Source organism: Metopolophium dirhodum, chromosome 7 (assembly GCF_019925205.1).
Source record: "Metopolophium dirhodum isolate CAU chromosome 7, ASM1992520v1, whole genome shotgun sequence".
Taxonomy (NCBI): Eukaryota; Metazoa; Arthropoda; class Insecta; order Hemiptera; family Aphididae; genus Metopolophium; species Metopolophium dirhodum.
Window position 1 is genome coordinate 25,524,616 of NC_083566.1, and position 144,179 is coordinate 25,668,794.

Genomic DNA, 144,179 nt, shown 5'->3' on the forward strand with positions numbered 1-144,179 from the left:
TTTTTAACTACAAAATAATTATTAAATTTAGTCAATATTCGAACTTTAAATGCTTATAAAACAAATTGTGCCTATTTATTTTTAATATTTTTCAACTGCTATTGTAACAATATATCAAGAGCCTTATATTAAAATGTCACGAATTTTTATTTTTTACCCAACAAATAAAATTTAAAATTATAAAAAAATTTAAAACTGACAACATTTTATGGTGTAGGTATAGAATATGAAAATATAAACATTCAGTGAAATTTTCATGTATCTACACTCTACAGTTATTCGTTTTTGAATTAAAACAAAATAAAAAAATCGCTACATAAGAAATCGAGTGAATAATGAATATATCTTGTAAAAATATAAACTTCAAACGCTCATAAAAATTTAATTTGATTTGCTTGTAAGTTGTAGACATTTGTTTTTTGATAAAGGTAGAAAAACTTATGAGGAATCTCTTATTACATTTTCGAATCTTAGATTTAAATAGAAACATTTTCATGAATTTTTAACACAAAATAATTTGCACATTTTCGTGAATTTTACGTATTTTGTCAATATTTGAACTTTAAATAATATAAAAAAATTGTGACTACGGATTTTTAATATATTTTATTTGGCTTTGAAATAATATATTAGGAGGCTTCTATTAAATGGTCAAGCTTTTTAACCCAACAAATAAAATTTTTATTGATATTTATAGAATACAAAACTAAACAATAATTGGAAACTGAAAATGTCCGTAAACAGCTCAAAATAATATAAATATTCAGTCAAAATGTCATATGTATCTACAATCATATTAGAGTTACACCAAAAACCAAAATCAATCTTGTCGAAAATCGATTTTACGTAAAAATTCCCGTTTTTCCTTAATTTTTCTTTTGTTTTTCATGGCGCTTTTCATAACTATTGGACAATTTTTACTTTTGACACCCCAAAGTACAAAGTAGATTCATTTTCCTATTAGAAAAGATAATGTTGACGAAAATCTAAGCACCTTTACTGTCCTCAAAGGTGTTGAAAAAAAATTTAAAAATTCGCTCAGAATCTAAAAATGATTTCGTAGTTAAAAATGTATAAAATATTAAAATGTTCAACTTTTATAGCTAAGGATTGAAAATTTAAAACAAGGCTCCATATTCCACGTAAGTAGGTTATTCTTTAGCTAAAAAATCTAAATTGTTATTGTAAATTGTTGTTTTATAATATTAATTCAACTAATCGGCTACCGTATTAATGTTAAATTACCACACTGAAAAAAACACCTCCGTTCAGAATTGTTTTTCGTATACAATGATATATTATATCATTGAATTCAAATTTAATACCATCCATAGCAGTGACCCACTTGAAACCTACAACTGTACAGCAGAGCGACCACCGCTTACCCGCTTTTTTTAGTTTTTTCTTTATAATAGATGTTCATATAAAAAGGTATGCTAGTTCAAAAAACTAAAAAAATGTATACAATTTACCTTAAGGTTCTTAAAAAGTCTTACCTATAGCAATATTGAAAAACATCGAAAATGCTTTTGCACAATTTTTTTTGGACGTTTGAAGTTCTAATTTTGTTGAAATTGGATATTTATGTTGTAATTCAAAAAATATTAAACGTAGAAATTTGAGACTTTTTGCCATTATGTTTACAAAGTATATTTTTAAGACATTAAATACCATAAACCTATTAACACCGTTCTTCGGTAAGTGTTATAGAATATAGATTGATAACTAAGTCAATATATGCGATTATAATGGTTTTAAATATTATGCTATAAATGTTATAAATTATAATACATGTTAGAGACGCGTGCATAATTTCAGTTTTTTATACTGAGGCAAGTTAGGTTATATGTACGAGTATTTAACACTTCTTTCGATAGTATGTTAGGTACACGTTTAAATAGTAGAGTATAAGATATTGAGATGATATGTAAAGTAATAACACTAATAACTAATAGTAATAAATAATAACGAATAACTTACACAGAATATTCCATTTAAATTTCTTATTCTACTCACACCGATATCGTTCAACAGTTGGCGTCAGTACTAACTTTAAAGCTACCTAATAACGATAATAATATAATAAATTCGTTATTTTTTGTCAAAGCCTAATGATTCTAATGCTGTGTAATAACACAATTGCGACTGGTAGAGTCAGAAATCCCGAAAATTATTACTGCCATTCGAGTTCGTTTATAGTCTCGACATCACCGAGAGTACCGACGAAATAATCGAATACATGCATATTATAAATAGATACTCATTTTGGTGCAAATTGCAAACACTATTTTCAACTAACTACGATGGTGCAAATTACATAACTTTATTTTGGTGCAAATTATAAACACCCATTTTTATATTATGTGTGTACTGAGTAGTGACTATAATAGTCACACGCCAACTATCACGCCACCGTGACCGCCTCCGTTATTGTTGAGAAGACCCAAGTTGACGATAACCGCTTTCAACAGCTCATATGTGACACGCAGTGCACTCCACCCTATGGTCTTCACTTTACATAACCATTAGCCCTAAATAAAATTAAGTGTTTATATATTTTTTTCAATATCTCTCCAACATAATAAATTGTCTATAGGTACCTATATACAAATAACTTAAGTAAAAACGAAGGTACGTCATCGACAGTACTTGCCTACTTATAATTCTATACTTCTAGGTACTTCTTTATTTTCCCCGACTTGCGTGTAAGTTGAGAACGACCATTTGTTTTTTTTTTTACTAAAACCATAGTCCATAGAGTAGACATCCATAGAAATTGCTCCTACGTACTCGTTGTAGCGGCCAAGAATTGGTCGTAGGTCGTGAATCGTGATGAAACTGTTTAATGGTAAATTTTCACCATAACTCGCTTACCTAATATGTTTTAATTCTAAACATTTAAGGAGATATTCAATATTCAAAATATTTTATCAACTGTCATAGTTTTTGTTAGTAATAATTAGTAATTGATTACAAAAATTAAAAAAAATTAAATTAACAAAATTAGTTATTTAATAAGTTATTTACCAAATTATAACAAAAAGTTTTATACAAAAAAGGCAGTAAAAAAGCTTAAATAAATGAAAAAAAAAAAAAAAATAAAAATAAATGTAGGTATGTATATTATATTATATTTAATTATCAAAACTACTGTAAAATTAAATGAAAACAATTTAAAAAAGACCAAAAACCGACCTAAAATAAAAGCAAAAATTCTAAATATGCAAAAAAATACTTGAGAAAAGTTTCGACATTTAATTTACTCAGTGGCGTTTCCAGTAGGAGTTTTTTTGGGTGGCTTAGCCCATGGCCATTAGCCATTAAACACCTGTAGTTACATCTTACATTTAGTTACAATATAGTACAATAAACCTATACTTACCTATTTTTAAAGTAAACCGAAAATATTTACTAAAAAAAAATCAATATGTCCCCCAAGTATTTATAGATACCAATAAAATAAAACCCCATAATTTTTTTATTAACTTATAACATTAAAATTGAAGTATATTAATTTTCCTATTTCGTTGACGTTTATGGTTACTGCACCGCTTCTATGGGTCGTAGTGTGATGTATATTTTATAGCCTTATCAATTATAACCTTTATAAACGGGATATCTAACGCGAAAAAAATTATTCAAATCGGGCTGATAGTTCCTGAGTTTAGCGTGTTCAAACAAAATATGAACTCTTTAGCTTTATAAATAAATATATGTTTATAGTCTGGCCTTTTTAGTGTAAATAATAAATATGGAATGTATAAGTATATGGTAATTAAATCAATTAACTTTCAAAGTCGAATTCTTATAGTATAAAGTAGCATATACATTTAATACTAAAATAATATTAGTTTCTAAACCAATGCAGACTGTTATAATAAAATATAATAAAAAATCTATCAACTACATGGTTCTGAGTGGTTGTTTTTGTTCAATATCTCAAATTTAATGAAACCATACTTACACATCATATTATATTATACTGTTATTGTTGAGAAACATGATCTAGGTACTTTTATTTTTTTAGTGACTCATTTAATTAATGTAACAATACATTTTACGTTCCTATAATCGGCGTTGTAGTGAATATGTGAGTTTCACAATGCATTTTTAATATTTGTACTCTATGAATGACGATGTTCAATGAATTCGATTCTTGTAGTAAACAACATAAAAATATATTTTTCGATTCAGAATAGTGCCTACAAAATACAAATAATTAACACTATTGTTTTTGTAAGGGACTTTAAAACAACAGTGTAAAATATAAAGCTAAAAGATAAAAAGTTGAAAATCAAACAACTTATACCTACATTAATATACATTTATTAGGTTGACGTTAGTTATTTTTTTTTTGTTATGAATTCAAATTCAAAAGTGTTTGCAAATTATTTTATAGTTATCCTTGACTCATGAGCATATATTTAAAAACTCGGTGAAATTTCAGGATTATCTCTTAGGAATGGATATAATTATATCATAAGTTAAACTTGTAATTAAGCGCATGAACATTATAATAATATAGGTAGGGAATTTATAAATAATAACTAATAAGTAAACTATAAACTTACATAGGTATATTAAGGTTACAAAACGATTAACGAATTTCGATCAAATGAAACAAGAGCATTTGGTTTTGAGTACAAACCACGGCGTTAATTTACATTATGTCAGGTAAATTGTTATTTTTGCCATTTGGGTCCCCATGATTGTCGGAGCGTTTTTTAATTTTTTTTTTTTTTTTAATGAAATTAGATCTAATATAATGCACTACTTGACTGTATTACATAATTTGGTTTGTCAAGATAGCACGATCAGTCTGCATTTGTAAGAGATGTAAAATTGAATGTGACTTGGCGGCCGTACAACACTGTTCGAGCTTGCTCAAAACTCGCACGGGTGTAGGAGTGATTAGCGGCGGCGGTTCCCAAACAGACTATTTCCCAGGCACAGTACGCGCGTTAGCTAGTCATGCGGCTGCTGGTCAGTACCAGTCTTCCGTTCCAAAAAAAAATCGTAAAATATTAACAACTTAAATTAACGTATTGACGTACGTAAAAAAAAAACTTATTCTCGATTTCAGCTCTTTTCCGCCGCCCTCGCACAATTTATTGCAATATCTCTTCTCCACCCGTACGACCGTCGCACGAAACACTCATTGATTCATCGATTCTCAAACTAATATGATTCGATTCACGTGGCACGGCTTCCTAGCCGTGATCGCGTTTACTGCGATCGCATTCCAGCAGCACGTGACCGCTAAAAAAGAATTACCAGTCAGCGGATCCACGGCTTCGGCACCAGACCCGCCGGCAGCCACGTACCGGCCGAAAGACCACGCAGAGCCGATAATAGAGGAAGTGACCGCCAAACAGCTGGAAAGGGTGTTAAACGAAAAGGACTACGTTGCCGTATTTTGGTGTAAGTAATGCGATGACACACATTTTTACCAACTATTTCTAATGAGAAAAGTTTATAATATAATTGGTGTGTGGTTTACGATGTACAAACAAGAGGTTAGGTTACTTACACCACGTGCACAGATTATCATATTATTCTTATTTTATTTACGTCCAGGTGTATAGCATAAAAATAACCTATAAATTATGTTTAAATAACTTAATCTGGAAATATAAGTAAAGAGAAGAGCAGAATAACTGGTAAATCAAAGGATTTCAGTGAGTAGCGTATGTCAAACGGTAGATGTTGATAGAATACTATTTTAGTATTTTACAATACTTTGAGTAAGTATACAAAATACAAATATGATTCAATACTACCTTCACTTTATTTCAGTAGATGATTATGTCGCCTCCATAATTATGTATTAGAAAATGTTACAAGAGAACACTGGAGTTAGAGCAAACTTGTTCAGCTATTTGGCAAAATCTATTAATCTTGCCCCAAATTTTTAAGTTGGATAGTTGGCAGCTGCATATATTATGAGTCACTGGCTGGGATTTCAATAATAGGAAAAAAAATTAATCTGTTTGAATGAATTGCCAAACTATTTTGTTAAAATAACAGAGTTTTGGTTATAATTATCGAAAAAAATTTATAACAACTTAAGCATTAAAACTGTTTAACCAAATATTTTCATAGAAAATTCGTAAAATCAAGGAGGCGAAAAATTCTGTATATATTAATTGTAAAATATGTATGTTAATATTCAATGCCAAATCGTAATATGATACGACTTTTATGACGTACGTTATTATTAAACACAGTGTTTGTTTTTATATAACTTAATGTATGTAAAAATATATGTGTGCGATTTTTTATTTGAATGATTTTAAACAGATTTGGTTTTGGCATGGGATAAAGTCAAATACGCTAATGGAATATCATTATAGTGTCAAAGAACAAAATAGTACACCGTTCATACTGATATAGTATGTATATCAAATATATATATATATTGATGATTTTATTAATAGCCCTCCTATTAAAAACATTATCGTTTATATAAAATGTAACCCAAAAGTTGAAAGCTTCAATACAAAGGGCGCGCGAATTTTGAAAAAAAAAAATATAGCATCATAGAATAGTGGTTTCTATTGTTGGCAGTGTTTTCGAATTGTTTAAGAGCTGACCTTTCTAATGGAAGTATTCCGGTGGAGAAGAGAGAGAAATTTGGATTGTAAAACGCGCGACGGCCATGGTATTATTATGGTTACACTATCCCCTGACTGCTGTTGACGATTTTGCGGAGGCCGAGCGCCGGAGATAATAATAGCACACGCCTGACTCCATCTGAGGTAGTGTGGACCGTTTCATTTCATCTTTGCTGAACTGACATCACGCAACAGCTGTTTTTAAATGTTATAATCGGAAAAACCTCCGCTATGACAATTTATATATGTATAGGCACATATTTATATTTTTAGGGTTTTAAACGTGTACTGTTTTATTGCAATTATTGTTCCTAGTAAATATAAATAATTACCTACTTTCCATATTTACACACGCAGCGTTCTTTTTTTAGACTATAAACCATTGAATACAAATGGAAAAAAAGATCATTTTCCTAATTTCTTACTTAATTTCCAGAAAGTATTCAAGGACAAATGAAAATAAACGTTGAATACAATTTGACACAAATTAACTATTTTTTGGGTAGAACGAACTCTGCTCAGAATATGTAGGTGGTTAGTTATTCCAGTGTAACAATTTATGAACATTTTTTAAGGTAAAAACTAATAATACACAGCTCTAGTACAATACTATTTTAATATAACTTCGGCAAAGTATTGTCATAATTATAGGATTATTGTTAGTTACCCATCATAATATAGTTTAACGTGACAAATTTCTATGGATAATTTATGTAATTAGATAAATAAATTATTATGAACAGTTTAAATGTAATTTAAACCTAGTTATAAGATACAGAAAAATATTACTGCATATTGCAAAATAGTAATATAATATGTATATCATATTTTTGTTTAAATATTTTATTAATATTTTTTAACGACATTATTATACAAAATGATTACTAATTATCCACCATGGTATTATAACGTATTATCTTAGTAAATGTAAGTTATTTAAAAATAAATATTTTTATGTTATTTAAAACACTATAATATTTCATACGAATACAGGTAGTTCTTATCTACCTATATTTATTATTCTTATTTTTATAAAGATTATCTTTGTTATTAACTTATTATAATTATAGTTACCTTATATCCAGGTAGTATCTAGTATCTACCTCCGTATTCTAGGGCACCCTTGTGTTTTGTGAAATATTAAGCAAATAAACATCTTTAGATATAGGTAAGATTTAAATTATTTTAAGACTTTATTTTTCAAAAAAATATAAAAAACAAAAAAAAACATAATATAGACCAATTATTGGCAGGCATTAGTATTTAGTATAATTACAATTAGTACTGAAACTAAATGTTTAATAGCTCGCTGTTGATAACAGTAGTAGTTGTCACTTGTCATTACTTATTATAAATTATGTAAGACCCTTTAGATCTAAAGATAGGTCATGTAGTATTATACTATTATTTGCTTGAATTCGTTCTACGTATGGGTTATGCTAGATTGGTCTATTGTAGGTATATGAATATGATCTAAACAAATTAGTACATTTACGCAAATCGTAATCGCAACATAATTAGAAACTAGAACAACATATTTTTATATTGTGAAAACTGGAAAACAAAATATCAGTATCGCAAACACGAAAATAGATTATAGAAACGCACATATTATTATACGTGTTTATAAGCCCACTCTCGTAAAACGTATATTCGGATTATAAATTGATTGTTTAAAAGTCATATAAGACAAAAAAAAATTATTTCCTTTAAATATGATCATTATTATAATGAACACATATCATGACGTTTGTTATGGTTTTTTTTTTTTGTTGATGTGTGTATAAGGAAGATACAACAAAATGTGTGTAGTTTCCTCGAAATCTAATTAAATAATATTGGTAGGTAGTAGTATTTAGAAAATTTAGACTTACCACTTAAAGTGTAACATTAGATAATTAAATACTATTTGGAGTACATAAATGTAATATTCAAAGACACTTCAACTACAACTGGTCATCTACATCAAAAGTCAAACTATATTAATTTAGATAAATGTTAAATAGATGGGAGCTTATATAAACGAGGACAATTTTTACATAGAACCGTATTTTTCATTGTGGATAGAACACCGATATATATTATATATTATTATTTTTATATATATATATATTTTGGTATCAGCTATTTTGATATTATGTAATAAACTATAAAATACTCCAAATAGGTCACGCTATAGAATACACGCAACACGCTATAAGTACCCATTGTATACCATGTAGGTATCTAATAGGAACCTACCTAATTTTATAAATAATATCTAATATAGAGGTATGTATAAACCAGGAAAATATAAACAATTCTAATACTCAAAATACAATAGGTAGTAGTCAGTAGGTACCTACCTAAGTATTATGAATACAAAAAAATACACCAACAGGACGGCTGGATTGAAATGGGTATTAACATTTAACACTACCAAGTTAAAACGAAAAATGTAAGAAAAGAAATAACTGCAAAATTGATTGAGTTTATTTTGTTATGAATTATTATAATTAAAATTATTTATTAATTCTTAAGGATTCTCATCTTTTTATAAAAATATGTTTTACTGGCATTCTACTATAGGTGCAATATATTTTACTCGTCACCGTATTTGTCCTAGTTTATACACCTCATATAATATTATATAGGGCTTTGAATTGTCGAAATATCAAAACCAATAGAAGCAGAACGAAATCTCAAATTTTTAAGTGCCGCAAAAACATCAACATTGTATTATTTTAATTTTAAATTTGCCTAAACATAAACTAATACTTAAATTATAGTACACAAATAAATAATAATTTAATTATAGAAAATATAATACTGTATATTACAAAGATTAAAATAAAAATGACAATTTTCGGTTTTAAATTCAATTTTATTTATTAATACTATTTTTTCTGATTTAAATTTAGAATAATATGATACTGATTATACAATTTTATGATTTTTATATTATTGCCCAATACGATTTAACTGTTTACTGATTTATAATTAAATTTTGATCGTCATTTTTTTTTTGAATTTAAAATATTACTTACATTTTTACGATTTAAATTTAAATTTCTACCTACAGCAAACCAATCGTAGTTAGTGCTTTCTTACGCATTGTTACGCACGGCTGTGAAATACTGAAATAGACATAAATAAGAAAACAATTTATATTAGTTATTTCCTGCTTATTAGTTTGAGTTATTACCCACTGATGAATAATATTGTAGATATACTTATTAGCTATTGTTTAAATTTAAATTTAAATTAATTTTTTTTATATACTTGAAATTGTTTTCTATAAACATGCACATTTTAAAACGATTTTTATTTTGATATCCTAAATTATAGATTTTAATTGTTTTCAATTTTGATTTTTATTCCTTAGAATATTCTCAATAGAAAATCAATTTCCATATTATTTGCATTTTTGTGTTTATCGACGAGCCCACTAATAACTTTAAATTATTATAAATAACAAATGTGACAATTTTTATTTTTAATTTATGATTTGAAATATGATTCTATTGAATGTTGATCTACAAATATTGAATATTGAACTAATATATTTAAAATTTTAACTATACGTTTTACAGGTGGCCCTTTAAAACTATTATTTAAATTTATCAATTGTATATTTTTTACTTACACTAAGTAGTAATGATTAGAAAATATTCTGCTTTAGGTTTTGAAATAAAAACATAAATTGCTATTTAAAAACCAATAGTGGATTCTCCAACAAGCAAAAATGTGCAAATAATAAATAATAATAAGATCAATATAAAATATTAGAAGCACATCTTTAATTTAACAAAAATATTAACTTTTTGGAAATTGTTTTAAAATAGTAAGTGTTTTTATTATTAAAACTGTAGAAATAGTATAAGTTGGTATAATATTAAAATAATCACCTTTTATATTTAATATTTTTGTATGTAACCATTCTATATGGATATAAACTACTATTACTGAGGTTTATAAAATCAACATTTTGTTTTATTTTTTACCCAAATGATTTTACATCTGAATATTTAATCATTGATATATTATTTTTAATACAACCAAAATATACCCATTTTGTAATTTACTTCATTGTCAATCATAAAATGAACTAGAATAGTTCATTAACCATTGATAATTGTGTAAAATGAGACTATTTATATCATTGACATTCATTGACCATTGTAGGTAATTTATTAATAATAAGTAGGTACGATAGAATTCAAAATATATATATTAATAACATATTTTGAATATGAATAATATTATGTTATAATTATTTTTATTTTGAGTTAACTTATGTGTTGATACGTTTGATATTTACATGTATAGATACCAGAAGCTGTCATACTTGTGACAAAGTACTAGAAGAACTTGAAAATATTGATGACGATACTGACACGTTTGGAGTAGATTTTGTAAAAATTAATGATAAAAGACTAGCTAAACATTATGGAATAAAAAATTTCCCAGCCCTCACTTACTTCCGAAAGAAAGAACCAATAATTTATGAAGGTGTGTACATTTAAAATCATCTTTTTTTATTTAACTATAATAGTTTTGTACGATAATAATTATAGGAGACCTTATGGATGAAGATTCAGTATTAGAGTTTTTGACTAGTTTAGAAGCTTTAGATTTACCAGATCGTATTGAGGAAGTGAATTCAAAAATATTACAGAAAATTATTGAAGATACGGATTATGTAGCTGTTTTGTTCTGTAAGTACAATTTTTCATTAATTTTCTAATACATTATGAAACAAATAAAAAATATGATACAAAACTATTTAAGACATTGAAATCGATACATTACATTGAATTAGGTCCTGAACGATCAGAATGCACTTTAAAGGATATCCGTAAGTGAAATGGTTGTAAGCTGTTGCCCCCAATTTCAGCTATTTACCTCGGCGCCCCCTTTAGAAATGTATAACCTTTCATAGCTTTATCCATGCATTATAGAGAGAGCATTTATCTGCTTTTTAATTTACATAATTTGATCGTTAATATCATGATTGTTGTTTCAGATAAAGCAGGCTGCAAGAAATGTGCAAAAGCATTACAAGAATTGGAAAATATTGACGATGAAGCAGATCAGCTAGGGATTGGATTCGTAAAAATACATGACTCGAGTTTAGCAGACGAGTACAATTTAGGAGACTTGCCGAAGTTGGTTTATTATCGGCACCAAATACCAATTGTTTATGAACGTCAGTGGTTTGTCAAAAGACACATTCATGTTATAAATTATAATATTTGTATCTATATAGTATATATCTATGAACATGATTGTTAAAACATAATATTTCTAAAAATGTAGATGAATTAACTAGAGAAGAAGATGTTCTCGAGTGGTTAGTACAGAACAAGTCTACGGGAGATGAAGAAGATGTTATTGAGGACGTTACATCAAAAACATTAGATACACTTATCGGTTCTGTTGATAACCTTGTTGTGTTGTTTTGTAAGATTTACTAGTACATTTTTATATTATGGATCATACAACTATTGACAATTTTTCAGACGATAATGATGACGAAGATTCTTTAAGAGTTTTGAATGAGCTGGAAAAAATTGATGATGATTGTGACCGTCATGGAATACAGTTTGTGAAAATTGAAGATCCACTAGCAGCTTCTTCATTTGGTTTAAATTCTGTCCCTGCAGTTGTCTACTTTGAAAAACAAATACCAAACATTTATGACGGTGACATTGAAAATGAAGACGCTTTATTACATTGGCTTATTGATCAACTTCAAAAAGATGAAATTGAAGACATTACGAATGAAATGATGGATCGTCTTATTAAAGAAGGAAAAAATATTGCAGTTCTTTTCTGTATGTACTTGGCACGCATAAATAATATAGTTGTACTAAAATGTACAAATTATAATTTATACTTAAACTTGTAGATGATAATAACGATAAAAAATCTCAAAAAGCATTAAATGAACTGGAAAACATTGATGACGAATGTGATACACTTGGAATTGTTTTTGTCAAAATCGACGATGATGAAGAAGCAAAGCTCTATGGAATTGAAGAACTACCAGCTTTATTATACTTTGAAAATGGTGTACCAACACTCTATAATGGTAAATACTATTTATTCATTAAATAGTTAAATATACAATTGAATATTTTAATTTATATTTCAGGCAACTTGGAGGATGAAGACAAAGTATTGGAATGGCTTAGTTACCAAATAAAACACGACGAAATAGAAGATGTAACTGATGAGATGCTCGATATTCTAATAAATAAATTATCAAACGTGGCCGTATTGTTCTGTAAGTTTAAAATATTCAGTACTTAATAAAAATAATATTTTTATACATAAGTTGATTTTTAGATGATAAAAACCAAAAAAAAAGCCAAAAGGTTTTGGTTGAGTTGGAAAATATTGATGATGAATGTGATCAAAGTGGAATCGCTTTCGTAAAAATTTGTAATATTGACGAGGCTCGAGAATACGGCATAACAACAGTACCAAAACTTATGTATTTTGAAAAAAGAATTCCACATCTATATAATGGTGATTTACTTAAAGAAGAAGAAGTTCTAAGTTGGCTAATACACCAAAAAAGACATTCGGAAATACCTGAAGTTACGGATGAAATTGTCGACAAGCTGATTGAGTCTGAAGCTTACTTGGCAGTATTGTTTTGTAAGTACGGTTTTTAAATAAGCTCTTATTATTATATATCACAATTATCCCAGAAAGGGAAGTAATTTTGATTAATATTGTTTGTGGTTTTGATAAGTTACAATTAATATATTAAATTTAACTAAATTTAACTAAATTTAGATATATAGATAAAGGAAAACCGTTGTATATTGTAAACTTAGTTTGGATTTTTACTCCTGTAAAAACAACTTTTCATATATTTGCATATAAGTATATTGTTAATATTATATTATTTTAATTGTTTTATTAAACATGTTTTAAATAGATGATAAGGACGATAGAGAAGATATTCGTATATTAAATGAATTAGAAAATATTGATGATGAATTGGATAAAGAAGGTATTGTGATTGTACGGTTGGATGATGCGAATGAAGCTAAAGAGTATGGCATCGATCATTTACCTACGTTAGTATACTTTGAAAATAAAATTCCCGCTATTTATGAAGGTATTTCATTTTATATTTTGCATAATATAATTTATAAATTTGTACAATTAACATCAAATAATTGCATTCTAAGGTGATCTTATAAACGAGGAACAAGTATTAAAATGGCTCATTGAGCAAAAAACTACTGCGACCATCGAAGAAGTTACTGACGAGATACTTAAAACCCTTATCGTTGACCATGAATACGTTTTGGTTTACTTTAGTTAGTAACTTAAAATAAATAAAGTATATATGTATTTATTCTTTATAATTTAAAATATTTATTTAATTTAGGTGGAAGATGTGAAGAAGGAGAAGAATGTGATAGCATTCTCGATGGGTTTGAAAATATTGATGATGAATTAGATGAAACCGGAATAGTATTTGTAACTACTGAAGATGCATCCATTGCTAGAGAATATGGACTTAGGGCATTCCCTTCACTAGTATTTTTTAGAAATAAAGAACCATTAGTTTATACAGGTGATTTGGAAGATGAAGATGAAGTATTGACTTGGCTCATAGATGAAGAAACTCTTAAGGTGCCTGGACGTATTGAAGAAGTTAATACTAAGATGTTGGAGAAAATATTAAATGAAAAACAATTTGTTGTTGTATTTTTTTGTATGTTTTTTCATCAAGCATTCGTTGTATAAAGACTAGTATAGTAATGTATACATTATTTTAGATAAAGAAGGAGACAAAAAAAGTCAAAAAATAATATCAGAGTTGGAAAACATTGATGACGAGTGTGAGGAAAAAAACATTCAATTTTTAAAAACTTCTGATGAAGGAATAGAAAAAGAATACGATCTTCCGGGCTTACCAACATTATTGTTTTACAGAAACAAATTCCGAAAAATTTACACAGGTGAACATTTATATACATATATATTATATATATAATATATTTAAGAGAGTAATTAAACAATTTAATATTGATTTATTATCTTAGATACTAATACATACATAGTATGATAAGTATGATAAGTGATAAAATAAACATATTATGTTTAACAGGTGATTTGATGCACGAAGAAGCAATTTTAGAATGGGTTCTCGACCTGCACGAGTCTGAACCAGATTTTATTGAAAGTGTTGATAGAAAAACTCTGCAAACTTTAATCAATGATGTTGAACACTTAGCAGTTTTCTTTTGTACGTATAAAATATAATACATTTTAATACATACGTACAAATTATAATAGTTATGGGAATTTCCAATAAATTATTGTTTGAAACCATAATAATATTTAGAATATCAAAATCATTGAACTCCAGCTTTAAGTTGTTTACATATTCACAATTGACTGATTTTAATTTACCCATAGGCTATACTACGTATAGGTATTCCACAAATCGATTAAAATCGCCAAAAGACTTAGGTTTTTAATTTTATGTATATTTATTTTTTCTTTGTCAATCCTTAATAGGATCCCTATTATAAAAGTTGTATGGAATATATAACATAGCATAATTCGTAAGAATCCACTACATTATAGTATTATACCTATATAGCTAAATAGTTGTCAGCAGCAGTTCTATCTTATAGTTTCTTAAATTCAAAGTGGTTAAAAACACTTAATTGAAAAAAAGTTAAATATATTATGTTATTTGAAAAAAACGACAGCCACTTATCAAATAAGTGGTAGAGTGTTTTGTTTTCTGTGATAAAAATTTTGAACAATATTTACTCCTAATTAGATATGTATTGTAAGTATGTAGGTATTTAATGGAAAATGCATAGTCATATTATTATTAAAAATAAATGCGTATATTTGTATAGACGATGATAAATGTGAAGCTTGTCCTAGTATATTGGAAGAGTTAGAAACTATAGATGATGATACTGATAAGGAAGGCATTCAATTCGTCAAATCAACCGATTCAAAGTTGGCGTCAGAAATTGGTATTTTTAGTTTCCCTGCCTTGGTGTATTATGAAACGGGAGTTCCAATCATGTATGACGGTAAGTTGTTATAATTAAATGTGTGTCAATTCTAAATGAAATAATAAAATGTTAAGTACAATTTAAATGTTCGATAAATGTAGTAATATTACTCGATACGATACCTAATTATAGGATGAATTATGAACTCATAATGATAAAATACTTTAAATCGAATATGTTTTTTGATTATTTACTAGTATATAATATTAGGTACCTTTACTACAATATATTTAATTGTATTTTATAATATGTACACTATATATGAGATAATATCTATAAGTATATTGCAATAAAAAAATTAAGTTGAGTTAATTTTAAATTTAGTACTACCTACGACATTATAATAAAGACAAATTTAATAATAAGTGTCATATGATGGAATGATAATATAATGATAATGTTGGTATATAATTATGGTATATGGGTAATAATATAATATATAAATACCTAAATAATTGTAAAAACATTTTATTTTTATAGAAATAACATTATTTACAGTTGATGTACCTACAATGATATAAATAGCTCTGAAAAAATATATTTTTTAAATTATTGATTTTTAAAATTACACTATTTTGTACATAATTTGTGTTTCTATTGATGGTTATGTCTCAAGTACCTACGTATATTATGTTACCGTCAATATCGGGATTTCCGTCAATGTAGGTAATGATTGAGTGTCTGAGCGATGTATGAGTAATGCCAGTGGCACCGGACATTGTTGATAAATGGCGTACCTACCGCATATTTCGGTAATTGATAAGTAAAGTCTTCCATCGTTATTTTCTTGAGTTTATTATCGACTTATCGCTCACGAACCTTAAGACACAATATTTTCCGCTTATTGGACTAACGGTTGATGGACTTATTCGCCTATTGGACTTTAACAGGCTGGTCCCAATTTACACATATACTTATACATATGGGAAAAATGCATCTATTGGACTCACTAAACGTGTTGACAACTACTGGTCAATGGGGTCAATGGGTCAATATTTTGAAGGGCATATTTCCTCAATTTTTAGTCCATTTTTCCGATTTTATCGCTTATATTTTGACGGTTAAGAGGACGCCACACCCGCATGTGTTGTCTCCATCTTACAAACGCGTAACATACCAAATTTACGCTCAGAAATTCAAGTTTTATGCCGTTAGCTTAAAAATTAGAGTGAAATAACCTATTATGAAACTTGATGATAAGAACATTATCTGTGTTTTGTTGAAAGTTTTTTTTACGATAATTCAGTTTTTAAGTGAGTTATGAGCGTTTTTTAATTGACATTTATTATACACACATAACTCACTTAAAAACTGAATCATCGTAAAAAAAGTTCCAACAAAACCCAGATAATGTTCTTACCATTAAGTTTCATAATAGGTCGTTTCACTCTAATTTTTAAGCTAACGGCATAAAACTTGAATTTCTGAGCGTAAATTTGGTATGTTACGCGTTTGTAAGACGGAGACAACACATGTGGGTGTGGGTGCTGGTGCATCCTCTTAATACTATTTCCTTGACTTATCTCATCGATAAATGTTTACGAATTGAAAATATTTATTACAACATTCAGTCGTTATTTACGAAACAACATTTTCGAAAAAATAAAAATATTATATTATTATATCGTTAGGTATCATTTTTGATAGTTTTTTTTATGAATGACAACATTTATTTGAAATACATAATAATGAATATTTATTAATACATAGACAAACTAAAATTGTTTATTATAATGCATATACGCATATACATATATTATGTATATATTTTAAGTCTTGGTCGTTTGCAGATAATGGACTTAAATACTCTGGTCCCAAATTGTTTCCAATAAACGACGACTACTGTATTACCTTTTATACTACCACTTTTCTGGTTGTATTTTTTAATTAGAAATATGAATATTGTAGGTATGGGGATGACATGCAAATTTCGGGAATGTTCAAACGAATGTATTCAAATTGGTTTACATAATTGCCTTCTTAAATAAATATAATAATATGTTTTAATAGAAATAGTAATATTAGATTTAGTTATCAACTAATAACTAGGTACCTAATAAGTATCTATATAATATCATAATACATGATTTGATAAATTTAAGTAATATATATTATATAGTTTTAATATTCTTATTAAATATAGCTCAATTGATAATCAAGTTTAGTCATTTTATGTTATTCCTAAGCAATGTCAACATTGACTAACTGAATTAGCTATTGACACTATTTGACAGTAGGCAACAATGATTAGTCATTAGTCAATATACTCTATCATTACGTACAGAAAATTATTGATTGCCAACGTTGACAGTAACATAATATATTATAATATCAAATATATATTTATATAATTATATACACCAGTATATTGTACATAAAGTTATAGTTTTTCCTTTTTCAGTTTGATCAGTTTGATAGACGTTAAGATTTCCCAAGGTACGTGGTACCCCCATGTGCTCTCTCCGTTCTCTCCGTCTTACAAGTGCGTAACATAGCAAATTGTGCGGTCAGAACATCATTTTTAACTCTGTTACAGTTTTAAAATACTCAAAACTCGTTTTAAAATTATAATATAATAAAAAGCTTAAGAGGTTGCTTAGATAATAAATCTTAGCTTTACATTTTATAAGACGTCAATTCACTCTAAATTTTAAACTAACGGACCTAAACGTGATTTGCTGAGCGTAAAATTTGTCATGTAACGTACTTATAAGAAGGAGACAACACATGGGGGTGCCACGTCATCTTAATACAAAATATCTTTAAAATGTTTTTATGATAGTATATTAAGTCGTATAATTTTTCTCCTAAATCTTAATAATTTCAAGATAAAGTTGACAAAATAATATTATATGAACACAGTAGTCAGTAGGTATGTATCTACTATAAATTATAATCGTAGGTAATATCTATTATAATATACATTAGACGATGGCACGGTATAATGGCGACGTTGAAAGCCTACGAGGAAATTAGAAATACAATTTATTATTAATCGTATTTATATATAATATCATTCTGTCATGTAATAAACTATCGTATTGTATATAAGCTCGTGTTGGGAATGTTCAGATTACCCTAAGCTTTTTTCGGGTTAACGCGAACGTTATTTGTTTGTATTGTATAATATATAGTAGTCAAATGACTGTGTACCTAGGTACGCGGCTACACGCAGAAAATAGTTATATCTATAGTCTATATTATAATAGATAATACACTCAATAGTCAATATTTATATAATTGTCAATACGAATTATATGTAACTCAAGACACTCGCAATAAGTCGATATATTATATTAGTATTTAATAATATTTCATATTTATATACGCAACACCTATAAATGTATCAAATACATAAATATAATTATAAGTATATAAAATATAGTGTGCATAGGTATTGTATGTAATTTGTGTATACAAATAATTATTGTCTAAGATAAGCATTATATTCTATCAACTATAATATTATTATATTGTACTTAGGTAACCTTAAGAATAGCGGGAAAGTGTTAAATTGGATAATTGATCAAAAAAGTAAGCGAAATATACGTGTTAATGTATTTAAATGATTTAAAATAACTGTATAGCATTTGTCCCAATAATCGTGATCGTTCTATCGTATTCAGGTGGTCAAAAAAAAACTCAAGATCCAAAAGCGACTAAATATTTGCAAAAAATTGAACATACAGGTATTTAAATTAAAAAAAAATCTCTCGTGCTTGAATGCGTAAAAAATTTTTAATGTTAAATTAGACATCTGATGCTAATTTTCTAAAAATATAAATAGGCAGCTGTCCAGTAGCTAATTATAATAACAAAATATTTTTAACACGGGTTCTTTCTAATCCTATCTGGCTATCTAGATGGCCTCATTTCTCTAACGTAATGATTTTATAAAGATTTTTTTTTTCTTAAATATCATATTTTAGTAATTTATGTAGGAAAATATAATATTCAAACAATTTCACTGATAAATGCAATATTAATTAAAAGTAGGTATATTATACTTTGTAAACATTGTATATACACATTTGTTATTACTTATTAATCAATCCTATACCTGTATAATGTACATATATAATATTACGTCACATAATAATCCATATTTTATATTACCTACTTAATTTACAAAATTCGAAATACTTGTTGCAATATGTCATAAAAATCAATCCCTAAATAAACTTGTTGATGTTTTTAAACGTATATAATATTTGCCAATACAGATTTGCATCCCACCAGTAGGAGTTGACTGTTAACACAGTTGATCTATATATAGGTGCATTTTCTACTAAAATATAGCATAAATATGGACAGAAATATTTTTTTATTATTTTCCTCGTTAGGTAGATCAATATCCAACACCAACATTAATATTGATTTGTATATTCAGTTATATAAAATGTATGTTTATACCTAGTATGCTACTGTATTTAGAATAATTCTGTAAATGTTGATTTTATTTTTACTAACAGCTTGTCGTCTGCAGCATTTTGTTCCATCATACCCTTGTTACATTAAAGCTTTTGTTTAGCATTTATAATTTGAAATTTACGCATTTGTCACCTTTTTCGTTAAATATTTGTTCAGAATGTCATATAATTAAAACAATAATTGCTAATATAATTTGGATTTTGCTGCAGGCGACAGCTGTTTTTACATCGGTCTGGGAAACACCAAGACCAATACACCATCATTTGAGCCGTACCAATGTTGCCCAAAACCACAATCACCGGCCGAAAAGGAAAAACCCGAAAATAAAAAGGATAAGACAGGGAAGCCAGTAAGAAAAGAAACCAAGGACGATGAACAGAAAACAAACGGCAAGCCGGATAGCAATAACAAAAAAAAAGAAAAAAGAAACAAGAAGGATGGTAACGGAAAAGCTTCTTGGTGGTGGTGAAATGTTACAAATATGCCTGGAATAGGACAAAATAAAAATAAGAGGTCTTCAAATGATATTTCTTAAATTTTTTTCTTACTTAAAATGAAGACTCATAAACATAATTTATTGGTGTTTTAAGTTTCCATTGACCTAACTTTTATTTTAAGGGTATGTGGAATGTTTAAAATAATATAATATTATATATTATCCGATTTATCTAATTTATTAACTACCTACTCATTTTTCTTTAATTAATTTAAAAAAAAACATATTCATTACCCTTGTCCAATATTATATGAACGTTGTAACTATTATTTGACCAAAGGATATTACGAATTATAGGTACATTAAGAGGAACAAACGTGTATTTACTAAAAAAAACTTAAAATTCAACAAATATTTGTAATGAAAAAAAGTTATAATACAGATAATTAAGGTAGCCATTAGTGTTTTATAATTATTGTACAATTTTTGTGGGGTATTTTCAATAAAGGTATTAATGATAAAAATAAAATATAAATATATAATTATACTTAATAATAAATTATAAATAAGCTATAATGTATTATATTAAATGAGCGTAGTTATGCTGAACTTAAATATTTTGTTTTATCCAATTTTGAAGTCTCCGGCAATCCTATTACCTACTGAAGGTAGATAGATAATCATAAAATCGAAGTTCTTTTTTTTACATTTAGAATTAAACTATTTATATATTAAAGACTTTTAAAAATAGTTATTTGACATCATTATGAAGTTCAAAATGTATTGTTCTGCAAAGTTTTTTGAAACAGAACATTTGATATGATGAATGTAATTTTATTTTTTTTAAAGCTGCATTCAACGCAATCTAAATGTAAGAAATTCCTTGTAAAATTATAAAATATCCCAAAATAAGTGTTAATTTTTATAAATAATAAAATAAATAGTATATAAGTAATTTTACTTAGTATAAAGCTTAACGTTATTGAAATCCGTAATGAAATAGTTTAAATATTATATCTTTCAATAACCATAATTGTTAAGTATTTTCCATCATATCTAAAATTCTACTACTGATTCTAGGTATAATATATTATGTTATTTGACGTTGTATTTAAATATGTATGTATCCTCAATGATAAGGTGTAGTGTACCTCGTAAAGATTATATAGATAATCTTTAATCTTTATGGTTAATTAAAGATGAAATTATTTTCCCGATTTATATTTCATTCTGTCTTATTGAAATGTATTACTTATTCAATTAAATTGCTCATTTTATTATAGACTTTAGTTATTTCAAACAATGTATTGAAATATATTTGAATTAATTATGATATTAACAAGAATGTATAAATATTAATATTTAATAATATTAAATGCAATTTGAAAAAGGCTGTTATTTATCCCCGTGTAAATATGTAATAATTTCTCTGATTTTGCTCATGTAGAAACTAAATATAGGTGAATTTTAAATAGCTTGATTTCCCAAATTGTTTTTAACATCGTGTATTTCTAACATTGTTAATTATTTTTTTAATAAAACCATATTTATGTTTAAAGATAAGTAGGTATGTTAGTATTGTTACGTTTAAGTTTTCCCAATAAATTTGATGTGTAAAAAATAATGTATTAATAAAATCATTACTGTTGTTGAAGTTAAAATTTTGTTTATTTGTTTATTCATAATTATTTTAATTGTTGTAATTTAGTTAATCAAAGATGATTTAGAACACCTATAGAAGTATTTTTAATATATATATATATATATAAGACAGCTGAGGTAAACTTATAAAATTAAGAAAACAATTGGTGCAATACATTTTAAATGATTTTAACTTAAAAATCAATGTACGACATAACTATTTACGAGTTGTTTAAAAATTACATAATTTTAATAAGATTTTATATTTTTCTTTAAATTGATTATTTAAGGGGATATTGCTAATGAAAATGAAGTGCTTAGATGGATGATAAAACAAAAGACAGACGAAAGCATTGAACAAATAGATAGAGAAAAATTATTTGAATACATTGATGATCAAGACTTTTTAGCTGTTGTCTGGTGTAAGTTATTAAAAAAAAATATTAACTATGAAAAAACATTGTTAATTATCTATACTTCAAACGTTTAGTCGTCGAAGGCGATCCTAGAGTTCCGAGAATTTTACGACACATTGAATTAATTGATGACGAAGCTGCAGAATATGGTATAAAAGTGGTTAAATGTAATGATAGATTAATGGCAAAAAAGCATGGATTTCGGAGTCCTCCTGGTATCACATATTTCCGAAAGAGCAAATATATAAACTATGACGGTCAGTTAATGAAAACAATTGTGCTTACAAGTTATAATTCGTATTAAAAAGAGTATACATTTTTAAGTGCGATTTAATATTAAAAATATATTATATATTTTTAGGTGACATAGATGACGATGAAGAAGTTCTAGATTGGCTCACAGATCCATCTAACATGGAGTTGACCGAACACATAGAAAAAGTTAACAGGAAAATGTTTTCTAAAATTAGGCAGAGTTCAGAAAACGTAGCAGTGTTCTTTTGTGAGATTATTATTTATTATTTGTTTTTAATATTATAAACTTAGTTAATGACCAAAGTGCCTTGTATTTAGACAGTGACGATTGCAAACAATGCAAACAAGTACTGGTTGAGATCGAACATATCGACGACGATGCAGATGGTGCTGGAATTGATTTTGTTAAAATCGATGACAAACAGATGGCAAAAGAGTGTGGGGTATTTGCCTTACCAGCCATAGTGTTCTTCAAACTCGGGTCCAAAGAACCTACAATTTATGCAGGTATATAATAAAATACTGTTCTTTATTATAAACAAAGTAGTTTCCCAAGAGAATTTCAATAATATGGTATTGGCATCTCAAATTCTTTGTATTAAAATGTTTCAGGAAATCTATATGAAGAAGCAGATATATTAAATTGGCTACTGGTTCAAAAGAACCCTCACGGTGAAATAATCGAAGAAATAAACGGCCAAGATTTAAAGAACGCCATAGCCACTTCGGAATCAATCGCAGTATTTTTCTGTGAGTGTTAACATTTGATTAACAAAATGCCTGTCTTGACTCGTAATTGTATAATATTATAAAACGGTAATACTGTGTTATGGTGTCAAATATGAGTGTGTTGTTGTCCGGCATATAGGGAATGGAACGCTGTGCGAACGCTGTAAGGCGTCCAACACCAAAGCGTTTCGTAGACATCATAAAGCACAACCACAAAACGGTGTCCATAGCGATGTGAAAAAAAAAGAAGCGAAACCTGATATTGTGACGGAATCAGTCACGAGAGAAGATGATAATAGAAAAACCGGTGTTGTTGATGATGATGATGATGATGGTGGTGATGATGATGACGAAGATGATAATGATATTGATAATGATAATATGGAAAATAATAATGATATTCATTCTAATATTCAAGGAAGCAATAACAATGGTATCTCACCTGGGAGAGGATATAGAGGCTTTGATAATAAAGCGCATTTGAGACTGCGAATCATTGGCTTTTTAGAATTTTTGGTGCGCTGAATATGCATGTATGCATTTAATATACAAGCTTGGTTTACAAACAAAATTTAATTAATATACCTTATAAGTTATAGTTTACTTAATCCTCACTCACAGGAGCTTATCATTTTACATATTATTTTGAATTATATATAGATAATAAAGACCGACTTTCATTTTATTATTGATAAAAGTTAAAAATATATGATGCAAAGAATATATAGGACTATTAGCGTTTATTGAACTTGTATTTTATAATATAGTAGGTATTTAGTTATTATACAAAATGAAGGTTGAAGCATTTTTGCTACTATTAGATATTTAGATGTGTCATCAAACAAACATTTGTTTAAAACAAAACAGATATCATTGTAAGACCAAAACATTCACGTTCCACTCAGAATAAAAATAAACTATGATACTTTGTACTTTGTACTCAAAAACAAATGGTCGATAATTAAAATAAATAAATTATAATATATTTACGACTCTTGTATGTAGGGACTAGGATTGATATTTTTATAAAATAATATAAACTTGGAATAAAAAAATCGATTAAAAAAAAAATAGTTATATCAGGAAGTTTATATTAGGTAATAAATATTTATTTTTTTTTTTTGATTAGATAATTTTATTTATTTAAAATACAGTTATGCTTATGACATAAATAATAAATCTACTCTTTTAATCTAAATAGCTTGTGGTGAAGTAGACAGTTATCTTCCAACAAAATATTAATTAATTAATTAATTAATTAATAAATTAAGTAATGTAATAATAAAAATAGAAGAAAAAAAACACAGTTTATGTTTACATGTTAAGAATATTGAGAAACGAGATAACGTGAAAACGGACGTATAGAATAGTACGACAATTGAATACAAGAAAATAAATGATAAATACTAAGTGACAACATGAAATTGATAGTACAAATAAGAACAAAAATGATACAATGAATTTTTTTAGTACGAAGGTTATTGCATTTTTTTGTATAACAGCTAATAATTTATTAGTTATTACCATTGTCTAATGAATTATTCATGATATATAAATTTGGTTACATCATAGGCATTCTCTGTTCCTAAGCCCGGTCTAAAACCGAATTGGTTTTTACACAATAGTTTATTTTTTTCCAGGTACCTACTTAATCATTCTTGCTTTAATTATTTTTTCAAATATTTTAGAAAAATTTGTCAACGTAGATATGGGTCTATAGTTGCCCTTAGTTTTTCGATATCCCCCCCCCCTTATATAGTGGTTTGATTAAGTCTAACTAATATAATATACAATATATACAATATACGTATGTATCCCCTCCAAAATTGAATATTGTAATTTTACTTATAAATAAAATTTTACATTTTGAGAATATAAATGAGTCGGTCTGTTTTGTTATTTTTGACTTAGAATAGATGACTAGATTACTAGATGAATTTCCGCATGAATATTATGTAGATTTGTATACCTATACAAAAGATCACAGCTAAAATTAGATATGACTGCAGTATACTATCTATGTGTCTTATAAATATTAATAATTATATATAAACATAAATATTTGCAGATAGTGAAGATGAATGTGACTCATGTACAAGTATTTTAGAAGAACTAGAAAATATTGACGACGATTGTGAACGACATGGGATTACTTTTATTAAAACACAAGTAATCCAATTTTTAAACATACATTTCTTTTTTGTGTTATTTTATAATCCACAGCAGCAAAATATAATATAATGGCTATTTTTCATGTATATTATTATATGGTCTATACTTTAGGATGTTGACGCTGCTGAGCAATATGGTGTATCAAAATTACCGGCGTTGGTCTACTTCGAGCATTCGGTACCAAATCTATTCGGAGGTAAATTACACATTGTCATTTGATAAGTATGATAGCTATTTTGAATTTGATATAATGATATTATTATTTATATTCTATAAATACAGGAGATTTGAAGGAAGAAGAAGAAGTTCTTCAATGGTTAATAACACAGAGAACTGAGGACAGAATTGAATTGGTCACAAGATCGATGTTAGAATCAATTGTTCAAGAAACTCAATACTTAGCTGTATATTTTTGTAAGTAAAATCAAACTGCATTAATCTTTTGATTGGTATCATATATTGTATAAAACCATTAAAAACAATTCACAATAAGAAATTCCAAATTATTCTATTTTATTTTTGCCTTTTTAATTTCACTTCTTTGATACTACCTACTTATTATAACTAATATTAGACTTGCTATAGAGTTGATTTGTCTTTAAAGTCTTATAAATAAATAATAATTACATCGTATAATATAGCATTAAGCTATCCTTATAAATAGATACTGATCCAAAGAATTTGGTCCAAATTCTTCTTCCTAAGTCGTTTTTCGTATAACGGTGTAATGATTTATATTTAAATAATTTAAAACATTCATTAGTTCGTTACGATAGCCTATTCTTAATAACATTGTATTTTAAAACCTTGCTACACAGCAGAGGTAAATCACGAATTTTTTTTTTTTTTTGTTCTACAGAATTGAGAAATCATAATCATTTAAAACTTCCTTGTATGAGTTAAATCATTATTTTATAAGATTTATTGTTGTTAAACGTCAAAAGTACAGGTACGATTTACAATATAACGAGAAAGGAAAAAATTCAAGAAATAACTAATAAGCCGTAGAAAGTTAATATTATATACTCACAATACAAAATGTCATCTACTTAATATTACATATTATAATTCATAATAAAATGTCTATATTCTTCATTACAATATGTAAATTCAAAACTAAACAATTACCTAAATTTAAAAAATAAACAAGCTGAAGAAGATTGCATTCCCTGTCACTTCCTTTTTATTGTGCTATTATTTTTTTATTTGTCTAGAGCCCGGAAACTATGGCTATTAGCTATTGTAGGGGTTACGGTTGGTAGGTTGGAATGGTTGGTATGGTTGGTACGGTTGGTTGGCCACATGTGGTTGTGTGGCAAGGTTTTTGCCACTATATGGACTCGGGTGGTCACCCATCCGGGAACTAGTTGCAGCAACTGATGCTTACTCTAATTGACGTTGCGTGATTGATTTCAGCCACTGCGACACTAGCGACGAGCCACATTTACTTATTTATATTGATTAGGTGGGCGATCACAAATTGCCTCCTGTGATTTTTTTTTAAAAAGGTTAAGTACTTGAATTGCTTCCTATTTTGAATGTGACCTTCTAGTACTGAGATCGCCTCCGATAGCTAAAATTAATCGATTTCTAACCTTACATTATAGGTAATATTAATACATTTAAAAATAGAGTGAATTAATGTTGATTGATTCAATGTAAATTAAGGTTCGTAAATATTTAAATAAATAGACTGTTTCAAAAATGTCAGAATACATTAAAAAATCAATAAAAACGGCAGTAATAATTAATAATAATGAAAAATAATAAATAATCAATACTTACAGAATATTTTAAACAAAAATTATAATAAAAATAAAAATGTAAGTTTGTACAAAAAGCATACCTATTTTACTAAAATTATCTTTCTGGGAGTTTTTTCTGTTTACAAAAATTTTAAATTACTTATCAGTTATCCTGTACATTTCTACTATGTTAAATGTAATATTTTAATTAACTTATTATTCTTTATTATTCTATGAAGATAAACAAGCATGTCATGTTTGCGATCAAATTTTAGAAGATTTAGAACGAGTAGACGACGAGTGCGATCTATATGGCATACACATGGTAAAGATTCAAGATCCACAATTAGCCAAAAGATATTCAATTAAGACATTCCCAGCACTCGTATACTTTAGAAACGGAAATCCTCTACTATATGATGGTAATCAATATGATTCTTTAGGCGCAAATAGGAGGGTTTAGGGGCTTATCCCCCAAACAATTTAATTAGACCCGCCTACCCCTAAACAGTTTTTATATTTTTTTGAAGTTTATTTAATATTTTTATAATAGGGCTTCATCCCCTACCACCCCCCACAAAAAAAAAATCTTAAACTCTATTTGCGCCCATGATTTTGTGATAAAATTTAAAATATACATATAATTTAGGACGTGTTACTATAAAATATTATACCTAACGTGCTTTTAGGTGATTTACAAAATGAGGAATCAGTTCTTGAATGGCTAATAGATGACGACAATCGTGAACTCGCAGATGAAATCGAAGAGGTAAATAGTCGTATGCTAGAAAGACTATTGGACGAATCATTACTACTAGCAGTGTTTTTCTGTAAATAAACTTCTATCCAGAACAGTATGTTATATTCGCAATAATATATTAAATTCAATTCAACAATTTTTAGACGATGAAAACTGTGAAGAATGTGGTGGTATTTTAGAAGAACTAGAAATAATCGACGGTGAAGCAGATTTATTCGGTATCGACATGGTTAAAATATCAGATCCAGAAGTGGCTTCAAAATACAACATCATAAGTTTACCATCATTGGTATATTTTAGAAAGAGAGTGCCTGAAATATTTGACGGTAAAAAATTACAAATAGCGTGTTGACTGTTGAGTGCATTTTTTTCTAATCTCTTGATAAATTTATAGGAGATTTGAGTGATGAAGATAAGGTGTTATCGTGGTTAACTTCACAGGATGTGTTTGAAATAAAAAATGAAATTGATGAGGTAAACAAGAAAATGCTAACGAAATTACTTAATGAAAATGAATTCGTGACGGTGTTTTTCTGTAAGTACATGTACCTACCACGATCGTCGTAGTATAAAATAGGTTCTCGATGACTCAAGGGGTACCAATAAAATAAAATTGGGTTAGGTTAAAGTCAGCAATTAAAAATACAAAATTATAATTAATCAGTTAATATATTTAAACAATTTACGATAGGTATAATTAATAAAGTATAGGTACATATATATTAATTTATATTGTATACCTACCTACTGTTATACTATAATTATTACTAGGGAGTTTTATATATTACTTATCTAGCTATAGTTACTTATGTAATTACGTACCTACCAACTAATAATAATTAAAAATATATACTATCATAGTATCATATACTTAAGAGTTTAGAGGAGTGAGGACGTGATTCCCGCATGTGTTGGTATCCGTCTTACAAGTGCGTAACATAGCACTTTACGCTAAGTAGAACACGTGTAGCTCTGTTGGTTTAGAGTGAATTGACCTTTTATACAATTTAAAGGTAAGATTATTATCAAGGACCCCACGTAGGCTTTTATCGATATTAATATTTTTTAAAAGTAATTTTTGATCATTTTTATTGTTTCAAGCAGGTCATAACTTACTTAAAAATATTAAGGAATTATATCAATAAAAGCTTACGTGGGGCCTTAGATAATAATCTTAACTTAAAATTTTATAAAAGATCAATTTACTCTAATTCTTAAACCAATAGAGCTATAGTGTTCTGCTGTGCGTAAAATGTGCTAGGTTACGCACTTGTAAGTTGTAAGATGGAGACAATTCATGCGGGTATCAGTGTATTACGTCCTCTTAAATGGTTTACATAGTTCTGATTATGTAGATTAGTGTTGTCGGTCGTCACTACTCGCTCTATTCCGTTATTCATTTGAGAATCAAATATTCTTTCGTCCTACTCTATAAAATATAAATATTAAATTATGTTATATTTTAATCTATTAAACATAATTATTATACTGATGCCTATATTATACCTGATGGATTTTTATAGAACAGACGTAAGCATAATGTGGTTCTGAGACCACGTAATTTCGTGATACTTACACAATATCTGTATACCTACAATCATTATTATTGAATACCTATATGATTATTTTAATTTTAGAAAATCTTGAATTATAATATTAATTATTAACGATGTATGCGTACAAAATAGCGACTTATATTGTAATACCTATAGGACACAAATTTGAAACTTACCTATCGAAAATCCTTGGGCTGTGATAATATATTGTCATATTGGAGTAAAAATTATAATTATTTGTAGAGAATTACAGGCAGACGCAGATTGAAAAATACCTAAAGCCTAAAGGTCTAAATTGTTTTGTTACCCATCTAACTATGTTAGATTTTTTAAATTCATTATCGTAAATATTGTGAAGTATGAGTATCGAGGATCTATTGATTTAAACGTATATAGTTATATTATAATATTAATAGTTAAAACTTAAAACCTATAATGAATTATTAGTTATTACCGTCATTATGAACAACACGCAATACTGACGCAAGTGTTGTCGTATAACGGCTATTATAATGTTGTACGAGTTGTGTTTTGTGACAGACGAAAACGATGTACCCGAAAGTGCCGAAGTGCTGTCAAGGCTGGAGACTATAGACGACGAAACGAACAACATGGACATCACTTTTGTTAAGATGGCCGACGCCCGTTATGCACGCAAATGGGGTGTTACTAAGCTTCCAGCAATTGTCTACTTCCGCAATAAGTTTCCGAGTGTATACAGAGGTAGGTTGTTATTTTAACAATACACAAGAACGAAAAAGTACATATATAATAATATATCAGTAAGTGATTAATTTAACAAAAAACACTCACTACCTATTTCAAAATATATTTTTTCTTAAATGGGTTTAAGTTGACGCAAAACAAAATTTTTTAAGAATTTTACTTTTTTTTAGATAGAAAACGTGACAAGCATATATTACATTTTATATTTAATATTTATTGTATAAAAATTAAATTTCGGATCAGTATAGTCGATTAGTTAGGTATCACTTATAACTTAAATACTTATAAACTATAAGCAAAAAGTAAAAAATTATAATGAAATAAAAATATAAAATGATAAAAATCGGGTAAATGGATGTCATTCTGCTGTACAGTAGGTTACAAATGGATTACTATAATATGGATGGTGTTAAATTTGAATTCAATGAAAAACGATGAAAAACGATTCTGATAGTGGTCTTCACCAGTGGTTTTTCAGCAGTGGCGTCATTTTGGAGACGGGCAACATTTTTGACCGGCCCAAAATAAAACTGAAAAAACCGCTTGCTTACAATTACCTACATTACACTACATTACGTCATTACAATTGCATTTTTATCTCAATACAAATAGCCTTCTTACATAATTTTATACTTACTAGTTGTTACTTGTTAGTATCATAAGCATTAGTAAGCCATTTTTTTGAGAGATAACAATAACTAAATAATTAAAACATATGTAGAGGGATACTTAAATATATTACCTATTAGCTACGTAATATATAAAGGCCCAAAACTAGCCCATACCCGGGCCGACAGCGGCCCGCTAATGACAAGGGCGGTTGACAAATGTCCACCCTGCCACTTCACATCCCAAATGATGCCACTGTTTTTCAGCCAAGGATAATTTATATTATAATAACGATATTATTATTATTAATACGGTAGCCAGTAAGTTGAATTAATATTATTGTAGATAATAATATAATTAATATATACTTGAGAAGTTGCATGTACCCACATATATTTTTTAAATATAACACAAAACTTAAATTGTTCTTCTTTCTTTAGATATCTAATTTTGTCCAATTTTTAACATAAAAAAACTTTTTAAAAAAATAACTGTTTTCATATATTTTACATTTTTTGGTTACAGAATAACCTACTTACGTGGAAAGTTGTTTTAAAATTGTCAATCTTTAACTATAAAAATTGAACATTTTATAGATTATCAATTACAAAATCATTTTTAAATTTTTAATTTGATACGTTCAGTTAAAATTGAAACTTTAAAAACTTATTATTTATACCTACCTGGCTACCTACCTACTTTTATAATGCAAGTGTATAATATATTTTGTACTATTAACGTGTCGACTGTTGTACACCATGCACAGGAAGTCTGGATACCGAAATCGAGGTGCTCGAGTGGTTGAAGAAAACCCGTTTCCGAGAACCAGAGCTCAATCTATTCATGTACGTGATGATCACAATATCGTTGGCGTTCGTACTCTATACGGTACTGCTTGTGTACGGCTTCAAAAAGATCACGATGACTCCCGCCAAACCGACGCCATTGACGGTGTCGTCAACGTCGTCATGATAATATTAATTGTAATATTTTCCCAATGTTATCGGAAAATTATATACCTATCTAACTGGACAATGCACGTATCTCTAATAATATACCTATAATATTATGTAATCACGCGTCGCGGATGTAATACGATCGAAATGTACGAGATCCGTGTATAATATTATGTGTGTAATATATTTTACAAGAATATTATAATTTATTATAATACTGTTATGATTTATGAATTACGATCAATACGAGTATAATATAGGTTGTATAGGTCGGTGCATCCAAATTGCATACAATATTATACCTACATAATATAACACATAATATTATGCATACCCACCTTCAGTACCTTGTTGACTATTATATGTATACCAGCATAGTGCCTGCATATACCTGCACAGTGCACAGACTAGGTATACTATGACTTATGACTATTTAGTATTTTCGTAGTCTGCTATTACGTCCTAATGAAATATACTATATATAGTATATACGATCGTATATAGTATTTACTATTTGGTCCTAACGAGTAACGACCAAATGGTTATAGGTACCAACTTAATTGAACTTATATATTATTATCATGTGTTGCAGTGATAGTGGGAACCAAAAATTAAAAATTAAATATACTGGTTTGGTACCGACCACAAACGGGCCCCGTCTTACCAGTTACCAGCCCTCACATAGTCAAATCCAATATGTCATCCTGTAAAAGTCTTCACGGACCGACCAGAGTCCGCCGCCTTAGACATCTCGTTCATGATGTAGTCATCTTCCCGAGCCGTCCGAAGCCTCTCTAGAGATCGTATTCTAATTCCTCCGTCTGTTCACTGTTTGCCACCTCCCTCGCCTGCTTCTTCTTTCAATATGTTACGATCTCCACAGCTGTCCCGCAGAAGATGATAAACGTCTCTTCTACGCTTTAAAGAATTTAAGTCCTCTGCCCCTCACGGCCTGGTTGGCCGGAAGGTCTTCAAAAAAAGGCCCACACAGTATCCAGTAGGTATGTCGGATATCTCAGCTACCACCTGCAGTGAGTGACCTATAGACACCTATGTAAGGCGTCTAATAAATTACAAGTCTAAAAAAAAAAAAACAGTTGTGGGAGGCCATGTGCGTAGCTCCTCCACCAACTATATAGTTTTTTTCTTATTATTAAATAAAACCAAGGGTCATTTATTAAGTGAACAAAAACGTACTTACAATCACGATTAAAGACCAAAGTGGGTTATGATTATTTACTTTTATTATATATCTATTAGTTATTGCTATGTATATATTATTATATAAGACAACCATTAAATATATCTGGATTTAGACAAAATAATATTGTATATTATGTTGATTTTAATGGAACTGTAAGTACAGTCTGTTTACCAGAAACCTGGTAATACAGTTTGCTTAACTTTTAACTTTATGACTAATTTTCTAATAATAATAGCTTTTAATAACATAGAAAGGCAATATTCAAAAATTATAGTTATACCTTTTTTTTTTTTACCAATTTTTAGGCTAAAATAATTCTAGAATTTGTGTTATATATAAGTACTAGTATAGTATAAAGTGTTGATACGTAACATGTTTCTGTAACTAAGATAAATTGCTAAAATGCAATATATATTTTAAATTGTACTTACTTCAGCAGTACATATACTAAAATTGGAACGATAAATGTATTATTATAAAAAGTTAACAATAATTAGGCTTAATATTATATATACACTAAAACAATGTTTACAACATACCTATTCGATTATTAAAAATTTAAATTAAAAGTATCTATTTATGTTCAAATGTAGAATAAAGCAGAGTTATAAATATTATTCAAACATTCAAAATTCTCTATAACAATCAAATGGAATACTTATGTAAGGTAAAGATATAGTAGTATCATGCCTTTTTACATAAAGAGGAATCTATTAAATAATAACAGTAGTTTTGAACATATTAAAGAAGCAAAAATATTACAATTTACTATAGCCAATTGGTCAAATAAGTTGGCATATGATATGATATGAAATTAAAGATGGTACCATGTTATTGTACTAAATCATTGTAAATTAACACAAATTAGTATTAATATTTGCTATTTAGTATACCCAACAAAAACAATTAAAATAAATAGTATACCTAATATGTTATGTAAATGTTTATTATATCGGTTTTTTCTCTTAAGATTTTACAAAAATACATTGCGTATGTACATATTTAACATTAAAAACTGAATACTTATTTTGAACATATTTTTTTTATTATAAAATAATCCTATCATTTATAGTATAAAAATAACAATTAATTTTAGATTAAAATAAGTAAAAGGCTTTAGTTGCCATCAAGTATATTATACTTTATATATTAACTTTAGTCTGTATATAAAATGCAGATCATGTAATTAAATAATATATAAATATGTTATACATAAGAAGAGCATTATGCCGGCTTAAACTTTTTCTCTGGAGGGGGTCTCATTGATGGCGATAAAGAGTTAGTAGGCTGAGGTTCTTGTTTAATATTTATGTCTTGAATCATTTCCTGTTTTATTTCTTGTTTCACTTCTTTTTTAATTAGTTCATCTGTAAACAAATAAAAAAGATATCATTTTATTATTCAAACTTTATCATAAACAAACCCCAATTACCAACATTATTTTCATACTAATATCACAGATTATATAAAATCTGTACATATATAAATATACAAAATAATATAAAATCTGTATATTTTGAAATAAATGATACAGTTATAACTTATATTTGATTATAACAATAAAAGTGAAAGAGTTCATTACATCCCATTCTTAGTATTTCATTTTGGTAGGCAATTTAGAAGGGTTAAAAAAAAGGATTTTCTGTTTTACACAGAGTACACTACCCTCAAATCAAACACTGTACATAATAAGTACTCAGTAGTTACTTAAACTATTTTAAATTATATAACTTAATTTTAATTCTAAAAAATGTATTTACTTGTTTGTTGATTATTTATAGTATTTTGAGGTGTTGCTGCAAGAGCTGGAGGTAAAGGTAAAGGAAACTTTCTTGTTAATTCAACTAACAACATGTCTACTCGTAATCTTTGAAATTGGGAACTAGCTTCTTCAATGTCTCTCTTGCCGGTAACCTTAACTGGAGATGGTGGAGGAGCTGTTACAGGACCAGTTGGCTGACCAGGTCTACGATTTTCCCATGAATAACCTTTAGATGGATGAAATCTAGCTAATGAGTTTAGTTCTTCAAATGCAGTCTCTAAATGGTATGCTGAAGACATCTAAAAAAAAACATTTTTAAAAATTTTAATAAAGTTAAAGTATGTACTATAAAAAAAATTCAAAAAGAAGCAGCTATGTTCCTTTTTTCCAGTTCATTAAAAAGCATACTACAATATGTCTGTTCTCTATTAAAGTTTAGAAATACATTTGGCGGTGACCAAAGTTCACTAGACGGTAGTATGCTTGCTGTGTATTGAACCATGCTCTTGAGCTCCACTAAGTACATTTCTTAAGTTGAATAGAGTATATTATATTGTAGGACATTGATTCGACATAAAGTCTATTGATAAAAACAAGTTGATTGCTTTCCTCCATCTGTCTCCTACAGATGGAAAGCAATCCCCCCAAAAAATTAAATGTTTGAAATTATAATTTAGCCTAAGCATCTAATTGATATAACTTGGCTATCTTGTTGTATGTGATCTACCGGCAACATTGATCTACAGCAATATTTAAGTAGGTAATATTATATTCGAAGTAGATGACGAAAAAGTGGTTTTAATGACAAATTAAATAATACTCAAAATTTAGTGTATTTAGTGTATTTACTAAAAATTATTATGAATACATAATAATATATCATTAAAAATTTGAATTGCCTTGGCAATTTATGAATTGTACAGTGCTTAGTGATTTATCACATTTTATAAAATGTCTAGATACTAAGTATTAAATATATTATATAATAAATTATTAATAGATTTTATACTTTAACTTTAACACACATATTGTACCTAACCCTAATATAGGTAATATTAAATATTAATATATAATGTAGTTATATAAAAAAATATATATATTTATATTATATATAATGTTAATATGTTATCAAAATCTTACATACCATGTGAGAATTAATAATTGAAAGAAGATCTGGAGCTTGATAAACTATTCCAGCAACAATGTAAAAATCGGCAATTGGTGTAGAATGTGTTGGAGAATGTCTGTGTTGTTTACGTACTACATACAAAATTGGTTCTTGCACATGAAGAAGGCAATACTCCAGTCCAATCATATTACTAAAATAAAACGTTTATAAAGAAAAGAAAAAGTAATATTAAAATATTCTTATTAGCACTCTTACTTAATAATGCATTCTTTGACATTTAAAGCACTGGGGCCAAGTTTTTCAAAATTCTAAGCATTTAAGCATTTTTTTAAGGAAATCTAGCCTATACAATGATGTTTTGTTGAATTAGTCCAAAATGTACATTGAAAATTCTTCAAATAATTAGCACATATCAAATTTTTGAAGTCCTGTAGAAACACTTTGCATACAAGTATAATAATTGTATTCTGATTGAATGTTTATAAATTATTATTAAATCAAAGCTTTATGGCAGAGAATAATATTAAAACATAAATCCATGTAGCATGTATATATTTCAAAATACATGCATACAAATTAATGATCAATATTAATAGATGTTAATGATTAGCCAATATTGAACATAATGAAAAATAATTTATTATTAAGACTTTAGTACTATGTTACGACTTTACTCGTTATGACTCATGGAAAACACGTCATCAAACCTAACCAGGAAACTTATAGTTCAAATCAAAAAGGTTTCAGTCCCTGACCAAAAAACATAATTTCCAAAAGTTACTAGTTAGCTATTTCAATAATTTAAAACATAAATATTTATTTCTAACTAGGCAATTATTTTACAAGTGTCAATAACTAGTATTGATGTAAAAAATAAAAATACATACATTTGACTAGGGTTCTTACCTCAACTGATCCATACTGAGCCGTTGCATTTTAATAGCTTCATTATTACAACTCCGATCGTAAAATGGATTACTACGTTCCGAGAAGTAGTCCAGTATGTTATTAGAGTTGAGCATCGGAATCCAATTACTATCATGCCAAGAGAGACCCAAAGGATTATCTGTGAGATAAAATGGTAAGGTACAAATTAATGGAGAAAAGTAATAATAATGAATGACTAATAAATTATAATTTCAGTATAGACATAACATCATGTTTTGATAAAGACTTACCCGGCAAACAGCCCACTCCACGTCCCGGTAGCATTATTCAACACGTTAACTTACACAGCTTATAATAAAAATGTAGGAAAAACCTTTAAGAAAGCTTACAAACTTTCTGAGAATGCGGACATAATACACTTACATCGATAATAGTTCAATAAAATCAAATACTATACATTAATACTATTGCATTAAATAAAGATGTAAAAATGTAAATAATATATTAAAGATTATGAACTTTAAAATTAATCAACTAATTAAAATTAACTTTAACTTTTAACACTAACTATTGACTAAACCATAAATAATAATTCATAATTAAGTTAATATTTAATAGTTAACATTGTTTATCACTAATCAATGGTTAGTCAGTGACTTCGTGTTTTCATTTTTTTCATGGCTCTAAGCCGAGATTTCTTTTTTTTACAATTCGTTAAGGATCGCGATCAATAAGGATCTTGTCATAGATTTTCTTTTTAGGAAAAATATCGAGTAAGTACCTACCTGTCCTGTCCTATCATCCTATGTTTTTTTATATTTAAACATGATTTGAATTTATCAATATTATCACAGTTTAAAAAATCAATATTAGCCGTATCTTAGAACATTAATGTACTATGACCGTACTTCATAGAGTATTTAGTATTACTCTATGTATTACCTGCAAACTTTAAAACGTTTATAGGAGAAGAGTCAAGTATTTTTGTATTTATATTTTTATGTAGAACCATGATAAATTTAAATTAATTAATTTGTCATATTGTGTAGAAGAACAAAATATTTAATATATTCTTTAACTCTTTATTATTATTTATTATTATTTGTCGTCATGATTACGATTACGACTACAATTTTTTATTTTTTCCCACTACGATAGCACCACTGCAATTTAAAGATAATAACATTTTGAGGTTATGGCGTTTAGCTAGGTGATCGTGATATCAGCAGAAAATCAACAATCATTGTAAACGAAACGAAATTACGTACAGAACTTATCATCGTCTTATATTCTTAATATTTATTGTTATTTATTATTATATTTATATAGTATTACAGAGAGTTGCAGGTTCTACACTCGTCAGCTTAAATTAATATACTTCATATTCTTGTATAAATCTAATTTCACTAAAATATAAAACAGATTCACAACATGACTGAAGAAGGAACCAGTAAGACATTAGAAGATCCATCAGTTTGGGAGGATAGTGTAAGTTCTGTTTTTTAATTAATTGTATGCTAAATAGTCTATGCTTACAAGTACACTACATTTTATAATATATAAATGTTTATACTTAACCAATTGTAATTAATTATAGGACCGGGTAGAAGATGAGATTTTGCTCATGTCCAATGAAGAAATAACATCACGCACACGTCTGCTAGACAATGACATAAAAGTCATGAAAAGTGATGTTATGCGTATATCACATGAACTGCAATCGCAAGCTGACAAGATTAAAGAGAACACAGAAAAGATTAAAGTCAACAAGACATTGCCTTATTTGGTATCTAATGTGATAGAGTTATTAGATGTCGACCCACAAGATACCGAAGAAGATGGTGCTGTAGTTGATTTAGACAGCCAAAGAACAGGGAAATGTGCAGTTATTAAAACATCAACAAGACAAGTAGCAATTGTTTTAAATATTAATAATGTAGTTTTATTATTGTCTCATTCCTTGTTCTAAACATGAATTATTTTTATTCCAGACTTACTTCTTACCTGTTATTGGTCTAGTAGATCCAGAACAATTAAAACCAGGTGATCTGGTCGGTGTTAATAAAGATTCGTATCTAGTATTAGAAACATTACCAGCTGAATATGATGCTCGCGTTAAAGCAATGGAGGTTGATGAAAGACCAACTGAACAATATGTAGATATCGGTGGCTTGGACAAACAAATTCAAGAGGTAAGTTATCAGTTATAAACTTCTGTTTTTCATACTAAATCCTGAAATCGTATTATTTTAGCTTATTGAAGCTGTAGTGTTACCTATGACACACAAAGAGAAATTTATTAATCTTGGTATACAACCACCAAAAGGAGTTCTTTTGTACGGTCCACCTGGTACTGGAAAAACCCTTTTAGCTCGAGCATGTGCTGCTCAAACAAAATCAACATTTTTAAAGCTTGCTGGTCCACAATTGGTACAGATGTTTATTGGTGATGGAGCAAAATTAGTACGAGATGCATTTGCTTTAGCTAAAGAAAAAGCACCTGCAGTAATATTTATTGATGAACTGGATGCCATTGGTACAAAACGTTTTGACTCTGAAAAAGCTGGTGATCGAGAAGTACAAAGAACTATGTTGGAACTTCTTAATCAATTGGACGGTTTCAGTTCAACAGCCGATATAAAAGTGATTGCAGCTACTAACAGAGTAGATATTTTGGACCCAGCATTGTTGAGGTCTGGCCGATTAGATAGAAAAATTGAGTTCCCACACCCCAATCAAGAAGCTCGTGCACGTATTATGCAGATACATTCAAGAAAGATGAACAAATTTGATGTTAACTTTGAAGAACTTTCGAGATCGACTGACGATTTTAATGGGGCACAATGCAAGGCTGTTTGTGTTGAAGCTGTAAGTTGACTTTTAACACCAGTTATATTCAAGGGCACCCTTGGTTATATTTATTACATAGTAAAATTGTATTTTTAATGTTTAGGTAGGTTAAACTGTTAGATGTAACATAGAAATATACCCTTCTATATTCTGTTTTATATAAGAGTAACCTCAGTCAGCATTTGATTTTCACCGCTCCTCTCGATTATATTGATTTTTGTGCGCAGAATCCCGCCTGAGGTTACTCTTATATGAGACAGAATATACATTCATATTATAAATATAAATTATGTATAATTCTTTTTTTTTTTTATTAATTGAACGCGTGGCAACTTAGGTAATTGGGTGGTTTTTAACCGTGGAGGAGGGTTTTGTATGTTTAAACACGTTTGGCAGATTTTTTAGTGGGCACCCGTAGGTATCTGCCATGCCTGGGAGGGGGATGGCAGCACTTCTCTCCAAACACCGTGACTTGCCCGAAGAAAAATGACGCCCACGGCCGAGGTCAGTGCGCAGCGTAACTGACGCCTTAGTCTGCTCAGCCACTCCGTCCCCCTATGCATAAATTATTATTTATTAATTATTGAAATTGTTCACTATGGAAGTTGTTTATTTTATAATAGTTATTTTCTACAATCATATTTTATAAATTATAAGTAATCTCAATAGTTAACTTGAAATTGTATTTCTTATATTGAGATATGTTTTGTTTACTAAAAATTTGTTACACACAATAGGTATTCAATAGTAAAATTTAAAATTCAGATTCTGTTTAATTTTATTTAACCATATTTAAAAGTATGGTGTTAAATAACTGAATTATAAAATGTTTACACTTCTATTAATAGTATTATTTTTAATCTAAATTAATTGGTCATGTGTTATTCATAATTAAAGAAACCAAGCCAAATTTAATCGAGGGGTTTGTGGGAGACTTGTAAAATATTTATTATAAAACTGAGGAAGTCACTGCTGTATAGTAGATTTAGAATGTAACTTACTACTGTTATAGATGTGTTAAGGCCCCAGCAAACCCCGTCAATTGTTCATCAAAACGACCACAGCGACTGACAACAATTAAAATACTTGTAATGGTTTGATTTAAAAAAAAATTTAAAGATTTGTGATTTGCATTAGCCAGAGCATGTATTCAATATTTTTATTAGTTTTTGAAAAATTGATAAAATTAAAAAGGTACTCTGACCGATGCAAAGTAATCTTGTTAATGCATTCAAAAATCTTTACATTTTTTAAATTTGACCTTTGGAAGTACTTAAATTTTTGTTATGCGTATAGCCATTTCACATCCATAAATTGATTTTGAATATTTTTATCTAATGAATAAATGATATATACATGCGGTTGTGTAATATGTATAATGCAGGGGAGTTGTGGGGAGTATTTACACACTATACTCTGTTCCATCTAATAGTGAACCGCCGAACAATGCCTGAGCCCACCCATGCGATGGCTATGGTTCTGTGATTAGCGGACAGTCATCGTCGTCGGGTGCTTGTGTTAATGTTCTCACCAATGTCTGGACTGTGGTGGGAATGCGCGGAAAAAACGTGTTTTGGTCAGCCGTGTGGTTCACTCTTAGATGGAACAGAGTATATATTCATTTACTACACACACAAAGACGAGCCGTGACCCCAAGGAGTGAAAGAATTGCGCAAACACAACTTCAAAATGACATGTTTGCAGGGGCCTTAAATTTGAATTCAATGATTCCTTACAAAAAAATAATTTGATCATACCGTCTCTGACTATTTCCAATGATATTTTATATTTTATTGGTAATATGGTAGGTTAAACTAATTTTTTCCAAAAATATTGCACATAGGTACCTAATATTATTAGTTATCAGTTATTCAGAGATTTATTCTAATATTTTCTTATTTTGTTTTAAAAAACATGCGAGTTCTTGTATGGTTCTTCTATACTTTTAATTTGTTGTTTCTCCATTCATATTATATGTTTCAATTATCTTTGTTTTCTTACTATTCATGTTTACTAACAATATTGTTTCCTTAGGTATGTGTATTCTGAAAAATTTTAATTTAACCCATGATTAAATAAAATGATTTATTTTAATTTTTAGGGTATGATTGCTTTAAGAAGAGGTGCGTCAACTGTTACTCATGAAGATTTTATGGATGCCATAATGGAAGTGCAAGCTAAAAAGAAATCGAACTTAAATTATTATGCTTAAAAAATTAACAAAACGTTTGTTTATATCTTTTACTTTGTATGGTTTATTTTCATCTACTAAAATAAATAAATAATTTAATTATTTCTATGCCACTGTCCAAATTACATTTTCAAGCAGTAAAATGATTTCTTTTAGTTATTTTGTTTCTTGGTGTTCACATTTTTACCTAAATTGAATAGATTAATGTTATTAATTAATCTGAATTATGATTTTTAATCAGTACACATGAGAAACTACCAATTCAATTAATTGATTTAAAATGTTTGGAGTGGTTGGGAGTACAAAAATAAAATGTTATCTTAAAGGTATTTATGTATGAGAAGTTTTTTTTTTTTAAATAATAATAATATTTATTTATTTCCAACTATTTTTACAATTTAAAAGAAAACATTTTTAATTACAGAAGTTGGTCACTTCCAAGCCGTTGGCTGTGTAGAAGTGAGAGTTCCTAACAGTATTAAATTAATAATATTAAGTCATACATTATACACAGTGTTCGGATTAGATAAGTAGTTTTTTATCTAGATAAAGATAAAGATAATGAAACTCTAATGTATCTAGATAGAGATAAAAGATAACTTAACTCATATTTATCTAGATAAAGATAAAGATAAATATTTTTTTATCTAGATAAAAAAAGATACAATTTTTTTTTAAATGGGTTTTAAATTTAGGTATATTTTAGTTGGGCACTAGGAACATAATAATAATAATGATGATATAAATAAAAATAATTACATTATTTATAAACCATAAACTTGGTTTGAGAATGTGTATAAATATTTAAATGCGTTTGTACAATTTTGTGATTTTTATCAATAAAAAATTTATCTAGATGAATTCATTTAGATGAGTAAAAAAATTATCTAAGATGAACGTTTAGGTTCCTTGTAACTATTTATCTAGATAAGATAAAAGATGAACAAATAATTATCTAGATAAGTCCAAACACTGATTATACATATGTGAAAAAAAGTATTAATATAAAATAGCATGGCATTCAATATACCAAAAAAAACAACGTTTTTCTAACTTGGGGGTCTAGTGAAATGTACCTACATATTTCTCATAAGTAGCTCATATTGTAACCAAAAACTTCAAAAATATATATGCACATTTTTTTTGTCTTATATATTTTAAGTTAAAATTTGGATGAAATTAAATATTTAAGTAAACGAAGAATAATTATTTTAGTTATTTTGTTGTAATTTAAAAATACTATTCATGGGTACTTGAAACCTTTAAAATACCTAAATTATTGTGTATGCTACCGTTGAACCCCGAAATCGATCAAATTTAGTTTTAACTAGACCAAGGGTGGCCAATCTTTTTAAATATTGTGCCAAAAAAAAAAAAATTGAGTATATAATATTATGTGCCATAAAAAATTAACACGGCAATAATAACATTATTAATGTTATTTTAACGCAATAATTGTTGTGCAATACAATATTTACGACTTATGATTTATTTAATATTGAAAAACAAATTTTAGAAATACTTAAGAGGACGCCACACCTGCATGTGTTGTCTCCGTCTTACAAACACGTAACATACCAAATTTACGCTCATAATAAGATAATACCCTGGACTCAATTCAAACACATACAAGTAGCATGGACTCAATTCAATATCATCGGTTAGAACATTATCTGTGTTCTGTTGGAAGTTTTTTTACGATAATACAGTTTTTAAGTGAGTTATGAGTATTTTTAATTTACATTTATTATACACGCTATAACTCACTTAAAAACTGAATTATCGTAAAAAAACTTCCAACAGAACACAGATAATGTTCTTACCATCAAGTTTCATGATAAGTCGATTCACTCTAATTTTTAAGCTAACGGCATGCAACTTGCATTTCTGAGCGTAAATTTGGTATGTTACACGTTTGTAAGACGGAGACAACACATGCGGGCGTTACGTCCTCTTAAGAATTATATTTTATCTGACGCTAGTGTGCCATTGTTTTAATAACATCAAAGTGCTGCAGGTTGGCCACCCCTGGACTCTAGTAGGTAGGTACCTACTCTACCATATACATACAGTCTACAATTTACTACAACTCATTAATTCTATGCTTATAATTTATTTATACTGGCTTCCTCAGCTTCCTGGCTCTTCTTTTTTCATAAGCTGAACAAATAGAACGGAACTTGTACAAATTTAAGATACGTTCAATGATACAATAATGATATTACCTATATCATTGAATTCAAATTTAATACCATCCATTATACAGTGACCCGCTTGTAACTTACTGTACAGCAGAGTGGCTAAGCATAATAATTAATAAATAAGATTCATACGATATAATGGCGGTCGATGTGTAAAATTTGTTACCTATTATTTATGGAAAGCCGACTTAGGTAAGTGTAATATAATAACTACAGGTAGTTTACAAGAGCTACCAGCACATTTTTGTAAAACGTATCAGGACATCCTACCTAGATTTAATACCCCCCCCGAAAAAAATATTTTTTACATTAAATTATTCATTATAGAATATCGTTACAAATATAGTAGACGTTAGATATCTAAATAAATAATAAATAAATAGTTATATAAAACTAAAATATATCACTATTTAAATAATAAATCTAATAAATAGTTAAATTATTATTACGTGATAAGGACGTACGTATACGTATGTATACAAATAAAATTGCTTACTTGTGTGTAAGGAAAGAAAGAAAATTCCACAAAAACAAAAATCCTGGGGGTGCGCCTGAAGGGGCCTCTTGCATGATTCTGCCCGGGCCCCAAAATATATCTGAACGGCCTGATTACGCCAAGGCTTCTTTATCGCAATATTGCCGGAAGAAAAGATTTTACGGGAGTTATCTCGCAAAATTCTAGTTTTCGAAACGTTGTAATATTGAACAGTGGCGAGTATAGGATTTAATTTGGGGTGGATATGGTTTAGAAATCCTGAGTCGGGATCCCCGACAGTATAATAAATAATTATAATTCTACACACACTTACTTTAATTTTCGTTGGGGGGAGGGGGGGGGGGGCTAACGTGGAAAGCTCATATGTGGTATGCTATGGAAATCTGCTTTCATAAAAAAATGGAATAGGTCATTATTCAAAAATATTATTTGGCTTATTTGATACTTATTAATAATAATAATATAAATAATAACTGTGCATATTTAATTTTCTTTGTATGCATTAAATGCCTACCTATATTATATCACTAGTCGATCCTGTGCACTTCGTTGTCCTTAAAAAATGACAACCCTTTAAAAAATTGTGATTGTTCAAATCCATTTGGATATAACTCGCAGCAATTAAGTGCAATATTCAGCCACCCTTAAGGTAGGCAATCCGACTACATCGGATCGCGGACATTGTGCGACAGCATATTAAGTAGATATGTAATTATCTAATATATCGTGCCACAGTGTTTGTTACTGAACTCCTCCGAAACGGCTTTACCGAAACTGTTATAATTATTAATAGGTGTATAAATCTTTAATGAAATGTATCAAGTACGATAGAGAAAATAGGAATAAACATTTACCAGACTTAATGGAATACTTTCGGTTACCAATTGTTTCCCATGCATTTTTTGAGTGTACTGTTGATAAAGTACCACTTTTGAAGTTAAATAACAATAATTGTAACTATATACCTACCTAATATTTTAGATTCTGAGCGAAGCGATGAATGTATTGATTTTACAATGATGTGTGTTTTTTTTTTTATTTTTTTTTTAAATTTTTTTTTTATTATATAAATTATAATACAAGATTTCTCATAAGTTTGTCTACCCTTATCAAAAAAAATGTCAACAAGAAAGTCAAATTAAATTTTTATGAGCGTTTGAAATTCATATTTTTACAACATTTGATATTCACTCGATTTCTCATGTAACGATTTTCTTATTTTGTTGTAATTAAAAAACGAATGACTGTAGATACTTGAAAATTTCATTGAATGTTTATATTAGCATTTTCTATACACAATAAAATTTTGAAAATATTTTGACTCTTTTTGAGCTGTTTACGGACATTGTCAGTTTTTAATTTTTTTAGTTTTTTTTTTTCTATAAATATCAATAAAATTTTATTTGTTGAGTAAAAAAGCGTGAAAATTTAATACCTATAAGGCTCCTGATATATCGTTCTAATAGCACTTGAAAAATATTAAGAATACATACCTAGGCACAATTTTTTTTATAAGCATTTGAAGTTCAAATTTTGACAAAATTTATCAAATTTAAACTTTAATAATTATTTTGTAGTTAAAAATTTATAAAATGTTCAACTTTTATAGCTAAGGATTGAAAATTTAAAACAAAGTTCCACGTAAATAGGTTATATATAAATTTAAATAATTTATTCACAATAACATCATCAAATATCATGATAGCTAACTGACCGTTTTCACTCAGAATCGTTTTTCTTATACAATGATATTATATCATTGAATTAAAATTTAACACCATCCATTACAGTGACCCACTCGTCACCTACTGTACAGCAGAACGATATCTACCTACCCACCTTTTTTATATTTGATTTTCTTATTTTTTCAAAATATATTATGTTGGTAGGTAGAAAATATTTTGATGAAGCGTATGCTGTTCATACAGTTCTTGGTATTAAATTAGAAGCAGGCGCGTATACAAGGGGGGGTCTAGGGGTTCAACTCCCCCCCCTCCGAAATTTCAGGAAATGAGTTTTATTATTTATTAGTTTGGTTTTATTTAATTTCCCGCATTGCCATCGTAATATGAATTACATTCTCGTTTAGTGCTCGATCAGTATCTACTATCGTCAATCGGACCACTACATGACCACATCAAAATAAATATAGATTTCATATGAAACCCCGATGCAAGCCGATATCATTTTTATAACAATAGCAACGATGAATTAAGTTTGACGGAAGTGCCGATGCGATAACGATAATATAATATCTGAAATTCTGAAATGTCTTTTATCAATTTAGTATACGTTTGACACTCGTCAGTCGTCTTGTCGTCTTTGACCTTAAACGTGTATTTGGCGTTCGCAAGTGTAAGTTTGAATATACCTGGTAAAATTTTATAAAAATGAAAAGAATTAATTCTAATCAATCGACATTATTAAACTTTGGTGACAAAAAATGACACGACCGACTGGCGACTGACAGGATTAGCGCTGATGAATATTTATAGAAATGATGACATTGATATTGACGAAGTCATTGACAAATTTGTAAGACTATCTCAAAAATTAGATTTTATATTATAAAAATACATGTTTTTAAAAATTATTAAATTTTTTTTTTAATAATGACGTTTTTATGAGAAATAAATAGTATTATGAAATTGTGTAAACTTCTTGTTAGGTTAGATTATATAAGTACAAAAATGTACAACCAAACCCCCCCCAAAATATTTGTTTAATTGTTTGTGTACGCGCCTGGTTAGAAGCACCAAATTTTACTTGTTGTAGTATGTTTTAATTATGAGCAAAAGAGCCAAACACCATCTTCATTCTTCCTCTTTTGTTTAAGGGGATTCCATACCGTGATTTTCTTTTTTTTTGTCTAACACACGCGCGACATAGGATTTTTGACGGATTCTTTGCCATACATATCAATTGATCTAATGAAGTGATGAGAATTCTGAAACAGATTTGAATTCGTCGTCAAGTCTACTTGAAATCGAATTTCCCACAATTTTGATTTTAGTTTCTCCAAAAATTGAAATACAAAAATGTTTAAATACTCTTTTTTAATACGTCGATTTCAAATCTGTTTTCAGAATTCTTATTGCTTCAATAGATCAATTGGAATGTTTGGCAAAAAACACGTCTAAAATACTATATCGCGTGTGTGTTAGACAAAAACAGAAAATTACGGTATCGAATCCCCTTAACATAATGACAAATCAGTGGAAAACTATACCAATAATTATACCACTACATAGTTATGGTGAAACTTATTTTTGTACTCGATGATGGTTTGAGTCAAAAATATGGCAGGGTTTAAGAAAATATTGAGAATTACTCTTAATACCACCAAGATCAAATATAGAGTAGGTATAAATATAAAGAATTTTCGAAATCGGTTCAGTAGTTACAAGGTCCAGAGATTACCCTCAACAACGTCAACTATTACTTCCTCTTTATATAATAAGTATAGATAATTTTGAAAATGTTTATAAATTACATAATATTAAGATAATATTACAATAACACTTATAACAGATTATTAAATTAAATTTTAAAATTATGGTACGCATGGTAAATTGAAATCATTTAGGTAGATTCAAATTAAAAATAATATAGTATACCTATAGTATACCTGTATAATATAGACTTGTGAAATGTGGTATAAGACCGTGGTATTTGAGTTCAGGGCACGATTAGAGATATCGTGATCATGGACTTGGGTTGTGGTCTAAGATCTTGATCTACGTTGCCACGACATAGATTATATGATATTATGATATAATCTGTGGCCACGGGCCACTTATAGGGTTTAGCACGGTTTAAGATAGACTTATCTTAGATAGCCCGTGGGACCATGAACTACTAGTAGTTCATGCAATCATGCGTGGGGCTACAACTCCGCGATCACGATTTAAGGGGGTTCGATACCATGATTTTCTGTTTCTGTCTAACACACGCGTGACATAGTATTTTAGACGTGTTTTTTGCCAAACATTCCAATATTGATCTATTGAAGCCTTGGTTTCCTACAATCACGCGTGCGTGATTGCGCGGTGCGCGATGCGTGATGCGTGATCGCGCAAAAGTTGAAACCACGAAAAACTATGTAAGTGTTTATTAATAATTCACGCGCGTGAATATTCGCGCGCGCGATTGTCGATCACGCACTCCAGTCACGCAGCTGTCGCCACGAAGTCAACTTCTGCGTGAAACGCATTGCGGGATTTCATTTATTTTAATATATTATTTAATTATTATTTAATATAATATTATTGTATTATATGTTTTATTTGATTTTATCAATATCAAGTCAAATCAAACGGCAGGTAGAAGTAAGTAAGAATAATTTTCAAATATAAGCTGCTATATAAATAACAAATAATTTTTTTTTTGTAAATTATTACAATTTTCAATGTTTTTTTTTAAATTAGTTTTGGTGAACTATGGAGTCGAGGGCATTTAATGTTATGGATGACGAAAAACTCATAGAAGTTGTTCGTAATTATCCTGTAATTTATAAATTGAGTGACAAAAATTATAAGGATAATTGCATTAAAGATAATGTTTGGAAAGAAATTTCACAGTCTATTGGAAAAAACGGTATGTAATGTCATTAGAAAATTAATATAAATTATAAGTTAAAAATATAGTAAGATAGTAATATGATATAAGAAAATATTATGATTTGTGATTCAAATTGTTTGTTCTTGAATAACGAATACGAGACAACAGTCAAGAAAATTTGATATTTATAGAATATCAATATGTGACTGAATAAAATCTTATCTAAAATTAAATAATTTACTTACATTTCTAATAATACAGAATGTTTTAGTTTAATTATATCTATATGTGATAATTTATAGTGACCGAAAATAAACTTATATACATATAATGTTTGGTTTTATAACTTAAAATAATATGTTAGTTGATAATAATAAACTTAATTTTACATTATAAATAATATTACACTGAATATAATATGAAAATAGTTAATAGTAAAATCATATTTGGACTACTAATAATTTTTGTAAACAGTCAATATAATATATAACAACACTATCTTAATTAGTACGAGTCACGTGTTTTTGCTGCCAACTCACTGATCCTGACCTACTGTTAAAATAATCTTTAAAAGTTTCCCTAACTCGAAAAGCTTCATGAGTTGCGTTTCCTCCAACTGCACCAAATTGTATCATGTTCGTGTTCGTTTGAACGTCTGTTATGGGATCTCTGTCTGTCGAATCCATAGGACACACCATTCGTTCTTCTCGTAACATGTTATGGATAATACATGCGGCCATTATTAAATTGTCGACTGTGTCAGGCAGAATATTAATTGGCGTGAAAAATACACGAAAGTATTGACACATTATGCCAAACGTATTTTCTGTGGTTCTTCGAGCTCGACTTAGGCGGTAATTAAAAATGGCTTTTTTTGGATCTAGTTTTGATTGGTTTCGGGGATAAGGCCTCATCATTGTCTCCGTCAATTTAAATGCTTCGTCACCGACAAATACATGTGGCAAGACTACATCAGTGTTTGGTAAACATTTTGGTTCTGGAAATTTGAATTCTCCGGTTGATATTGATTTGCCCAAATTAGATTTAGGGAAAATTCCTGCATCGCCTTCTTTACCATACGATCCTATGTCTACCACCAGAAATTTGTTATTCGCGTCGACTAAAGCCAATAACACAATTGAAAAAAATGACTTGTAATTAAAAAACAGCGATCCAGAGTTATCAGGGCAAACGATCCGTATGTGCTTCCCGTCTATGGCGCCGCAGCAATTTGGAAAATTCCACATTTCATAGAAATCGTTGGCTACTTTCGACAAACTACATTGCGTTGGTTCAGGTATTGCTATATTTTTTAAACGATGACAAATAGCAACTAATACTTCCCTTATAATAGTACTTATCCAACTGTGAGATATTCGGAATTGAAAAGCAAGGGATCTATAACTTTCACCGGTTGCTAAAAATCTGTAAAATATAAATAATACACTAAAATTATTTTCAGTAAATGATTGTAAGACAAGATGGCGCACAATAAGAGATTCATATAAAAAAAATTTAAAGAAACGAAGATTAGGTACCGGTTCAGCAGCTACAACAAAATCGAAGTACAATGACGATTCATTAAGTTTTTTAGATAACATCGAAAACGAAAGAAGGTAAACAATTATTATATGTCGTATATTATTATGTATTATATTGTATTGAATTTTTAAACCTTAGATAAGGATTATAAAAATGTTATGAATTTTTAACTACTAAGGTTACTTGTACATTTTTTTTTGAAAATAGAAAACAATTAAAAAACGCAGTTGTAAAATCAATACATTTTATATTTATGTGTATTTTTTATGTGTAATTATTTTCAGAACTACATCGAACATTTCAGTAGAAAAAAAAGCCTGCAATGACAACACAAACTACTCAGAAATGGCCGTAAATGATAGTTTTGACCAAACTGAAGAAATCGAGCCAGAGAAGGAACTGTTACTTAAAAGTTCTGAACCATTATTAGATATGCCCATTGATGACAAACTACCAAATACAGAAATAAACCATAGTTTGATAGATTCATTTACAAAACCGTGCGAAAAAAAAACAACACGAAGAGCTCAAGATAAAATATTAGATGAAATTAAAAAAGGACGAGAGGAGCGATTGGCAGCGTTAAGAGAAATGAAACAACAAGAATCTATTGATCCAATTCAAACTTTTTTTAAAAGTATGGCGTCAACGGTTTCAATGTTTCCTCCAGAATCAGTTGTGGAAGCCAAAATGAGGATATTTAACATTGTTTCCGAAATGGAATTACGCTTATTAAAAACAAAGGCTACCACGAGTACACCACCTGTAGAAACAATGACATCAACATCAACATTTTCATCGAATCTGCAAGTTCCTACAATACTTGCCGATGAATCTTCGTGTTCCACTACGATGTCAAGTGTTTCGGACATTTCAAATCCTACTCCATCTGCGAAGTCCAATTTTTCTTATTTAAAATATCTCGAAGAATATTAATTTTTTTATTTTTATTAAGCAAGTTTAACATTTTTCATGCACAGTTTTATTTTATTTTATTTTGAAAAAAAATTATTTTTTGATATTTTATAGTTTGAAAATTACCAGATTGGTACGAAGTTAGTATATATATTATTTTATTTTATTAAAATGAAATCTCCATATAACATTGGTGTAAATTTAAATATTTATTATTTTTTGTTGCTTTATTTTAATTACTATTAACGCTCAGTGGTTAGGACTTAGGTTAGATATATTCCAAGTTCTAAATAAATAATATGTATGTATTTTTTAAATGAATCATTCTATCAATATCAGAATAATATAATTGAAATGGAAAATTACCCAAATATTTATTGTCACTTTCTTATTTTGATAAATATACCTATAGTACAATAATTTTACTTACCTTAGAGTGACGCTAAGTTTCTCTTCTGGTGATATTGGTTTCTTAATCCGATTACTTGGACGCCTTCTTATATCTTCTTTAATAGCATTTAGTATATAATTAAATAATTCAAATGACACTCTAAAATATGCCCTGAATCTAGTTTCATTGTCAATTAGGCGCCTTTGAATTAAAGTACTGAAACAACCCTCCCTGCTCCGTTGACTAAACATTTCATCATTTTCATTACGGAAATGATTCGCAAGTAGCAATAGTTCTTCATCTGCTTCATCCTCCAAAATATTGTAAAGCATAACTACGTCCATTTTGATGAAATACTAAACATCAACTGACGAAGTGACGACACTTTTCTAAACTCCAAATCGCGCAGTCGTAAACACGCATCGTAGCAAAACACTTCCATCACGCATCACGCAAGCGTGATCGCGCAAACGCGCATCGCGCACCGCGCAATCACGCACGCGTGATTGTAGGAAACCACGTCTTGAAGCGATATGAATTCTGAAAACAGATTTTAATTCGTCGTCAAGTCTACTTGAAATCGACTTTCCCACATTTTTGATATTATCCCCCAAATTCCAGAAAACGTCATATTAAAAAAGAGTATTTAAACATTTTTGTATTTCAATTTTTGGAGAAGCTAAAATCAAAAACCAAAATTGTGGAAAAGTCGATTTCAAGTAGACTTGACGACGAATTAAAATTAGTTTTCAGAATTCTCATAATTTCATTTTGATCAATTGATATGTTTGGCAAAGAATCCGTCAAAAATCCTATGTCGCGCGTGTGTTAGACAAAAACAGAAAATCACGGTATGGAATCCCCTTAAGACATCGTGTCCTAGATTTTAGATGGTATTATCTTAAATCGTCGGCTACTCATGATCGTGATTCGTTAGATCAGAGCGGTAGAGCTCGTTGGGGGCAAAAAACCAGAGGGCGCTGTGCCCGTGCTTATGTCATCTTAGCTGATAATAATATTATAATATTTATATTATACATCGTGATAATATTATCTATGGACTATGGTTTTTTTATAGTTTTTGTCATAAACATAATATTATTCAAATCATGACTCAATAGATTTGGTCATGATGTTATTATTATTATTATTATTATAGTCGTTTTGTTTATCTATGATTTTTGTACATTAATTGTCATTAAATAGTAAATACTATACTATCGATCATTACAATAGGACAATGGCATCATTAGCCGTGCCGCCGTGGTTCAAATTCTAAATTCAACCATACGCCATTAATAAAAGGTCTATTAACTCAACTGATTGTCCAGTCTCCAGTGATTATTCTGATTTCATTAGTAATTCTGTGGTTGTATGATACCTATATACTTATACATTTAGTTGTTGTAGATTACATTTATAAATATTTTTCACTTACCTATATGTTATAACTTAATTATCATCAATTAAATATCTACCTACGCTAAAAAACCTTTATTGATTGTGAATTTTTCAAAGTAAATTTATTGTTGTATCGTTTTTGATTTCTTGTTTCAATTTATATGTTTACAATATTATCGGTTATAGGTAATAATATAACATAATATTTGTTAAAGTAATATTGATTAAGTAAGTGAGTATTTAGTTATTAATTGTAATAAATAAGACTAAATTTTTTCATATTGATCAGAACGTTTTAAAAATTATAAATTAAATTTTTTTTTTAGAATGTCTAATATAAACACTAAATCTACCAAGTTAAGAAATAATGAAACATCAAAAGTTCGTACCCAAAATCGACGAAATCCTGATTCTGGCTTGCAAGTAGATTCTATAGCATCTGGCTCTTTACAGATTTCAAAAGTAACTATTACTAAATTTAATGTTTTATTGATTTTATTAAGATTATTTAATATATTTTTCATGATTTATTGAATAGCCAACAATAATTTCTGAACCACGTCGACCTAAATATGGAGGTAGAGGAATAGCCATTCAACAACTAGCTGAATCTATGTCTTCAAAAGACAGTATGAAAAATTCAAATATGGTTTGTATGATTATTATAACTTATAAATTATAATGTATATTATTATTTTATTATTATGTATATTATTATTTTATTATATTTTTTTATTTAAGTAGAGGAGCTCATTCCAATGATTTAAAAACTGTGTTCCAAGAGCAATATTATTAAGCACAGACTCGTTGAGGAATGGGGGAAGGGGGGGGGCATTAATTTAAAATTCCTAAATTTTAAATATTACATTTCAGCTTAGTTAGAGCATTTTAGTTTTATTATATTTCAAATATTATATAATATGTAACTATGTAACATGTAAGTAAATATACGTACTTATATAAACCCAATTTTTCAAAAATGTTCAAATTACATTATGTACATTCAGACATTCAGTCACTTAAAAACACATTTTTTATATTATTATAATTCCTATTTTTATAGCAATGCATACATGTTTCAGTAGGAAATAAAAAATAAATATTATTAGTGATAGTATCTTAATTTGTGGTTCAACACTAGTCCACCAGTGGTAGTATAATAGTTTATTTTACCTAATGTCCTAATACCTATGTATAATATATCTGTGACCTGTGCATTATTTCATTAAGCAAAGAACAGGTGTGTAAAAAAATAAAAAAAAAACTTAAATACAAATAGCAAGGTGTTAGGTAGTTTAAACCATAGAAAAGATAATAAGCTAATATCATGTTTTCCGCATTTCAGTAAAAATTAATTTGGGTAAGCAAAAAATAAAATAAAAATAGTTAAGGAGCTCCATACCCCCAATTTGAGCATTGTTGGTGACTAGCTGGTTCTCTTCTTATGTTATTTAGATTCTTCATATACTTTTTGTTTTCTTAAACTCTTACTGATGTATAATTAGTTTATTAGTAAACATAATTAGGTATCCGTATTTAACAATATATAATTACTTAATGCTTATAGAACTTTTCAAATTCAAGCATAGAACAGCATTTCAAACGTCTTAAAGAAGAAAATTTAAAAAGTAAGTTTTAAACATGAATCTTGATTACATATTTTTGTACTAGTTATATTATTTACTATCGCACTTAGGTATTATGTCTAATAATAATATTAATTTTGTTATCTGTAGGGCAGTGAAGTTGTTGAATTTGCATGTTTTTTGTAAATGCTTATATTTATTGCTGAGTGAGATTAAAATATGTTTCGTTAAACTTAATTTAATCAAAAAAAAAAAATTGTATTGCAATAAATGCAATTTTAACTATTTTTCATAATTTTTGTTTACATTTAAGATTATATAACTTAATATATGAAATAAAAGCAAGTAAAGGTAGTAGTGCACAAACTTCTATATTTGTTGTAATACTTATTATTTTATTAATATTTCTATAGAGCGATTATCGCATTAGGGTCGCTAAGAAAACTTAAATAAATCATTTGTTGGGTAATGCAATAATGTAAGCAATATTCATATTTAATTATTAATATTATTATTTACTAATATTTTTGATTTTGTTGATTATAATTTAATTTTTTCGATGCAATTTTTAATATATTTTATGCAATAATGCAATCAATTTAGTGAGTTTTTTTAATGCAATAACTTCATTGCCATAGTTATCAGTAACTAAGTATTTAAATGTTCAATTATGTTATGTAGGCAATTAAATTGAAAATTGAAATAGATACAGAATATAGATTATATTATATTACTATTAGTAAACAATTACACAAACATATACACAAACAATTTAAGATAGACGGGCTTAATATATAATTGATAATCAATTTTTTTGCAGAACTTAATGAAGAAAATGAAAAGATTTGGGGAAAATGTATACATTCTAATAAGAATACATAACATTTAAAAGGTAAAACAAATAATTAAAATGTTTTTATTGTGTAATAGATTAATGTATATACATATGTACCGAAGAACCTTGATAATCTGAAAAAAATCAAAGTTTTTTCTAGAATAGCAATTATTCTGGATTAATCAAGGTATTTCAAGAGTTCTCAATAACTAAGAAATTTAAATCTTCCAACTTTATTGATGAGTTTTGACGAGTAACAAATTAAAAAAAAATGTTAATTAATTTCCCAAAAGGGGTTAAGTTAATTTGGATTGAATTATTTATTAGTAAAAAAATCAGTAATTTTTTTTATGTGATGCTCAACTTTTATTTAACTTTTTTTTAATGTTGAACAATATACACGATACACTAAGCAGAAAAGGGGTGGAGTAGGTCCTAAATAATGAAATTGTTGATAAAGTTGTTTCATAGATTGATTATGTTCTGAGATTTTGGACAAGTTATCATTAATAGATAATTTGTTGTCTGGACTCTGGACTACCACATTCCCTGGACTTTCTAGGTTCTTCTATAGTATAATTTTAATCCTTAAGAGGGCTCTTCACCTGCATACATGCTCTTTGTTTTACAAACACATAACATAGCAAATTGTACTCTCAGCAGATCACATTTAGCTCTTTTAGGTTAAAAATTAGAATTAAGTGACCTCTTTAGAATTTAGAAGTGAGAATATTATCTAGTCAACCTCAGGGTTTTTTATATTTTAATTTTAAAGCAAGTTGTGAGTATTTTAAAATTTAAAATTGTTTGTGCATTTTAAAGTACTCATAATTTGCTTTATAATTAGAATCCATAAAAAAACCTATGAGGTTCTCAGATAATAATCTTACCTTTAAATTTTATAAGAGGTCAATTCACTCTAATTTTTAAACTAACAAGGCTAAACGTGATCTGCTGAGCGTACAATTTGCTATGTTATGTATTTGTAAGACAGAGCATGCATAGGTGTAGCGCTCTCTTAAACATACTAGTCAAATGGCATTAAGTTTTTCCATAATTGGTCCACTGTTTAAGTACCGATATTTATTTGCTTTTCAATGTTGAGTAATAAAACTTATTTCTTGGAACATTTTAAGTAGTTCAAATTAAGTTAAATAAATAGACTAGTTATACTTTTTATACTTTTTATACTAGATATATTTTAATTTTTAATGAGTTAACGAATCATGCCTTTATATTTTGATGTGGTGAACTAATATACTACTTATTTGAATAGTTACCTTTAGGTTTATAGTAAAGCAGTAATTTTAAATTTAAGATAATATTTAGTTTTTCCTTAATTATGGTGAAGGGTGTATTATGCTAAGTTATACTTAATTTGTAATATTGTCTCTTTCTGTGTATATAAAAATGGATGTTGGTATATCTGAATTATTAATAGACTCAAAAAATTACTGAATTGTTTTTAATAAAACTTATATAAATAGATTCCTTGTCACTTGGAGGGTCTTTATAGCTTATTTTTTCGACCCCTATAGGATATACCTATACACATGAATTTTTTTTTTTGCTCACAAATATTTGACATTATTTTTGTTTATTCATAGAGTAAATAGTAATTGATGGGTGGTACGGGCAGTTTTAAATCTTAATGATAACTTATATTATGTAAAAATGTGTTCACATAAAATGATAGTCATAATGTATATTCTACAAACTATACTATATTTTATTAATACATTAATTATTATATTTATTATATATAATTATTTTATAATTTAATCTAATCCTCTCTAATTTTTTCAGGTATTTGTTTAGTATATGAAAATAATAGTTGACGATTTGCAGTGACTTATGCAAGGACAATAAAAATTATATGAATATGCATATAAGATGTATATATGTATTTATAACTTTAATTTACTGTAAATATGTGATGGTATTGTATTGGTAATTAAAATAATTGTATTGTAAAATTATACAAATTTTTTGTCTAAAGATCAGTTCTGTATGAAAACATCAAGTTAATTAATAATGTTTTTTTTTTTTTTTATTCAGCTTGAGCCCGGCAACTTAGGCCATTAGCTATTTTGTTTGTTTGTAGGTTGTTAGTAGGGGGTTGAAAACACGTTTTGTATGTGTGGCAAGGATTTGTTGTTAAAAATCCCGGGTGGTCACCCATCCGGGAACTAGCAACGCCGGCTGTTATGTACACTCAGTGCGTTTCCGCAGTTGAGTGTACGCACTGCGCCACACCAAGCCACATTATTGTTTCTGTTTTATTTTATAATATATTTGTAGTATATGATTTACCTATTAACACAACTAAGTTATAGAATATTTTTAATTAATACATTTTATATTTTTATTTTATATAGTATTTACATGAAAATAATTAATATTAATTAAATAATTAAATATTTGAATAATGAAATTGCCAATGTATACATTTTAAATATAAAAAAGCGGCAAGTGGGTACCGCTCTGCTGTACTGTATAGGTGTCGAGTAAGTCACTGTAATGGATGTGTTAAACTTTAAAATTTAATTCAATGATATAAAATTATTGTATACAAAAACGATTCTGAGCGAAGACGGTCAACTTATATACCAAGTATATTTCATGATATTATAACTATTAAACTAACTATGAAGTAATTAATTGTCTTATTAATTATAGAGTTGGTTGAAAAAATTTATGCCAGATTTTATGATTTTGATGAATTTTGTTAAAATTTGAACTTTAAATGCTTATAAAAAAAAATTGCATCGATGTATCTATAATATTAGATTCTGAGCGAAGCGATGAATGTATTGATTTTACAATGATGTGTGTTTTATTTTTATTTTTTATTTTTTAATTTTTGTGTCATCACCTTTTAGGACAGTAAAAGTGCTTGGATTTTCTTCAACAGTAACTTTTCTGATAGGAAAGTGAATCTAGTTGGTACTTTGGGGGGTCAAAAGTAAAAATTTCCTAGTAGTTTTCAAAAGCGACGTGAAAAACAAAAGAAAAATTAAGGAAAAACGGGAATTTTTAAAAATGTTTTTTCATAGCTAACATGTTAATTTTTAATAGAAGGTCCTCAACAAGTTCTTACAACAAGTTTCTACCTATATCAAAAAAAAAAACTTCTCCAAAAAGTAACGCTATTCATAGCCATGGCAAATTTTTTTACATTTTTTTTTAATTAGATTATTATTTTATACAAGGATCATATTTTATAGAAGAACACACTTACCATTGGCTAGCTACCATATTAATAATAAGTCACAACAGCATAAATATAATATAAAATATCCTGGACTGACAAACCATCTCAGATCAGAATCGTTTTTCTTATGCAATGATTTATCATTGAATTCAAATATAATAATACATCCATCACATGCTCGACAACTACCTACTGTACAGCAGAGTGGTACCCACGGCCAGGGGTTCCTGAGAAATGATTAAGGAGTGGGGGGGGGGGGAGTCATAATTTTCTGAAAATATCTATTAAAATGTCTAATAACTTATTAATACTTATTCAGTTAAAATGTTTATTGTTGTAACTTACTTTTTATAGTTAATTACCTATCATTGTCGTAATAATCTAATTTTATCTCTGTGTAAAACGTCTTGATAAATGTTTGTGTAAATCAAAATAAAAATCAGTCCACCTATGACTTAAAAAAATATTGACTTTTTTAACTGAGTTAAGTTGAGTTTATTCTTAATCTCAACTTTAAATTTATCTAGTTAAATGTTTTTTGTAATTTTGTTTTTAACAGTATACAATTGTTTATAAATACAGCTTGGGGAGAGGGCGCGGCCCCTACCCCGCCCCTGGAGCCGCTCCTGCCCATATAGCTTGTCCACCTTTTTTTTGTTTTTATAATTTTACAACTTTTCGGCAATAAACTAATAGAGGTTACCTGTTTAAAGAAAATAAATACTAGACAGATGAATAATGATTTTACGTTTTGTATTACTTAGGTATTTCTTCGTTTTGAAATTGAATAATTTGCATTATCCGCGATTGCCACACCGTTTGTTTGCTCCCTAATCTAGATTTTTTTGGAATATTAATACTTCATAATTTAAAAAAATGTCTGTTTAAGTTTGTTTCACAATATCGAGCCACATATATATATTATATTTGGTTTTTCTTTATAAGAATATTGATTAAATATTTTAATGTTTGGAGGAAAATGGACATTATTTTTGTGAAAAAAATCGTTTGGAGGAAAATGGATAATATTGTCCCCCCTTCCCATGCAAATTTCTAATTACGCCACTGGTATTAGTGGTAACCTATACCCACCTAATTCTACGAGGGAATTGTATTTTCGTCTACTACAAAGTACTGCCAGTACGGTACTACGGTTACCTATTTCAAACGTCCTCAAATAATAAAATGTACCTATACAATTTAACTGTTCGTTTATTATTAAAACCTCGGCACGGCGTACATATTATAATTATTAGAGATGTTCTGAGTAGAAAATCTGGTACTAAGCCGGGTACCGAGTACTGACCGAGTAAAATTGCTTATACTAACCAGGTATCCGAGTATTGGCCGAGTAAAAATTTAAAAATCCGAAAAATACAGATTATAGATCAAACGCGTCGCTGTGCAGAGCTCTAGAGTGTAGATTGTAAAGTGATTACTGATTACTTATAGCTGAGAATATTAATTGTATAGTAATAATTTATATTTTATTACGGATTTTGATTGCAGATTGTTATCATATAATTTATATATAAACATTAGACAGTAAACACGAAAATTTATTTTTGTAATTCATAGCAGAAAAACATGATTTATTTATAATCAACTGGCTATTGTCAATCGGTTCAGTTATTCCAATATATACCAACATAAATTATAATTCATTACCCTAGAATTTTAGACTTTTCCCGTTATATTAATTATAGGTATGCATATTATATGTATACATCATGGATTATCAGCGTTTGCCATTGGATATGAGTCGAGTAAAAATGTAGTATTTTGCCGGGTACCGAGTAACGGCCGGGTAAAAATGTAGGTATAACGTCGGGTACCGAGTAAGAGCCAAGTCTTAAATGTGATATCGAGTACCCGTCCATCGAGTAATTGCCGGGTACCCGGAACATCTCTAATAATAAATTATAAATTATGTCTGTATAAATAGGTATCCGAGGTCACAGTAAAATTATTGCACTAACACAGTAACACGCGGTTATTAGGAACTAAATAGTAAAAAATTATAAATACCTACAGTTTATAGTCTAATACCTACTACTTGGAGTATGATTTATATTATAGGTATGAACATTTTAATTAATCCGATTAACCTTTCAAGAATAAAAAAAAAGAAATTTAATCAATAAAACACGCGTTTGTATTATTGAAGTACAGTATAATATGCACGTTAGAATAAAAATGATGCATCTATTATTTAATAACAACAATACACGTTATACACGTTTTTTTTTGTTTTTTTTTTATTAGATTTTAAGGCTTCGACGACTGAGGTCATTAGCCTGTAAGGTTGGTAGGGTTGGTGCAGTAGGGTTGGGACTGTTGGTACGGTCGGTTAGGAACACGTGTATGTGTGACAAGGTTTTTGCACACTACGAACCCAGATGGTCACCCATCCGAGAACTAGTGGCAGCGGCCGTTACTTACTCTTAATCACGTATTTATGAGTCACCGAAATACACGTTTATAGCTGATTAAAATGAACAAAATATGACGTGTTGTACGAATACGCGCTATAGCAAAATGTACTTTTACAAAATATTGATATAATAATAACGACAATATAATATAATATTATAATGTTAGTATTCCATAAGCGCCCAATAATAATTAATATGATTTATGAGTTATGAGTTTATGACTAACGAGGGAAACATAATATTATTATAATGGCTCTTGATAGTTGATACAATTGCGTGTGTTTAGTTGTGTGCCGTTTCAAAATTACACGTTTCTGGCGTATCAACTTTAATCAAGCCCCGAAGAAGTGCCCGGATCAACGGGAACGAATAACATCCACACGTGGACCTGTAATCGTCAGAATGCATGTAATACAGTTGGACGCCTCCAATTTGAGTACCCCGCAAAAATCTACCCTATAAAAACAGTAAACAATGTAGAAAATAAATTGTTAAAAAAATATGTACAAAGCATATTGACATGAGTTTCTTTTAGATTCCGAGCAGAGCGATGAATGTATTGGTTTTAAAATGACGTGTGTGTGTGTTTTTTTAAATATTTATTTTATATTTTTTTTTATTGTTTTTTGTGTCTGTGTACACTGTACACGATAAGTAGTCGAAATAATGCTTCGATATTCAACTTCAGTATCTTGTTCGATGGGAAAGTAAATATTGGTGGTGCAGTTATTTTTAAAAGCACCGAGAAAAACAAAAAAAAGAAATTAAGGAAAACTGTGAATTTTTACGCAAAATCGGTTTTTAACAAAATCGTTTTTGGTTTTTGGTGTAACTCTTAAACAAATTACCGTAGATATAATATTATATAATATTATGCAATTTTCATTGGTTGTTTATATTAGCATTTTCTATACCGGATAATATTTTCAAAAAAATTTGATTTGTTTTGAACTGTTTACGGACATTTTCAGATTCAATTTTTTTAATATTTTTTGTTATACATATACAATTGTATTTGTTGGGTAAAAAATCTTGAATATTTAATACTAGGCTCCTAATGTAATGTAACAATAATATTTGAAAACTATTAAAAATTCCGTCACAATTTTTTTTATTAACATTTAAACTTCAAATTTTGATAAAACACGTAAAAATCACGAAAATGTGCAAATTAATTCGAGTTAGAAATTCATAAACATTTTTCTTTTTAAATCCTACTGAGAAATGAGAATCATAGTTAAATCCTATAGTAGGAATTTTTTAAGTATACGCTCTAAAAGTAAAATATTTTATATTTTTAATTTACCTACCTACATTTTTTTTTGGTTCATAACTTTTATTCAATCTGATACAAAAAAGAGAACAATAAGACCAATTGATGGTAAATAATGGTTAAAATAAAAATAAAAAGGCAGATTAAACAGACTGTAAGAGGCCTCCCAGCGGAGCTACTACGACATGAATAAAACTACCTGCTCGATCAGTTTATAAAACAAAACAATCATTATAATAATTAGTTACCTTTGCCCGATTATCTTCAGGTTTCGCAGCACACCATTTGTGCCAAGTGTCCTTTGGGCTTGAACATAACTAAACACACACACACATTTTATTATTATTTTTATGTTAAATGTATACACCTACAATATATGCAAAGGTGGACATTAACTTGTTAAAAAGTTAAAGTTAAGTTAAAAAGTTAATTTTTTAACTTTTTAACTTAATTAATTAATTATCTTTGTTTTTAACTTATTAATACTTATTCAGTTAAAATTATGTTTATTGTTGTAACTTAACTTTTTATAGTTAATTACCTATCATTGTCGTAATATTCTAATTTTATCTCAGTGTAAAACGTCTTGATAAATGATTGTGTAAATCAAAATAAAAAGTAGTCTACCTATGACTTAAAAAAATATTGACTTTTTTTAACTGAGTTAAGTTGAGTTTATTCTCTATCCCAACTTTAAATTTATCTAGTTAATTTTTTTTTGTGAACTTTTAATTTAACTGAAGACAAATTAATTGAATTAACTTAACTTGCCACAGTTAATTATTGTCGTTAACTTGCCCATCTTTGAATATATGATGCAATTATTTTATTATAACATTATTATTATAAGGTGAGGGATATAAAAAAGCACCTTCAAAATCATATTTTAGTCTCGTGACGCTTGGTCTCTGGTAGTTTATAAAATATATTAGTAATGATAGAATACTAATTCTACAAATTATGATTACTGCTAATGAAACATTTATAAAATATTGTATATATACTTATTATATTAATTTTATTTTTATTTATATTTGATTCTATTATTTGCACATTTAGTGTTTAAACTTCAATATGAAAATAGTTTTTATCGTGGACAATTTGCATATTTTCGAATTGTAATGTTAAATTGTTCACACACTTACCTCTTCATATGTGTATGGGTGTGAATCATCTTCTTTATTTGGAAACAATTGTATACCAACTACAAGTTTCGTCATATCAAATTCGTTATTGTCATTAATTTTCTCGATTAATGTATTAATTGTCATTTTCTAACAAAAAATAAATAAAATTGATAAAACGATTGTATTTTGTAGTAAATTAATTAGTTTTCATGTCCTATAATAGGTACCTACTATAATATTCATCGTAAATATAGTTAATACAATTAACATTTATATTTATGTTTAATTTTCTGAATAAAGAAGGTTTCGAAATAATTATATTCAAAGGTCAATTGCTTGACAATTTAAGAGGTTAAATAAATTCAAAACTTTGACTATAATTTTGTAGATTTTACTATTTTAGTATTTAAAGTAATATCAATTGTAAGTAAAAGTTTGATCAATAGTTCATTAAAATAAGTTAGGCATTAATAATCAAACATGCATTATAAATGTAAAATATTTGTGATAGAAGAATAAAATAAAAATAATAAATTATATGTGTTGTCATAAATAACCATACAAACATGTTATGAAAAATTACATAATATTTGTGTGATTAACGAATCAAACATACAAAGCCCATGTTTCCTTCCAATGGAGAAGTGCTTGTATCCTTGTAATCTGATGAACATGTTACCATGGAAATCGTTTTGAATGAATACCAAGTGACCAGTAAATTTAAATGTTTGAATGAAGTAAAACCTGTTTTTATTTTATAATATGTAAAATACAATAGGTTAGTATACACACATTTTAAGTGATATTATTCAGTTTAAATTAAAAGTTAAGTTTAATTGGTATTATCTATCAAAATTATATTGATAAAAACTAAAATTATATTCATTTAACTAAAAAAGCTTATGCCTTATGTGATTAAGATCATTTTTAGTATCTGATGAGTAATGACTAATTAACATAAAAGGTAACTCGCTATGCGTTTATGCTGAATAGTTAATTAATTATATTATACATATTCATTAATTTTATACATCCATCCTTAGTATTCACCATATTTGAGTTTAGTTTGTTTTATTGTTGTAATTATATTCGGTGTTAAACAGTATGGATACAATCACAAACTGAGTTTCAATTGAGTTCAAATAGAATTATTATTATTTTTAAATAAAATAAATATAATACATTTAATTAACTATTTTCTGGAAATTAATCAGCTTTCAATAGCTGTCTAATATTATATACAATTTACATTTGATGCATGTTATTTACTTTTTATGATCGACAGACCGTGCATATCGATGGTTATGCCAATTTTTAAATCATGATTCTTTGCTTTTGCAGCATGTTCTAGTTTTTCAAAGAATTTTATTAGATTGTTCATCATGTGTGGATTTACTTCATCGGTTTCCTATAATTATTCACAGGGTCAAAAGGTTTTTGAATTCAATAATCAAAACATATTAATATATGTTTGTAAAAACCATTATACATAATAAATAATAATATTATACACAAAATAATTTTTGAAAGTTTTCTATTATTTTTAGAACACAATTCCAATGTTTTTTTTAATTGTCTAGGCCTTGTAATATGATGTATATATCTACTCTGTTGTATATTTTATTAATATATCTATTATAATACGTACTAAATAATGATGTGAAACAATAAGTATATTATACTCTTATGATTCTATCTAACTTTGTAAGTAGGTTGGTAGTTTTAAAAAAAAAAATAATATATTGTATATAAGTAAATGGTAAAAATAACGCATTTTCCGTTAATATCAACCTTTTGTTCTTTAATATTTTATTAAAAACTTCAAGGAAATTAAATAAAAAAAGATCCTTATTCAATTTGTACCTATTTATATGTCACGCTCTGCTTAGTGGTTACAATTTAAAACAAATTATATTAAAAAAGGGTTTTTTCTGATTATTCTACATTTAGTAGTATTATTACGTTTTAACGACACAGTCGATTGTCGATTCTTGATAATTCGAAGTTGGTGGGACGTGGGACTTATGAAAAATGTCGAATTACAGAAAGTCCGAATCGCTGAGTGGTTTGAAATATCAAGAGGGCAAAAAAACTATTAGAATTACGCTGTTGTGAAAAAAAAATTCGCACCTACGATAATAATTCGATAGTTATTGGAAATAATAATCTAAATGTATATATCACGGTCAAAGTGTATAATCGGGCGTTGTAGTACAATGCCCAATTTTAATGGACAATGTGGAAAATTGTATACTTTGCCCGGGCATTTTTCAGAATGACCAAAAGACAGTGGACAATTACAATTAAAAATATAATATAAATATGAATGTTAATAAAAGTGATTGAAATTTTAATAAAACAATTTTTTTTTCTATCATTAAAAAAAGATAAAAACAGTTTTTGTTTATAATTTATAATTATTTATTTACTATCAATTTTTCTATTTATTTTTGCAACTTAAGCTATCATGGCATTTAGAAATACGCAGTTTTTCGTTTTGTTTTTCAGCATTTATTTCATGAGTGGTCTTTATAGAATTCTGCGTGGTTTCTAAATCTTTATCAGATTTGAGCTTATGTATAATACTTTCTGGTAGATAAGTAGATTTCAAGCCTATTTTGGCCCGTGTACCAAACATAGCCTCATAAGGAAAACACTTAATTCTGTGTTGTAAACTTGATAAACTTACATTGCCCATAGACGATTAAGCACCGTAGTACTGTACACAATGCCCGGCTTTTATATTACAATGCCCGGGCAAAGTAACCAAATTAAAATCAGATTCAGCTTTGCCCAAATATGACGGGCATTGTGCACAATGCTCGATTTATACACTTTGACCGTAACACATGTAAGGTAGATTATTACCGATGAGGTAGTAAGAAATATATTTTGGTGAATATACTTCAAATTGATGAGCGTTGAACTTCGAATTGTTGTGTGTTGATAGCTATAGTTTTCCTTTAAATTTTACTACGAATTATCGAGTGTACTTAAATGCATCGTTTTTATTCGATGTACTGTGATTTTTAAGGGAACGAGCAATTATTTCGAATTACCGACATTTTTTTTGATTGGTCATTTTTATCTACAACAGTTGGTATTTTAGAGAAGTAATTACTATTTTGTACTTGTTAATTATGTTTCTTAAGTATAATTAAGAAACCTAAGAAAATCGGCGTTTAATGATATTGATTTAAATTATATTATTGTAATACTGCAACTCAAAAATACATTAATTGGCCATAATATATAATTATTTTATTACTCGAAGTGAGCTGCAGTAGGTATATTAAATATTTCACATACAGTGGTATATATTTTTTAAATTGGCATTCGGATCACTTTTAAAACATAAGTTACATTTTTTAACAAAATTTTCATTTACGATAAATTTTAAATTAAATTTTAAGGATTTATAATAAACAAAAATATTAAATCATACCTTTTTTGGATGTAAATTTGAAAATTGTATTCCGTCAATTTTATAATGCACGACCGTATGTATTATATCTATAATTAAGTTTTTCATGCCTTTGTTGTTATTTAACGCTTGTACCCAAAATTTATAATTTGGAAATTCCATAATGACGATAAGAAGACTTAAATCTTTGTGTGAATGTATATCACGCAGCTGATCTATATGGATAAAAAAAATTGATTTCATGATGAGCTTTTTTTAATATTATATTTTATTATAATAAATTATTTATATCTTATATATAAGGTACATACCTCTCATGTTTTCGCTCAAGTGTACCCGATGATTTTTTAAGATTATTGGGGCACCAAAAACAATTGCATGACAAAAGTGTCCAATAAAACGTTTTTTTACTTTGTTGTACATTTTTAATACATTTCCCAAAAATGTACAATATATGCGTGCATTTCCTTCTGTAGGTGCAAATTCTTTAAATATGTCTAGAATACAAAATTAAATGTTAAAATAAAAAAAGATTACCGTCTACTATTTGTATGTACTAATTACACAATTTTGGTTGACAAATAAATATATTGTATTATTTAGTATTTATTTCTTTAGTTGTATTTATATAACATGTGTCATATTGTCTATGATGCATAGGTAATATAGAATGCATGGCTACTGTAGATACATCAATGAACGTTTTATCGTTCTAAACTTTGAACGGTAATATGGGCTGAAGTCTGAAGATAATGAAAATAACTGAGTATTTAACTACAATAACCTGACGATTTCGGTAAAATAAAAGAATTTCACCGCCACCACAGCAGTGTTGAACCAAATTCAGTTTTAATAGAGTAGATACGCTCAGAGTTGTTATTCAAATGCGATGATTTAAAATTTGTGTTATTTCGATACAACAACACACACAACTATTACTATCATGTGCCGAGGTAAACAAAATGAAATGAGTACACAAAGAGCAAACTTCTGTTTCTGAATCATGGGTTCTCACCTTTTTTAAACATGTTAAATTGCTGTAAATTGACATTGTGTGTGAAATTTTGCATAATACATTTTTTAGTTTTAAATATCTTAATTAATTTAAATATTTAAGAATTTAGTTAATTTTAATCAGATAAATGATTCCGAAAGAATGAATGTTTGAGAAATAGGTTTTACAATATGTTTTTTTTGTTCTGGAGTTATATTCAAGTGATAATAAAAAGTACTATGTACAATTTCTCTATAGATTGGTAATTTAAATCAAACTATATATAATATTATTAGTACTCATTGCCACTTTAAACAAGCTATTTTTGAAAAGTAATTGGTAATTATTGAAAAAGCTCGTAAGTCAAAAATATAATATACATTTATCTTAACTTCTATAGGATAAATAAAGCTCTCATATATAACAATTTTTGAATGTAATAATTTATCAAAGCAGTCTTTTAAAATGTTAAGATCATTCAACTTTTGTATATTACTTCTTTTCTTTTCTTTTCTTATAGCTTCGCTGACCGGATCTACTTCTCCTTTAATTTTTATGATTCCAACATTCTCGAGTGAAGATAGTGTCAAGTCTTTCGGATTAATTGGCCCCAATGGATGTGGCGTATCTTGAGTATCAGGATTATTTTCTGATTCTATTTTATTATTCTTTTTCTTTTTCTTTTTCTTTTTCTTTTTTTTTTTTGAACTTGTTGTTCTGTCTTCGATATTCTGATAATTTTCTGTTTCTAATTCCTTTTCTTCTGGTTTAAGGTTTCCCGGAGTTATTGAGTCTTCAGGAACTAAGTCTAGCGTCATACTAGCAAATGGGTCTTCTTCATCATCTACTTTCTGATCTTCAATCATATTATTTGCAACACGTATGTTATTTTCTTTGGGGTCAATATTATTTATTTCATTTTCATTAGGCTGTTTTGTGCTATTTATAGCATTCATCCTGTCAAAAATTTCTTTAATCGTGTTTTTTTTTTCTTCCATCATTCCATCTTTCTCCAAATTTGATTGAGTAGGATCTGTGTCTTTGTTATTCTGATAATTTTCTGCTTCTAATTCCTTTTCTTCTGGTTTAAGGTTTCCGGGATTAATTTCTGATTCATTTTTATTATTCTTTTTCTTTTTCTTTTTCTTTTTTTTTTTTGAACTTGTTGTTCTGTCTTCGATATTCTGATCTTTTTCTATTTCTAATTCCTTTTCTTCTGGTTTAAGGTTTCCCGGAGTTATTGAGTCTTCAGGAACTAAGTCTAGCGTCATACTAGCAAATGGGTCTTCTTCATCATCTACTTTCTGATCTTCAATCATATTATTTGCAACACGTATGTTATTTTCTTTGGGGTCAATATTATTTATTTCATTTTCATTAGGCTGTTTTTTGATATTTTTAGCATGCAACATGTCTAAATATCCTTTAATCATGTTTTTTTTTTCTTCCATCATTTTACCATTAATTGTTGATCCTTTCTCCTCATTTGATAGAATAGGAGTTGGGCCGGCAAGTCCATCATCAGCTTGGTTGCTAACGGTAGTAACAATGAGTATTAAAAAAAATAAATGTACCAGAGGATTCTTAGACAACTTAAAAGTTTTCAGTACCATACACATGTTTTTAACTACAACTGATAATTGTTTTGAACATCTGTATAATATAACAAATGGCTATATATTTTATTTAACAGTAGGTACATTATTATAATTTAATAAAGTTTAGTTTACTTTATGATACACAGGCTGTGTTAATATGCTAAAACATGTTTGCTCTTGATTTATTAGAACGTATTCATTATGGTTTAATTTATTAAATCAATGTCCCTATTTTAGATAAAAAATAGTATGGGAATTTAAATAATGAAATACATTTTATGTTTACATGACGCATACCTAGGTACTTACATAGTTAAATTATAATTATTGTGATTTGTAAACAAAAAATATTTCACAATTAAATTGCAACTTATTTACTATTTTCAACCATTGTGTCTCAATAATTATACTATAAAATTAAAACTTATTTGCATTGGCTATCAATATATAGGTGTTTAATCATTCTATAGACCTTAAAAATGCTTTGATTCTTTGACCTATATTGCACAGAAGCTTTTTTTACAAGAATTGTATCTCTCTTCAAATTTTTAATCTACTGTTATATATATAGGTAGTGTGAACAAATTTCATCATATTTACTTATTGTACTATTGTTAACACAGATTGTAAGTTTTCAAATAGTAAAAAAAAAAATAATATTAAAATTGGTAAAATAAATATTTTTTTAGAATATTATTGAGAATCACGCATGTGTCACTATGCATGAAGTGTTAGTACATTTATTACAATTTAAAATATTAACAAAACATGTATAATTCATAAATATACATTGAATACATACATTGAGGCCTGGTGTGGCTCGGTGGTTGGCCTCAGTCACTAACATGATCTGATCTGAGTTCTAGAATCGGTTGGGGGCACTAGGTTCCGGATGAGTGACCACCCGGGTTTTTAGTGACGAATCCTTCACATACACGTGTTCATCAACCAATTGTAATAATAAAAAAAACGGGTAGTTGAGTGTCACTCTGCTGCAGTTACAAGTGGGTGACTATAATGGACGGAGTTAAATTTGAATATCATTGTATACGAAAAATGATTCGGAGCGGAGACGGTTTGTCAGCCTAGGATACTTTATATTATATTTATATTGTTATTATTAATACGGTAACCGGTTAAGTTTAATTGTAATTATTTGTTTATTACATATTTGTATATAATAATATATTTTAGAAGTTTCAAATAGGTACCCATGAATAATATTTTTAAAATATAACACAAAACTTAAATCGTTCTTTAACGCTTTAATATCTAATTTCGTCCAATTTTGAATTTTAAAATTAAAATAACTTTAAAAAAACAGTGTTTATGTATATTTGTTAATTACAAAATCAACTATTTACGTGAAACCTAGTTTTAAATGTTCAATCCTTTGCTATAAAAGTAGAACATTTAATACATTTTAAACAATAAAATAATTTTCAATTTTCAATTTTATCAAATATTATGTCCAAATTTGAACTTTAAAAGATTATAAAAAAAAAACCTTGGCTACGTATTTTTAATATTTTTAGGCTGACATTGTAAAAATGTGCGAAGAGCCTTGTATTAAATTTTGAAGCATTCATAAAAATTCAAAACACTCATAAAAATATGAAATGACTTTTCGGTAAAGATTTTTTTTTTAAAAGTAGACAAAATTATGAGGAATTTTGTATTAAATTTTCAAATCTTAGAACTAAAAAGATAATTTTTTATGAATTTCTATCTCAAAATAATTTGCACATTTTCCGCATTTTTGTGATTTTTACGTCATATTTAAACTTAAATTGCTTATAAAAAAAATTGTGACCATGTATTTTTTGTATTTTTCAACCGCCATTGTATTTTCAAGCTTTTTGACGCAACAAATAATATTTTATTGACATATTTTATAGAAAAAAAAATCTAAAAAAAATTGGAAACTGAAAATGTCTGTATAAACAGCTCATACCTAGTCAAAATATGGTCCATAGAAAATTAATAACGATAATATTATAAATATTCAATGAAAATGTCATAGATACCTATTGTCATTTGTTTTAGAGTTACACCAAAAACTAAAATAGATTTTATCAAAAACCGATTTTGCGTAAAAATTAATGTATTTTTTTCTTTGTTAAAAACTCCTGGTAATTTTAAATTTTGACCTCCTCTGTACACCAACAAGATTCCTTTTCTCACTGGAAAAGATACAGAAGTTGAAAATCGAAGCATAAAAGTGATGACAGACAAAAAAAAAAGGTGGGTAAGTGGATGGATGTCGCTCCGCTGTACAGTAGGTGACAAGCGGGTCACTGTAATGCATGGTGTTAAATTTGAATTCAATGAATATATAATATCATTGTATAAGAAAAACGATTCTGAGCGAAAACAGTCTAGCCATACCGGCCCGCTTGCCGTTTATAAATAATCGGTACGAAAATAATTATGTTGGTGACAGAATTGTTTTCATAACACCCATATCGAATTTTATATTTCGTATATTATTATTATTCTGCTCGCCGTGTTTTACACAAACTAAAAATCTCACATCCTAAAATTGTTAAAAATCGTTTAAAAAAAAGTTACAATTTAAATAATTATTTTTTAAAACTTGTAGAGAATTCGACCAAAAAATTATTTTTTTAACTTTGACTAACAAAAAATGAAATTTAATTCAGTATAACAAAAAAAAACCTTGTATACATATTATGAATAAATGGAAGCCTGTTGAATAAAGTGACCAGCGTAATCAATGTACAACGTAATTCGATAACTTATAATAATTAAATCAGTAAACCCCTAGCTAATTATATGAACTGAAACACAATTGTTTATATAAAGCAGTCAAATACGAACTGTATTTATTTTTAATTAGTTAGTAGGTACATTCCTATATTGTAGATTATTTATTTATTTATTAATTTATTTATTTTTTTATTTAAAATATATTAATATATAAACGGGTTGAACCTAATTCAAAATATGATAAGACAAATTACAAATGACACTGAAAAACATGCATCAAACATTCACAATTTAAAAAAAAAATTATATTTACAATCTATACATACAATAAGCACATTTGATAATAGAATGAGAAGCACGTCATGATAAATCATCAAATTGTAAAAATAATAAAATTCTAGGTATATATTATGTAAAAAACATAATATTTTAACATGATAATAGTATATAGTAAAAATTGTACATATATATGAATATTGAGCGCGGTATACTAATTTTTTTTTGCTGTTTTTATTTTTATATTTTCCAAAATATGTTGAGGATCTAAAATGTCATCTACCAACAGCCTCTTTCCGTACTGGGGATTGGGGATTGACTATTTCTGGAAGTAAGCATTCTGTATAAAAACTGAAAATAAAATTTGATATTATGCTTCTGCAATTACGTAAAAATCCAATTAGGTACTATAAATTAAAAAAATCATGTTCAACTTCTCAATCATTTTTTCGCGCCAGAAAGAATCATCGTAACTAATTATTTGTATCTCTATCCAATTGGCCGAATAAACGACGAAATAACAGGAATATCGTTTTGAAATATGCATTTGTCCCTGAACTTGGTAATAGTAACTATGGTTCACTTTTAATTCCATTTTCCCGTGTTTACTGAGACGGCAGAAAGTTATAACTGAAATTAAATATTATAATAAAAATATTTTACATTTTACACTTAGAGCAATCAATGTATTGATTTGTAATGAAGTACGTTTTTTATTTTTTTATTTTTTGTATCTTTGTGCAAGGTTACTCATAAGATGTTATTAGTGTAATTTAAAAATTTGAGAGTAAATTCACAATAATATTTTATGAGCGTCGAAAGTAAGAATTTTGACAAATTTCGTCAAAATATCGAATGTATGTAAAATGTTTTGTAGTTAAAAACTAATAAAATGTTAATTGCTTAGTAGTGACAATTTTAAACACAGTTTCTCATAATTAGTTTAAACTGTAGGTAACCAAAAAATTTAAAAATTGTATAAAATAAAAACAATTTTTTTTTTAAATAGATATTTTAAGTTAAAATTTGGACGAAATTAGATAATGAAATGGAGATTAATGATTTTAATTATTTTTTTTAAATTTAAAATTAATATTCTTGGCTTGTTATTGGTACTTGAAAATCTTAAAGTATATCAATTGAAATATTTTAGGAGAATCGTTTTAAACACAATATAATAAATAATAATACTCTTACTTTTTTACCGTTTATAGCTTTTAAAAATATTTTAGTGTCTTTTACTGCATATGGACATTTAATTTCAACTATAAAATCATTATTGACATGACCGTCTATAAATTATAAAAAAACTAATTTAGTAGTATTGATTTAATTAATACTTATAATTAAGTACTAAAATATATTTTACCAGGAGAAGCTGCTAAATAAGGAAAATGTTCATCAATAATAAGTCCACGTTTATTCCCTGTGCAATTACATTTTTTTTTCCAACGCGACGATAGCTTGTGGTTCTGTGGCTTTACCTGTTGCTAATGAAGAAAATGTCCTATATAGGATACTATAAACAGTATTTTTGCTCGACGTAGTTTTTCAAAGTAAGTTTACAAACCCAGTCAAAATTTGACAATGTGAGCCGATTTCTACGTTCAACGTGCCAAATTTGAGAGTTGGTCTGTTCCCCTGTTTGCTCTTCAATGGCTAACTGTTCACGTCTGACCAACTGTAATATGTAATTATAAAATCATCTTTTGTTTTTCCTAATATTTCTATTGAAATATTGTCTTCCGGTAATGGTTCAGCTAAACCATAAAGTTGATATGGGTCACTATTACACATTCTTTCTCAATTTCCCGAGAAAAGAAGTTTTTTAGATTTTTGCTGAGATCTTTTAGATTCTGAGCGAAGCGATGAGTGTATTGATTTTATAATGTGTGTTTTTTTATTTTTTTTTGTGTCTGTCATCACCTTTTAGGACAGTAAAATTGCTTGGATTTTCTTCAACAGTAACTTTTCTGATAGGAAAGTGAATCTAGTTGGTACTTTGGGAGGTCAAAAGTAAATATTTCCCAGTAGTTTTCAAAAGCGACGTGAAAAACAAAAGAAAAATTAAGGAAAAACGGGAATTTTTAAGCAAAATCTGTTTTCGAGAAAATCGATTTTGGTTTTTGGCGCAACTCTTAAACAAAGACCGAAGGTACATGAAATTTTGACGGAATGTTTATATTAGCATTTTCTATACACGTTAAAATGTATAAAATAATTTGACTCTTTTTGAGCTAAACAGCGTAAACACGGACATAGTCAGTTTTAAATTTTAGATTCTGAGCGAAGCGATGAATGTATTGATTTTACAATGATATGTGTTTTAGATTCTGAGCGAAGCTTAATGTAACTCTAAATACATGTTTTTAAAAACTATTAAATTTTTTTTTTTAATTATGACGTTTTTATGAGAAATAAATAGTACTATGAAATTGTGTAAACTTCTTGTTAGGTTATAGGTTAGGTTAGATTATATAAGTACAAAAATGTACAACCAAAACCCCCCAAAATATTTTTTTGTGTACGCGCCTGGTTAGAAGCACCAAATTTTACTTGTTGCAGTATGTTTTAATTATGAGCAAAAGAGCCAAACACCATCTTCATTCTTCCTCTTTTGTTTAAGGGAATTCCATACCGTGATTTTCTGTTTTTGTCTAACACACGCGCGACATAAGATTTTTGACGGATTCTTTGCCATACATATCAATTGATCTAATGAAGTGATGAGAATTCTGAAACAGATTTGAATTCGTCGTCAAGTCTACTTGAAATCGAATTTCCCACAATTTTGATTTTTTGATTTTAGTTCCTCCAAAAATTGAAATACAAAAATGTTTAAATACTCTTTTAGATTTTGAACGAAGCGATGAATGTATTGATTTTACAATGATGTGTGTTTTTTTTTTATTTTTTATTTTTATTTTTATTTTTGTGTCTGTCATCACCTTTTAGGACAGTAAAATTGTTTGGATTTTCTACAACAGTAACTTTTCTGATAGGAAAGTGAATCTAGTTGGTACATTGGGAGGCCAAAACAAATGACCGTAGGGACATGAAATTTTGACTGAATGTATATATTAGCATTTTCTATACACCATAAAATTTTAAAAATATTTTGACTCTTTTTGAGCTGTTTATGGACATTGTCAGTTTTCAATTTTTTTAGTTTTTTAATTTGAACTTCTGACCACGCCAAACGTTTGTGCATCGTTTGTGCAGAAATGTGCACCAAGTCCAATCGTTTGTGCACAAAAACTGAAAGCTCTATCCCTAAAACAAAGTGGGGGGGGGGGGGCATTGAAACGAGACACCCTCTTTTTGGAAAATTGAAATTTTTAAGGTGCCAAACGTTTGTGCAGAAATGTGCACCAGGTCCCGACGTTTGTGCACAAAAACTCCCAGCGCTATCCAAAAAACAAAGTGAGGGGTATTAACACAAGGGTCCCCCTTTTTTGAAATTTTAAATATTTGTCATATTAATAAATGTTGTTTACGTACCTAATAGGTTTAATAGAATTTTACTATTGCCATGTAAACGTCTAGAAATAATAGGGCAGTAAGTTCATAATATATTATATTTAAATATTGTATTATAATAATATGAATACTATAATAATATTATGTTTTAAATATTCCTAGGTTATTTAAAAATTAAATACCAGTGTTTCTAAAATACAAATACAAAAATCTTAATTTAAAATATCTAAAAACATAACTACCGCTTATAAATTATAACCACAGGTTAGCAATACTAACTTAAAAATAATAAGTTATAAATTAATATAATAATTACTTAAGTCGTATACAACCGAACGCAACTAAACTCATAACTTTTAAGGAGGGTATTGGCACCCGCAAGCAAATGCATTTTATGAAACCAAAAAAAAATCTTGAAAAAATTTAACTGTAGGAATACACATTACAAAGTACAAACTAAAATGCCCAGAATCTTAAACAAAAAAAACCATTCAATATATTTAGTTCATTAAAGATAAGGATTATTCAAGGGTACCCGATTGTCAAAGTTTAAAAAATTTGGCTAGAGGTAAAATCATAAAAAAAAAATTGAAGGAGGGTATTGGCGCCCGCAGGCAAATGCATTTTAGGAAACCAAAAAAAAATCTTGAAAAAATTTAATTGTAGGAATACACATTACAAAGTACAAACTAAAATGCCCAGAATCTTAAACAAAATAAACAATTCAATATATTTAGTTCATTAAAGAATGATTATTCAAAGGGCACCCGATTGTCAATGTTTAAAAATTTGGCTAGAGGTAAAATCATAAAAAAAAATTGAAGGAGTATGTTGGCGCCCGCAGGCAAATGCATTTTAGGAAACCAAAAAAAAATCTTGAAAAAATTTAACTGTAGGAATACACATTACAAAGTACAAACTAAAATGCCCGGAATCTTAAACAGTAAAAACTATTTAAAATATTTAGTTCATTAAAGATAAGGATTATTCAAGGGTAACCGATAGTCAAAGTTTAAAAAATTTGGCTAGAGGTAATATCATAAAAAAAAATTTAAGGAGGGTATTGGCACCCGCAAGCAAATGCATTTTATGAAACCAAAAAAAAAATCTTGAAAAAATTTAACTGTAGGAATACACATTACAAAGTACAAACTAAAATGCCCGGAATCTTAAACAGTAAAAACTATTTAAAATATTTAGTTCATTAAAGATAAGGATTATTCAAGGGTACCCGATTGTCAAAGTTTAAAAAATTTGGCTAGAGGTAAAATCATAAAAAAAAATTTAAGGAGGGTATTGGCACCCGCAAGCAAATGCATTTTATGAAACCAAAAAAAAAATCTTGAAAAAATTTAACTGTAGGAATACACATTACAAAGTACAAACTAAAATGCCCGGAATCTTAAACAGTAAAAACTATTTAAAATATTTAGTTCGTTAAAGAATGATTATTCAAAGGGCACCAAGTTATCAATTTTCAAGTCAATACAAAATATTCAACTAGAGTTACATTACTAAAAAAAAAATTGAAGGAGGATGTTGGCGCCCGCAGGCAAATGCATTTGAGAAAACCAAAAAAAAATCTTGAAACAATTTAACTGTAAGAATACACATTACAAAGTACAAACTAAAATGCCCAGAATCTTAAACAAAAAAAACCATTCAATATATTTAGTTCATAAAACAAGGATTATTCAAGAGATACCAGATTGTCAATGTTTAAAAAATTTGGCTAGAGGTTAAATCATAAATAAAAATTGAAGGAGTGTATTGGCGCCCGGTTTAGATAAGGATTATTCAAGGGTACCCGATTGTCAAAGTTTAAAAATTTGGCGAGAGGTAAAATCATAAAAAAAAATTGAAGGAGGATGTTTGCGCCCGCAGGCAAATGCATTTTAGGAAACCAAAAAAAAATCTTGAAAAAATTTAACTGTAGGAATACACATTACAAACTAAAATGCCCAGAATCTTAAACAAAAAAAATCATTTAAAATATTTAGTTCATTAAAGAATGATTATTCAAAGGGCACCCGATTGTCAATGTTTAAAAATTTGGCTAGAGGTAAAATCATAAAAAAAAATTGAAGGAGTATGTTGGCGCCCGCAGGCAAATGCATTTTAGGAAACCAAAAAAAAATCTTGAAAAAATTTAACTGTAGGAATACACATTACAAAGTACAAACTAAAATGCCCGGAATCTTAAACAGTAAAAACTATTTAAAATATTTAGTTCATTAAAGATAAGGATTATTCAAGGGTAACCGATAGTCAAAGTTTAAAAAATTTGGCTAGAGGTAATATCATAAAAAAAAATTTAAGGAGGGTATTGGCACCCGCAAGCAAATGCATTTTATGAAACCAAAAAAAAATCTTGAAAAAATTTAACTGTAGGAATACACATTACAAAGTACAAACTAAAATGCCCGGAATCTTAAACAGTAAAAACTATTTAAAATATTTAGTTCATTAAAGATAAGGATTATTCAAGGGTACCCGATTGTCAAAGTTTAAAAAATTTGGCTAGAGGTAAAATCATAAAAAAAAATTTAAGGAGGGTATTGGCACCCGCAAGCAAATGCATTTTATGAAACCAAAAAAAAAATCTTGAAAAAATTTAACTGTAGGAATACACATTACAAAGTACAAACTAAAATGCCCAGAATCTTAAACAAAAAAAACCATTCAATATATTTAGTTCATTAAAGATAAGGATTATTCAAGGGTACCCGATTGTCAAAGTTTAAAAAATTTGGCTAGAGGTAAAATCATAAAAAAAAAATTGAAGGAGGGTATTGGCGCCCGCAGGCAAATGCATTTTAGGAAACCAAAAAAAAATCTTGAAAAAATTTAATTGTAGGAATACACATTACAAAGTACAAACTAAAATGCCCAGAATCTTAAACAAAATAAACAATTCAATATATTTAGTTCATTAAAGATAAGGATTATTCAAGGGTAACCGATAGTCAAAGTTTAAAAAATTTGGCTAGAGGTAATATCATAAAAAAAAATTTAAGGAGGGTATTGGCACCCGCAAGCAAATGCATTTTATGAAATCAAAAAAAAATTTTGAAAAAATTTAAATGTAGGAATACACATTACAAAGTACAAACTAAAATGCCCGGAATCTTAAACAGTAAAAACTATTTAAAATATTTAGTTCGTTAAAGAATGATTATTCAAAGGGCACCAAGTTATCAATTTTCAAGTCAATACAAAATATTCAACTAGAGTTACATTACTAAAAAAAAAATTGAAGGAGGATGTTGGCGCCCGCAGGCAAATGCATTTGAGAAAACCAAAAAAAAATCTTGAAACAATTTAACTGTAGGAATACACATTACAAAGTACAAACTAAAATGCCCAGAATCTTAAACAAAAAAAACCATTCAATATATTTAGTTCATAAAACAAGGATTATTCAAGAGATACCAGATTGTCAATGTTTAAAAAATTTGGCTAGAGGTTAAATCATAAATAAAAATTGAAGGAGTGTATTGGCGCCCGGTTTAGATAAGGATTATTCAAGGGTACCCGATTGTCAAAGTTTAAAAATATGGCGAGAGGTAAAATCATAAAAAAAAATTGAAGGAGGATGTTTGCGCCCGCAGGCAAATGCATTTTAGGAAACCAAAAAAAAATCTTGAAAAAATTTAACTGTAGGAATACACATTACAAACTAAAATGCCCAGAATCTTAAACAAAAAAAATCATTTAAAATATTTAGTTCATTAAAGAATGATTATTCAAAGGGCACCCGATTGTCAATGTTTAAAAATTTGGCTAGAGGTAAAATCATAAAAAAAAATTGAAGGAGTATGTTGGCGCCCGCAGGCAAATGCATTTTAGGAAACCAAAAAAAAATCTTGAAAAAATTTAACTGTAGGAATACACATTACAAAGTACAAACTAAAATGCCCGGAATCTTAAACAGTAAAAACTATTTAAAATATTTAGTTCATAAAACAAGGATTATTCAAGAGATACCAGATTGTCAATGTTTAAAAAATTTGGCTAGAGGTTAAATCATAAATAAAAATTGAAGGAGTGTATTGGCGCCCGGTTTAGATAAGGATTATTCAAGGGTACCCGATTGTCAAAGTTTAAAAATTTGGCGAGAGGTAAAATCATAAAAAAAAATTGAAGGAGGATGTTTGCGCCCGCAGGTAAATGCATTTTGGGAAACCAAAAAAAAATCTTGAAAAAATTTAACTGTAGGAATACACATTACAAACTAAACTGCCCAGAATATTAAACAGGAAAAACTATTTAAAATATTTATTTCATAAAAAGAGGATTATTCAAAAGGTACCCGATTGTCAAAATTTAAAAAATTTGGCTAGAGGTAAAATCGTAAAAAAAAATTCAAGGAGGGTGTTGGCGCCCGCAGGCAAATGCATTTTAGGAAATCAAAAAAAAATCTTGAAAAAATTTAACTGTAGGAATACACATTACAAAGTACAAACTAAAATGCCCAAAACAAAAAAAATCATTTAAAATATTTAGTTCATTAAAGAATGATTATTCAAAGGGCACCCGATTGTCAATGTTTATAAATTTGGCTAGAGGTAAAATCATAAAAAAAAATTGAAGGAGGGTGTTGGCGCCCGCAGGCAAATGCATTTTAGGAAACCAAAAAAAAATCTTGAAATAATTTATCTGTAGGAATACACATTACAAACTAAACTGCTAAGAATATTAAACAGGAAAAACTATTTAAAATATTTATTTCCTATTAATTAACCTAACTAGAGTTCAATGAAGTGAAAAAAAAATTGTTTGAGAAATCAGGGTGAAATAACACTAAACAAAAGAATACGCTGGAAGCTAAATATTGCAATACATATTAACTACAATCCAAAAACTTATAAAGGACATAAAATGTCAATATTAAATTAAAAACTATAAAGTCTAAATGCAAATAAAAACATAGTCAGATATCTGTTTTAGTCTTTGTAAATATGTGCGGGAAAAAGTTAGATTTAGTACAATGTAAAAAAATGTGGAAAGGAAACCCTGAGAATTCTTTGACAATAGGATATTAAAACACAAAACCATATATTAAATTAAAACTATTGATTTTATACATTTTCTATTTACAAAAACTCATAAGTATTGAAAATCTTATAAAACCCTAATAAAATAATATTTTGTTATATTTTAAAATACATTTTATAATTTGTTGTGGTAAAAAAATCATTATTTAATGTTGGCTGTATTTAAGTTTTTAATAACTATACTGGTACAACTCTTGCTGACAGTTTTTAAGACCGTGTTAAAAACTATGATAATTAGTTAACATCTAATTTCCTGCCCCATCCTAACCTAACCTAACCTAACCAAATTAATAATATTTAAATATTTTCTTTCATTGTTATGTTTACAATATCGAATACCTTGATAGTTAGTAGGAAAAGATCATCGCAAAGCTCACGACCGGTGATGGTAGTCGTCTATCATTACCATAGCTTCAACTAACCATAGGTTTACCTAACTAACCTTCTTATGACTTATTAGGACACTTTGAATAAAAAGATCCTGATTTGCAGGTTGCTGAACTTAGGTGTTTGATTATCAAGTTGATCCTTAGATTGTTGACTACCTTAATCCATGCTATGGATGAATCCCATAGGTAATAAAGATATGGATAGTCCACGACTATGTAAATACATTTGAGGCCGCGTTCCCGCGGAAGGCAATTGAGGCTTCTTTATATTGATAGTCGATACTCGATATAGGTATACTTTATTTGGCCTCAATTGTTCCCCTCGAAGACCGCTGATAAGACCATTATGTTATATCTTTATTATCTATGATGGAGCCATACCCAGCACACTCGTGTAAACAATTTGAAGCAGTAGCGCATACATACAACACTTGCCCCCAGACTGAATGAGCCGGACGGTATTTTAATACCGCCACGAACGGACATTCTACAGTCTGTCCCGGCATATACCCTCCACCACCGCCGCAGTGAGTCGCGAGGTATATATTGTCTTTACGCTTCCACCGTTACTGAGCATCGCCGTCCGAGCCGAGTCAGCCAGTTCCATCCGACCAACGTACGACCACCAACAGAACAGATTGTAGAAGGTCCAACACCGTTCGCCGTTTTTTTTTTATCAGCATACAGCCATCCGAGCCAAGTCACTGCTGAAGCCGCCCAGCTGTTCACGCCGGTAATAATTATATTACCGTGCTACTGATCCCGTCATAATGAACACCCGACCAAAAACCGTGAGTTTTATGTTCACGCCTTCCCCCCCATGTTTTATGTGATCCTTTATTAAACTATTTTATCTGTACACTCGTAAGAGTATAATTAATTAATTCAAAAGAAATACTGTACAACAAATTATTAAAATTGTGTCTGTATGAAAAATAATAAGTTTTTGAGAATAAACGCAACAACAATTCAACCAAAAACACCCTGCGTTTAATTTTCATTAAAATCTCCACCTTCATATTCTCTATGCAAAAAGTAAATTTAAGACAAATTTGTAAATAAATGCACAGTCTCTCTATTGTACTAATATTTGTGATTTCATTAATTTTCAGTATTTTGTATAATTAGATTGGGAAAACATAAGACAATAACATTTACACAAGACTGTGACTAACACAATCATACTTCGATAAAATTATAGGATATAAGTCTATATTTGAATTAATCTTTTTTTTTCCCGGTACTTTATTGGTGGACGGCACTTTAACAACGGTCCCTCAACCTACTGAGGCAATCTTGATATAATATATGTTATGATATTTATGGACGACACTTGCACCATGGTCCCTCGATATAGTAATGTGGCGACCCGGCACATCTCTTTTGGATAAATGATTAAATACTTAATCATGTCTTCCAATTTACTAAACATTTATGTTTTGTAGATAATTTGAAGAAAAATTTAAAATTGAAGAGAGACTGTGTGAATTAACAAAATTTGTGGTATGAAATGTTTATTTGAACTTAAGTTAATTTTTTATGATGTACTATAGTAAACATTTGAACATTTATTACAATATACGTATATTATACATAGATTTCTAGTATGATTTTTTTTAGTTTTTTTTTTGAAAGTTACCTACCTACTACAATACAAGACACTTTATTTTTATATTTTGAAGCAATATATGTTTTGGATTATTTAGATCTATATAAACTAAATTTCAGACCCATAGTTTAGTATTTAAAGTTTGTATGATCAAAGTCGTGGAACCAAATTTTATTAGACTCTACTAGAATGTTGTAGTTAAATTAAACTATAATAAGTATGTGGAATAACAGTACCTAACCTTCTATGATAATTTGTTATGAATATAATATTTTAAGTAATAGCTCAAATTTAGCACTTTTACGGTACTTAATACATTTTCCTAATATTTTAACAGAAATTATGGAGCTAAAAATATAGATATACCTATATTATGTCACGGTCCATAGTTCATAGTTTTGTTTCATTTATAATAATAATGCTTTTTAATATACTTTTTCATAAATTAATATTTATTACAGTTGGCTTTTATGATTTGTTTGAACTATTAGTACGTATTTTTTTGGGGAGATCCCTATTATTACAACACCGTTACCAATATGCGTTTTTTTTGGGGTTACCTAGTTAATATAATTGCATGTTTTCATGATTTCTTCGTATTTATGCTTATTTTCTTTAAATGTTTTTATATATTCGGTTCATCCGTTACCTACCTACATACCTACCTACCAAGTGTGTAAATAAAGAATTTTTTTTGTAAACCAATTTGAATTATAATTTATTAATTTAAAAAAATGTTTAATAAAAACGTTTTCATTCAGTATTTTTTTGAATTTTAAGAGCATATTTTTGAATATTTCAGTGCATATATTTGCCTGTTTTTAGTGCATACATGCAGGCAAATATTTAACACTTTTTCATTGCATTAAATTCACAGCCCTGCTAATTACTTTTACTTCCAATCATAATACCTACCACAGTTAATGTTAAATGTCAAATTGTCAACAATAAACTGCTTCTTCAACTTGATAACACTAAGAGGATGTCAGATTTTTAGCGCACCATTTATTTCTCTCTCTGACCCAATCATTTTAGTGTTTTCTTAATCGTACATTTGGTATGCTACGCGTGGGTCAAAGATGGAAAACAAATAGTGCGCTGACATCCCAACCGGCAACAAGTTTAAACGGGTGAGCTGGGTATGGCTCCATCATAGATAATAAAGATATGGATAGGACATAATGGTCTTATCAGCGGTCTTCGAGGGGAACAATAAATTGAGGCAAAATAGGCTGCATACTAGTTGCGGTCACGCCAATTTAGGTAATATCTTAGTTGCGGTCATAGCTTATCAAAACTGTCTATAATGCACACAGCGTATATATGTGGGAACACCACTACTTATCTGTAATGTTTATAAATAAAATAGATTAAATTGTATACTCCGATAGTTTCGAATATTTGAGATATCCACCGTCATTATGGGCTTAATGTTCGTCTTCCATAACACGAACAACCAATGCATGTGAAAGTTTTCATTCAAAGCTCAATAGCATGTTTTACCACTCTCATCCTAATATTTTTATATTTATTGACGCTTTAAATGAAATTCAAACGAATGGCTATTTAAAAATGAATTGTACAAAAACCAGTCGTGTTAATAAAATTTCAATAGAAAAAGAGCATTTTTTAGCGCAACAAATACAATATTGTGAAGAAGGTGAAATAAATCGGCTTGAATATCTAAAGTCAATTTCCTTTAAATGTATACCTACAAAATTTTAAAATTTTAAATTATTATTATTATTATACTATTATAAACATATTATATTTTGACACAAGTTTACTATTATATACTATATTTTGACACAAGTTTAACCACGTAATTTAAACATAAGTATAAACATTTTTAACCATACCTACACAAAAAATAAAAGTGTAGACAGTCCTAAGTATGTAACCTTTTTGATGGGTGACCGCAACTAGTATGTAACCTTTTTGAGGGGTGACCGCAACTAGTATGTAATTTTTGATTATGACCGCAACTATTAATTACACACCGCAAATAAAGTATACTTATATCGAGTATCGACTATCGACTATCAATATAAAGGAGCCTCAATTGCCTTCCCTTCCGGGAACGCGGCCTCAAATGTATTTAACATAGGCGTGGACTATCCATATATTTATTATCTATGGGCTTCATCCATAGCATGGATTAAGGTGTCAACAATCAAAGAATCAACTTGATAATCAAACACTTAAGTTCGGTAACCTGCAACTCAGGATCTTTTTATTCAAAGTGTCCTAATGAGTCATAAGAAGGTTAGTTAGGTAAACCTATGGTTAGTTGAAGCCAAAGAGTCAATAGGGCCTTTGCAATTCAAGATCTTTTCCTACGTATTCGGCATTGTTAACATAACTATTCTACCTTTACACTTTTTCTTCCCCCGTCTCTCACAGCTATATACAGGTTCAGCCACTCTCATTCCACACCCCCATATGATCGGTATTCTGTCCATCCACCTCTTCTTCAGTCTTCTCGCCCATCATTTCTCCGTTAAATTAACTTCTATAGCCACTCTCACTATCTCTTATCATACAGTGACCGAACCGCCTAAACCTATTCTCTCTTGTTTTCACTACAATATGTACACTACCCTACACTACCCTTAATTAATTAATTTCTTATTCTATCCTCTTTTGTACCTTAACACCTTACTTATTATTCTCATATCTGCTACTCTCACTCCGCTTACCTACCCTAACCTTACATTTCTTTTTCATCTTTCCCTTTCATACACCAAACATTCTGAAATCCTGTTGACCCATTTCCTTATCTTCGCCAGATCACACACTTCCTAATTCCTATTCACTCAGTCTCTAGTTACCTACAAGTCATCGTACTTGATTATCGGTGAAAATATTTAAATATCATTGAGCGAATTCCCTACTCGAAAGAATTGCTTAAAAAAATATCATACCTCACCAATTTTCTAATTTTGAACACGACTTTATTGATAGCCCGAATAGTGTTATACCAGTATAGTTACAATACAAATATTGAAAATTTTCGGGCAATACATCCCCTGATCAATTAACTATAATAAAAATAAACCTACTGAGAAATAAGAAAATACATACCCCGTGACGGAATCAAAATCTGCTACGAATCTTAGTCTTCGAAACACTGAAACGTTCACACATTTCAATCTGCTTATGATATATTATTCCCAGTTTGAAAATGTTCACTGACGAATACCATTTCTGAAATAACACGCATCTTATGCAGTAAAATGTTCTACAATATTCTAATGACCTATGCGTTACAGTCTACAGATATTATATAAACCTACCAATAAATACCTAATATTAATTTTTATTACACAGAGTTTGTATTTTTAAATGTTGTATTCAAGGATTTATTAGTTTTATTTGTATACCTAACGAAAATTACATTTATTCACAAGTCAGTTATCAACTAGAACTCGACTACGAGTAAGACAGCGTTTGGATTGTTCGGACTGGCGTATAATTTATTATTATTATACATTGCGCCTTTGGTAGGCAGTAGTAAACGTATATGCTTCTACGTTACTTAGTTAACAGATTTTCCGCGACAATAAGTCTAAAAAGTAAATGTAATACCAAAATAATATAAAAACAAACTTACGCATAAACATTGACTCATCCAGTGAAACCTAGCTGTACTGCAGCACACGCTGTCGTCGAAGAAACAGCTATCTTCATCCGTCTACATCTCGTTCCATCTCCATCTCTCTCTACATCTCGCTAATTGAAACTTATCTAGTATACAATACTAGTATCTTTATGATCTGTAATATATAATGGTGTTCAATAAAAAAGATTGAAATAAGATAAAAATACATATTTTTTTGGTTTTGAATATGAAAGCTGTGAGATGATCGATATGAATTTTGTGAGAAATCTAGAGGTACTAGAAAACTGAGACGATGAGTGTGTTGAATGAAATAAATTAAAAAATTGATTAACACAACAATCGCTTAAAAATTAATTTAATTCAAATAATGAGATGAACCTTATTAGATCATTTAAATTTTCCAGAACAGTCCCCCAGTTGTTGGTCGCATGCCAATTTTAACCATATACTAAACCACAAATGTATAGACATTCTATAATGCATTCTGCTGCTGGTGGCCCTAGACACTGTTGGGGAAATTATATTTCTTTAGTAATTAAATTACGATACGAATTATAAGTTACGTAGGTACTTGTCCAATACTCGACTACCAGAATTTAAATTAAAGAATGTGATATACCTAGGTAACATATCGATCGATTCTAAAACAGAAACTTAATCTAGGTACAAATATTATCACTATATCAAATAGTGAAATGTGAAAATTTGAAGGAATATTCCCTTAGGTATATCCCGTAAAACCCCCAAAAAAACGTACGTTTGAGGTGTCCTCTTAAAACCCAAATATTTAATGCCCGTATCCCGTATGCATAGAAAATTTATGTTTCACATTTAACGAAAACTAAAACTATCGTGACGGAACTGAATCACGAAGAACGTATAAAACAAAAATAATCGTCACCAAGTGATAGGTATAATCTGCTATATACTTACAAATCATATTAAATAACATTAATCATTATGTATTTTCTTATTTTGTTAGGTAGGTATAAAAACCTACCTTCCTACTTATAAAAGCATTACCTAATCATTGATTTAAAATTTTAAAAATTATTCTACTATAACAATAAATTAACAGTTGTAGGCAAAGTATTATAATTTAAGGTATTTTTCATAATATCCTAATTTTTGTACACCTATAACAACTGGATTTTAAAAACTACTCTACGTCTAGCGGGTATATAAGTTTGTCTGACAATAAATATTTACATTAGGTCTACCGCGTCAACAGAGTAGTAGGACAAAACTTACGTAATTATTTATTCTTCCGGCGAAACGCGGTCCCTTTGAGTGTATAATATTGTCTAGTATCAGAGCTGTGCGTCTCCGCCAAGCAAAATGCAGCGCGCGTCTTCATATCTCCGATCCAAAAGTTCAGTCTGGAAGTATTGAGATTAATGACATTTATAAAAATAGACACCTAGCTTAATAACCAGAATGGAACGAAATATGTGAGTACGTATTGGAATCGCTGTTCGTCTCAGATGATTGTCATTTGCCATAGATTATTTATAATTATAACCTAACCGTCCCAATCATAGAAAATATATATATGGTCCTAACCGATGATGGATATTTTTACATTATCTTCAAAAAAACATTTATTTGTTTCTACTAGACGCAAATGCGGTAAATTGAATTCAAATTTATAATATAGATAACGGTTTTTTTACTTGGTAACCATTTATTTATTACTTGGTTTATAAACAAATTCTAATTGATATAAAATAGTAATTATATAAAAATAGTTTTATTGATCCCAATATTTAAAAATAATGTTTCAAATAAAATAATAAAAAAAATTTAAGAAATACCTATTAATTAATATGTATTACCTAAATAACAAAATAACTAAATAAATTCGTGTTTGTTTTTAAACATTTTCAAGGCCTTCCCCCCCCATACGAAATTGTGTCACTCCTCCTTAGAGTGGTGCGCCCCTTAGGTTAAGAGCCCTTGAAATAGTGCATGTTAAAAAATTAGCCATATCCTCTCCCCCACCACCTCTTGACAAAATCATTTGACTCATTTAGCTACTTTATGAATTAAGAACGATACATTGAACGTACAAAACTGTACCTACCTACATAATAGTTATCAACCTATTAACCACCCATCAATAATATTATATTTTTTATTGTGTACACTAATCGATTGGTATATACAAAATAACGTTAAGTTATAAATAGGACGTGGATTTAAATGCATTAAAAATAAGAAAAATGCCTTAAAAATACGATTTAATGCGCTTATATTACAAAGCTTAATAAAATGGCCAGAAAAATTAAAAGTCCAATTTAAACGAATATAAAATAGAATTTAGATAAGTGTATAGGTAGTGTATTCGTTATATTTTGAGTTTCATTATAGCACATCAGTCGATCAGATGCTATTTAATATTTTAAAATAAAAAAATTCGACAGTAATTCCATATTGGCAAGTGTTGTTTTCTATAACTGAAGACTGAAGTTATAGTATCGAACATAATGGGTACGTAAAAAAATTGAAATATAAGAAAAGAAATTACCTTTATTTAATTGTATTTAATTTTTTTCTAATAAGTTTTTATAAAATTGACTATCTCATATAAATGTTCTAATTTCATTTTTCAATTCGTTGATAATATATAAAACGAATTCTTTGCTTGGAAAGCAATGTTTTAGAAAATTCAGAAAATGCAGTTTATATTTAAATATTATAAATAATAATTTCTGACGCATTGATGCGAAAGAGTGAGGGGGTGGACAATCAGCCGAACCGAAATCTAACATCTTAAACACTTAATATAAACATTTTTCACACACGCGTCATGGTATGAAAATAAAAAAATATTTATAATTCATGTTTATACCGATTTTCTACCGAAAAAATAAATTACTTTAATCTCAATATTATTTATTAGTCAACGATATCTTTGCTCAGAATCGTCTTTCGTTTGTTCGTTTTGTATTTTAATAATTTATACGTGGATATATTATTATTACTAATAATTATAGTAGTTGTGTTTGTTTTATTTCATTAATTTATTTAGTACTATACCAATAAATTATATATTAATTAATAATTTTTAAAACATTGTGTTCAAAAAAAAAAAAAATGTGATTTTAATTAGAGTCTTGTAATGTACCTACCTATATTTAAAAAATAAATAAATATAATAATAACTGTTGAACTTTTAGGGACATAATAGGTAACACATTTGTGTATGTAGTATTACACTATTTATATAGGTATATTTATATACCTATACGAGTATATGAGTAGGTATATTATTCATAAGTGCGCACACGTCAGGATAGGCAGTTGACCATTCCGTGAATATACTTTTATGTGTACATGGTTATACATCCCTAATCCCTATGATATAGAATATAGATATTAGGTGAACAATAGAAGTTAAGTATGTGACACTAAATTATAGTTACCTATAACTTATAACGTTGTAATTGGAAAAAAAATTACCAGTTATAATTTAAAATTGTATCTTATGACTATTATCAGTTATAAGTCATAACATATATTTCTATAAATTAAACCAAAATATTTATATATTTATATTAAGTACCCTGTATAGGTATGCACCTATTAATTATAATTATTCTACAAACAGGGACTGGAAAAACGACGACGGCGTTTATATCTCGCGTATTTTATACATTTCTAGTCCAGAACTAAAATATGCGGCTACAACACTTGGATAGCACATTTTTCGTGACATTAAATATTTGTTTTAAGTCTTAAAAGTAAATTTAAGCCCCAAAAGAATATAAAAACAAACTTACTTTAATTATCGACTCCTTCGGCGGAATCCGTGACGTGTGTGAACTGCGACGCCCATGAGGAAACGCTCCAGAATACAGCCAGAACTTAAAATATTGTGATTTATGAAAAATAAAATTATACGAAACGCAGTAAGTTTTTTGCTCATATCTTCTTTGCTTATTGAAATTTTAGAATTTTTAATCGACTGTGTCTTCTGCAACGACTTTGAGATTTGCCATAGATTAAATAAATAAATGATAGATATCATACTAATTACGTCAATATCATGAATCCACGGATGTAATATAATGCAACTTTTTATATCAAAGAGTTCTGTGTTAAGAACCAATTTGTTCATTGAAATTTGATATGACAATAAACCAAAATAGTTTATAATTTTGAATTTGAATTATAATAATATGATATAGGTATTATTTAAATTATTATTTTCGTTTATCAATTTAATTATTGATTAAGGTGGTGAATAGATATCAGAAGCACAAGAATATTTTTATAAGAGTACCTATATTGTATTTTATGAATTATTAAATAAAAATGTGATTACTGGATTTTAGAGTTAACATCAAGCCATAAACGTATATAGTAAATTCATCAAATACTATAATACCAACTATATTTTTACAATGATGTGTGTTTTTTTTTTAATATTTTTAATTTTTTTTTCTTGTGGTCTGTGTAAACGATAAGTATTTGTAATAAAGATTCAATCTTCATATATAATATTATATTATAGGCACTCAGTATGTAATCATATGTTTATTTTTAGTTGAATTTAATTGTAGGTATTTAGTAAATAATAATAGGTATACGAAATTGTGTTTTCGAATATCAATTTATTGTTTGTATTAATAACTACACCATAATAGGGAACTAAAATTTTGTAAATGATGTACAAATGTATTTTTGGTGTTTTAAGGCTGCTGTAAGATCAATTTATGAGAATCCTTGCATTAAATTGTTAGGATTATTTGATATGAATAATTATTTTATGACATATAGGTTTATTACATATTGGTAAGTCGATCAGAAACTATATTTACACTGAATGTTAATAGTAAAAAGCTATTAAAAAATCTATTATTTGTATTTATTTGTTAATAACAATTAAGACTTAAATATTAGCAGTAATCTTGTTCCTTTCACAAAATATTTTAAAATTATTTTTAATTTAATTTACATTTATCCCAAAGTGATCTCTGAATAATCATTCAATGATGAATTTAATAGTTACATTCTCGGTTACATTAATTGGATTATAAATTAAAATAAACTACAGTTTCCAGCTTCTACTAAAACATTATTTTATATTTTATTTTATGTTTTTAATTTTTTCAACGCAGTCTGCACCTTTTGTTGGTGATTTTACACGTAATATAATAAAATTGATACTAGTGATGAGTAGGTAAGTTAACCTTACCTTATTGTTTAATCAAATTATTTACACGATTATTAACTAAAAAAATATCTATGAAGTATAAACATCCGCATTTCCATTAACTATAAATTCATAATTGTATGAGCTATACATGTTACATATATTTTTCGAAAAAACTATTTAAAAAACAAGAATAATTCCTATTTGATGTCAAACGGGTTGATCTAGCAACTGACTGCTACGACAACTGTGCAATTTTTTTTAAGCATAATACGTTTTGAAAACGTCCAGAAAAGAGTTTGTTTTAAGACTGTCTGTCTTGATAACAACTAATTTAATTTAGAGTGTATTGTTATATTATATTATAATGGAATTAATAATTATAGTAAAATATATAATTGCAAGACATTTAATACCCATATCTATAGCCATCTAGGGTATAAACTACACTAAAAAATGTGTAAGTATGCTAATAAAATATATGAGGTGTATAATGTATTTATGTATATAAAAATATAAAATATAAAGATTAATAACATTATATTGTTTTAAATACTTCGCGCAAACCTAAGGTGATACCCGGCGTATAGTATAACATGCAAAAAGGTGCGTATTAAACTTGGCGTGGTGAAACGAAGACGGTCTCGCGTATTTTATACATTGCGCTATTGGGATTAAACTTATAAATGCTTCTACGTCACCTAGTTAACAGATTGTCCGCGGCAATAAATATTTAATTTAAGTCTAAAAAGTAAATGTAAAATAGTAGGTAATAATATGAAAACAAACTTACTCGTAAACATCTACTCTTCCGGTGAAACGTAGCTAGAGTGCCGCCATCGCCGAAGAAACAGCTATCTTCATCCATCTTTATCTAATCATCTCACTCCGATGAGCTGAAACTTGAAAGTATCGAAATATTTTATGAAAATAACCTGATCAAACGAAATTTGCGAGTTTGTGTTACAACTTATCTGGTTTAACGAACTGTCCGTTTATATTTTTGGCCTATTATTTTTTTGTTCACTGATATATTTATAATACAATAGTATTGCTGAAATTATTAGAATTGTTAACCGTCGCCGACGAATTTCGACAATTGACGATTGCCATAGATATCATAAAATATATTATATACTATGATAAATCCAAAGAACTTATATATTATTATATAAGTACTCAGTAAACCTATACGGTATATTTATAAATCGTATGTTCTTTTACAGAAATCTTTGTGATCTGCAATGCACCTATTCTGGTTTTCTATTTCAATTATAGTTCGCATGCCAAATTTAACTATACAAACTGGTCCGCAAGTTTATAGACATTCTAATACATTCTCCCGCCAGTGCCAATAGACAAAGTGTTTGAGAAGTTATATTTTTTTGGTACCTAATTAATTTACAATATGAATTATTATAAATTACCTATGTAGGTACTTGTCCAAAACTCGACTACCTGCAAATCATTGGTTTTTATGGTATAGCCTTACGAAGTTCACGATTTTCGGTGTTTTACGCACCTGTACAACGCTTAAAGTTAACCGAGCTTAAGTATTACAAATTAATTTTTTTTTTAATCTAGGTAAATAAACGTTTTAAAATTGATGATGCAAAAATCCAATGCAAATATCCATAATAGTCACCCACTTGTAACCTACTGTTCAGCAGAGCGACATCCACTTACCCACCTTTTTTGAATTGACCTCCCTTTTTATTTAATTCCTGATAAACGAGTTTTGGATAAGTACCTACCTACATAATAGGTACCTGTCCTACCTATATTAATTAAAAACTATTTTTAACACGACGTATTTACTTATTATTTTTGTCTTTTAGTTTATCTAATTTTGTATGATTAAAATATGTTTTCTTTATACCCAAATAATTTTTAAGTACCTACAAATAATATAGAACTCGATTTTATTTTAACAATAAATACTTTTATTAATACAGTGTTGACTTTGTAGATGAGTAGTAATAAATTAACTGTACATTCAGGATTACATGCATTCAGGGGAATAATTATAAGATTGCAATGATAGATGTAAGATGTTAGATGTAAGATGTAAGATGTATTGTTGATTCATCAATACGATGCTGGGTGGACTTGAGGACTTCCCATTTTCAACGACCGGCGTCGACCCGTTTTGTGGCACAGCGGAAACTTCGTACAGCTGACTGTTCGACAAAGACACTGTAATATTATTTGAAAAATATTATTTCTACTTAATCGTAATAACTGGCTATAATGAGTTTAATATTATATTATATTACAATATGTATGTAGGTATGGTTAGGTATATTAAATTAATTAAGTAGGTACTATATTAATATAGTCTATTAATTATTTTTTTACTATGCTTTTATTGTATTAAAATATACACAATAACTTATAACTTACATTATTAGACCGCGGACATACAGCAACGTCGAGTTGAGGTACCTGTCCATAAACACATTTTCATCAGCAAAATATAATATAAAATATAAAGTAAAGAAATGCATAAAGAAAAAACTGTATTTATTCATACAATTTTGAAATCAAAAACATTAGAACAAGATAATGCTTTCTTGATAAATTAAAAATATTTGAAGTTTTTATTAGTCATACGTTTACATGGCAATAGTAAAATTCTATTAAACCTATTAGGTACGTAAACAACATTTATTAATATGACAAATATTTAAAATTTCAAAAAAGGGGGACCCTCGTGTTAGTACCCCTCACTTTGTTTTTTGGATAGCGCTGGGAGTTTTTGTGCACAAACGTCGGGACCTGGTGCACATTTCTGCACAAACGTTTGGCACCTTAAAAATTTCAATTTTCCAAAAAGAGGGTGTCTCGTTTCAATGCCCCCCCCCACTTTGTTTTTTGGATAGCGCTGGGAGTTTTTGTGCACAAACGTCGGGACCTGGTGCACATTTCTGCACAAACGATGCACAAATGTTTGGCACATTCAAAAATCCAAATATTCAATGTGGGGGGGGGGCTACCGTTTCAATGACCCCCCCCATTTTGTTTTAGGGATAGAGCTTTCAGTTTTTGTGCACAAACGATGCACAAACGTTTGGCGCGGTCAGAAGTTCAAATTTCGAAAGTGGGGGGGTCATTGAAATGGACCTTAATATAATTATGCTTGTGATTTAAACTTTAATGGCCGTTATTGACGAGAATAAGAAAAAAAAATAACAATAATATTGTCCTGGAAAATGAATTCCTTAAGGTCACTATTAGGTATAATTTTCAGTCACGCTATTCCAAAATAACTATCTGTCTATAATGACAGAACACAAGTGCACAACATCAATATTATATGATATTATTTCATTTACAATTTTAATGAGTGATAAATTATAATATTTACAAACTCGTACATAGGTAGGTACTACCTACTGTACATGTAATAATAAATAAAACGCAGGCATTTTGTTCCTATAGTAAAATATATCATCTGCATAATCATATACATTATGACTTTTACCGCGTATATTTAATATATATTATAAAGCTTACATATTATAAAAAAAAATTGTTGAAATAAACGTAACGCTTAAAAAGTTATGATTATTACGGCATGTCAGCATAATAATATAGTGAACGACTTTAATTCACTAGAATAATTCAGGTGGGAATAACGAGTCCGCATTATTCGATAATAGGTAGTATAGGTAAACATATTATACAACAGTCAACTAAATCAAACATTTCATTTGTATTTTCTTAGTTCTTACGACTGAATCTTTATTAACATATTAATTAGCTACCTAGCTATTTTGAATAATAAAAACGTTACCTATCTATTTACTTGGCACTTGCAATCAATTATTGAGTTCCGAAAAGTAAATAAAATAATAATATTGGCTAGTAGGTACCTAGAAACATTCTATGAACCGTAGGGTGCTCGAAAGTAAATTTCATGGGATGATAATGTAATATCCATGTTTTAAATTTTAATTACTTGCTCATTTTTATATTATTATTATTATTATTATTATTACGAAATCCCACGTTGGTTTTAACGTCAAATCAAACAATAGACAATATTATATTCAAACGCATCTCTGAAACAACATTCGTTTTCATATTTTTCAATGCGTATTATACATTGGTAGACTAAAATATTATATAATGCATAAATACCACTTATCATGTCACTTGGACTGCATCATTAAATTTGTTCTAAAGCAGCATTATAACGATACCTATGTTACTTTTGTTTTTCGTGAGGAAATATCAACAAAGTAATCATTTTATAAATTATATACTTATATAATGTTTGATAAAATATTAATATAGTATTAAAAATTAAAAAAATCGAGTGATAAAATTACATAGCCGTACTTATACACCATTTTAATACTATGTGCCTTCTATAGTAACAAGTTTCCAACAATAATTTCCAATCCTGGAAAAACTATAGAAAGTACAATGTAATACCTACGTTGATTATAATTTATAACTAAAACGTTATATAAACTATAAAGAGATATCAACTCATATTATATAGGTACCTGCTTGGTTATTGGTTATATACTTCATATTATAAATCAACTTCAACGCATATAACATAATATTATATATAAATGTTTTTTTTAAACATAATTAACCTACATTTTAACGAAAATCAATTAATATTATATAGCATATAAAATAACCATTAATTATCAGTCAGGAAACATAATTTTATTCATCAACAAGATTGACCGTAGAGAACGTCATGTTCGTTTGATCCATGAGTTCACAGTTTATAATAAATTGCATTGTTACTTGTTAGGTATGAAAGGTTATAGCCTTATAGGTATAGCAATTAATATTAATAAAAAATTAAATTTTGTTCTGAATATATTTGCTTGTTCTAAGGCTTTTCGATAAAAACGTTTTTTTTTTTTAAAAGCGAAGATAATATCTTGAAAGTACATATTTATTCAGCATTATCCCCATGCCTCAATGTTTCTACACAACAGCGTTTCCCAAACTTTTTATCAGACGGACTACTTACACGTAGGACAAATCTTGCATACCTCTTATTACCTAACAAATAAAATAAAAACATAAATAATTAATCATAATAATAATAGTTTTATTACAAATATTGAAAAACGAGAGCCCTCTTTTAGTACATTTATTTGAAAATCATACTTATATATTACCTACTTAGGTATATAGCCCGTCCAGTACCTATATTGAAACTCCATAATAACGTAATAATTTATTGTTTTGTTATTTGCCATTAAAAATTAAAATAAACCTTAAAAATAAATAAATTATCATTATATTATCACAGTGGCGGCTCGTGGCTTGGACGACGGGACGATCGCACCACCTACTAAAATTAATTGTATAATATTCTTAATTTTACATTTTTAAAAAATATCGCAAATTTTTAAATAGTAAAACAGTTATAAATTACCTACTAGTTACTGCCTACTCCACATTTGTCGTGTGCGAACATTAAATTTGTTTCTCTCAGATACCAGGAGCATATGGGTACACACGATGAGCAGTGTTTAGACGACCGGCAGCGTCGCCCATACAGTAAAATATTTATATATAACTATATTCAATATAGTTTATTAGTATATAGTATATTGGGTAATTTATTTTTAAAATTAACAGCGTTGTTGTTGGTGGCTAATCGCTATTATTATTGTTTTAATTTCCATCTTCTACTGTGATCTGCGACTCGGACGACCGCGTAACGAAAATAATAATGTTAAAACAACGTATTTATCCGAAACGGCTCGACCGATTTGAATGAGATGTTTTTTGTATATTTGGTAGAAATGAGAATAGGTCAACAAGTATTTTTCGCTCTCCTACCACCAACCTGGGTAGGTGCTCAAACGGGGATTTTAAGATTTAAGGGGGAAATTTTTTGTTTATATACGGTTGTTATTGGTTATATAGGAGAAATAATAAGGAGAAATTAGTATTTATTATTTGGTTGCCACTGATTAATCAGGCCGATCAAGTGCAGGCATGCAGCATCAAATCAAATTTTCGTACATTGCCTACGTGATATGCTGTGGCACATTGTCCGCGATCTGACGCAGTCGGATTACCTACCAGAGAGGCTGAATCGCACCCAAAATGAGTTGAACGATCACAATTTTTTTTCAAGTTGTAATTTTTTACCGACAACGATGTGCGCGGGATTAGCTAGCATTATTATAAAAAGGTAAAGTTTGTGAGGTTTTTACCAATAGAAAGCAACATTATTTATGATGGTCATAGGCTAATTTAAAAAGGGTAAATTAAAACCAGGAGAGGTGCTCCAACGGGGATTTAGAACACTGTGTGTTTTATAGGCAAATCATATAATTTATATAAACACGTACCTATAGGTATACCATTTTGAAAACATTTGAATAATACATTCAAACAATGTAAACATATTATATTACCTAGGTACTTATATATATTACCCATTATATATATATTTTTTATTGTTTCAGTATCAACTACAAAGTTATTAGCTTACAATTATTTAAACAGTTTGGACTTATTATTATATATTAAATGCATAGACAGTTGTTTTACATTTTATGGTTGAGAAATAATGATAATTTTATTATTATTGAATATTGATAGCTATCAAATTAGTCTTAAAAAGCGTGTAACAAGTTTCACAACAACTCATCGTTATTATAGTATAATTCTATATACCATACCACATAAATCGTGTTAAAATATAAAACCCGATGTGACCTCTAATGTATGATTATGTGAAGTCAAGGTAATTTTAAAGTCAATATTAAAATAGGCATCCTAAAGCGTGATCATTTAAAGGAAAATGTTGAAATATTTTTTTTTTTTAATAAATATCGACAAACGCACGGTCTTATTAAATATTAAAGAACAATATTGATTGGCGGTAAACTGTAAAAATATTAATGCATTTATTGTATAGTCAGTGTTGTGGAATAACTTAACATTAGAAGTTACTGATATATATATACTTTTTATGATAAGTAATTTATATCTAAGTACCTAATTGTTAATTACTTTTTTTAGTAAAATTACTAAACTATTCGTTATTTCATTTTGTTTAATACATTTTAAGATTGATAATATATGTAAATATATCATATACCTAAGTTTGATTTTCTGATAATAAAATGTTTGTAAAAAGTTTTTTTTTAAAGTTTTAATTTTAAATTGATAATATTTAAAATGCGTTATTATTTAAAATATATTTAAAGAAGGAGAAGTATGTCGAGTGTACGTCATTACTCATCAGTCATCAGTGTCGTACGCAGCCCCCCTCCACCATTGCCCCATTCCGAATGATTATTACTTTTTTTTAAATATTTATCAAGTTTCAATGGACTTTGTGAAAAATGTGTCATATCAGTTTTTAAAAATTTAATTAGTACACTTGTTTTTTCGATAATTTTTCGTCGGGTCGACTTGCGTCATTGCAATTCGGCTATCTCGATAGATAATATTTTACACGGATGACCAAGGACTAGGATATTCAGGACTGGACACGACACGATTGGAGGGTGTGGGGGGTTGACCATGAAATGTAGTAAAACAGGCGGAGTTTGGGGGGATATTTTCCTTTTAGCATTACTAGCGCCGTCTTAGTGGATACTTATGGAACTATAACACATCATACAAATTCCTAGTTCCATAAGTATCCACTAAGACGCTAAAAGGAAAATATCCCCCCGAAATCCGCCTATTTTAATACATTTCGTAACCACAATATTCATCTCGTGTCCAGTCCTGTATATCTTAGTCCGTGCGGATAACCGACCATGATTTAATATATACAGCACGTGCATGGCTATAGAAAGTATGGTTTCCCATCGACCATGGCTGAAAATAAACTTAATCTTTAGCCATGGTGACGGGGAACAAAGATTCCTCTGTTATCATCAACACTCTTTTTCAACGTTCTCAGCGCTACCAGTGGTTTTTATTATTATTATTATTTATTTATTACCGGCAGTGATCCCAATATAATTTACAAAAATATATATTTTTAACCTAAGTGGGTGTTACACTTACCCAACTTTATAAGTAGCAATTTTAAAGTAAAATGACATGAAATTCCATGTGTAATATAATAATGGAGATAATAGTAATAGGTAATACAAAACACATGATATAAGATATAATGAACAATATAAATTGTAGGTACATAATAGTAATAATACAATATTTATTAATATCTAATAAACAAGTGAGGGTGCACATTGCCAAGACGCATCATCCTATCAATTGGTTGGTTTCTGCCGTAATTAGTATTGTGTGAAGTATTAGCGAAGGGAGCGGATGACCTAGTTTGACGGGAAGTAACTTTAAAACCATCTTGTGCGAGTAGGGAAGGAGCATCAATAAATCCATCAATTAATTTGTGTAAAAAGAGTAGTTAGTCTCAGCTAAAGAGACAAGACCTAGTTTGTGCATAACTGGTTGGTAGTCGTGAGGTGGATGATTAATTTTCAGAATAAACGCTGATGAGCTTAAAAATCTTCTCTGGACACGTTCTATAAGAGAAGAATCCACTGCTTTACAGGGGTCTCATAGTACTGAGGCATACTCAAGATGGGATCTCAAGGGAACAGTAAATAGACTTGAGTGAAGCAGACAACTTAAACTCTTTAAATAATCGTAGCACAAAACCAAGTGTCTTTAGAGATTTACAACACATTGCTTCGATATGAGGATGAAAGCTCAGTTTAGGACTGAGTATAACACCTAAATCTTTTTTCATACTTACCGATTCAATGATTGAGCTATTGACGAGATAGGTATATTTGATAATAGACCTACTTCTAGAGAATGACATACTGTGACATTTATCTGTATTGAACTGCAATCCAATAGAATTGAACCAGGAAACCATGGAAATAACCTTACTTTGTAAAGAATAACAGTCACTTAATGTGTCAACACGACTAAAGATTTTAAGGTCATTTGCAAACATGAGGAACTTGGTGAAGGGTATCACATTTTTTAGGCCATTAATAAATAGTGAAAAAATAATAGGAGACAAGTGGCCTCCTTGAGGAGCCCCGAGCGAATTTCGATCGCTTTGGGCGTATGACCAAAAACTCTGACCCATTGGACTCTACCCGTTAGGTACGATTTAAGCCATGAAAGAATAGGCTCACTAAATCCCGACTTGTACAAAACATCCATGAAAATTTGGTGATCGACTCTTTCGAAGCTTTAGCGAAGCCCGTGAATATGACGTCAACCTGAGAGTGCTCTTTGAAAACTTTAAGTATGTAGTTGTTAAGTATAATTAAGTTCAATACAGATTAGTGGCCGGGTCTGAAGCCCTATTGTTCGTCAATTAATATATTGTTAACCGATGGTTGAATATTCCGTAGCACCAGTAGCTCAAACAACTTGGAAAAATGACTTAAGATTGAAATTGGTCTATAATTTTTTACATCGGACTTTTCCCCGGATTTGAATATTGGGGTCGCAGAGCTCATCTTCAGCATCTTGGGAAAGACACCCAAATCCATAGAACGCCTAAATAGCAACCATAGAGGATAACATAAGGCCGACTTGACGTTGAACAAAAAAGTACCTGTAACGTAACGTTTTTTAAAGCGGAGAGACCAACATCAACATCATCAACAGAAAATATATTTATTTGGCGTTATACATTCTTAACTATGAATCATGATCGTGGGCTAATAAAAATTCAGAAATATTTATTTATTTATTTAAGTAATGCTGCGAGGAAACAGTTTTAAACCTTTTATGTACTGAACATTTTCTACCTACCAATATAATAAATACCTTTTTGCTACCCCCCAATGTAAGTATTACATTATTATGTACCAACCTACTTTCATTTAATTTTGTTGATACATAATTATTTAATTGTTTTATGCTATAGTATTTCGGCAACATAGATTTAGTTAGATCGAAACAGGGGATTATTCCTGCCATTTTTTCTTCTGTTGACAAAACAAGTGATGACATTATATCTACCGTCAATAATTTGAATTCTGATCGCAACTATGTCAAGTGTTTTAGTAAACAAGACTACAAATTGGTTCAGAGAACATAATTCAACATCTTCATTGAACATTTAGATAATATTGAGTCATATATATGTTGAATGGAGAGCCCATGAATAAACGTTTAAAATTATTTGAAGTGTAGTTTTTAAATTAATTATTTTAATATTAAATAGTATAATATTTTTTCGTTTAAACGATTTTTCAGGACACTATTGATGAGGTATTCATATTTAATGACCTGAGAATACATTTTAAAAGAACCGTATTACCAGGAGGATTTACAACACATTTTACTCATCATGATTTTGTTTTCTATAAAGTAGGTACCTACAAATGTGCAGAACACTTTTGATTGAGCTATAATAGTTAATAAAAATACACCATTAAGATTAATTACAATGTATTATAATTAATAACTTAAATAAATGCTAGAATTCATAGAAAATGCGGATAACCAACGTATAATATTATACATGCCATATCTACATATCATTATCAATGTAAAAAGGGCATAAGTAGTTAAGTGTATAAAAATGAAAGAAAATATAATAAATAACATTATACAATTAGTTTACGTATTTATTTTGCGTTGTTATTACAATTAATAAAAAACATACATGTTTTTTCAAATTGGAAAAAGAGTGCTACAGGTATGGAAGCTGATGGTTTTAAACAGAATTTAGAAATGCATGGTCTAAAATACAATAAACTAATAGGTAAGTAAGTTACCTAAGTTTTTCAATCGTGCACAGTTTATCAACTACCTATATATAATATTAATAAATTTAGTTAATTTTTAATCAATAAATAGTATGTATTTGTATGTTCACAGTCAGCTTTACCTAACCTCCCAAAGTACCAACTAGATTCACTTTCCTATCAGTAAAGTTACTGTTGAAGAAAATCCAAGCACTTTTACTGTCCTAAAAGGCGATGACAGACACAAAAATAAAAAAAGTAAAAAAATAAAAAAAAAACACACATCATTGTAAAATCAATACATTCATCGCTTCGCTCAGAATCTAAAAGGTGGGTAAATATGGGTCACTGCTATGGATGGTGTTAAATTTGAATACAATGATATAATATCATTGTATAAGAAAAACGATTCTGAGCGAAAACGGTCAGTCACCCTATGATATTACCAAGTATATTTGATGATATTATAGTGAATAAAGTAATTTATATATAACCTATTTACGTGGAACCTTGTTTTAAATTTTTAATCCTTAGCTACAAAAGTTGAACATTTTATAAATTTTTAACTACAAAATAATTATTAAATTATAAATTTGATAAATGTTGTCAAAATTTGAACTTTAAATGCTTATAAAAAAAAATTGTGCCTATGTATTTTCAATATTTTTCAACTGCTATTGTAACAATAAATCAGGAGCCTTGAATTAAATTTTCACGCTTTTCACGCTTTTCAATTTTTGGTATTTTCATATGTACTCGGTGTACCACACTGCGCTTGCTCGAACAATTAAAATCAAAAACATCCCTCGACTTGTTATGTAAAACCACCATGGGTGGGTGTCAGAATGATTTTTGCATCATCAATTTTAAAACGTTGATTTATCTAGATTAAAAAAAAAATTAATTTGTAATACTTAAGCTCGGCAAACTTTAAGCGTTGTACGGGTGCGTAAAACACCGAAAATCGTGAACTTCGTAAGCCTATACCATAAAAACCAATGATTTGCAGGTAGTCGAGTTTTGGACAAGTACCTACATAGGTAATTTATAATAATTCATATTGTAAATTAATTAGGTACCAAAAAAATATAACTTCTCAAACACTTTGTCTATTGGCACTGGCGGGAGAATGTATTAGAATGTCTATAAACTTGCGGACCAGTTTGTATAGTTAAATTTGGCATGCGAACTATAATTGAAATAGAAAACCAGAATAGGTGCATTGCAGATCACAAAGATTTCTGTAAAAGAGCATACGATTTATAAATATACCGTATGAAATACTGAGTACTTATATAATAATATATAAGTTCTTTGGATTTATCATAGTAAATAATATATTTTATAATATCTATGGCATAATATATTTTATAATATCTATGGCAATCGTAAATTGTCGAAATTCGTCGGCGACGGTTATATTTCGATACTTTCAAGTTTCAGCTCATCGGAGTGAGATAATTAGATGAATATGGATGAAGATAGCTGTTTCTTCGGCGATGGCGGCACTCTAGCTACGTTTCACCGGAAGAGTAGATGTTTACGAGTAAGTTTGTTTTCATATTATTACCTACTATTTTACATTTACTTTTTAGACTTAAATTAAAAATTTATTGCCACGGACAATCTGTTAACTAGGTGACGTAGAAGCATTTATAAGTTTAATCACAATAGCGCAATGTATAAAATACGCGAGACCGTCTTCGTTTCACCACGCCAAGTTTAATACGCACCTTTTTGCATGTTATACTATACGCCGGGTATCACCTTAGGTTTGCGCGAAGTATTTAAAACAATATAATGTTATTAATCTTTATATTTTATATTTTTATATACATAAATACATTATACACCTCATATATTTTATTAGCATACATACACCTTTTTTAGTGTAGTTTATACCCTAGATGGCTATAGATATAGGTATTAAATGTCTTGCAATTATATACTTTACTATAATTATTAATTCCATTATAATATAATATAACAATACACTCTAAATTAAATTAGTTATCAAGACAGACAGTCTTAAAACAAACTCTTTTCTGGACGTTTTCAAAACGTATTATGCTTAAAAAAAATTGCACAGTTGTCGTAGCAGTCAGTTGCTAGATCAACCCGTGTGACATCAAATAGGAATTATCTTGTTTTTTTAAATAGTTTTTTCAAAAAATATATGTAACATATATTGCTCATACAATTATGAATTTATAGTTAATGGAAATGCGGATGTTTATACTTCATAGATGTTTTTTTAGTTAATAATCGTGTAAATAATTTGATTAAACAATAAGGTACTTACCTACTCATCACTAGTATCAATTTTATTATATTACGTGTAAAATCACCAACAAAAGGTGCAGACTGCGTTTAAAAAATTAAAAACATAAAATAAAATATAAAATAATGTTGTAGTAGAAGCTGGAAACTGTAGTTTATTTTAATTTATAATCCAATTAATGTAACCGAGAATGTAACTATTAAATTCATCATTGAATGATTATTCAGAGATCACTTTGGGATAAATATAAATTAAATTAAAAATAATTAAAAAAAAAACACACATCATTGTAAAAATATAGTTGGTATTATAGTATTTGATGAATTTACTATATACGTTTATGGCTTTATGTTAACTCTAAAATCCAGTAATCACATTTTTATTTAATAATTCATAAAATACAATATAGGTACTCTTATAAAAATATTCTTGTGCTTCTGATATCTATTCACCACCTTAATCAATAATTAAATTGATAAACGAAAATAATAATTTAAATAATACCTATATCATATTATTATAATTCAAATTCAAAATTATAAACTATTTTGGTTTATTGTCATATCAAATTTCAATGAACAAATTGGTCCTTAACACAGAACTCTTTGATATAAAAAGTTGCATTATATTATATCCGTGGATTCATGATATTGACGTAATTAGTATGATATCTATCATTTATTTATTTAATCTATGGCAAATCTCAAAGTCGTTGCAGAAGACACAGTCGATTAAAAATTCTAAAATTTCAATAAGCAAAGAAGATATGAGCAAAAAACTTACTGCGTTTCGTATAATTTTATTTTTCATAAATCACAATATTCTAAGTTCTGGCTGTATTCTGGAGCGTTTCCTCATGGGCGTCGCAGTTCACACACGTCACGGATTCCGCCGAAGGAGTCGATAATTAAAGTAAGTTTTTTTTTATATTCTTTTGGGGCTTAGATTTACTTTTAAGACTTAAAACAAATATTTAATGTCACGAAAAATGTGCTATCCAAGTGTTGTAGGAGCATATTTTAGTTCTGGACTAGAAATGAATAAAATACGCGAGATATAAACGCCGTCGTCGTTTTTCCAGTCCCTGTTTGTAGAATAATTATAATTAATAGGTGCATACCTATACAGGGTACTTAATATAAATATATAAATATTTTGGTTTAATTTATAGAAATATATGTTATAACTTATAACTGATAATAGTCATAAGATACAATTTTAAATAATAACTGGTAATTTTTTTTCCAATTACAACGTTATAAGTTATAGGTAACTATTAATTTAGTGTCACATACTTAACTTCTATTGTTCACCTAATATCTATATTCTATATCATAGGGATTAGGGATGTATAACCATGTACACATAAAAGTATATTCACGGAATGGTCAACTGCCTATCCTGACGTGTGCGCACTTATGAATAATATACCTACTCATATACTCGTATAGGTATATAAATATACCTATATAAATAGTGTAATACTACATACACAAATGTGTTACCTATATTATGTCCCTAAAAGTTCAACAGTTATTATTATATTTATTTATTTTTAAAATATAGGTAGGTACATTACAAGACTCTAATTAAAATCACATTTTTTTTTTATTTTTTTGAACACAATGTTTTAAAAATTTTTAATTAATATATAATTTATTGGTATAGTACTAAATAAATTAATGAAATAAAACAAACACAACTACTATAATTATTAGTAATAATAATATATCCACGTATAAATTATTAAAATACAAAACGAACAAACGAAAGACGATTCTGAGCAAAGATATCGTTGACTAATAAATAATATTGAGATTAAAGTAATTTATTTTTTCGGTAGAAAATCGGTATAAACATGAATTAAAAATATTTTTTTATTTTCATACCATGACGCGTGTGTGAAAAATTAATTATATTAAGTGTTTAAGATGTTAGATTTCGGTTCGGCTGATTGTCCACCTCCTCACTCTTTCGCATCAATGCATCAGAAATTATTATTTATAATATTTAAATATAAACTGCATTTTCTGAATTTTCTAAAACATTGCTTTCCAAGCAAAGAATTCGTTTCATATATTATCAACGAATTGAAAAATGAAATTAGAACATTTATATGAGATAAAGTCAATTTTATAAAAACTTATTAGAAAAAAATTAAATACAATTAAATAAGGTAATTTTTTTTCTTATATTTCAATTTTTTTACGTACCCATTATGTTCGATACTATAACTTCAGTCTTCAGTTATAGAAAACAACTCTTGCCAATATGGAATTACTGTCGAATTTTTTATTTTAAAATATTAAATAGCATCTGATCGACTGATGTGCTATAATGAAACTCAAAATATAACGAATACACTACCTATACACTTATCTAAATTCTATTTTATATTCGTTTAAATTGGACTTTTAATTTTTCTGGCCATTTTATTAAGCTTTGTAATATAAGTGCATTAAATCGTATTTTTAAGGCATTTTTCTTATTTTTAATGCATTTAAATCCACGTCCTATTTATAACTTAACGTTATTTTGTATATACCAATCGATTAGTGTACAGTGTACACAATAAAAAATATAATATTATTGATGGGTTAATAGGTTGATAACTTTTATGTACGTAGGTACAGTTTTGTACGTTCAATGTATCGTTCTTAATTCATAAAGTAGCTAAATGAGTCAAATGATTTTGTCAAGGGGTGGGGGGAGGATATGGCTGATTTTTTAACATGCACTATTTCAAGGGCTCTTAACCTAAGGGGCGCACCACTCTAAGGAGGAGTGACACAATTTCGTAAGGGGGGGGGGGAGGCCTTGAAAATGTTTAAAAACAAACACGAATTTATTTACTTATTTTGTTATTTAGGTAATACATATTAATTAATAGGTATTTCTTAAATTTTTTTTATTATTTTATTTGAAACATTATTTTTAAATATTGGGATCAATAAAACTATTTTAATATAATAACTATTTTATATCAATTAGAATTTGTTTATAAACCAAGTAATAAATAAATGGTTACCAAGTAAAAAAACCGTTATCTATATTATAAATTTGAATTCAATTTACCGCATTTGCGTCTAGTAGAAACAAATAAATGTTTTTTTGAAGATAATGTAAAAATATCCATCATCCATCGGTTAGGACCATATATATATTTTCTATGATTAGGACGGTGAGGTTATAATTATAAATAATCTATGGCAAATGACAATCATCTGAGACGAACAGCGATTCCAATACGTACTCACATATTTCGTTCCATTCTGGTTATTAAGCTAGGTGTCTATTTTTATAAATGTCATTAATCTCAATACTTCCAGACTGATTTTTTGGATCGGAGATATGAAGACGCGCGCTGCATTTTCCTTGGCGGAGATGCACAGCTCTGACACTAGACAATATTATACACTCGAAGGGAACGCGTTTCGCCGGAAGAATAAATAATTACGTAAGTTTTGTCCTTCTATTCTGTTGACACGGTAGACCTAATGTAAATATATATTGTCAGACAAACTTATATACCCGCTAGACGTAGAGTAGTTTTTAAAATCCAGTTGTTATAGGTGTACAAAAATTAGGATATTATGAAAAATACCTTAAATTATAATGCTTTGCCTACAACTGTTAATTTATTGTTAAAGTAGAATAATTTTTAAAATTTTAAATCAATGATTAGGTAATGCTTTTATAAGTAGGAAGGTAGGTTTTTATACCTACCTAACAAAATAAGAAAATACATAATGATTAATGTTATTTAATATGATTTGTAAGTATATAGCAGATTATACCTATCACTTGGTGACGATTGTTTTTATTTTATACGTTCTTCGTAATTCAGTTCCGCCACGATAGTTTTAGTTTTCGTTAAATGTGAAACATACATTTTCTATGCATACGGGATATGGGCATTAAATATTTGGGTTTTAAGAGAACACCTCAAACGTACGTTTTTTTGGGGGTTTTACGGGATATACCTAAGGGAATATTCCTTCAAATTTTCACATTTCACTATTTGATATAGTGATAATATTTGTACCTAGATTAAGTTTCTGTTTTAGAATCGATCGATATGTTACCTAGGTATATCACATTCTTTAATTTAAATTCTGGTAGTCGAGTATTCGACAAGTACCTACGTAACTTATAATTCGTATCGTAATTTAATTACTAAAGAAATATAATTTCCCCAACAGTGTCTAGGGCCACCAGCAGCAGAATGCATTATAGAATGTCTATACATTTGTGGTTTAGTATATGGTTAAAATTGGCATGCGACCAACAACTGGGGGACTGTTCTGGAAAATTTAAATGATCTAATAAGGTTCATCTCATTATTTGAATTAAATTAATTTTTAAGCGATTGTTGTGTTAATCAATTTTTTAATTTATTTCATTCAACACACTCATCGTCTCAGTTTTCTAGTACCTCTAGATTTCTCACAAAATTCATATCGATCATCTCACAGCTTTCATATTCAAAACCAAAAAAATATGTATTTTTATCTTATTTCAATCTTTTTTATTGAACACCAGAATATATTACATATCATAAAGATACTAGTATTGTATACTAGATAAGTTTCAATTAGCGAGATGTAGAGAGAGATGGAGATGGAGCGAGATGTAGACGGATGAAGATAGCTGTTTCTTCGACGACAGAGTGTGCTGCAGTACAGCTAGGTTTCACTGGAAGAGTCGATGTTTATGCGTAAGTTTGTTTTTATATTATTTTGGTCTTACATTTACTTTTTAGACTTATTGTCGCGGAAAATCTGTTAACTAAGTAACGTAGAAGCATATACGTTTACTACTGCCTACCAAAGGCGCAATGTATAATAATAATAAATTATACGCCAGTCCGAACAATCCAAACGCTGTCTTACTCGTAGTCGAGTTCTAGTTGATAACTGACTTGTGAATAAATGTAATTTTTATTAGGTATGAAAATAAAACTAATAAATCCTTGAATACAACATTTAAAAATACAAACTCTGTGTAATAAAAATTAATATTAGGTATTTATTGGTAGGTTTATATAATATCTGTAGACTGTAACGCATAGGTCATTAGAATATTGTAGAACATTTTACTGCATAAGATGCGTGTTATTTCAGAAATGGTATTCGTCAGTGAACATTTTCAAACTGGGAATAATATATCATAAGCAGATTGAAATGTGTGAACGTTTCAGTGTTTCGAAGACTAAGATTCGTAGCAGATTTTGATTCCGTCACGGGGTATGTATTTTCTTATTTCTCAGTAGGTTTATTTTTATTATAGTTAATTGATCAGGGGATGTATTGCCCGAAAATTTTCAATATTTGTATTGTAACTATACTGGTATAACACTATTCGGGCTATCAATAAAGTCGTGTTCAAAATTAGAAAATTGGTGAGGTATGATATTTTTTTAAGCAATTCTTTCGAGTAGGGAATTCGCTCAATGATATTTAAATATTTTCACCGATAATCAAGTACGATGACTTGTAGGTAACTAGAGACTGAGTGAATAGGAATTAGGAAGTGTGTGATCTGGCGAAGATAAGGAAATGGGTCAACAGGATTTCAGAATGTTTGGTGTATGAAAGGGAAAGATGAAAAAGAAATGTAAGGTTAGGGTAGGTAAGCGGAGTGAGAGTAGCAGATATGAGAATAATAAGTAAGGTGTTAAGGTACAAAAGAGGATAGAATAAGAAATTAATTAATTAAGGGTAGTGTAGGGTAGTGTACATATTGTAGTGAAAACAAGAGAGAATAGGTTTAGGTGGTTCGGTCACTGTATGATAAGAGATAGTGAGAGTGGCTATAGAAGTTAATTTAACGGAGAAATGATGGGCGAGAAGACTGAAGAAGAGATGGATGGACAGAATACCGATCATATGGGGGTGTGAAATGAGAGTGGCTGAACCTGTATATAGCTGTGAGAGACGGGGGAAGAAAAAGTGTAAAGGTAGAATAGTTATGTTAACAATGCCGAATACGTAGGAAAAGATCTTGAATTGCAAAGGCCCTATTGACTCTTTGGCTTCAACTAACCATAGGTTTACCTAACTAACCTTCTTATGACTCATTAGGACACTTTGAATAAAAAGATCCTGAGTTGCAGGTTACCGAACTTAAGTGTTTGATTATCAAGTTGATTCTTTGATTGTTGACACCTTAATCCATGCTATGGATGAAGCCCATAGATAATAAATATATGGATAGTCCACGCCTATGTTAAATACATTTGAGGCCGCGTTCCCGGAGGGGAAGGCAATTGAGGCTCCTTTATATTGATAGTCGATAGTCGATACTCGATATAAGTATACTTTATTTGCGGTGTGTAATTACTAGTTGTGGTCATAATCAAAAATTACATACTAGTTGCGGTCACCCCTCAAAAAGGTTACATACTAGTTGCGGTCACCCATCAAAAAGGTTACATACTTAGGACTGTCTACACTTTTATTTTTTGTGTAGGTATGGTTAAAAATGTTTATACTTATGTTTAAATTACGTGGTTAAACTTGTGTAAAAATATAGTATATAATAGTAAACTTGTGTCAAAATATAATATGTTTATAATAGTATAATAATAATAATAATTTAAAATTTTAAAATTTTGTAGGTATACATTTAAAGGAAATTGACTTTAGATATTCAAGCCGATTTATTTCACCTTCTTCACAATATTGTATTTGTTGCGCTAAAAAATGCTCTTTTACTATTGAAATTTTATTAACACGACTGGTTTTTGTACAATTCATTTTTAAATAGCCATTCGTTTGAATTTCATTTAAAGCGTCAATAAATATAAAAATATTAGGATGAGAGTGGTAAAACATGCTATTGAGCTTTGAATGAAAACTTTCACATGCATTGGTTGTTCGTGTTATGGAAGACGAACATTAAGCCCATAATGACGGTGGATATCTCAAATATTCGAAACTATCGGAGTATACAATTTAATCTATTTTATTTATAAACATTACAGATAAGTAGTGGTGTTCCCACATATATACGCTGTGTGCATTATAGACAGTTTTGATAAGCTATGACCGCAACTAAGATATTACCTAAATTGGCGTGACCGCAACTAGTATGCAGCCTTTATTTTGCCTCAATTTATTGTTCCCCTCGAAGACCGCTGATAAGACCATTATGTCCTATCCATATCTTTATTATCTATGATGGAGCCATACCCAGCTCACTCGTTTAAACTTGTTGCCGGTTGGGATGTCAGCGCACTATTTGTTTTCCATCTTTGACCCACGCGTAGCATACCAAATGTACGATTAAGAAAACACTAAAATGATTGGGTCAGAGAGAGAAATAAATGGTGCGCTAAAAATCTGACATCCTCTTAGTGTTATCAAGTTGAAGAAGCAGTTTATTGTTGACAATTTGACATTTAACATTAACTGTGGTAGGTATTATGATTGGAAGTAAAAGTAATTAGCAGGGCTGTGAATTTAATGCAATGAAAAAGTGTTAAATATTTGCCTGCATGTATGCACTAAAAACAGGCAAATATATGCACTGAAATATTCAAAAATATGCACTTAAAATTCAAAAAAATACTGAATGAAAACGTTTTTATTAAACATTTTTTTAAATTAATAAATTATAATTCAAATTGGTTGACAAAAAAAATTTTTTATTTACACACTTGGTAGGTAGGTATGTAGGTAGGTAACGGATGAACCGAAAATATAAAAACATTTAAAGAAAATAAGCATAAATACGAAGAAATCATGAAAACATGCAATTATATTAACTAGGTAACCCCAAAAAAAACGCATATTGGTAACGGTGTTGTAATAATAGGGATCTCCCCAAAAAAATACGTACTAATAGTTCAAACAAATCATAAAAGCCAACTGTAATAAATATTAATTTATGAAAAAGTATATTAAAAAGCATTATTATTATAAATGAAACATAACTAAGAACCATAGTTCATAGACCGTGACATAATATAGGTATATCTATATTTTTAGCTCCATTATTTCTGTTAAAATATTAGGAAAATGTATTAAGTACCGTAAAAGTGCTAAATTTGAGCTATTACTTAAAATATTATATTCATAACAAATTATCATAGAAGGTTAGGTACTGTTATTCCACATACTTATTATAGTTTAATTTAACTACAACATTCTAGTAGAGTCTAATAAAATTTGGTTCCACGACTTTGATCATACAAACTTTAAATACTAAACTATGGGTCTGAAATTTAGTTTATATAGATCTAAATAATCCAAAACATATATTGCTTCAAAATATAAAAATAAAGTGTCTTGTATTGTAGTAGGTAGGTAACTTTCAAAAAAAAAACTAAAAAAAATCATACTAGAAATCTATGTATAATATACGTATATTGTAATAAATGTTCAAATGTTTACTATAGTACATCATAAAAAATTAACTTAAGTTCAAATAAACATTTCATACCACAAATTTTGTTAATTCACACAGTCTCTCTTCAATTTTAAATTTTTCTTCAAATTATCTACAAAACATAAATGTTTAGTAAATTGGAAGACATGATTAAGTATTTAATCATTTATCTAAAAGAGATGTGCCGGGTCGCCACATTACTATATCGAGGGACCATGGTGCAAGTGTCGTCCATAAATATCATGACATATATTATATCAAGATTGCCTCAGTAGGTTGAGGGACCGTTGTTAAAGTGCCGTCCACCAATAAAGTACCGGGAAAAAAAAAGATTAATTCAAATATAGACTTATATCCTATAATTTTATCGAAGTATGATTGTGTTAGTCACAGTCTTGTGTAAATGTTATTGTCTTATGTTTTCCCAATCTAATTATACAAAATACTGAAAATTAATGAAATCACAAATATTAGTACAATAGAGAGACTGTGCATTGATTTACAAATTTGTCTTAAATTTACTTTTTGCATAGAGAATATGAAGTTGGAGATTTTAATGAAAATTAAACGCAGGGTGTTTTTGGTTGAATTGTTGTTGCGTTTATTCTCAAAAACTTATTATTTTTCATACAGACACAATTTTAATAATTTGTTGTACAGTATTTCTTTTGAATTAATTAATTATACTCTTACGAGTGTACAGATAAAATAGTTTAATAAAGGATCACATAACACATGGGGGGGAAGGCGTGAACATAAAACTCACGGTTTTTGGTCGGGTGTTCATTATGACGGGATCAGTAGCACGGTAATATAATTATTACCGGCGTGAACAGCTGGGCGGCTTCAGCAGTGACTTGGCTCGGATGGCTGTATGCTGATAAAAAAAAAACGGCGAACGGTGTTGGACCTTCTACAATCTGTTCCGTTGGTGGTCGTACGTTGGTCGGATGGAACTGGCTGACTCGGCTCGGACGGCGATGCTCAGTAACGGTGGAAGCGTAAAGACAATATATACCTCGCGACTCACTGCGGCGGTGGTGGAGGGTATATGCCGGGACAGACTGTAGAATGTCCGTTCGTGGCGGTATTAAAATACCGTCCGGCTCATTCAGTCTGGGGGCAAGTGTTGTATGTATGCGCTACTGCTTCAAATTGTTTACACGAGTGTGCTGGGTATGGCTCCATCATAGATAATAAAGATATAACATAATGGTCTTATCAGCGGTCTTCGAGGGGAACAATTGAGGCCAAATAAAGTATACCTATATCGAGTATCGACTATCAATATAAAGAAGCCTCAATTGCCTTCCGCGGGAACGCGGCCTCAAATGTATTTACATAGTCGTGGACTATCCATATCTTTATTACCTATGGGATTCATCCATAGCATGGATTAAGGTAGTCAACAATCTAAGGATCAACTTGATAATCAAACACCTAAGTTCAGCAACCTGCAAATCAGGATCTTTTTATTCAAAGTGTCCTAATAAGTCATAAGAAGGTTAGTTAGGTAAACCTATGGTTAGTTGAAGCTGTGGTAATGATAGACGACTACCATCACCGGTCGTGAGCTTTGCGATGATCTTTTCCTACTAACTATCAAGGTATTCGATATTGTAAACATAACAATGAAAGAAAATATTTAAATATTATTAATTTGGTTACTGGTTAGGTTAGGATGGAGCAGGAAATTAGATGTTAACTAATTATCATAGTTTTTAACACGGTCTTAAAGACTGTCAGCAAGAGTTGTACCAGTATAGTTATTAAAAACTTAAATACAGCCAACATTAAATAATGATTTTTTTACCACAACAAATTATAAAATGTATTTTAAAATATAACAAAATATTATTTTATTAGGGTTTTATAAGGTTTTCAATACTTATGAGTTTTTGTAAATAGAAAATGTATAAAATCAATAGTTTTAATTTAATATATGGTTTTGTGTTTTAATATCCTATTGTCAAAGAATTCTCAGGGTTTCCTTTCCACATTTTTTTACATTGTACTAACTTGTACTAACCTAACCTAACTTTTTCCCGCACATATTTACAAAGACTAAAACAGATATCTGACTATGTTTTTATTTGCATTTAGACTTTATAGTTTTTAATTTAATATTGACATTTTATGTCCTTTATAAGTTTTTGGATTGTAGTTAATATGTATTGCAATATTTAGCTTCCAGCGTATTCTTTTGTTTAGTGTTATTTCACCCTGATTTCTCAAACAATTTTTTTTTCAAATGCATTTGCCTGCGGGCGCCAACACCCTCCTTCAATTTTTTTTTTAGTAATGTAACTCTAGTTGAATATTTTGTATTGACTTGAAAATTGATAACTTGGTGCCCTTTGAATAATCATTCTTTAACGAACTAAATATTTTAAATAGTTTTTACTGTTTAAGATTCTGGGCATTTTAGTTTGTACTTTGTAATGTGTATTCCTACAGTTAAATTTTTTTAAGATTTTTTTTTGGTTTCCTAAAATGCATTTGCCTGCGGGCGCCAACACACTCCTTCAATTTTTTTTTTATGATTTTACCTCTAGCCAAATTTTTTAAACTTTGACAATCGAGTACCTTTTGAATAATCCTCTTTTTATGAAATAAATATTTTAAATAGTTTTTTCTGTTTAAAATTCTGGGCATTTTCGTTTGAAATTTGTAATGAGTATTCCTACGGTAAATTTATTTTTTTGTTTTCTAAAATGCATTTGCCTGCGGGCGCCAATACCCTCCTTCAATTTTTTTTTTATGATTTTAACTCTAGCCAAATTTTTTAAACATTGACAATCGGGTACCCTTGAATAATCCTTATCTTTAATGAACTAAATATATTGAATGGTGATTTCTGTTTAAGTTTCTGGGAATTTTAGTTTGTACTTTGCAATGTTTATTCCCACAGTTAAATTTTTTCAAAATTTTTTTTAGTTTCCTAAAATTCATTTGCCTGCGGGCGCCAACACACTCCTTCAATTTTTTTTTATGATTTAACCTATAGCCAAATCTTTTAAACATTGACAATCTGGTACCTTTTGAATAATCCTCTTTTTATGAAACAAATATTTTAAATAGTTTTTTCTGTTTAATATTCTGGGCATTTTCATTTGAAATTTGTAATGAGTATTCCTACGGTAAATTTATTTTTTTGTTTTCTAAAATGCATTTGCCTGCGGGCGCCAATACCCTCCTTCAATTTTTTTTTTATGATTTTAACTCTAGCCAAATTTTTAAACATTGACAATCTGGTACCCTTTGAATAATCCTTGTTTCATGAAAAAAATATTTTAAATGGTTTTTTCTGTTTAATATTCTGGGCATTTGAGTTTGTACTTTGTAATGTGTATTCTTAAAGTCAAATTTTTTCAAAATTTTTTTTTGGTTTCCTAAAATGCATTTGCCTGCGGGCGCCAACACACTCCTTCAATTTTTTTTTATGATTTAACCTATAGCCAAATCTTTTAAACATTGACAATCTGGTACCTTTTGAATAATCCTCTTTTTATGAAATAAATATTTTAAATAGTTCTTTCTGTTTAAGATTCTGGGCATTTTTGTTTGAAATTTGTAATGAGTATTCCTACGGTAAATTTATTTTTTTGTTTTCTAAAATGCATTTGCCTGCGGGCGCCAATACCCTCCTTCAATTTTTTTTTATGATTTTAACTCTAGCCAAATTTTTTAAACATTGACAATCTGGTACCTCTTGAATAATCCTTGTTTTATGAAGTAAATATTTTAATATTCTGGGCATTTTAGTTAGAACTCTGAAATGTATTTTTCTTCTGTAAAATATTTTCAAAATTTTTTTTTGGATTTCTCAAATGCATTTGCCTGCGGGCGCCAACACGCTCCTTCAATTTTTTTTTTAGTAATGTAACTCTAGTTGAATATTTTGTATTGACTTGAAAATTGATAACTTGGTGCCCTTTGAATAATCATTCTTTAATGAACTAAATATTTTAAATGATTTTTTTTGTTTAAGATTTTGGGCATTTTAGTTTGTACTTTGTAATGTGTTTTCCTACAGTTATATTTTTTCAAAATTTTTTTTTGGTTTCCTAAAATGCATTTGCCTGCGGCCGCCAATACCCTCCTTTAATTTTTTTTTATGATATTACCTCTAGCCAATTTTTTTAAACTTTGACAATCGGGTTTCCTTGAATAATCCTTATCTTTAATGAACTAAATATTTTGAATGGTGATTTCTGTTTAAGTTTCTGGGAATTTTAGTTTGTACTTTGTAATGTTTATTCCTACAGTTAAATTTTTTTAAAATTTTTTTTTGGTTTTCTTAAATGCATTTGCCTGCGGGCGCCAACACCTTCCTTCAATTTTTTTTTTAGTAATGTAACTCTAGTTGAATATTTTGTATTGACTTGAAAATTGATAACTTGGTGCCCTTTGAATAATCATTCTTAAACGAACTAAATATTTTAAATAGTTTTTACTGTTTAAGATTCCGGTTATTTTAGTTTGTACTTTGTAATGTGTATTCCTACAGTTAAATTTTTTCAAGATTTTTTTTTGGTTTCCTAAAATGCATTTGCCTGCGGGCGCCAATACCCTCCTTTAATTTTTTTTTATGATATTACCTCTAGCCAATTTTTTTAAACTTTGACAATCGGGTTTCCTTGAATAATCCTTATCTTTAATGAACTAAATATTTTGAATGGTGATTTCTGTTTAAGTTTCTGGGAATTTTAGTTTGTACTTTGTAATGTTTATTCCTACAGTTAAATTTTTTTAAAATTTTTTTTTGGTTTTCTCAAATGCATTTGCCTGCGGGCGCCAACACCTTCCTTCAATTTTTTTTTAGTAATGTAACTCTAGTTGAATATTTTGTATTGACTTGAAAATTGATAACTTGGTGCCCTTTGAATAATCATTCTTAAACGAACTAAATATTTTAAATAGTTTTTACTGTTTAAGATTCCGGTTATTTTAGTTTGTACTTTGTAATGTGTATTCCTACAGTTAAATTTTTTCAAGATTTTTTTTTGGTTTCCTAAAATGCATTTGCCTGCAGGCGCCAACACCCTCCTTCAATTTTTTTTTATGATTTTACCTCTAGCCAAATTTTTTAAACTTTGACAATCGGTCACCTTTTGAATAATCCTCTTTTTATGAAATAAATATTTTAAATAGTTTCTCCTGTTTAATATTCTGGGCAGTTTAGTTTGTAATGTGTATTCCTTCAGTTAAATTTTTTCAAGATTTTTTTTTGGTTTCCTAAAATGCATTAGCCTGTGGGCGCCAATACCCTCCTTCAATTTTTTTTTATGATATTACCTCTAGCCAAATTTTTTAAACTTTGACAATCGGGTACCCTTGAATAATCCTTATCTTTAATGAACTAAATATATTGAATGGTTTTTTTTTGTTTAAGATTCTGGGCATTTTAGTTTGTTCTTTGTAATGTGTATTCCTACAGTTAAATTTTTTCAAAATTTTTTTTTGGTTTCCTAAAATGCATTTGCCTGCGGGCGCCAACACACTCCTTCAATTTTTTTTTATGATTTAACCTATAGCCAAATCTTTTAAACATTGACAATCTGGTACCTTTTGAATAATCCTCTTTTTATGAAATAAATATTTTAAATAGTTTTTTCTGTTTAAGATTCTGGGCATTTTCGTTTGAAATTTGTAATGAGTATTCCTACGGTAAATTTATATTTTTGTTTTCTTAAATGCATTTGCCTGCGGGCGCCAATACCCTCCTTCAAATTTTTTTTTATGATTTTAACTCTAGCCAAATTTTTTAAACATTGACAATCTGGTACCCTTTGAATAATCCTTGTTTCATGAAAAAAATATTTTAAATGGTTTTTTCTGTTTAATATTCTGGGAATTTGAGTTTGTACTTTGTAATGTGTATTCTTAAAGTCAAATTTTTTCAAAATTTTTTTTTGGTTTCCTAAAATGCATTTGCCTGCGGGCGCCAATACCTTCCTTCAATTTTTTTTTTATGATTTAACCTATAGCCAAATCTTTTAAACATTGACAATCTGGTACCTTTTGAATAATCCTCTTTTTATGAAATAACTATTTTAAATAGTTTTTTCTGTTTAAGATTCTGGGCATTTTCGTTTGAAATTTGTAATGAGTATTCCTACGGTAAATTTATTTTTTTGTTTTCTAAAATGCATTTGCCTGCGGGCGCCAATACCCTCCTTCAATTTTTTTTTTATGATTTTAACTCTAGCCAAATTTTTTAAACATTGACAATCTGGTACCTCTTGAATAATCCTTGTTTTATGAAGTAAATATTTTAATATTCTGGGCATTTTAGTTAGAACTCTGAAATGTATTTTTCTTCTGTAAAATATTTTCAAAATTTTTTTTTGGTTTTTTCAAATGCATATGCCCGCGGGCGCCAACACCCTCCTTCAATTTTTTTTTTAGTAATGTAACTCTAGTTGAATATTTTGTATTGACTTGAAAATTGATAACTTGGTGCCCTTTGAATAATCATTCTTTAATGAACTAAATATTTTAAATGATTTTTTTTGTTTAAGATTTTGGGCATTTTAGTTTGTACTTTGTAATGTGTTTTCCTACAGTTATATTTTTTCAAAATTTTTTTTTGGTTTCCTAAAATGCATTTGCCTGCGGGCGCCAATACCCTCCTTTAATTTTTTTTTATGATATTACCTCTAGCCAATTTTTTTAAACTTTGACAATCGGGTTTCCTTGAATAATCCTTATCTTTAATGAACTAAATATTTTGAATGGTGATTTCTGTTTAAGTTTCTGGGAATTTTAGTTTGTACTTTGTAATGTTTATTCCTACAGTTAAATTTTTTTAAAATTTTTTTTTGGTTTTCTTAAATGCATTTGCCTGCGGGCGCCAACACCTTCCTTCAATTTTTTTTTTAGTAATGTAACTCTAGTTGAATATTTTGTATTGACTTGAAAATTGATAACTTGGTGCCCTTTGAATAATCATTCTTAAACGAACTAAATATTTTAAATAGTTTTTACTGTTTAAGATTCCGGTTATTTTAGTTTGTACTTTGTAATGTGTATTCCTACAGTTAAATTTTTTCAAGATTTTTTTTTGGTTTCCTAAAATGCATTTGCCTGCGGGCGCCAATACCCTCCTTTAATTTTTTTTTATGATATTACCTCTAGCCAATTTTTTTAAACTTTGACAATCGGGTTTCCTTGAATAATCCTTATCTTTAATGAACTAAATATTTTGAATGGTGATTTCTGTTTAAGTTTCTGGGAATTTTAGTTTGTACTTTGTAATGTTTATTCCTACAGTTAAATTTTTTTAAAATTTTTTTTTGGTTTTCTCAAATGCATTTGCCTGCGGGCGCCAACACCTTCCTTCAATTTTTTTTTTAGTAATGTAACTCTAGTTGAATATTTTGTATTGACTTGAAAATTGATAACTTGGTGCCCTTTGAATAATCATTCTTAAACGAACTAAATATTTTAAATAGTTTTTACTGTTTAAGATTCCGGTTATTTTAGTTTGTACTTTGTAATGTGTATTCCTACAGTTAAATTTTTTCAAGATTTTTTTTTGGTTTCCTAAAATGCATTTGCCTGCGGGCGCCAACACCCTCCTTCAATTTTTTTTTATGATTTTACCTCTAGCCAAATTTTTTAAACTTTGACAATCGGTCACCTTTTGAATAATCCTCTTTTTATGAAATAAATATTTTAAATAGTTTCTCCTGTTTAATATTCTGGGCAGTTTAGTTTGTAATGTGTATTCCTTCAGTTAAATTTTTTCAAGATTTTTTTTTGGTTTCCTAAAATGCATTAGCCTGTGGGCGCCAATACCCTCCTTCAATTTTTTTTTATGATATTACCTCTAGCCAAATTTTTTAAACTTTGACAATCGGGTACCCTTGAATAATCCTTATCTTTAATGAACTAAATATATTGAATGGTTTTTTTTTGTTTAAGATTCTGGGCATTTTAGTTTGTTCTTTGTAATGTGTATTCCTACAGTTAAATTTTTTCAAAATTTTTTTTTGGTTTCCTAAAATGCATTTGCCTGCGGGCGCCAACACACTCCTTCAATTTTTTTTTATGATTTAACCTATAGCCAAATCTTTTAAACATTGACAATCTGGTACCTTTTGAATAATCCTCTTTTTATGAAATAAATATTTTAAATAGTTTTTTCTGTTTAAGATTCTGGGCATTTTCGTTTGAAATTTGTAATGAGTATTCCTACGGTAAATTTATATTTTTGTTTTCTTAAATGCATTTGCCTGCGGGCGCCAATACCCTCCTTCAAATTTTTTTTTATGATTTTAACTCTAGCCAAATTTTTTAAACATTGACAATCTGGTACCCTTTGAATAATCCTTGTTTCATGAAAAAAATATTTTAAATGGTTTTTTCTGTTTAATATTCTGGGCATTTGAGTTTGTACTTTGTAATGTGTATTCTTAAAGTCAAATTTTTTCAAAATTTTTTTTTGGTTTCCTAAAATGCATTTGCCTGCGGGCGCCAACACCCTCCTTCAATTTTTTTTTATGATTTTACCTCTAGCCAAATTTTTTAAACTTTGACAATCGGTCACCTTTTGAATAATCCTCTTTTTATGAAATAAATATTTTAAATAGTTTCTCCTGTTTAATATTCTGGGCAGTTTAGTTTGTAATGTGTATTCCTTCAGTTAAATTTTTTCAAGATTTTTTTTTGGTTTCCTAAAATGCATTAGCCTGTGGGCGCCAATACCCTCCTTCAATTTTTTTTTATGATATTACCTCTAGCCAAATTTTTTAAACTTTGACAATCGGGTACCCGTGAATAATCCTTATCTTTAATGAACTAAATATATTGAATGGTTTTTTTTTGTTTAAGATTCTGGGCATTTTAGTTTGTTCTTTGTAATGTGTATTCCTACAGTTAAATTTTTTCAAAATTTTTTTTTGGTTTCCTAAAATGCATTTGCCTGCGGGCGCCAACACACTCCTTCAATTTTTTTTTATGATTTAACCTATAGCCAAATCTTTTAAACATTGACAATCTGGTACCTTTTGAATAATCCTCTTTTTATGAAATAAATATTTTAAATAGTTTTTTCTGTTTAAGATTCTGGGCATTTTCGTTTGAAATTTGTAATGAGTATTCCTACGGTAAATTTATATTTTTGTTTTCTTAAATGCATTTGCCTGCGGGCGCCAATACCCTCCTTCAAATTTTTTTTTATGATTTTAACTCTAGCCAAATTTTTTAAACATTGACAATCTGGTACCCTTTGAATAATCCTTGTTTCATGAAAAAAATATTTTAAATGGTTTTTTCTGTTTAATATTCTGGGCATTTGAGTTTGTACTTTGTAATGTGTATTCTTAAAGTCAAATTTTTTCAAAATTTTTTTTTGGTTTCCTAAAATGCATTTGCCTGCGGGCGCCAATACCTTCCTTCAATTTTTTTTTTATGATTTAACCTATAGCCAAATCTTTTAAACATTGACAATCTGGTACCTTTTGAATAATCCTCTTTTTATGAAATAAATATTTTAAATAGTTTTTTCTGTTTAAGATTCTGGGCATTTTCGTTTGAAATTTGTAATGAGTATTCCTACGGTAAATTTATTTTTTTGTTTTCTAAAATGCATTTGCCTGCGGGCGCCAATACCCTCCTTCAATTTTTTTTTTATGATTTTGACTCTAGCCAAATTTTTTAAACATTGACAATCTGGTACCTCTTGAATAATCCTTGTTTTATGAAGTAAATATTTTAATATTCTGGGCATTTTAGTTAGAACTCTGAAATGTATTTTTCTTCTGTAAAATATTTTCAAAATTTTTTTTTGGTTTTTTCAAATGCATATGCCCGCGGGCGCCAACACCCTCCTTCAATTTTTTTTTTAGTAATGTAACTCTAGTTGAATATTTTGTATTGACTTGAAAATTGATAACTTGGTGCCCTTTGAATAATCATTCTTTAATGAACTAAATATTTTAAATGATTTTTTTTGTTTAAGATTTTGGGCATTTTAGTTTGTACTTTGTAATGTGTTTTCCTACAGTTATATTTTTTCAAAATTTTTTTTTGGTTTCCTAAAATGCATTTGCCTGCGGGCGCCAATACCCTCCTTTAATTTTTTTTTATGATATTACCTCTAGCCAAATTTTTTAAACTTTGACAATCGGGTACCCTTGAATAATCCTTATCTTTAATGAACTAAATATATTGAATGGTTTTTTTTTGTTTAAGATTCTGGGCATTTTAGTTTGTACTTTGTTATGTGTATTCCTACAGTTAAATTTTTTCAAGATTTTTTTTTGGTTTCCTAAAATGCATTTGCCTGCGGGCGCCAACACCCTCCTTCAATTTTTTTTTATGATTTTACCTCTAGCCAAATCTTTAAACATTGACAATCGGGTACCCTTGAATAATCCTTATCTTTAAAGAACTAAATATTTTAAATGGTTTTTTTTTGTTTAAGATTCTGGGCATTTTAGTTTGTTCTTTGTAATGTGTATTCCTACAGTTAAATTTTTTCAAAATTTTTTTTTGGTTTCCTAAAATGCATTTGCCTGCGGGCGCCAACACACTCCTTCAATTTTTTTTTATGATTTAACCTATAGCCAAATCTTTTAAACATTGACAATCTGGTACCTTTTGAATAATCCTCTTTTTATGAAATAAATATTTTAAATAGTTTTTTCTGTTTAAGATTCTGGGCATTTTCGTTTGAAATTTGTAATGAGTATTCCTACGGTAAATTTATATTTTTGTTTTCTTAAATGCATTTGCCTGCGGGCGCCAATACCCTCCTTCAAATTTTTTTTTATGATTTTAACTCTAGCCAAATTTTTTAAACATTGACAATCTGGTACCCTTTGAATAATCCTTGTTTCATGAAAAAAATATTTTAAATGGTTTTTTCTGTTTAATATTCTGGGCATTTGAGTTTGTACTTTGTAATGTGTATTCTTAAAGTCAAATTTTTTCAAAATTTTTTTTTGGTTTCCTAAAATGCATTTGCCTGCGGGCGCCAATACCTTCCTTCAATTTTTTTTTTATGATTTAACCTATAGCCAAATCTTTTAAACATTGACAATCTGGTACCTTTTGAATAATCCTCTTTTTATGAAATAAATATTTTAAATAGTTTTTTCTGTTTAAGATTCTGGGCATTTTCGTTTGAAATTTGTAATGAGTATTCCTACGGTAAATTTATTTTTTTGTTTTCTAAAATGCATTTGCCTGCGGGCGCCAATACCCTCCTTCAATTTTTTTTTTATGATTTTGACTCTAGCCAAATTTTTTAAACATTGACAATCTGGTACCTCTTGAATAATCCTTGTTTTATGAAGTAAATATTTTAATATTCTGGGCATTTTAGTTAGAACTCTGAAATGTATTTTTCTTCTGTAAAATATTTTCAAAATTTTTTTTTGGTTTTTTCAAATGCATATGCCCGCGGGCGCCAACACCCTCCTTCAATTTTTTTTTTAGTAATGTAACTCTAGTTGAATATTTTGTATTGACTTGAAAATTGATAACTTGGTGCCCTTTGAATAATCATTCTTTAATGAACTAAATATTTTAAATGATTTTTTTTGTTTAAGATTTTGGGCATTTTAGTTTGTACTTTGTAATGTGTTTTTCCTACAGTTATATTTTTTCAAAATTTTTTTTTGGTTTCCTAAAATGCATTTGCCTGCGGGCGCCAATACCCTCCTTTAATTTTTTTTTATGATATTACCTCTAGCCAAATTTTTTAAACTTTGACAATCGGGTACCCTTGAATAATCCTTATCTTTAATGAACTAAATATATTGAATGGTTTTTTTTTGTTTAAGATTCTGGGCATTTTAGTTTGTACTTTGTTATGTGTATTCCTACAGTTAAATTTTTTCAAGATTTTTTTTTGGTTTCCTAAAATGCATTTGCCTGCGGGCGCCAACACCCTCCTTCAATTTTTTTTTATGATTTTACCTCTAGCCAAATCTTTAAACATTGACAATCGGGTACCCTTGAATAATCCTTATCTTTAAAGAACTAAATATTTTAAATGGTTTTTTTTGTTTAAGATTCTGGGCATTTTAGTTTGTACTTTGTAATGTGTATTCCTACAGTTAAATTTTTTCAAAATTTTTTTTTGGTTTCTTAAAATTCATTTGCCTGTGGGCGCCAACACCCTCCTTCAATTTTTTTTTATGATTTTACCTCTAGCCAAATTTTTTAAACTTTGACAATCGGGTACCTTTTGAATAATCCTCTTTTTATGAAATAAATAATTTAAAGAGTTTTTCCTGTTTAATATTCTGGGCATTTTAGTTAGAACTTTGAAATGTATTTTTCTTCTGTAATATTTTTTCCAAATTTTTTTTTGCATTTGCCTGCGGGCGCCAATACCCTCCTTCAATTTTTTTTTTAGTAATGTTACTCTAGTTGAATATTTTTTATTGACTTGAAAATTGATAACTTGGTGCCCTTTGAATAATCATTCTTTAATGAACTAAATATTTTAAATGATTTTTTTTGTTTAAGATTCTGGGCATTTTAGTTTGTACTTTGTAATGTGTTTTCCTACACTTAAATTTTTTCAAAATTTTTTTTTGGTTTCCTAAAATGCATTTGCCTGCTGGCGCCAATACCCTCCTTCAATTTTTTTTTATGATATTACCTCTAGCCAATTTTTTTAAACTTTGACAATCGGGTTTCCTTGAATAATCCTTATCTTTAATGAAATAAATATATTGAATGGTGTTTTCTGTTTAAGTTTCTGGGAATTTTAGTTTGTACTTTGAAATGTATTTTTCTTCTGTATAATTTTTTCCAAATTTTTTTTTTGTTTTCTTAAATGCATTTGCCTGCTGGCGCCAATACCCTCCTTCAATTTTTTTTTTATGATTTTAACTCTAGCCAAATTTTTTAAACATTGACAATCTGGTACCCTTTGAACAATCCTTGTTTCATGAAAAAAATATTTTAAATGGTTTTTTCTGTTTAATATTCTGGGCATTTGAGTTTGTACTTTGTAATGTGTATTCTTACAGTCAAATTTTTTCAAAATTTTTTTTTGGTTTCCTAAAATGCATTTGCCTGCGGGCGCCAACACACTCCTTCAATTTTTTTTTATGATTTAACCTCTAGCCAAATTTTTTAAACATTGACAATCTGGTACCTCTTGAATAATCCTTGTTTTATGAAGTAAATATTTTAATATTCTGGGCATTTTAGTTAGAACTCTGAAATGTATTTTTCTTCTGTAAAATATTTTCAAAATTTTTTTTTGGTTTTCTCAAATGCATTTGCCTGCGGGCGCCAACACCCTCCTACAATTTTTTTTTTTAGTAATGTAACTCTAGTTGAATATTTTGTATTGACTTGAAAATTGATAACTTGGTGCCCTTTGAATAATCATTCTTTAATGAACTTAAAATTTTAAATAGTTTTTTCTGTTTAAGATTCTGGGCATTTTAGTTTGTACTTTGTAATGTGTATTCCTGCCTATCTTTATAGCAGCCCACAGGTCATACAGTTAATATACGTTGGACTGTAAGTTTGTCTTATGCTGTTACCACACCTGCATACTATGATGATATACTATTCTTTGATGCATACTATTCTTTGATTATCTGCTGATAATAATGGTGTGAGTGATGAGTATGACCATAGAAAAAAGATTAATGACCTAAGGATTTTGGACTAAATTATCGTAGATATTTTGTTTGTTTTTAAATATTTTAACAATACAATTACCTATATCTAAATGTATCAGGAAAGTTTATTACCTAAGTAGGTACATTATTATCACGATAGTAAACTGTAGCTACATATTTTAATAAATATTTAGGTAATATGGGATTTCAAACATTAATACTGTTATGACGTAGTCTTAAAAATAAAACGCTGTTTATAGACTACAGAGTGTAGACATAATATAGGTATAGTACAATAATATAATAATATTATACTCATTTTACACGGTTTTATATACAAACCATTTCTAGTGAATTCAATTGTACATATAGTATTGACTATAAGTTGTATACGGTAATACAGTATATTTGTATGTACTATTTTGGCCAATATAATTCAACCGGTCTTATAATCGAATGAATAATAGAAAAGTAAATTACTGATATTATAAATTCTCCTAAGAATTAGAGTCTATAACACATAATTTGTGCTCTGAATTGTTGTTCGTACAAATTGAATACATAGGTAGGTAATAGGTAATAGCCAATAGGACAGAATAGGTACTTATACAGCTTAATACAATTTAAGACCTACTATAGTACTAATGTACTATACGTATATTACGTCAGTGTGAGTTTCCTATTATTTTTAGACTCTGAGCGGAGCGATGAATGTATTGATTTTACAATGAGTGTGTTCCTTATTTTCTTATTTTTTTGTGTCCATCATCACCTTTTTGGACTTTTGACTAAAATTTGGCTGAATGTTTGTATTTGCATTTCCTATAAACCATAATATTCTCAACAAATATTGACTTATTTTGAGCTGTTTATAGCTTCCAATTTTTAGTTTTTTATTCTATAAATATCAATAAAATTGTATTTGTTGGGTAATAAAGCTTGAAAATGTAATAGAAGGCTCTTAATATATTGTTACAATGGTATTTGAAAAATATTAAAAATCCATAATTACTATTTTTTTTTATAAGTATTTAAAGTTAGTTTACATAAAATTAGTCTACCTTTATCAAAAATAAATTTTCTTTTTTTGTTGTAATTCAAAAACAAATAACTGTAGATACATGAAAATTTCACTGAATGTTTATATTTTCATTTTCTATACATCTTACAATTTTGCAAATATTTTAACTCGTTTTGAGCTGTTAACAAACAATTTAAAATTTAAATTTTTTTAAAATTTTTTTCTATGAATATCAATTAAGTTTTATTAAAAACATGAAAATTTAATAAAAGGTCCCTGATATATTGTTATAATAGCAGCTGAAAAATATTAAAAATACATGGTCACAATTTTTTTTATAAGCATTTAAAGTTCGATTTTTGACAAAGTTTATCAAATTTAAAATGTAATAATTATTTTGTAGTTAAAAATTTATAAAATACCTATTAAAATTTTATAGCTAAAGATTGAAAAATTAAAACAAGGTTCAATGTAAATAGGTTATATATAAATTACTTTATTCACAATAATATCATCAAATATACTTGGTAATATCATAGGCTGACTGACCGTTTTCGCTCAGAATCGTTTTTCTTATACAATGATATTATATCATTGAATTCAAATTTAACACCATCCATTACATTAACCCACTTGTAACCTACTGTACACCAGAGTGACACCCACTTGCCCATCTTTTTTAGTTTTAACTTTTATATGTAATTTTATTGTAAGTCAAGACCATAAATAGATCGAATTATGGTTGGAGTTAAAATTGTAGTTGAAATAAGTACTTGTATACATCGTATGTATCCTACGTAGGTATACAGCGTATGAGAACAATCCAGTGAAGAATTTCGATTATTTAAAACCATAAAATATTTTGCCTTGTTCATTTTGTATTCATTGTATAATAATTTTTGTAATGAATTCAATTAAATTACGTACCTACTTACATAATTTTAGTTCAATATTCAATGTTTATTATATAATATGGTGTTTCCCACCCTGGGATATATTACATGAACATTTTTTTTTATTTTTTTTTTTTTATATATATCTATTATTGTTGTGTATGGGAAAATATTTAAAATTTAACTTGCAAGGATATTTAGTCAATTAATTCATATTGCAGAATTATTATGTACTTTTAACTAGACTAACCCTTAACTTGTATAATTTTACACTAATGATGTGAAAAAAAAAACAAAATTGTCCTTGTAGAGTAGGTAAGTAAACTTGTATAGATTACGTTTCTGATTAATTTAAATATGAGATATAGTATGTACCTAACAAAGACTTGTACAGGATTCAGAGATCGAACGTCTTAACTTTTAGATAGGATAAGCTATTTGTGTGTAGGATAATGGGGCAGCCGTGACAATGCGACAGGTCTAATGAGTAATGGCACAAATCGACACTGTGAATAAGTTAGGTGTATAAGCGTGGAATTATAAATAATCTTGACTACCTATTCTACTTAAAAATTATTAGAGTACATGTCACTACATATTACTTATATTATTGGTTATTACTACTGCTAACAGTAAAACACCTACCAATAACATTTTACCGATAAAATATATTTATGTATTATGGACTTATATGGTTACAATTAATACGTTATTCGACTGTTACAAACCTTTTACGAAAAAAATAAAAACACATAGTTTCCATTACGGTAAACCAATTATATATTTTATGTACAAGTTTATACCTATATAATAATAGGTAGGTATAGGTATACAATAATAGTCAATACGTAATAGGTACATGAATGAGGACGAAATACACTATATAAACTATGAATAATAAAGTAAAAAGCATAAATTAATGTGATATTTGAGATTGCTTTATATTCAAAAGTTTTATTTATTTTAAGGAGGGGGGGGGGGTCATGAGGTGACTGATTTTATTTTTCACCTATTTTGGGGGTCACGACGTTAAAAAGGTTGAAAAACGCCGCTGGGTTGTAGTATACATTTTAAAATAATAGCTGTACAACATTAATCGGAATTTTTTTCTTCACCTATACCTACAAAGAGACCAAAATATGAGAGATATTTTCTTCATTCACATCCGATCATTTTCACACTTTCATGGGTAAGCTTTCCGAGCATCATATTTAAGTCTATTGTATAATAATATTATATTGATAAACATATCTACGTGACGTCTACAGTGCACTGCCGATTTGATATGGCCGGTCTAGGAACGAACCAAGAAGACATTACCAACATATTTTCTTTTCATCTCAAGACATTTCTTATCCAATATATAATAATGTTCGAGTTACTCGCGGGCAAGGAATATATTGGTATAATATATTAATATAGGTACTATATAACATAGTTCGTGTGCGCTGCAGGTACTAACCAGCCAACCATATAATACCTGTATATTATTGTAGGTATCCGCAGATGGTGGCAGCTTATAGTGATCGTCTACCGCACGACCGAGTGGGGCTATTAAACAATCGGCGCTGTGCGTTTTGTTTTCGTCCGATTAACCCAATCGCCCCGTCGTGAGAACTACAGTGTAATAATTCCGTATGCACTGCAGGCGGCTTTCACTTTCCTCAGCATTTTTCAGAGTTCGTGAGTAAAACGTAACTGGTTTTCAGTGCCGGGATTATGCAATGTTGCAGTAGATAATATGCTGGTCTAGGCCGGGTCGGAGATCGTGTGGTGCTCTCTTAACCGATGCGGTGATACGGCTCCTAGGCCCTAAGTCTCGCGAGACGCAGTGATCCGCCGAAACGCAAACTGGACGGCCGTTTATAAGGTGTAAACATGAAGTTCGTATCTGTATGCCTCGTGTTGATGGTCGCTGTTCTGCGCAGAGGTAAGACAAACGTGATCAATATACCTACGTTTGTATTACGAGGTATTAATTTTATTACCACAATACGCGTATTTAAGTGAAATTTCTCCAAAAATAAATACAATTGTAAGCTACAAAAACTTCAAACAATAAAATATAATATGTTAATAATTAAAAATTAAAATCATACAACAGAAGTAAAAAAAAAACAAATTTAAATAATGACTAAAATAAGCCGATGGGCGAATTGGTTTTCGTACTAATCTTCATCGTCGTACGATTATATATTTATATCAGATAGCCTTGTAGATGTCGTTTTATTTTTAATCAAATATTTGCGTGTAATTTTATTCGGTACTATTTAAGAACATCATTCATTTATAGGAATAATAACGCTGCGAATTCTCACAGTTTAAAGATCAATTTTAACCTTTTAAAAACACAATTTATACATTTTTGTTTAAAAACAAAATCAATTTGTACCGTTCATTTGAGTAATTTTGTTCAAATATTTCATTATTTTGTTCTGTAGGTATTGTTTTTTTTTTTAATACTATTGTTTTATCAAGTGGTTATCTAAAAACAAAACAATCAAAATAATTTTGTTTGGTTCTTGATTACTTGTTAACTTTGAGACTTGTTATTTTTATTAGGTTTTAACCATAAAAACTTATTAGGTATATAAAGGTTTTTTTGTTAATATTTTAACTAATAAATGTTGGTTGTTTGATTGCTATAATATTTATTAGTAATAATATATATTAGTATGCTAAACCATTGGCCTAAATCATAAAATACATAGTTTACAATGGGCTTATATATTTGGTACATTGTCACCCTAAATGCAAGCATCATTGGCCCAAATGTATGAAAAAAAATTAAGATTATTAAGATTATTTGATTTATATTTCAGTAGAAAAAATTATGGTGTACCTACCAATTTTGATAAGGGTTTTCACAATATTTACAACAATGTATAATAAAAAGTATGAAAAGTGGGCTAATCGACGGTGCGTTAAGTTATAGAGTACCCAGTAGATTAATATTATAAAATATCTACTAAACATAAACAATTTGAAAATGAATGCTATTGTATTTTAAAAGTTGAGGTATTATAGGAATGTCATATATTAAAAAAAAAAATAATGATTACATAGGAACTTTCGCGTTATTTTTTTAAACTGCTAAGTAATTTTAAATATTTAAATCTTAGTGATTATTCTGTAGGAGGTTTTGCAAAAGTCGTACATTTTATTTCATTTATTAAAAATAATAATATAATACATTTGAAATTTTGAATTGTTAATTATTTAATTGTAATTTAAGTTACTTTTAAAATGTATTTAATATTTTTACGTTAAAACAATATTTTATACTTTAGTACTTGAAGTATTTGGTAGATATCTCATAATTTATCTTTATGCGTAATTTTTTTAAATTATGTCGAAAATTATTGAACATTTGTAATTTTGAAGAAGGTAGTTTAAGTTATTAAATTGTGAAATTCAATGTTTCTACTCATTATCTAACAGAAACACAATTCAAAATACACCTATTATTTCCCATTACTTCTCAATATAATAGATAGGCGTTAAATAATAATTAATTTACTAGAGAATAATAAGTAATAAGTAATAACAAATAACTATAGTCTATAACCATATACAGTAAAACCTCCTTGTAATGGAATCGCTCGTTACTAATGGATTTTTCCGTTATAAAGGAGTTTTCGTTGTAACTTGTAGGGCAACTAAGATATACGGGGCTGTTGTTATTTTTCAACAGAAGCAGATTTCTGTCTTATAGGTTGTCCGTTATAAGGAGGTTTTATTCTACACCATACATTATAGCAATATACTATTCAATGGTAGGCACTTTTAAATTTAAATTTTGAATTAAATAGAATTAATAGTATCTTTTTGGTGTTTAATCAACGTTTCTGTTTTCAAAATAAAATACAAGAATATTTAAAGAAATCAAATTTAGCAGAAAGCACCCTTAGTTTACTTAAACACTGTTTCAAATCCGGAACTACGTGTAATAGAAATGCATCGCTCAGCAATATTAAACCAATACATTTTTTTAGTTGGTACCTACCACAATAATGCCACAGTTTATCAAGTAGGTACCTGCAGGCTGTAAGTCAATGACACTAATTACTGCAATGATATTCTATAATAGTAATTATTATTTAGCAAACTATAGTAATTAGTATGTCCATAGTAGGTTGTAGGTATCTGGTGAATTTTGTGGTTTAGTTTTTATCGTTGGAACGAAAAAATAATGATTTATTAATTGATGCATATTATAATATTATTATGTATTTTTCAACTTCGAAAGTTGTTCCTGACATAATGTTTGCACGCATAATTTGCTCGCAAGAAGATTACGAAACACGCGTATAAATGCATATACGATGGAAATATATAGGTATACGCGATAAATAAACTAAAAACAAAAACAAAAAAAAAAAATGAACGCGTAAAATATATCATCGACAATAATGGGTGGGGGACACCTCTGAGAAAACTTTTCATTGTGACGTATAATAATATAATGAACTATAATGTATAATTTATACGTTTCTAAAATGCTTACGTCAGAGACCAAATACAGTGTGCGAGCCGTGTACAGTGTGCAGAGTATCATTATCTAAACCACATCACCGCAGTTGTGTGTACGTTAGTATATAATACCTATACACCGTTAAAAACAAATGGTCCGACCCGAGTACTCGACCCATAACACAAACTCGGTCGCCGATGAAAATCGAATGACTTTGCGATGCGCACGCGCGCGCGTCTTCTAACAATGAGGCGACCGCGACGCCCCGACTTCCACTCGTCCGGCGAAAACATGAAAAAGCTCAAATTGACGATGTGGCAGGAGCAGCGACGTGTATATGATGATAACTTCTACTGCAGGGACTAAAATAACGGGTCAAGTATACTCAAGTGATACTTGAGGTGTACGACGGGTATCGCCGTATAATAATATATAAACACCGACCACGGTGTAAACAACGACTATAAGGTCAGACGGTGGAAATACTACGAAATACGAAACGGGTGGGTATACAATTAGTTCGTTTTGACTTTTGGCTGTTTCTGGAGGGGGGGAGCAGTGCTTTCGGTGAAAAACGATATATCACACGTGGAAGAGGCAGAGAGGCCGCGTCATGTATTCTCTATATTATTTAGTATTTACCCTTGTCTGACTGTGAACGAGATCGATAGAGTGAATATAAAAACCGTATTTAATCGAAAACTGGGTCGGGTTAGGTTTAGAACCAGAGTTGCGCGACATGACACTATAATATATTATTACGCGTATACCTGATAGTCAGTGTGTCATTGTCACATGATTAGTTTCGCGTATAAAAAATGCAACGTAAAAAATGTTTTCGACGGCGGAGGATAGTCTAAATGCGTGTACAGAAAAAAAAAACTGGTTCCAAAAAATCATTACGGTTAATTGAACCCGTCCGACTATTGCAAAACCGCGTTGGCTAACTATGATCGAAATTCACATAATAATTAAAACGTAATAAATTTCGTTTCCCTTGAAAATGACTTCCACCTATGCTATTCAAATATATTATAATTTAATAAAAAAAACAAAGGTATATAAAAAAAATATTTCAAAAGCGCGTATGCGGTTAAGTTTGATATTTTATCAGTGAAACATTCTTCAAATAATTAATAGATAACGTAAATACGCGTGTGCACTGTGCATGGAATGTACGAACAATTGTGTTGAAATTCGAAAGGGTTACATTTTTTTTTCAGCAGAAGCCAGAAATCGTTTATTTTCCATTTTTATTTCCCAAACACCTTTTTGTACGATTGGTCATCAATAAGTATAGGTACGGCTTAATATTATATTAATATTTAATTACCTTTGATATTGCGTAAATTGACTTTGAATATTATGTTTTGAAAATCACTTTTATAGTGAGATACATAATTGATAGATGATTCATTTTCGGAAATAAATTGAATTATAAAAGTAGGTACCTACCTGCTATTATTATTACTTTTATAATTACATAAAAGTAAAAAAAAAAAATCTTATTACCGACCAAAATACATTTTCTTCCATTAGTTTTAATTTTTATGGATTTGTAACATCTTTTCATTTCATTTTAAAGATATTACGTTCTTAATATAATATATATTTGGCAAATAATTATTTAACCGAGAATATAAAAAAATTGAATGCGTTTTCGTTCTTTGGCATTTGTATAGAGCAATTTTTCTTGAAGTGGGCGATAGCACCCCTATGTGTGCGTTAGCAGCCTCCAGGAGGCGGTATTGGTATAAGACCCGAAAATTTTTTAGGAGCGTTGAAGAGGGCTAGAGGAGCGTTAGGTTTTAGGTGATTAAAAAAAGCGAGAAAATATGTTAATACTTCAAATTAAAATTAAATACCTACTATATGTCCTCATTATTTCACTTACGTCTGTTTATTAGTATGATATTAGGTAGGTATACCAAACTTGTTAACGAGCATCAGGTTCATCCTTCACATTAGAATATTAGATACGTTTTAATTTAATTTAAATAAAAATCATATTTAAAAGTATTTTTATTAAAATTCAGATTAGTGATTAATGTTTGAACTTGTTTGAACTTTAAAAAATATAATTTTAAATATGATCAAGAATGTATGTTAATTATATTTGTATTGTTCTCATTGAACATGGCAGTTTGAACTCAGATATAAGATAGGTACGGCGTATTTATATATACTTAACAATTACAATAACTGGGTACCTACTGTAAGATGGTTACATATAAGCATAACAAATTTTTTTTGGGGGAGGGGGCTTTAGAAAAGTATTGATTATATGAAAGTGGGAGGTGGATTAAGCTTGAGAACCTGTGGTATAGAGTATACCACTGTACCAAAGTAATTATCTGTCTTCACTTTACATATTAACTTAATACTAGTGATATTCTGAAATTACATTTACTTTTGATGAAAAGTATCGAATTATAATACAAAGTATATAATAAGTAGGTATCATATATTCATATTGAGAAAATATGTTTTCCACTAAAGATGACTAAAAAAAAAATACTCTGTATCCGGAGCTTTGCATTAGATTTTCACGCTTTTTCACCCAACAAATAAAATTGTATTGATATTATAGAAAAAAAAACTAAAATAATTGAAAACTGACTATGTCCGTAAACAGCTCCAAAAGAGTCAAAATATTTTCAAAATTGTATGGTGTATAGAAAATGCTAATATAAACATTCAGTGAAATTTTCAAGAATCTACAGTCATTCGTTTTTTAATTAAAATAAAATAAGAAAATTGTTATATGAGAAATCGAGTGAATATCAAATGTTGTAAAAATATAAATTTCAGACGCTCATAAAAATTTAATTTAAGTTTCTTGTAGACATTTTTTTTTTGATAAAGGTAGACAAACTTATGAGTAATCTTATATTACATTTTCAAATCTTAGATTTAAAAAGAAAAATTTTTATGAATTCTCAACTCAAAATAATTTGCTATTTTTCGTGATTTTTCCGTATTTTGTCAATATTTGAACTTTAAATGCTTATAAATAAAAACTGTGACTAAGGATTTTTAATTTTTTTCATCTGCCTTTGAAACAATAACCTAGGAGCCTTCTATTAAATTGTCAAGCTTTTTTACTCAACAGATAAAATTTTATTGATATTTATAGAAAAAAAAACTAAAAAAATTGAAAATTGACAATGGCCGTAAACAGCTCAAAAAGAGTCAAAATATTTTGTAAATTTTATGGTGTATAGAAAATGCTAATATAAACATTCAGTCAAAATGTCATGTCCCTACGGTCATTTGTTTTAGAGTTACACCAAAAACCAAAATCGATTTTCTCGAAAACAGATTTTGCGTAAAAATTCCCGTTTTTCCTTAATTTTTCTTTTGTTTTTCACGTCGCTTGTGAAAACTACTGGGAAAATTTTACTTTTGACCAAAGTACCAACTAGATTCACTTTCCTATCAGAAAAGTTACTATTGAAGAAAATCCAAGCACTTTTACTGTCCTAAAAGGTGATGACAGACACAAAAATAAAAAAAAATAAAAAAAAAAGACACATCATTGTAAAATCAATACATTCATCGATTCGCTCAGAATCTAAAAATAATTTAAGTCTGAGTATTTAAAATTTTTTACTGTTATAAAAATAAAAAATAAATAATAAATAAATAACATATTTTATAGAATAAGAAAATTGAAAATGTTACAATTATTATCTTTGAAGGTGATTTCTGGTAAAAAATTAGATCTAGTTGGTACTTTGTAGGATCAATAGTGAACAATTCACCGTACAACTACTTTTCTTAATCGAGAAAAACTAAAATATATTATGAAAAAATTAGAATATTTACGTAACATTAGTTTTTGATAAAACCGATTTTATTATTTTGTTGCAGTTAAAAAATAATAACTAGATATTTAAAATTGTCATCGAATATTTAAATATAATAATACTTTTCAATTTAGTATTTTCCATATACATTTCGATGATAATGTTTATGCTAAATGATTAATCCAAGTGTTAAAAATGTAATAGAAGGTTCCACATAAGTTGTACTTAAAATTATTTAAAAATATCAAAAATACATAGTCTTAATGTATGTAAATATTTAAATAAAAAAAAATAATAAAATGTATGTACATAAGTATTAAAATAAAATAATAAAATAAAAATTACGAACACTTGTAAATTATTTTATAGTTAAAAATGCATACAATTTTCAGTTTTAGTTAAGGTTTAAAAATGTAATACTTACTGATTGATAAGGGACACTAGACACCTTTTATACAGCAGAGCGAGTTCCTGGTTTTTATCATTAATGTATATTAATGAGTTTTAATATAAACTAATATTGTTATATAGGTGTGTTATCAGAATCAACTGAAAACAATTACGATGAAAAAGAAGTTACGTTAGAAAGTTTATCGAGTGTTTCTAAAAGGCAAACAAATTTCCAAAATGATAATCTCAACCAACAACAAGTAAAATATTTCGTATAAAAAGTAGATAAACATCTAGCATCCAATTGCATAAATGTTCTTATTTTTCTTTAGATCCCACAAGAATACTTCGATTATATTCAACAGGCAAATTATGATGGAAATTTAGTACCGGAACAACAACAGTTTGGACAGCAAAATGTACAACAACAGTTTGGACAACAAAATGTACAACAACAGTTTGGACAACAAAGTGTACAACAACAGTTTGGACAGAAAAATTTACAACAACAGTTTAGACAGCAAAATGTACAACAAGATTTCGTACAAGGGTAATTTTTTCTACAAAATTATGAATACCGTTGAAAATATTATGTAATTTTATTTTTAGATTACCATCAGATGTATTTCCTCCAACGACAACGACAACACGATCGCCATTCACTGCTGAACAAGTTCGACTTCAAAAAGAATATGCTAGAAGAACACTAGTAGAACAGCAGACAGCGTTAACTAGACCCCGTCAGAGGCCTTTAGCCCAACCACTTCCAACTCAGTTTCAAATCCAACCTTCACCGATCCCCGAACAACAGCAGTCACAACCACTGCAATTTATAGATCAAAATGGTCAAGTACGTCAACAAAACTTTGCTCCTCGTCAAGAAGATTTAGTGTCACCACAACAAACCATTTTCCCAATTTCAAGTGATGAACCGTTTTCATACGCTCAAGTCCAATTTGGTCCAGTGGCCAAACAAGAGGAAACAGTCGTAAGCCGACCGAAAGGTCAAAGATCCGTCTCGAGGCCAAGTACAAACTACGCAATAGAACCTGCCACCCAACAAACGGTAGACTACTCAGCCGTGACTAAGGTGAATCCGGTACAGGTTAGTAGTCGTCTACTACAAAACGTGGTTTACATACAGCCTAACGGTCAGATGTACAAAGCGATCGAAGATACCGAGCCAGTAGTACAAATTCCGCGTAAGAATCACCATTACCAGACGATATCAGCGGTAACTTCCGGGCCCACGACTAGCGCCACGTCTTTTACATCGTCAACTACTACTGCAGGTCCGGTCGAAGAAGAACGAGTGATAGTGATTCCCCGGCCGAAGAAACCTAATCAAAGGTCCAGGCAGGAAAGCCGAAAATCGAGCAGAGTACAACAACAGGCGGTGACAACTGAAAGACCTCAGCAGCAACAAGACCAACAACTACAGCAGTCATCCGAAGTGGAGCCGGACAATTTTCTCACGTCACTTCTGTCTAGATTTCAGCAGACACAACCAGAGACGACAGTCGCCACTTTGCCAAAGTTGAGAGGCGGTCAGAGGCCGAAAAGCGGTAACCGTTCTGGAACATCCAAGTACTTGCCGGACAGAAGTCAGTTGCAGCTATTGCAATTTCCACATGAGCTCAAGGCGTTAAGCAGTGCTGAACTCAAAGTGTTGGAAGAAACCAGCGCGCAGATAGCTGCTGCAAACGACAGATCCGTTGGACAAAAACAGCTCCTAAGAAACAATCCGGTTACTGGTACCGTACCACCTTCACTATCATCAAACGTAAAACTCAATGAACGACTGATCCTTGGGAATAGACCAGTTCCCATGCCCGTCGAACTTAACGAACAACAGCGTCAGTTCCTGGCAGCTCAAGGTATCCGTCACTTGTACCGTGTGGATTACGATCAATCCGGAAATGAGTTACCACTGACTTATGTATTAGCATTGGATAACCGGCCCAAACTAGCAGAGTCGAATCAGAAACTCAGAACCTCCCCATAAAATGTCAACATTACAAAAAGTGCCTATTTATGAATTAAGTGTGTTTAAAATGTATCATTCATTTTTTTTGTATATAATAGTTGGTATAAATTGTATATATTACGGCAATTACCCGTTTCGGCCATACTCTAAAATGTCTGTTTCCACCATCGCCCGTTTCTGCGAATTTAAAAAAAGGTTTGATTCCCGTTTCTGCCAATTTACCTGTTATATGATCAAAATATTGTAAAATAACTGAAAATCAAAGAAAATGTATACTCCATTTTATTTAAATTTAACTCGGATTGTATAAAATCTTCACAGTCTGTTGTACAACTTACATTTTTTGATATAAATTATTAGTTATTATTATTTTTATATAGAAACCATGTTGAACAAACTGAAAAAATATTATGTATTACTATTTATGGTGTCTTTATTTATTTGAGTTGTTAGTTATTATTATATTTTTTTAATATCAAACATTGTCGTACAGACTATGTACAGTTATTTTAAGTTGAAATTTAAATATAGGTACCTTAAAAATAATCATATTATTTTTTTAATATAATTCTTAACATAATATTATATAAATTATAATATTGTCTACACGTGTTTAAATAAAATGCAAAATGTATTCCAAAATATGGAATAAAAGTAAAATAATATTACCAGAGCAGATATTTTGGCAGAAATGGGAATCAAACCTTTTTAAAAATGGCGAAAACAGTAATTTTAAATGTTGGCGGAAACGGCACATGCCTGAATAATTATACACGTCCCTCGTTATTAGTATTATTATAATTATTATTTTGTATTTTTGTGAATTATTTCTTTTTTCATTTCCAACATTTTGACTTTATTGAAATACAATATTATGATAACTAATTTTAAGAAAGTGTACCTATCTATTAAAAAACGTGATTTATAGAATACAGCATTGAAGAATGAACATAATATATATATTTTTTATAACAATACATTTACACATTTGAGGTAATTCAAAATGTATTTTATAGTAGATAATATATTATACTTAAGTAGATAGTTTTGAACAACTGTAATAGAAAATATTATTGCTGTACAAATCTCGATAATATTTTGAAAATTATTTAAACTACCTACCTATATTATAGCTGAAAGAGTAATAAAAATGTTGTAATTTTAAAGTAAAACCAATCATCCTATTTGAAACACGATTTCATAATAGATTATTAAAAATAATTTTGTAGTAATATTCTTGAAGTTAGGAATAATTAATAATTGAAAATCACTAATACATTTTTATACATATATCTTATAATAATAATAAATAATAATATTATAATTTTATCTACTGGTACACTGAACGAAAAAAAATACCAGTCATTTTAACAAAAATATAGATTAAATTAATAATATCATTCTTAATATTCAGTCAACAATAATATGCTTATTGATACTGAGATGAAAAATTTGTTAAAATAAGAATTAGCAAATTATTTGATTTAATATTTTTTTTGTTTAGTTTAACTAATATTTCATCTTAGTATCAATAATAAATTTGATCGACATTTTGTTAAAATAACTCAGAGTTTTGTTAATTTCATCAAAATGGTTATTATTGAACTTAACTAAAATATACTTAGTTCAATAATATTAAATAATTGAACCAATAGAATATTTATGATTTTAAAAAAGTAAGTATAATCAATTTAATAAACAATCAACTAATTTTATAATTGTATATTATTGGATTAAAAAATTAAATTAATTGCATATTTATTTAAATTTATATTTCATAGATACCTATAAATACAATAAAATACCTGTATAGTCTGTAGATATTCTATTTACTCGCAAGTATGTATAAACACAAATTATATATAATCTAGAACCCACTAACATACAAACATACCATTTTTCGGTTATAGTGAAAAAATAACCAAGTATATTATTCTATTGTAATGAATATGTTTATTAATAATTTACATAGTCAAATTTATTTATAAAAATAATAATGATAATAGGTATCTATATAAATATAATTAAAATTACATAAATTAAATAAATAATAATTGTAGGTAAATTGTTATATAATATTAGGTAATGGGAGGGGTGGGGCATTTTCATAATAAAAATAATTATATACAAATCAAATAGGGTTCCTATATAGTATATATATCTATTAAAGATAGAAAAATTATAATATATAATAATACATTACATAAATATAACAAAATAAGTATATATGATTTTGAAAAACTATTAGGTTGGTATCTAAATAAACATTAGGTATTGTGTTATAGCATTATCATATACAAACATACAACATTCAAATTATAAATTATAAAATATAATAATATGTAACTACATTAAAAAATAAAAATAAAATAAATGTAAATAGGTATATTTACATGTATAGGTACCTATATAAACATCATATTTGAAAATTATAATTTATTAATTATATTTAAATTTATTAACTTAGAATATTAAGATTAAAACTAATTTATCTTAGTTTTGAAAGCACAGTAGATACAGCAGAATGTTGATTACTGCTAGTATTCAATGTAACTGTGTAAATCCAGTCTGCTAACAGAAATGACAATTTTAATTCTTTATTAATTAAAAAAATTTAAATTATCCATACAAAATATAAGTTAATTAATCAAGTAGCTTTTGTATTGAAAAAAAATATGGTTTGGAGAAAAATAATATAGGTAATGGAAATAATTTTGGATTAATTATATTATTCAGTATTTTACAAAATACCTAATTGTACATAATATATAAAATATTCTATTAAATTTAATTATTTACTATAAATGGTGTTATATCTTATATAAACCAATAAAATTATTATCAATTCTTGTAGAAAAAAAAATGTATAGTTTTATAGCACAACCCGGGAGTGGGGAGGGGAGGGTCCAAAAAAATCTACAGAAAATCTATTTAACAATTTTTTAGCAGACTATTAAGATAATATTTTAGATTCTAAGCTAGATATATGTATTGATTTTACAATATGTGTTTTTTCCTGTCTGTACACATTTTTCTAGTAAAAATATAATGTTTCGATTTCAATGTGACAGCAATATTCTCACAGACTATAAAAATTTTGTTATAGTATTATATTGTTATATCAATCTATTATTTAATTTATATTACTGATATCTATTATTCCTAACGTCAAAAATGTGTACGCTATATTATATTATTAGAAATAATTGTATATGATAATATTAGGGAGGCTTTAAAATATACATAAATAAAAATAAATATATAAGTCTTGGGAGGGGGTCAGGGGGTCTACGCCCTAGGTGCGCCACCGGGGTGTAGATAAAAGTTTGAAACATATAGATAGACACATAGGTAGGTACTTACGAATTACAAGCAGCCAATGGGTAAAACAATATATTTACAAATGAATAATTAATTAACTGCAGGCAACAGATATATAATGTAAGTTATACTATAGGAAAGTCCGAAAGTACGTACACGATTTAAAACGGTGAAACAGTGAACAATGAAAAATATATTCGGCAGAGATTGATTCCTCGTCAAAATCAAGAAGGAAAGTGTCCATAATATGAAAAAAAAAGTTGGATAAGTGAATGTCGCTCTGCTGTACAGTAGGTTACAAGTGGGTCACTGTAATGGATGGAGTTAAATTTGAATTCAATGATATAATATCATTGTATAAGATAAACGATTCTGAGCGAAAACGGTCAGTCAGCCTATGATATTACCAAGTATATTTGATGATATTATTGTGAATAAAGTAATTTATATATAACCTATTTACGTGGAGCCTTGTTTTAAATTTTCAATCCTTAGCCATAAAAGTTAAACATTTTATACATTTTTAACTACAAAATAATTAATAAATTATAAATTTGATAAATGTTGTCAAAATTTGAACTTAAAATGCTTATAAAAAAAAAATTGTGCCTATGTATTTTTAATATTTTTCAACTGCTATTAGAACGATATATCAGGAGCTTTATATTAAATTTTCACGCTTTTTTACCCAACAAACAAAATTTTACTGATATTTATAGAAAAAAAAACTAAAAAAATTGAAAACTGACAATGTCTGTAAACAGCTCAAAAAGAGTCAAATTATTTTCAATGTTATCGTGTATAGAAAATGCTAATATAAACATTCAGTGAAATTTTCAAGTATCTACAGTCATTCGTTTTTTAATTACAATAAAATAAGAAAA

At 28.6% G+C, this 144,179-nt stretch overlaps 8 protein-coding genes and 1 pseudogene across 16 annotated transcripts; 5 read left to right on the forward strand and 4 right to left on the reverse strand.

Annotated features, from left to right (window-relative positions):
* The first annotated feature begins 4,921 nt into the window (after positions 1-4,921).
* On the forward strand, positions 4,922-32,302 carry LOC132948913 (uncharacterized). 2 transcript variants are annotated; one of them, XM_061019604.1, is made up of 30 exons: positions 4,922-5,421; positions 10,923-11,105; positions 11,171-11,311; positions 11,620-11,802; positions 11,913-12,056; positions 12,116-12,430; positions 12,505-12,687; positions 12,751-12,882; positions 12,945-13,259; positions 13,546-13,728; positions 13,802-13,933; positions 14,005-14,334; positions 14,399-14,581; positions 14,731-14,868; positions 15,497-15,679; positions 22,460-22,591; positions 22,660-22,842; positions 22,947-23,087; positions 23,159-23,347; positions 23,453-23,590; positions 23,709-24,002; positions 25,638-25,738; positions 25,853-25,937; positions 26,024-26,155; positions 27,726-27,908; positions 28,176-28,316; positions 28,390-28,572; positions 28,641-28,781; positions 30,343-30,525; positions 31,904-32,302. In XM_061019604.1, the coding sequence occupies exons 1-30, from the start codon at positions 5,184-5,186 to the stop codon at positions 32,107-32,109; spliced, it is 5,415 nt and encodes a 1,804-aa protein (XP_060875587.1). In that variant the 5' UTR covers positions 4,922-5,183; the 3' UTR covers positions 32,110-32,302. The 2 variants fall into 2 exon arrangements, with proteins under 2 accessions (XP_060875587.1, XP_060875589.1); XM_061019606.1 differs by lacking the exon at positions 23,709-24,002 and having other exon boundaries at positions 4,923-5,421.
* A 1,923-nt stretch (positions 32,303-34,225) lies between these two features.
* LOC132948915 (mediator of RNA polymerase II transcription subunit 6) lies at positions 34,226-38,137 on the reverse strand. The gene is made up of 5 exons (XM_061019608.1): positions 37,367-38,137; positions 37,095-37,254; positions 36,204-36,378; positions 35,058-35,358; positions 34,226-34,664 (listed from the first exon to the last, which is right to left on the reverse strand). The coding sequence occupies exons 1-5, from the start codon at positions 37,398-37,400 to the stop codon at positions 34,522-34,524; spliced, it is 813 nt and encodes a 270-aa protein (XP_060875591.1). The 5' UTR covers positions 37,401-38,137; the 3' UTR covers positions 34,226-34,521.
* A 175-nt stretch (positions 38,138-38,312) lies between these two features.
* On the forward strand, positions 38,313-42,276 carry LOC132948914 (26S proteasome regulatory subunit 6A-B). The gene is made up of 5 exons (XM_061019607.1): positions 38,313-38,564; positions 38,674-38,985; positions 39,068-39,268; positions 39,330-39,944; positions 42,028-42,276. Exons 1-5 carry the CDS (start codon positions 38,508-38,510, stop codon positions 42,136-42,138), a joined length of 1,296 nt encoding a protein of 431 aa, XP_060875590.1. The 5' UTR covers positions 38,313-38,507; the 3' UTR covers positions 42,139-42,276.
* A 6,558-nt stretch (positions 42,277-48,834) lies between these two features.
* Positions 48,835-52,225, forward strand: LOC132949573 (uncharacterized). Of its 2 annotated transcripts, XM_061020532.1 has the most exons (4): positions 48,835-49,142; positions 49,242-49,410; positions 50,837-50,990; positions 51,201-52,225. In XM_061020532.1, the coding sequence occupies exons 2-4, from the start codon at positions 49,254-49,256 to the stop codon at positions 51,850-51,852; spliced, it is 963 nt and encodes a 320-aa protein (XP_060876515.1). In that variant the 5' UTR covers positions 48,835-49,142; positions 49,242-49,253; the 3' UTR covers positions 51,853-52,225. The 2 variants fall into 2 exon arrangements, with proteins under 2 accessions (XP_060876515.1, XP_060876514.1); XM_061020531.1 differs by having other exon boundaries at positions 48,835-49,410.
* LOC132949571 (uncharacterized) lies at positions 49,397-52,741 on the reverse strand. The gene is made up of 2 exons (XM_061020530.1): positions 52,262-52,741; positions 49,397-50,799 (listed from the first exon to the last, which is right to left on the reverse strand). The coding sequence occupies exons 1-2, from the start codon at positions 52,564-52,566 to the stop codon at positions 49,875-49,877; spliced, it is 1,230 nt and encodes a 409-aa protein (XP_060876513.1). The 5' UTR covers positions 52,567-52,741; the 3' UTR covers positions 49,397-49,874.
* A 543-nt stretch (positions 52,742-53,284) lies between these two features.
* On the forward strand, positions 53,285-59,422 carry LOC132948478 (uncharacterized). 7 transcript variants are annotated; one of them, XR_009665028.1, is made up of 7 exons: positions 53,285-53,851; positions 53,950-54,085; positions 54,162-54,272; positions 55,191-55,251; positions 56,030-56,101; positions 57,851-57,969; positions 58,103-59,422. XR_009665028.1 is itself a non-coding variant. In XM_061018950.1 (7 exons), exons 3-6 carry the CDS (start codon positions 53,951-53,953, stop codon positions 56,089-56,091), a joined length of 369 nt encoding a protein of 122 aa, XP_060874933.1. In that variant the 5' UTR covers positions 53,285-53,739; positions 53,810-53,855; position 53,950; the 3' UTR covers positions 56,092-56,101; positions 57,851-59,422. The 7 variants fall into 7 exon arrangements, 6 of the variants coding, with proteins under 6 accessions (XP_060874933.1, XP_060874934.1, XP_060874932.1 ...); XM_061018950.1 differs by having other exon boundaries at positions 53,285-53,739; positions 53,810-53,855; positions 57,851-59,422; XM_061018951.1 differs by having other exon boundaries at positions 53,285-53,739; positions 53,810-53,851; positions 57,851-59,422.
* A 2,377-nt stretch (positions 59,423-61,799) lies between these two features.
* LOC132948477 (uncharacterized) lies at positions 61,800-70,167 on the reverse strand. The gene is made up of 8 exons (XM_061018948.1): positions 69,008-70,167; positions 67,829-68,014; positions 67,539-67,732; positions 65,363-65,501; positions 64,710-64,837; positions 64,112-64,240; positions 63,215-63,283; positions 61,800-62,149 (listed from the first exon to the last, which is right to left on the reverse strand). The coding sequence occupies exons 1-8, from the start codon at positions 70,128-70,130 to the stop codon at positions 61,976-61,978; spliced, it is 2,142 nt and encodes a 713-aa protein (XP_060874931.1). The 5' UTR covers positions 70,131-70,167; the 3' UTR covers positions 61,800-61,975.
* Positions 70,168-73,329: 3,162 nt separating this feature from the next.
* On the reverse strand, positions 73,330-82,810 carry LOC132949136 (uncharacterized; annotated as a pseudogene).
* Positions 82,811-131,004: 48,194 nt separating this feature from the next.
* Positions 131,005-140,911, forward strand: LOC132949215 (putative uncharacterized protein DDB_G0271606). The gene is made up of 4 exons (XM_061019982.1): positions 131,005-131,244; positions 138,129-138,247; positions 138,320-138,537; positions 138,597-140,911. Exons 1-4 carry the CDS (start codon positions 131,193-131,195, stop codon positions 139,990-139,992), a joined length of 1,785 nt encoding a protein of 594 aa, XP_060875965.1. The 5' UTR covers positions 131,005-131,192; the 3' UTR covers positions 139,993-140,911.
* Positions 140,912-144,179: the final 3,268 nt, after the last annotated feature.

Bases quoted from the DNA above. Each gene is read 5' to 3' on its own strand.
- LOC132948915 (XM_061019608.1), bottom strand. From the start codon at position 37,400: ATGCTACCGGGACGTGGAGTGGGCTGTTTGCCGG. The intron at 37,255-37,366 runs GTAAGTCTTTAT...TTTATCTCACAG, and splicing joins TGGAGTGGGCTGTTTGCCGG to ATAATCCTTTGGGTCTCTCT. The intron at 34,665-35,057 runs GTAAATACATTT...ATTTGTTTACAG, and splicing joins TATAAATAATCAACAAACAA to ATGAACTAATTAAAAAAGAA.
- LOC132948478 (XM_061018949.1), top strand. From the start codon at position 53,951: ATGTCTAATATAAACACTAAATCTACCAAGTTAAGAAATAATGAAACA. The intron at 54,273-55,190 runs GTTTGTATGATT...TAATGCTTATAG, and splicing joins GTATGAAAAATTCAAATATG to AACTTTTCAAATTCAAGCAT. The intron at 55,252-56,029 runs GTAAGTTTTAAA...ATTTTTTTGCAG, and splicing joins TAAAGAAGAAAATTTAAAAA to AACTTAATGAAGAAAATGAA.
- LOC132948914 (XM_061019607.1), top strand. From the start codon at position 38,508: ATGACTGAAGAAGGAACCAGTAAGACATTAGAAGATCCATCAGTTTGG. The intron at 38,986-39,067 runs GTAGCAATTGTT...TTTTTATTCCAG, and splicing joins TTAAAACATCAACAAGACAA to ACTTACTTCTTACCTGTTAT. The intron at 39,269-39,329 runs GTAAGTTATCAG...GTATTATTTTAG, and splicing joins TGGACAAACAAATTCAAGAG to CTTATTGAAGCTGTAGTGTT.
- LOC132948913 (XM_061019604.1), top strand. From the start codon at position 5,184: ATGATTCGATTCACGTGGCACGGCTTCCTAGCCGTGATCGCGTTTACT. The intron at 15,680-22,459 runs GTAAGTTGTTAT...TGATTATTTAAG, and splicing joins AGTTCCAATCATGTATGACG to GGGATATTGCTAATGAAAAT. The intron at 26,156-27,725 runs GTAAGTAAAATC...TATTCTATGAAG, and splicing joins ATACTTAGCTGTATATTTTT to ATAAACAAGCATGTCATGTT.
- LOC132948477 (XM_061018948.1), bottom strand. From the start codon at position 70,130: ATGTGTATGGTACTGAAAACTTTTAAGTTGTCTAAGAATCCTCTGGTA. The intron at 68,015-69,007 runs GTAATATACAAA...TTTGTATTCTAG, and splicing joins AAGAAAAGAAAAGAAAAGAA to ACATATTTAAAGAATTTGCA. The intron at 64,838-65,362 runs GTAAATAACATG...AAATAAAAACAG, and splicing joins CGGTCTGTCGATCATAAAAA to GTTTTACTTCATTCAAACAT.
- LOC132949573 (XM_061020531.1), top strand. From the start codon at position 49,254: ATGGAGTCGAGGGCATTTAATGTTATGGATGACGAAAAACTCATAGAA. The intron at 49,411-50,836 runs GTATGTAATGTC...AATTATTTTCAG, and splicing joins ACAGTCTATTGGAAAAAACG to TAAATGATTGTAAGACAAGA. The intron at 50,991-51,200 runs GTAAACAATTAT...AATTATTTTCAG, and splicing joins AACATCGAAAACGAAAGAAG to AACTACATCGAACATTTCAG.
- LOC132949215 (XM_061019982.1), top strand. From the start codon at position 131,193: ATGAAGTTCGTATCTGTATGCCTCGTGTTGATGGTCGCTGTTCTGCGC. The intron at 131,245-138,128 runs GTAAGACAAACG...ATTGTTATATAG, and splicing joins GGTCGCTGTTCTGCGCAGAG to GTGTGTTATCAGAATCAACT. The intron at 138,538-138,596 runs GTAATTTTTTCT...TTTTATTTTTAG, and splicing joins CAACAAGATTTCGTACAAGG to ATTACCATCAGATGTATTTC.
- LOC132949571 (XM_061020530.1), bottom strand. From the start codon at position 52,566: ATGGACGTAGTTATGCTTTACAATATTTTGGAGGATGAAGCAGATGAA. The intron at 50,800-52,261 runs GTAAGTAAAATT...TATATTTTACAG, and splicing joins AAACTTAGCGTCACTCTAAG to ATTTTTAGCAACCGGTGAAA.